Source organism: Cyrtonyx montezumae, unplaced genomic scaffold (genome assembly GCF_038088225.1).
Source record: "Cyrtonyx montezumae isolate F1298 unplaced genomic scaffold, pur_monq_1.0 scaffold_7, whole genome shotgun sequence".
In the NCBI taxonomy this organism is placed as follows: domain Eukaryota; kingdom Metazoa; phylum Chordata; class Aves; order Galliformes; family Odontophoridae; genus Cyrtonyx; species Cyrtonyx montezumae.
The window spans coordinates 7,710,766-7,854,944 of record NW_027072078.1 but is presented as its reverse complement, the minus strand read 5'-3'; the positions used below and the strand labels follow the sequence as shown (position 1 = coordinate 7,854,944).

Genomic DNA, 144,179 nt, shown 5'->3' with positions numbered 1-144,179 from the left:
CTTCCCAGCACTGCCACATTAAAACAGAATGGAAAAAATGGTAATGAGAGAGCTCTGAGAAAATAAATAAATAATAGTAATAATAATAAAATGCTGAAGGCAGAAACAGGTTTCCTGTCCATATAAAGCAAGTAATAATTTATGGACTTTTAACTGGGCTGGGCCTCATTACACATCAGTAAATGTTGATGCTAGTAGCTTAGAGCTGGTGTATGTTTTAAAGCTGTGCACATTTAATTGTAGGCTACCATTTAGAAGGGAAATTCTTTTCAACAACCACCATGCATTACTGGAAAGGATATTGTGGTGTGAGAGAGATCCCATGGTAGGCATCCAATGGTTTGCTTCTACCTGAACTTAATGGATGATAATGCATCTTTTATGTCATGTGTAATGATGAATTTACTATGCTAATAGGTCCATATACCATAACGACAGACCACTGCTCCAGTAAGTTCCTCTTCTATATGAAGAATTGCTTGTGTATTGAGAAGAAGTTGACAGGTAAATTGCTGGATGCTACCATCTTTGATACAATGATGAACTACATCTTCAACAAAAACTATTAAATCAAAACCTGTTAACAAAAGTAGAGGGGAAAACAAGAATTAGGTTAGGAAGATCACTTCAGCTCTCTTATAAGTAAGCACGCACAGAGTAGGAACTGCTATAAAGAATAATCCCATTGCTGTGCTGTATTGCAGGTTTGCGATGTAATTTTTAAATGCTTTTGCAAAAGATAAGATAGTTTTCAAATAATTTGGGTGCATTTGTACACATTCTGTTGGTAAAATGCAGAAGCTAATTCTTCTGTTTCTCTCAGTGTATTAGCACCTGAAATGCATGTTTAGCTAGATACTCAAAATATGTTCAGCCTCAATCAAACCGGATAGACTTCTCTCAGTTAATTCCTAATTTGTAAAAAACAGACTGCCACGAATGTAAGATTTCTATCAGTCTCTCCATTCCCAGCCTCTGTTTCCCTCCTTCCGACCCTTATCCTTCCTCTTGTCTCAGCGTACAGTTTGGTGTGGCAGGGAAATCTCTTTCAGGAGAAACTAATACTCTTTGCACCCCAGCTACTGACCTTGCATGGTTGTCTTTTAAATAAGCTATTCTTGTACTGCAGAAATGGTGTGGTTCTGTTGTTTTACAGCATGTTAGAAATGCTTTTTCTACATGCAGATTTAGAGCTAAAATATTTTACTTTAAGGGTCATAAACACTTCCTGACTTGTATAAGCAAAGCTTAAAGCAATGCAACCTTAACAACAACTGGAAAAACAGAGACAACACTGGCTTTGCATTTTGTATAGGTAATTTGTTTGGCAAGCAGTGAAGATGGTAAATGAAATGTAGTGGTTGTTTTTTCACTTGCATTTAAAAAAAAATGGTGGAAGAATGTGGTAGTGCATAAGCTGAGTTTTTTTTCTGTTTTGGTGTTGAAAGGGAAGGAGATTTGTTTTCAGTGGAGATAGAAATTGGTGTTTGGGTTCATGGTGTCAGACAGTGAGCTGAGAGTGGCTGCCAGGTTGCTGCCATATCTGCACAGTGCACTACTTGTGAGAAGACATTTCACTGCAGTTGTGACCAAAATGGACTTGAAGTGAGCTGGTGAGGTCTCCATGTGTTACTCTGTCTAACACTTAATCACACTAATGTGTATCTGAAGAGCAGAGGTGACAGTTACCAGAGCATGTCACCTGCAGGTGATAACACACATTTGTTTCAAAAGAAGATAGCGCATATAGTGCTTGTCACCACAGACTGCCTGTTTGAGAATATATTCTGAGAGAAAATCTTGTGCTAGTGAAGGTGAAGCATCCACAAGTGGGTTATTGTAAAGGAGTGAGAAGGGTAATATGAAGTATTCTAAAATATACATTTCTAGATTATTAGAAATTGTCTTTCAAATCTGTGCCTGGCTGTTGCAATATTCTAATACATTCTAATATATTTCTAATACATTTCTAATAAAATTGTGTAAAATTTCCAGAATAATTTGGAGTGGATATCAGATAAGTCAAAACACTGATAAGAGAATCATCATTTTAAACTGATTTCCTCTGTATCCTTAAGCACCAGGTGCACATATGCCAGACATGTATGGTGGCCACCTGCAAAATTGCAAGGGGTTTAAACTAAACTAAAACAAGCTTCTGTCACTACTAGATACATCCCATTGTCTTCTGAGATAAATTACTTACTGATTGCTCACCTGGCACGTTTCTAAGTAGTATTTCTAGACTACTTCATTGGTTACAGTGAAAGTTGTTGAAAACCATTATGAAAACGAGTAGTTCACTGGTCTTATTTAAATCAGTACCTGGAACTGAGATTATCTAGCTGGTCTGAATAATTTAAAAGTTGTGTTTTGTTTGACGTTTGTGAAAAATAGGTGATGAATCACCATCAGCAACCATTTGTGCCACAAAGAGTTCACAAAAGCAGGCAAGATTTTCCTCATAGTGCCGCTTCTAGAAGAGCAAAGCTTATTGAAAGAGCATTGTGGATGCTTCTAGAAGAGCAAAGCTTATTGAAAAGCAATGTGGACGGCCATCCCTGTGTGGTGCTGAACTGCAAAATGCAGACCCTGAAAAGCTGTCATCTTCTGAATGTTCAACAGATTAAAAAAATTAAAATCTGAGTTCAGTGGCAAGAACTGCACGGGGCATGTCTTTAAAATGGGGCAGAAGTGCAGCTGGAAGAGGACAAGGTGCTGGCAGAGGTGTGTTTATTCGGTGAAGGTGATTCTCCATTGAGGAGGTGAAGGATCTCTGTAACACAGGCATGGTGTTCGCCACTGTCCTCTGCAGCAGGAGGATCCTAAATGGATCATTAGCAGGAATTATTTCAGTTTAGCTTGTTAACATAAATTAAAGGTAATGACTCTTACAGGAGATCTATTCAGCATTGAGAAGGGGACAGGGAAAAAAATGTTTACCATATTTCAGCAGATTGTGATGAGTCTGGGCCAGGTGGAACGGTGCCGGCCAATCCTCACAAAGGCCATGGCTCAAACCCATTGCGTGAATGGGATGACACTTGTCCAGGAGCAAAAATAAATACAATCATTACCATCATTACAGTCTCATTGTTTGCTGCACTGCAGAATGAATATGTCACAACTGGGGTTTTTTTTTTGTACTGGCTATTATTAGAAGTTGACCCCAGAGAGATGTGCTAGAACCCTGCTAACAAGACCATTTTGTTTGAAGGAAATTGGTTGTCTTTAAGCAAAATAAAAGCATGAATTTAAAAGTCAGCTATCATCTTGAAAAGAGGCTGTAGAATTTTTCTTTGAATGACAAGAGAGAAAATGCATAATTTTGAGCAAGCTTCTGCTCTAGAGGCTTAAAACCACCTCTGCAAGCACCACGGTAAAAAATCAGATTAACTTTGGGAAGTGATGGGTCAGGCCTATAGTTTATGGGGTGTGCTCCTAGCATAGCACTGGGCAACCAGTAGCCCAATTGGCTTCACAGACTGAAAGCCTCTGTAATGAACACAACTACACTATTTGTTGTTTCTTTCGTCGCTGTTGATATGACAGTGGTACTGAGGCTGGACCCTGTGCAAACAGGTGCTGGGGTCCTGCACTGAGGTCTAGAAAAACTGCTTCTGTTGAGGAGCATGCTGTGACATTGCGAACCTCCAGGCTACCAAAATCTGAGTCATGTAATGGGGTTATAGTTCCCAGACGTAACCATGGCTTTATGCTTATTGCAGCCACCCACTCCTACAGAATATTGTGACAATAGCCAATGCACATGTTATGAAATGCACAGCCACTTTCCAAACATTTTTTGGCAAATCCCACTAAAATACTCTTGAGGATAAAAACCTTAATTAATTACACTGAATGTTTGGGCACTGAATCCAAAATACCACAATAGACAGTTTTAAGGGAGGAAAAATATTCAAAAAGAAATCTTGTCATGTTCCTGTTTATGCCAAAAGCCACATAATTGTTCAGCTTTATTTGTGAATATAAAAATGGAAGTTTTATCCCCATGATCATTTTTTGCAGGGAAAATACAGATAATATTTGTCAACCATAAACAACTAATTCTAATGAGAAGTAAAGACAATAAATTGATAGAGACATGAGTGTGAGATAGGAGTTTATCAATGAATTGCAGGAGATTCTGCCTGGGACAACACAGAGAAACAATTAATTTTGCAGTATCATTGCCAGCTAGAACAAACTGATGATTTAAAGGGAAAGAAAAAATCCTCTTACGTCAAGATGTCTTAGCAATGTTTCTCTGGCTGTCTTGCTTTCAGGAAAATGCTGTCTGTCTTTGGCACTGACTTGCATTCGGTCTGGATTTTTCTCAACCTCTCTGTCCATTAGCCTGAAGCTAACGGAGCCAAAAGTCACCAAGACTCAGAGTGTCCAGAGCAGAGCTTCTGGGTGCAGACAGCCGCTCCACCTGCAGTCCTCCCACTAAAGCCTGCTTTTCATAGAAGCAAAGAAATGGGGCTGGGGTCCAGGGGATGCCATTTTATGCCACCATCTCTTCCATACAGAAGCTCTACAAGCTGCGTGTGCTGTAGACTGATTTGTGAGAGGCTTAATGGCTCGTTCATAAGTTCATAAGTTCATAAGTTCATAAGGTTGGAAAGGACCTATAAGATCATCTAGTCCAACCATCCTCCTATCACTATCTCTACCCAACTACTAAATTAAGTCCTTTAGCACCTCATCTAGACGCTTCTTGAACAGCGCTAGGGATGGTGCCTCAACCACCTCTCTAGGCAGGCCATTCCAGTGCCTGACCACTCTTTCAGAAAAGAAATGCTTCCTGAGGTCTAATCTAAATCTTCCCCGGCGCAACTTGTGGCCATTCCCTCTCGTCCTGTCATTACTTATCAGGGAGAAGAGGCCTACCCCCTCCTCACCACAACCCCCCTTCAGGAAGTGGTAGAGTGCAATAAGGTCTCCTCTGAGCCTCCTCTTCTCCAGACTAAACAATCCCAGCTCCCTCAGCCGCTCCTCATAAGACTTGTGCTCCAGACCCCTCACCAGTTTTGTTGCCCTTCTCTGAACACGCTCCAGGGCCTCAATGTCCTTCTTGTAGTGAGGGGCCCAAAACTGAACACAGTACTCGAGGTGCGGCCGTACCAGAGCTGAGTACAGGGGGATGATCACCTCCCTGCTCCTGCTGGCTACACTATTTCTAATACAGGCCAGGATGCTGTTGGCCTTCTTAGCCACCTGGGCACACTGCCTGCTCATGTTGAGCCGAGCATCAACCAACACCCCCAGGTCCTTTTCCTCTCTACATTCTTCAAGCCATTCTGCCCCAAGCCTATAGCATTGCATGGGGTTATTGTGGCCAAAGTGCAGGACCCGGCACTTGGTCTTATTGAACCTCATCCCATTTTGCTCAGCCCAGCTGTTCAGCCTATCCAAATCCCTCTGAAGGGCCTCCCTACCCTCAGGCAGTTTGACACATCCTCCCAGCTTTGTGTCATCTGCAAACTTACTGAGGGTACACTCAATTCCCTCATCTAGGTCATCAATAAAGATATTAAACAAGATGGGCCCCAAAACTGACCCTTGGGGGACACCACTCGTTACAGGACGCCAGCTGGACTTAACTCCATTAACCACTACCCTCTGGGCACGGCCCTCCAGCCAGTTCTCCACCCAGAGAAGAGTGAACCTGTCCACACCACGGGCTGCCAGTTTCCTTAGGAGAATACTGTGGGAGACCGTGTCAAAGGCCTTGCTGAAGTCCAGGTAGACTACATCAACAGCCTTTCCCTCATCTACCTGTCTGGTCACCCAGTCATAGAAGGAGATGAGGTTGGACAAGCACGACCTGCCCCTGGTGAACCCGTGCTGGCTGGGTCTGATCCCTTTATTGCCATGCACGTGTCGTGTGATCTCCCTCAATATCATCTGTTCCATAACTTTCCCTGATACCGAGGTCAGGCTGACAGGCCTGTAGTTCCCCGGGTCTTCCTTACGGCCTTTCTTGAAGATGGGAGTCACATCGGCAAGCCTCCAATCTTGTGGGACCTCTCCAGATAACCAGGAATGCTGATAGATGGCAGAAAGTGGCTCGGCAATCACCTCTGCTAGCTCCCTCAGCACCCTTGGGTGGATCCCATCTGGCCCCATGGACTTGTGGCAGTTCAGATGGAGGAGAAGATCTCTGACCGTCTCTGCTTGAATCACAGGGGGTGCATTATGCACCCCGTCCCGGACTTCCAGGTCAGGGCAAGTACCATTTGGATAACTGTCCTGTCTATTAAAGACAGATGTGAAGAAGGCATTGAGAACCTCAGCCTTTTCCTTATCGTCTGTGGTTATATTGCCTGCCTCGTTGAGTAAAGGAGGGAAATTTTCCTTAGTTTTTCTCCTGCTGTTAATATATTTGTAAAAGGGTTTCCTGTTCTCCTTTACAGCAGTAGCCAGCCTAATTTCAAGCTGGGCTTTAGCATTTCTAATTTTCTGCCTGCAGATCTTGGCCAGTTCTCTGTAGTCACCCCAAGTAGCCTGACCCATCTTCCAGAGGACATAGACTCTCCTTTTCTCTCGGAGTCTCAACAAAAGATCCCGGTTCATCCACACTGGTCTTTTGCTCCTCCGGCTTGACTTACAGGACTCCGGGACTGCCTGCTCCTGTGCCTTTAAGATTTCCATCTTGAAGAGCATCCAGGCTTCCTGGACCCCTTTACCCTTCAGGAGCAAGTCCCAAGGGACCCTTGCAACAAGTGTCCTGAACAGGTCAAAGTCTGCCCTCTGGAAGTCCAAGGTAATAGTTTTGCTAGTCACCCTCTTGACGGCACCCAGAATAGCAAACTCCACCATTTCATGGTCACTCTGGCCAAGACAATCTCCAACCTTCACATCCCCTACTAGTCCTTCCCTGCTAGTGAAAAGTAGGTCAAGCAAGGCATCTCCCCTGGTAGGCTCTTGCACCAGCTGAGTCAGGAAGCAATCATCCACACATTCTAGAAATCTCAAGGACTGCTTCCTCTGCGCAGTATTGTATTTCCAGCATATATCAGGGAAGTTGAAGTCCCCCATGAGAACGAGTGCTGGCCATCGTGCAACATCTACGAGTTGTTTATAGAACATCTCATCTATTTCTTCATCCTGACTAGGTGGTCTGTAACAGACCCCCACCACGATGTCACTCCTAAGGACTATCCCCCTGATCCTTATCCATAGACACTCTACTTTGTCATTTCCAACCACTAGTTCTTCAACATCAAAACACTCTTTGATATAGAGAGCTATGCCACCACCCTTTCTTCCCTGTCTATCCCTTCTGAAGAGCTTGTAGCCATCAATCCCAGTATTCCAGTCATGGGAGAGGTCCCACCATGTTTCTGTAATAGCTACAAGGTCATAGTTAGCCTGCCTCACAATGGCTTCAAGCTCTTCTTGTTTATTGCCCATGCTGCGTGCATTGGTATAGATGCACTTCAGCTGAGATATCTGCCTCACCCCTTTTTTCAGCACAGCCTCCTTAGGCTCTTTACTGGAGAGCCCTGTTTTATCCCCTTCCCCCGTCACAGCTAGTTTAAAGCTCTCTCAATGAGTCCAGCTAGCTCCTGTGCTAGGATTCGTTTCCCCCTTTGGGATAGGTGTGTCCCATCAACAGATAACAGGCCAGGAGCCGAGTAAACTGTCCCATGGTCAAAAAACCCAAAGTGTCTATCTCTACACCAACCTCTCAGCCAGTTATTCATCACTTGTGTTTTCCTAGCCCATTCTGTGTCCTTCACCGCCCCAGAAGGTATGGAAGCAAACACCACTTGTGCTCCCACCCCTTGAACTAATCGCCCTAATCCCCTAAAATCTCTTTTCATAGTTCGCAGACTTCTCTGAGATATTTCATTGCAGTCTGCCTGAACTACTAGTAATGGGTAGTAGTCGGTGGGGCGTATCAAGTCCGGGAGTCTTCTAGTAATGTCCCTGATTCGAGCCCCAGGGAGACAGCACACTTCCCTGCGGTTTGGGTCTGGTCTGCAAATGGGGCCCTCAGTTCCCTTGAGAAGGGAGCCACCCACTACGATCACCTTCCTTTCTTTCTTAGTAGCAGCAGTCTCAATGCACGGAGGTGATTCAGTGGTAGTTCAGACTGTTTTAAAGATTTAAATGTTACAGCAGAATGGAAATTCCTTCATCCACCACTTTGAGTGAGGTGTGAGTAGAATCCAGTTGGTAGTGTTTTCCATTGATTTTCTTTGGAAAGAAGTCAGAGGGGACACAGGCAGATGATGAGGTGCTGCATCTAGAGCAGGCCTGGGTGCACACCTACTGGTGTGATCCAGCTTCCCAGACTGGGTGATTTGATGAAAAAAAGAACACTGAAGCATCTATAAAAAGTAGGACGATTTTCCGTGTCCAAGTCCTAGCTAGGGAACAGAGGTGGCGTGGAACTGCATAATTGCAAGACACCATTTTTTGCACGAGAGACTTCAAACCCATTCTTGAAAACAATCAGCCTGAATTTGGAATGCTTTGTCTCAATGCTCCCAGCTCTCTCATCCCTGCCTGATGCCCATTAGGCTGACATCCACCCTACCTTCAGTGCAAGCTATTCGATGGCTTCAGCTGCAGCTGAGCAAGGGGAGCCCCCACCGCCAGCGTGTGCCTGCCTGGGTGCAATGCTCTGATCTCACTCCCTTTGAAATGCTCAATTAAAATAGGTGGAAAGGACTGACAAGGCCTGCTGAAAAAGGCTGAATATTTCAAAGCAAAGAGCTCATTGTGCTGGGCTGCGGGATGTGGGAATATACATACGAGGGCAAAGAGAAAGATTTTCAGTTGTAAAACAATCAGGAATATCTTGGCTTGGCTGGGGAAGGAGGATAGGAATCTGCTACTGCTGCTGCAATGGTTACTTCACCAGAAGAATATTTCAAATCTAAACATATCTGTATTATTCATCCCAGCTTGGAAGACAACAGAGCGTTTGTATCTGAGATGCTGATATTTGGTTTTGAATTGTGGCCACAGTGGCCACCTTCCCACCCACCTGTGTAGGGTGTTGTGAGATGGGAGCAAAGCTCCCCTCATCGAACAGGTGAATTTGCAACCACTGCTGTGGAAACCACAGCCACACTTTACACTGTTTCTTTGGGCTAGTGTCTGGCTTTTCAACTGCATGTTTTCCCACTGTGCACTTGGAGATGTGTGTCTGTTTGAGTTGCATTTGAAGGCTGGTCTGCTAAGGAATGAGGAATGTTTCCATGGGGGGTTGAATTGGGAATGATATTCAGCTTTTAGTCACTCCTCTTGCAGAACAGCACTTCGCAATTCCCCCCATGACCACTAAAGAGCCTGAGAGATTTTCAGCTTTGGAGCATGTGCTGACAATTCCCTGAAATGACAAAACCCATGAATTTACAATCAATTTGTTATTTGAGTGCACAGCCGCAAGCCACGCTTTCTCTCATGAAACTTCAGCAGTTGTGTAGCATGAATCCCCTTCAAACCTTGGGACTCCTAGTACTTCTTTAGCATCCTTAAAATAGATGTTTGTCAGCTACTTCCAGCGGGAGGTGCTCTTTCCTTCTGTACTATAAGGGATGTATAACAAATTATTATGGGAGTGGAGTCACTGGATCCATGCATAAGAGGATGCAAGAGTGCAGCTCAGGAGTGTTTAGGAAGAGCTTGGTGCAGATGCTCTGAGGCTCCTGTAGCTGCTCCTCCGTGGCTGGCAGAGCTCACCATCCAAATGGACACGGACCTGGGCAGCCACCCAGAGAGAAATCAGCAAGTACTGGCAGCTCTTCCTCTCATCCCTGGCGAATGCACACACAGATCTTGTTTCTTGTGTAATTTTCCTGTCTAGGCTTACAGCGAGACTTCGCCTATATTTACAGGATGCTTGAGTTCTGTTTTCCCCACCCTACTATATTTCAGGCCCCACCTCAAATGGATGCGAAATGTTTCCTGATTAATTGCTCACAGTCTATGTGTACCCACCCTGCTGTATAAGTGATTTGCGGGAACTTTTTGGAAGTGGCACGCACACATAAATCTCGAGGTGGTTCCTATCCATGCTGGTTTGTGGGGGCTTGTCCTTGTGAATTTATAGTTTACAGAAAACCAAATGTGCACCCTTATAAGAAATTGCTGGAAGAAAATATTAGTTATTTGACTGGAATAAGGAAAGCAGTTTTTCTAGCAACCTTGCAGATCTCTTTTATACACTTACTATGCATTCTGTATATGTATGTATATATAAGAAAAAATACTGATGCTGCACTTTTTTTCTTCTCTGTATGTGGAGCACAGAGTCTGCAGCTTCTCAGGAATGAAAGTCTATGATTTTTGACTTGTCTAGTAAGAAGTACTGGTTGTCTCCAACTTGAGCATCTTTCCATGAGCTTGCATTTTGGGAGGCTCCTATCTTATCCACTGGGGGATTCAAGCACCTTCATCAGTACTGCAGCGGGAAGCATTGGGAAATACTGCACCTCTGGGCATTCTCACCTCTTTCCAAGGACTCTCCAGTTATCCAAGAGCAGCTCTTGTAGGAGTTTTCTCCCAAAATGCCCACCTGTATGTTGGTTTGTGGGATAGACAACGTTATTGCAAAGCCAAGAAAGCATGGGTTCTCTGCAGCCCCAGCCCTGCTATTGCCATCCCAAACAGGGAGAGGTTTCTCCTGCCCAGCATCTGCTCTGTTGAACTAGAGCCTGTAATGTAGAAAAGGATGGGGTTCAGGGAGGAGCACCACTAGCATAGCCAAACCCTGACTGCAAGGGTGCAGAGACAGGAGCCCATCCCACAGCATGCCAGAGAGAATGTTTCTGCTATTTCTGCACTGTTTGTTATGAGTCACTGCAGCAGCTTGAGGACATCACCTCTGAGTGTGTCTGAGAGATATGGTGCCCATACGCTTCCTTGCACTGATTTTTACATGTTAGTTGAGTGGATACAAAGCAGAACCAAAGCTCTTGTTTTCCCCAGTATTTCAAAACAGATCTATTACTGGACATCCAGTAAAAGTTGAAGATAAAGGAGACATGTCTAGCTTTGCAATCAAAGCATTCTGTCTCTTCCAGCATTGAGCAATGGCCTTACTTTGTTCTGTTACTTCTGGATCACATCATAACAGATGGGCCCTAGCATTCTGTTGAGTGACAGAGGAAGTTACTCCAGATAGGTTTCCCTGTGTTTCAGGATGGAAACCAAGTGGCATGAGTTGATCTGCATGCTCATTCTCCCTCTTTTCCCTAAAACACATGTGGTGCCAGCTTTGTGCCTTGCAGTAGGGTTGTGGCTGCCACAGGCAGTCAGGTCCAAACCTTTGTTACTGTGAGTCAAAGTGGATTGTGGTGTGCTGAAGATATTGGGAAAGCCTGGCATGATGGGAAAAGCAATTGTGTCATGTCAGTTTATTTGCCCATTAATTATGAGTGGGAGTTCACGCTCCTTGGCTTTTCCCATCTCCCAGCAGAGATGGGAGAAGTTGACAGCTGCTCATGTTTGGAAGTTAAAGATGCGATTTGTTAGACTATTGTTAGCTCCAGTATTTCTGTTGACAATCAGGTGTGAGAAGTCTCTTATCACCTCTCTGTTACAAGAGAGCATTAAGCGTAATTAAGTGTTGGAGAAGATCCTCGTTATGTACACTAATGCTGTGTCTCAGCAAATCCTGGTTGCTCATGAGCCTTGGAGCTGGGCTCTCAACACACTTCCTTGCACTGTGTTCTGAGCTGTTATAACCACCTCAGCTCCCCCAAAGCAAATCAAATCATAGAATCACAGAGTAGCTTGGCTTGGAAGGCTTCCTAAAGCCCACCCAGTTCTAACCCTCTCTGCCATGAGCTCACCAGCTCAGGCTGCCCCATCCTACCTGGCCTTGAGCACCTCCAGGAATGGGGCATCTACAGCTTCTCTGAGCAGCCTGTGCCTCACCAGCTTCACAGTAAAGCATTTCCTCCTAATATCCACCAGTGCCCTGGCTTTGAGACAGGTAATTACCAATCTGCTCTCAAACTCACCAGCTTCAACAGGTATTGGCTTGGGTAGTACGTCTACAAGAACAATGGTTTTATAACACACAGTAATTTCGTTAATGGCAGATTCCTGGGAAATAAGAAAGTTGTTCCTTTTCCCCTTACATCCACTGTTGTGCTTTAGTTCTACCAGCAAACTAGAAAGGTCTCTGAAATACTCCAGTCTATCTCATCTCAAAGTATCTATCCCTAATTAAGCAATATCCAATTCATTCCTTGTGTAGAAATAGAACGAAGCAATTAATCTGTGTCATGTTTTTTGAGCCCACTCTGGACGTTGCTTTTTATTGTGTGGGTTGAATAAAGGCATTCCAAATAAATTATTTTTAATTCTTCAAGCTTAACTATTGTGTGCCTCTCAGAGTACAAAAGATACCTCTGAAAGCCGTATGAAATAATGAGACACTTGTTAAAACCCATTATATCTGCTATCACACTGGTTTATTTTGGTAGCTTTGATACAATTCTGTGCAACTTGGTCAGCAGTTTTTAGGATTGTTTTATATGTAATTTCATGAGAGCCAGCAGACACATATTTAGCAGTGTTTTGCTAAATTCCACCAGGACAGTCAGTATATTGTTACCAAATAGGATTTGATCAGTGTATTGTTCTCAAACCTAAGGATGTTCTTCAGAATTGAATGAAGCTGGCAACATGGAATATTTGGCTGAAGTTGCTTGTAACCCCACCAGAACGTGCTCATAGTGTAATATTCTGTGCTGGAATATAGATTATTTTACAGTGGTTGGATGAGATACATCACTTCTATAAATCAGAAAATTATGATTAAAAGCAGTGGGAATTGCACAAAATTACCCATTCCATTTTTATCTTCAAGATCTCGCTCCCTCCTATTGCTTCTGCAGGTAACATCTCAAAATGAGTTTAGGTTGCTACTGAGCTCTCAGCACTCCCCAGCCTTTATAGAATCCAAATTTATAATCTTATTTTTTAAATATTTTCCACAATGTGCAATTGCTTTGGGACAACCCTGTTAAGTTATGTAACACAGAATATTTGGGAGGGCATGTTAGGTGTGTACGGCTGCACAAAGCCCTGCCTGCTGCAGTGACACACTCTGCAGAAGCTGCCATCTAAATTCAGCTGCGGTGTGAGCAGTGAAGGCCGTGGGGCAGGGGAAAGCACTGCAGTTAAAGGAACTCTGTAACTGCACGGTCCTTCAGACTCAGGCTCTGGAGGAACTCTGAGTGGAGCAGCTCCACTTTTACCTTCAGTTTTGGCTGGGACTTGGAATTCCTCCACTGCCCCTCACTCTGCCTGCTGGGGCTCCTCTGGCTGCTGGCTCCCAGGCTCCCCATGAAGGCTGAAAAAACTTTCAAGTCTGTAATGACAAGTCGCTAGGAGAGGGATGCACTTTCCCTGCCTTGGTCGTGGCCCGCTGAGCTGATTTCTGCCAGGGCCTTTGTTTCTCACCATTCCCAGCTGCGCTCATGTCTGCCCCAAGCACGATCCTCAGCTCCTCTCTGTCCTTGCATGCTGCAGGATTTCACATTCCTATTCAATGTGCCAGCATCACTGGCTCACATTTCTCCTATTTTTTGTCTTTAGATATTTTCAATGCTTGGATGCTTTCTTCTAGCCAGTGCTACAAGAATTCTCTGGTGATACAAGAAGCTGGGTTTATTTAAAGACAGAGTTCCTCTGGCCCTCTTGTATATGAAGAAAAGCTGTGCTGGTGCAGCTCTGATTTGGCCTCACCTCGAGCACTGTGTTCATCTTTCGGTGTCACAATATGAGAAGGACATCAAGGCATTAGAGAGTGTCCAAAGGAGGGCTACAAAATGGAGTAGGGACTGGAGAGCAATGTGTGAGAGGAGCTGAGCTCTGCTCTCTGATGATAGCATCAGGGCCCGAGAGAATGGCATGGAGCTGCACCAGGTGGGGTTAGGGAAAGGTTCTGCCCTGGAGCACGGTGGGCATGGAGCAGGCTGCCCAGGTCTGCAGGCACAAGTCACCAGAACTCTAAGAAAACTCTGGACAATGCTCTCAGACATAGGGTCTGATTTTTCAATAGCCCCATGAGGAGCCAGAAGTTGGACCCAATGATGATTGTGTGTCCCTCACAACTTGGAAGATTCTATGATTCTGTAATTCTGAAAGGTAACTTAAACATTCTCTGTGGGCTCAGAAGGCCATGGTGGGCCAGGAGACAGAACATGTTCTGCCCCTACACTGATATCACCAGAAGTGGCATTCCTTGCAGCAGTGTTCCCTTTGCAGAGCAGTGTGCTAGCTCTGTAATAGCAAGGGCTGAGAGGAGGTTATTGCACTAATAGGATCGTTTTCTTTCCCCTGGAAGAAGCAAGCTCTGCTCACCCGGCTCAGCAGTCTCTGCTATTTAAGGGAGAAGCTGGAGTGCGGGGGGTCATGACACCAGTGCTGGGAATGCTCTGAAAGGATTAAAGAAGACAGTATTTTTATGTTTGTTGCTCTGAGAGTTCTCAGTCAGTGTCCAGTATGGGCTCATGCTCAGCTGCATTACCATTGCTTCCTGCTGTTCCTCTGCAATAAGCTCTGATGGTGCTGTAGGTACAGCTCTGAGTCTGTTTCTCAGAGGCCATGTAACTTCCACCTGCCTTGCCTGCCTCTGCCATGGAGACGATGGGTGTTTGGTGCTGAAAGTTAACCAACGGTTTTGCCTTAAAGCAGAGACATTTTTTAGCAATGCATTTGTGCTGTGCCTTGGAAATGGAGCCCTGAACCTCAGTCACACTAATTCAGAGGTTGACATGATTAGTTTCATTTAAATTATGAGTACTCACATGGTAGCTTGATGCATTAAGTCAGCCCTATGTTTATTAATAGCTCCCATTTTATATTTGCTCCTTTATCTTTTTAATAAAGTGAGCGTATCGCCAAATAAATGCGGTACGGTTTCACTGAGATCACCAAAAACGGACATGATGACTGAATCGTAGTCACAATTAAAATGGCACGGATAAAACAGGAGACCCATCCTCACCCACTGCAAGATGAATGCAGCAGATATCCGGGGGGAGGGCTGTGCAATGCTGTGCCTTGGGGAGGGATGCAGGAGGTGGCTCCATCCTAGTGCTGTATTGGGCACTGCTGGAGGCAGTGGGTGCCCTGACCTGGACAGTGAGGCCGCAGCTGTCCTGCTGTCAGGCCCTTGCCAGGGGAGCCTGCCCAAAGCAGATGGCAACACATCTTGGTTTGTTCCGTTTGCCCTCAGCAACTCAAAGCGAATGCACTCTCGTTAAATCTCACTGCTGTTGCAAGTTCCTAATTTACTGTTGTTTTTTGTTGCCTCCCCTTCCCACATGATAGCACAGGATCTGTCAGCACAAAGATGCCATTTAGATCCTCAGCAGCCTTTAAACAACGTCCCTTGCTGAGCTCAGGCTGTGCGCAGCTGGGGGTGGCACACACCGAGGGCAGTGGGAGGAGCAGGGGGTGCATTCTGGGGAACAGACGAGGAGAAACTCAGTATCACAAGTTCCCTAAAATCCATGTGTTTGCATTCATTACCACGACATGGCCGCAGGATGGGTGTGTGAGGCTCCAGCTCCCCGCAGCACACCCTGCAGCCCTGCAGAGCTGTGCTGTCTTTCTGCTGAGTTTTCCTGGGATTCGCCGCTGTGCGGCAGCCAGGTATTCCTCCAGAAAGGCGGATGGGGTGGATTGGTGCCAGGGAGAAGGGTGCTAATGCTGCCATTTAGGTTAATGGGCATTAGTTCTGCTGCCTGTGGGGTCTAATGGTCTGATCTGCACAGTCACTGCCTCTTCCTTACCGTTGTTGTTCCTGGATCCAAATTGGGACGCTAATAGTTGCATGATCACGGCTCACTCGGATGACTGTTAACCCAGAATGCAGAGCCGCTTCTGCCTCTCTCTGAGCTGCGTCCTCCAACCAAGCAATTATGGTTTTCCCAGCTCAGCTGGAAGCTGAGCCCATATCCCTCCTGTGCAGCCTAAACTGCATGTAATTAGCTCTTTAATTTCTATTTGAATGTGCAACAGCAACCTAAGGTTCCTCAAAGGCAGGACAAATCCTGCAGCCTCTGCAGGAGTGTCTCAGTGTCTGTGTGGTGTCATATTGGGGTCACAGAGGCAATTTATTCAGGAGGTTTGCTGCTCTTTGCAAGGACTCTCGGCTTCTGTTTTTCCCTTAAAATAAATCCCTACTGAGGAGAGCTGATTCCCAGTGAAGAAACAGAGGAAGAGCAGTGCGCATAGAGAACAGGGTGGCAGCAGGCCAGGGGAGCATGCACTGATTTGCAACACCCAGTTTCTTCTGGGGAACATCTACTTAGGAAGAAAACCCATTCTGTGTCCCCTGCAGGGAGCGGTGCTTTAAGGTGCAACACCAGAGAGGACAGACAGACAGACAGAGGCAGTAGGTCAGGGCTGCAGGTCACCAGCCCATCTCTCAGCTGTGCAAACTGAGCTCAGCTCCCCACAGTGCAAGGCCCATGTATGGCAGCAGCGCAGCCATCCGTGCGGCCGTGCAAAATTTCTTGGAAAGACTTCTGCTCAACATCTTTCATGGAGAGCAGCTGGCTGTCCGTTATTTAATGTTTGTCCCTCTCCTTAGCAGGGAGGGATTGAGCATCAGTACATGCATTGACTTGCTGCAATTAAGTGTTTAAAATGTCTTCTCATCCCCTGGTACTATAAATATTTGGATAGCTTGTTATATGATTATACTTTCACATGCCTCTTGTGGTACTAGCTGATGAGGATTAAAAAAAAAATCCATAATGCCAAGAAATTGGGGAAAACAAAAGAGATCTGTGGGGTTATGCACATTTCTCTGCATATTTGTTTCTGTATTTCTTGTACCATGCTCTGCCATTTAGCATACGGTTAGCACACTTCACAGTTCTGTTTCTGCCATAATTGCCCTACAAATAGCCATGCTTCATTATTTAGGCTGCAGTAATCCAGGTGTGCTGTCTGCATCCCAAAGCGAGCAGGAGCGGAGTCTTTGAGTCAGATAAAACTGAGGTAGGAGATAGTCACAGAAACACAAGTAGGGAAGAAAGCATACAGAACAGTTCACAGTAAAGGCTGCAAAAAACCTCGTTTTTGAGGTTGCATATCTTAAATACTTCTATTTCCCTTTTTCCCAAGAGAATTTTATTCCCAATAAATATACTGCTGATCTATGTTATGCCAAATCATGCAGCTTTATTAAACAGACCTTCAGCTAATACAAGCAAAGGCACTTCTCCTGTAGCAGGAAGAATTCCTTGTAGAAATGCACTTTAGAAAAGACTGACTGATTTTCCTGCCATTGACTATTGCAGGGCCAAGACCCAAATCACCCCATCTATCTCACAGTAGGTCACAAAAGGTAAATAGCATCCTTATTTTTCTCTACAAATATCCTTTTCTGGTAAGCACTGGTACAGCAAGTTTATCTTTTAAAGGATCTGCCCCAGCAGCACATTGTGCTATTTCCCGATGTTGGCCTTTGTTCTGCCCTATTCTTCAGGGTAAATCCAGAGTAATTTTGCTGAGGTCAAGGGAGTTGCACTGATCCCAAGTCAGTCCGAATGAGAAATGAATGAAACCACGCAGTACAAAGTTTATGCATTGCTGGTGTCGGGTAGAGATTTCTCTCATCTCTCTGCAGACAGACAGGTTTAGTTTCCAACCCTCCTCTGGTGGGGGGGGGAAGAGGGATGCCATATTTAGCCCAGTCTAACCAGAAGTGCGATGAAGTGTGGGGAGACTTTCCTGTTGGTATCAGTGAATTTGGGATCGGGCCCACACAGTTTTGAACCAAATTCACATTATATTGATTAATCAAACTCTAAAAAGCAGGAAAATTGTACTGCCTCCCAAAACACGACAGCTGCTTGCAGCTGTATCTGTGCAACCACTTCCTGCAAATGCAGCCAGGAGCTGTGCCTAGTGAGCACCCTCGGACCAAGGGAAGGTATCTAGCTAACAGCTGTTTTTCAGCTGACTCAGAGAAAACAGCTGCTACCAAAGCAGCCCTCGTAGCACTCAGTATAACTGCAGCCAAGTTTTTGTTTTTTCTGAAGTGCCTTCTAGGTATGAAGCCAGAACTTAGCAGCACAGCATCTGCAATTTGCAATCGTAAGTTTACATGTGATGAAATGAAGCTAGCAAAAAAAAAAATAAATTAAAAAGTCAAACTGTTTGTACAGTAGATACAAAGAAATAAGCTTGTGCTCCAAGACGGGGGAGAAACAGAATGCAGCTTCTTGCTTTCGAGTGACCGTGTATACAACAGCTGTTGTATCTGCATAACTCTGTGAAAGATGTGGCTACCTTTCAGAAAGCAACTTGCACCAGATGTCCTCAAGGAATGAGCAATTCAGATGTGTAATTGGAACCAAACTTTGTGAGCAGATGAATGATAGCTCAGTGGTCCACCTCGAGTTGGCAGATGCATCTTGTTTTGCTACCCTGAATGTTTTTGTTGATTTGGGCTTCATTAGTTTGGCAGGGTAATAGTCCATGCTACCCAGGTACAACACCGAACGCGTTCTGCTCTTTTAAGATCTACTTAGCTAGCTGCAAGCTGTGTAGTCTGTTGATCTGCTTAGATACAAATAATCATGGGTAGCTATTTCATTAAGTATGCCTTTTAAGCAGAAGACAAGTGCTCTGGCAACATGGGAGCACCTTTGTTGCTTTTCATTATCCCCTACACAACAGTAAGATGATCTATGCGTGGAAATACAAGGATCTGTGGGGAGCCACTTAGTTTCTGTCTTTGCCCTGGACTGCCTACTGCATATGAAATGGCTAATTCTTTCATTTCACCTAGATGAAATAAATGGAAGTTACCTTACCTAAGCATTTGACATTTCAGATTATTATTATTATGGTGGTTTTTTTCCAGGAAGGAGATGGTTTGGGAATAGCAAAAGGTGAAGAGAAAATGAAAGAGATTATCCTGAGTAGGGTAGAACTTCACCAATTAATAAAAGTTGAGCTTTAAAAATATTAATAAATTGGGAGGGGGGGAAAGAGCTATACACTATACATTTGAGGATATATGCTGGTTGCTTTGAAAGTAAAGCCTCCTATTTATTTCCATGGAAATAACAGCAAATACTAAAAGCAAAATCATCCTTTTGATAGAACAAGTTCTCAACTACAAAACACCGTTTTTCAACGTGGTCAGCACCATTAGCCAATTTGTGTGGATAAGCTGATCAAGATGCTCTCCATTTTGTGGTGTGACTGTCATTCATGACCATCTGGAAAGTGTCCTGTCTTTCATGTCACTGTTGCCGCTGTTGAAATGTGTCATCCACACCTCATTGTGCTCACATCCACTGTTTGGTCTCCATAAATGTTCAGCAAGTGTCAGTGAATGGCAGTGGGTGTCATTTTTTTCCACATGGAGGAATTCAGTGACACACCTTGGCTTCATCCACACTTCCATGACAGTTGCCATTCTGTCAGACTTCCCCTCTGCTGCCACCTGTCACAGGTCAACCAAATGTAACAGAATATTGTTGGTACTATTCAACCTTTACTGCCATATCACCAACATCTGTCTCTAACATCATAGCTAAGAGAATAAAATAGGAGGCATTTCTTTCGGAGTGGCTTTCCTATATGTGGCCTAGGCATGTTCCTGATCAGAGGAGCTACCTCACTGTTGTTAGTGCATCCCATCCCTATAGACATGGTATATAAAAGTGAGTACAGCTATAAAGGGACACCCAGACTTAAGTAGATCTGTGCTTGTCTGTAAATAATGACTTTTCTCCAGCTGTTGGGGATTAATGGATTAGATGCAATGCCCTACGTCTTTGGCTGTTAATAGGTGATAACCACATATATTTATTTTCCTGCTTGTGATGCTTTTGCTTGTAGACCAGCTTATATTTTTAAATTTGAGAAATTAAATGTATAATGAGCAAGTCTTAAATGAAATACACCTGTGCATGTCCCACAGTAATTAACAATGGACCTCAATCAAACTGTAGACAAACACCCATGGTTCTCTGAACCAAGGCTACCTCTGGAAGCATGCTGGCTGGCCTGGGCTGTCATCATCTACCTTATCTCTGTCTTTGAGTGACCTCATTCTGCTCCCACACTGTTCAGGTACCTTACAGTCTGTAACACGTTTCTTTATGCAGGTCAGCGGTGTCATCCTCATTTTATGGATAAGGATTTGTACAGTGATGCTAAGGTCACCCAGAAGTGTGGGATGGAGAACTGCTCTCCAAGTTTTAGGACAGTTTCCTATCCTTTAACCTACCCATTCAACATGTAGGGTATTTAGGCACAAATGCAAGATGTGTGATGTTCACTCAAGCAAACCTCTTCCACGGCTTCCTGATGCCTTGAGGCATGTCTGAGGAGCAGGGCAGCTGGAAGAGCTGAAACATATTGAGCCGTCACCATTCTTTCACTTTCCTAGTTTGGAGCAGTCTTGCAGTGTTTCTTGGACTCGGGAGATACCACTCATGTTTTAGATTTTGAGGCCTTTCTGGGTACAAGAGGCTCCACAAAGATCAGTGGTAGATGTGTGTCTAATGGTGTCTGCTACGATTGAGGTTTCACGTGGTTTTTGCCCATGGCTGGGATCATCTGAGGCCCTCCTCCTCTTGAGGTCTTTTAGTATCTGTGGAAAAATGAGCTTGGTTCAGAGCATTTCTGGGGCTCTGTCCTTTCCTATTTATCTACTTCAATTAAATTGAATTAGATTTAACAACATCCAAGAAATCTGTCCTTCTCTAGTTTGGTTGAAAGCAGACAATGAAATACATAACAGAGGAGGGAGGAAAGAGTTGTGTGCTCATCAGTAGGATCCCATAAGCCCTATTTCCATTGGAAACAAGGCTGAGGACTGATCCCCTCATTGCACCACAAAGCTACGCATAGTACCTTTGATGTCAGCAGTTACAAGTACTGAAAATGAGCAATAACTGGAAACAGTTAATGTTTCTACAAACAAAGAACGTAGAGGAACTTTGTTCCTAGTGATTGCTTGAAGTTTATGAAGCCTTTTTTCCCAGAAGCTTTCAGAGGGTACTTCCATGAAATTATTTAGCACAAAAGGGCACATACACTGAAAAGAGCCTAAGATTGCTGATGTATGCGTGTGTTGTGGCAGGGCTCAGTAATTTCTTATTACAAGGCAGTTTTCTTGTGATTACTCCTCTGGTTACACGTGAGCCAAGGGTACTTGCTCTGAACTAGTGGAAGCGCTGGCTCAAGTGGCTCCACTTTTCCAGCAACAGCTAGATGATCTCATTATCATTCTATGAGCCAAGCAACTTCTGCTGGTTTGAACTGCTCAAATTGATGGGACAATGATTGTGATCGTTTTGAGTGCTGCTGTGATTACTTCCTGTGGGTATTACCTGGGAAGACTCTCTTAACATCGAACACCAGTTACTATTTTGTCCACTGTTGCATGATAAATAACACCAAAAGAAAAGTCTGTAATCTTGCTAATCTACTCTTTGCCAAGCTACACATTTTATAAATAGGGCAAGGGGAAGACAAACCACTCCTTCCCATTTCTCAGCAGAGATCAAGTGACAGAGGCTGAAGCGATTTCCTCTGTTTTCCTAAGGTTTCATTACTTCTTATAAAATACTGCCCAGCCTGTTAAGAGGAATGATAAATTATTAAACCTAAATTACAATTCTCTAAATCAATACACGATATATATATTTTGGACGCAGTATTTTTTTCTCTCTTTCTTCACTTACTTAGTAATTAACAAAATTCTGTAATGTGCTATGGGTCTCCTAGGTATTAGAAGCAGAACGTGTGTGTGGTAATTGCAATTGAAAACCCCAAGCTAGCTATTTACTTAATGCTGATGTATCTTCATGCTTTGTCACTATCTTCAGCAGTGCTGTAATTTTGCTTTCATTTTGTACATTTTCCAGAAATCTCCCTTCTTCGCTGCTTGATGTTCTTTACCAAGCAGATCTCATACAGGATGCAAAAGAGCATCTGCCTCAGCAGGAGCTATTCTGATAAGCAGTGCCCTTGCCTCTATTGCTCCTACACAGCCTCATGCACATCCCAAAGTTCTGGGCCACTGCTGGGAGCCCGGCCTGATGCAGAAGGACCCTCGTTACTGCAAAGCAGCGCACTGCTAGTGCAGAGCAAACTGTTTGCAAAGGTTAACCCTAAAAAACAAGTAAGCAAACAAACAAATTATTGTATTCAAACAATATTCACTTGACATAAATATTGCCCCTCCAGGACGGTCACTTTCTTCCTCTTTTCTGAAGCCATTGGTATCTCTATCCTGAAGGCACATGACGCTGAAGCATTTTGTATGTGTGTTCACATCCAACCCAGCTTGCTTGAGCTTTCTGTTTGGATTGAGTTTAGGAGGTGCTAATCACCTTTCCTTCTCCCAAACACGGTTTGTGCCAGCAAGTAGCATTAACAGGCACCGTACATGGGATTGTGCGCAGTTGGAGAGCGTTATGCTTCAGCATCAAAGAACACATTTCAGGCAGTAAGCTGTTAAGGCAACCGCCATTTAAATTAAAAAAGATGCTTTGGGGTTAAGTGTGGTTAATAGACACCGCTCTCAAAACAAAGGCTGAAACTTCCTGATGCCGCTCTGCAGCTGAGATGTGGCCCATGGCCCTAACTGCTCCTCCTCCTGCCGGCATTTCCCTTGGCGTTGGAGGTAGCTGGGGCATGCTCACATCGAGAAGATCAGAAAACTGACTGGGCTAGGTACTGGACAGTGCCCAGGGTTCAAACCACCCCGACACCCCAGCATTGCACTGGCAATCTTCTGCAAGCAGGCTCATGTGCAGAATCTCTGCCTTTTGGTCACTTGGAAAGCACTCTTGTAATTTTTAACTTGTGGTCCGGTATGTGTTCAGAGCTAGATTTGGAAGTACCATGATAAATGAAAGGGTTTTACTTGACTGTTAAGTAGGCATTTCTAGATCTCCTATGCTGTGCAGTTTGCATTAGTTTTAGATTAAGTTTATTTTTTAGATTATCCACACTGGTTCAGCAATCCCTTCTAAAGCCCAACCAGTATAATAAATAATAGCTGAGGAAATCAGGAACTAGACTCCATGTGAAAGAATCTTCTTTTCAAGACGCACCAGATGTTCGGAATGGCAGATTGAATCAGGGCATAGATCCATAAAATTAGAAGCGCGATGAGTGAAGCTCCACATTTCCATTCTATTGAATTTCTGTTCAAAAATTCCGATTACCCCTCACCAAAACCTGAAGAAGTCTGAAGGGAGAGCTGTGAATTTAATAGATATCCCGTATTTGCAGAAGAGCCACTTTGTCTTCAATGCCTCAAGGTGAACTTTGCTTTCATAGTTTCTAGTGATCTCATAAAACAAAATGGATGCTGGATGCCATAGTTCACAAGGAGATAATAGTATTTAGATTAAGGAGTGACTGTATTAGTTACAAAAGCTGATGAAAGAGACCCCAGCTAACTAAAATAACAACTACCTCACACTGATTTCAGTGGAACCAGATGCCATGCAACTTTCTACCAATGCTGATACCATTCTCTACCTCCTCATATAGGATGGAAAAAATAGAAATTAAGATCTTGTGGAAGAATGGAAGCATTTTTACATAATTCTCAAAGCTTATGGTACGTCTATTGATACGCTAAAGGTGGTAGTTCAGGGATGCACTCGTAATTTACACTGATGTACTCCAAGTTCAGCGGTTCTCTCTTAAACCTGAGGGCAGAGTTTCCTGCAGGTTTGAGAAGCATCATGGGGTGAGTGACATTCATCTTCTGTAAAAAGCAAAAGTGCAGAAACCAAAATAAAGCAATTTGATCCTAGCTCAGCCCAAATTCTCAGCTGAAGTTCATCTTTTTTTTTTTTTAATAGTCTGGATGAACAGGGCTAGAAACTAAACTTACCTGAGCAACCTAAAGCAGCCACTTTCCTTACGTTCCCTTTGCAATCCATGGTGGGAATAGGGAGGGCAAAAGGAAAGAGACATGCATGTGAACAGGACCTGAAAATAGGAAGTCTTGTCCCTCCTGAGGACCCAGATCCTGCAGTGGTCACAGAAGGAAACCAGGTCACTAAAGGGCTCCTATTGCTGGGCAGTGTCAGGATGTACCTCATGCCTTCATCCTTATTTTACTTGGGGCTATGCATGACAATGTCACTATATTATTTTACCACATTATTTTATTACATAATACCGTGTTATTTGAGGGGGGGAGGGAGTGGGATGGAGGTGGGGAATATTGGAAGCCTCCATTTCTCATTTCTATTATAATGGGAAGCAGCAGCTCTATAACTTCAGTTCTGGAGCTCCCTTTATCAGGCAAGATTGAGAGCAAAAGGTATCATTATTCTAATAATGAGTGTGTGAGCTTTTAGCAATTACATTTTCTCCCTACTTTGCTCCCAGAAAGTGCCAGGTACCTATAGGGAATGAGATTATGAAAGTAAGTTACGTTTTCCCACTAGTCTAATGAGTACAGATACATACAGAGAAAGAGTTCCCTTGGCTAATTATTTAGTCAGCAATCACTCCAGTTGTCCCTGACATGAAACCAGGAAACAGAAGGCGTATAATAAATATAGACTGGGGTCGCTGACCAGGAAAATACATCTCAGTGGGACAGTGTGGGCCTTAGGACATGCTACACAGTAAATGAGCATTTAAAGCATAGACAGAGACAAATTTAATTAAAGAAAATATGGAATACATTTTCAAGCAGAATTTCTAGTTTGTACGCTACAATCTGAATAAAACTATGTTATACAAATTCTCACCCTCTCCTCTCCTGAAAAATTTTAACTACATGCTATCTACCTTACTCACACAGTACTAAAGATTCATTTCAAACCTCTGTAGAATTGCGAACAGTGAACTCATGGACCCCCTCCCCCTAGGGGTGTTAGTTCATATGCTTGAAAAAATCAGCTCTAACAAGACAACACTCTGCTATTTAGTTAAGAAAATGCAACTTACTGCATTACTCTGTGGGGCTGGCAACAATTCTTGCAGAGAAACAGTGGTACTGTGAAAGTATTCTCTCAGCTATTTCCAGTCTTCTTGAACTACCCTTAAATCTCACTTAAAGAATTTAAGGAGAATTTCAATTATGCTTTACTGAAAAAGGTTTGCATTTTTTGCCTTGAATCATTGAAAATAATTAAGCTTAGAGCTCTGATATTTTTGAGCAAGTCTGGATAGAAAATGCCTCCTTTTCATGCAGTCTCTGTCTTCTCATCTTCTCTTGGGGTTTTTTTTTTTTGTATTTTTTTTACTTCCTGTCACGAAGCAAAAGCAGCTATTACTCAATAGCCAAGAAGTTGTCTCAGTCCTATAAAAGCCATGGGCCTCATATCTTGAGAGCCATCTACTGGCACCTTATCTGTTATCCACGTATTACACATTCACAAACCCTCCTCAGTTACAGAGCAGGAGTGCAGCAGATTTTACATCTTCCTGCCGTGACATAAATAAGAACTGTTTGAAGCAGCCTAGCCTCATAAATCATCTGCATGGGCGTTCTGAGACCTTTATACCTGCCTGCCCTGTCCACAGCCTCACAGTGGGATCATAGCTGATGCTGACCATAGGACCAGTCCCTCACTGCCATTGCTTTTCATCCAATTTTTGCCCCTTAGGTAAGCCAAAAGAAGCTTTTTAGAAAAAGAAAACCCAGCCTACAAATTCAAGTTATTGGGTGCTTATTTAACAGCAGTACATCGGAGTCAGCCTCATGTATGAGCATGTCGAGCTCTTAGAGCACCTTAGACACGAGTGGCATCCTATCACAGCTCACCCTGCTGACTCAGGCTTTGCTCCTGGAGCCAATAAAAGGACTGTCCAGCATGAATAGGGCCGACCCCTGTTCAAGACCCAACAGAACACTTTCCTGTGCGACCTACTGTAGGGAACCTGTTTTAGCAGGAGGGTTGAATTTGATTTCCAGAGGTCCCTTTCAACCCCTACAATTCTGTGATTCTTTGACTCTGTATTTCTCCGGCACATGAGTGATTAATAATAATGGTAGCTACCTTGCTCTAAAATTATAGCCTATTTTATGAAGCACAGAAAAAGCTGGGGATCATTAGACAGTGTGGTGCATGATGCCCCTTAAAACTTTTTGGGAGAAGTGCTGGGAGTGGAGCAGGATCAGCATAGACAGAGACCTTCAGCAGGGGGAAAAACAGTGGAGGTGTTGCAGAGGGGGAAGCATAACTTCGTGGCTATTACAGGAGTGAAGATGCAAAAGGTAGTTTTATTTTCATGGGTTGGGCAGTCAGCACCCAGCATACTTTCTGTTTATATCTATCACAGACCTCAGAAAAATCACTGTGCTGTCATTTTCAGAGTAGGTAAGGAATGGTAGATACGGCTGTAATGCCCCTTTCTTTAAATGGAAGCTATTAAGGCTTCCATTTAAGGCAGCAGCGTTCTCTTTATTATCAAAGAGCTTTACTTGATGTACTTTAGCAGTCTTTTCTTTGAAGAGGAAGTAACCATTTATATTGTTTGGCATCAATGTTTTAGGTAGTAAAGCACCTTCATTTGCATTTTTTACTGTTTTGAGTCAGTATGCTTTCAAATCATTTCTAAATAATAGTTACTTTTGCCTGACTGATCATAAAAAAATGTTTCTATCATACTCAAGCAATGACATTTTGAATAAAAAATTAATTACATGATAAGCAGTAAAATGTTGTCTGGTTTCAACGATGTTTCTCCATTACTGCTATTTTGTTTCATTGTAAAGTTAAATATATGTGTGATGGCTCCCAAATCAGATTGGAGGTTAGTATGGCTTTATATACCTGGCTAAATATTGGTGCTACGTGTTACTGGGGAAACAATGTTTGTTTCCCTCAGCACATCATCTCTGAGCTAGCTGTTGGTGGTCTGCTGCTTAGTATTGGTATCAACAAAGCCTTCCTTTTAGGTCCTCAGATAGAAAATGCTAAATGGTAGTTTTGTCAGAACTACATGTCTCTGGGCCTTTTTCTTCTCACCTATGGAATCAGGCTTCGTAAGGCTTAAATTTTGGATTTTTATGCATGAGCATATTTATATAAAAATTTCCTAAGGATATCGATTTCCAGTCCTGATAAGAATCTTTCTTAGGCAAATCCTTCAAGGGTCTTAGCACTACCCATGGCTAAGTCTAAAGATTTTTCTCTTGCATTACTTCTCATTGATACCAATTCCCAAGACCAGTCAGGAATGCCCCTGTGACCCTTCAGCCTCTCATCTGCTACCAGCCAGCCAAAGGCTGCCTATCAACCTTCCACTGCTTAGAGCAAGGGACTATGCTGCCATGCTGGCTTGGCCAGTTTGGCACTATACCATACTGTTGCGGCTGAACTGAATTCATTCATTTCTTGACACTTGCCTGGGGCATACAAGTGCCCTTTGCTTCCAAAAGCCTTGCATAGGACAGATGACAGTGTCTCTGGGTACCCACACCATGTGCTCAGTTATTGTGGCAGGGGACGCTCACTGGCAGTGCACACAGCGGTCAGACATTGCCTGTTGGCACTTCTCCTAAGGAGGGACACTGATGCTAGATCTCCATCCATATGCAAAAGGCAAGCATGGTCAAGCTGTTGTCTGTTAGAATGATTTAGCAATACATGGGGAGACGTGGAGCAGGGCTTACAGATACGGGCTGGCACAAGGTGCTGAATATGACATGGTTGTTTACTGTTTGATAATGCATGAAGGAGGAGTATCAAATGATGTTAGCAGGTGCCAGGTTTAAGAGAGTATCTTCTCACACAGTACTTGAGACTCATGGCCACAGGTCCTCCTGGTTGCCATATGGCTGTGTGGTTAATGGGAAATTCATGGGAAGACAATCTATCAGGAGCTATTAAACATACAGATACGGTCCCTTGTTCCAGCCTTGTCCCAAGCTGACCCACCTTCCAGCTGCCTGAGGAAATATAAGGAAATCTCCACTGTGGTCTTACTTGGATCTCCTGCTCTTAGCTACATGTATTCAGAACCCATATGAAGTGTTTCATCACAGGGTGTAGTGTATTCTGTGGGTCTTCAGCAGTGATGTCTATCTCAAAGGAAACAGTACCCTTCCTCCACTGTATCTGATCTGCTCAATTGCTGAGCGGTCCTATCTACCCATCCTTAGGATCTACTGAAAGCAAACAGAAATGGCTCTCACATCAATCTGTGACTGGGCTCTCAGATAGGCAGATAGTTCAGGTGCTTCTGTTGACAACACCGCCACGAGTTAATAAGACCTGGGATTTGTTTGGTTAAACTACTAACTCCCCTTGGTGGTCTGAAGGAATCATATCTATGTAGGAAGAGGATACAGTGCAGTCAGTTCAGGTGAGCTGAATTTAACTTCTGCAAGATCCATTCACAGAAGTTGATTCACAGAAGCTACAACTCAGCTGACTGAGAAATGTCATTTGAAAGTTCTGCTGTATGGCTCCAGATTGTTTTTCTTTGTCATTTAGAGAGTTTGATTCACTGTGAGGAAGAAAAAAACAAAACCACAACAACAAAACTACAACAACAACAAATCAAACCCAACCTGTATAGTTCCAATGAAGTTGGGAAGAGGAAAAGGTGATGTCTACTGCTGGTAGCAAAATGTGTAGCGCTACAAAGGTGCATGTAGGAGCAAGGCTCTTTGTAAATCAATTGAAAATAGGAGAGCTAAGTTGGTTAATCCTGGTAGTCAACCGGAGTTATGAATTTCTTCTTCTCCCCTGAAGGTGCTCTTCAGGAATAAACACTGCTGAATAACTATGGCTTTATATAAATAATACACTCCTTCCTACAAGCTGCATGAAATGTTAAAACTCCAGAATGGACTGTAAATGGATGCATAAATCTTTATCATCCATGCATTTCAATCCTTCTATTTAAAACTGAAAGTAAAAGGACCTCAGCATTTATTCATATTTTCCATGCCCTTTGTGCAATTTTTTCTGACATCAATTTCACGTGTGGAGCAGCACGAAATTCTGTTCCAGTATATATTGTGATACTTTGTTCTTTTTCTTGGCATGTGCCAGAACACTGAGTTAAAAGTAAAGCATAACACGAGACAGCTTTTTTGGCATAACAGGTCACCGAAGCAGTGGAACGTTTCAGTCAAAAATCAAAGTGTGAGACGCATTGCTGAAAGGCAAGTCATCTTTCAAGGAAAGCTGAGACCTCTCTTCATCTTTATACATGAGGAGTCTTCCTCTGAAGCGGTTAATTACAATGAAAAATACAGCACACTTTTCTCATAGCTGGCCATGAATTGTTCTTGGATTACACACTAGATCAAGTGAAGTGTAAGAGCCATGTTTCTTTCACAAGTAGGGAGGAAAGCAGTCTTGACAGCATGTAGATGAGTGTAATCTACTTCTTGTTTATAGACCCAAAGGATCCCTCGGAGCATTAAAAATCCATGTGATATCCAAGACTGGTATACTTAACTTTAAGAGATGTGATTTAGCTGAAAGCTGTGTAAAATCTATAAAATAGCATATAGGCACAGAGTACCTTACTGACTGCGTGCCTGAGTACGCACCCATGTGCACTTTTCCTGCACACATGAAAAACAGGCGATCATAAAGTCTGCTTCAGATCCACCAACTTCTGACAGGAACACATGTGTAAGCTAAGTCTGCCAATTTTTGGTCAAGACAAACTTGAAAATACATAGACCTGAAGCAAATGTTCTTCCAAGAGGGGAAAGCTCTGGTTTCACACACAGAAGTCCACACACGTTGTGCATCCTTTGTTGGTCTTCTGTCAGAGAAGGTGACATCCGTCTTGTATCTTTCCTTCTGGGTTGTTTCTTCTAACTGGAAACAGGCTCCCAATCCATTTATGGTGAGATTTTTTAATTCTAGAATCAGGCCTAGTCTTTTGATGATGAAGACTGCCAATGCAAATAGGTAATGCCTATGTCCTCTTCTTGCTATTGCTGGCTAGGACGTTGTTTGGTCAGTTCTCTTTCTGATAGATTTAATACACTTTTCTCACTGTTTCTAGGTATCTTGCAGTAGTTTGTTCATGCAGAGTGGCTCGTATCCTCTCAAGAACTGTGCAGAGGGGATATTTTAAGTTCTATATTTACATGTTTCACAAACATGTGGTAGAACGGCATGAGTGTTGAAGAGGCTATCTTAAATGTCCCTTGGAGGGATTCACTCTTAGCTGCTGTAGAACCCAAGTCCTGTTCTCCTAGCACTGACCCAAGGAAAACATTGATGAACATAAGCTGGTATTGTCTAAAGAAGCCTTTTTTGTCAGTAATCTTGATGAAAGTATTGTCCTAGGGCCTGGGGAAACCTCAGACATGCAGTGATTTAAAGACAAGGATTCATGAACTCAGCTTCATAGCCTTGGGTAGACAGCATAAGGAGAACAGGCCTCACATACCCATAGCTTCTACTGCCAAGGAGGTTTTGCTACACTATTCTGCACCAGTTGGCTTTTCCAAATTCTGGGAAACTTCTGGGAGTCTGCAGGCTTCCAGGAGCAGCACAGCCAAGATGCAATGCAAGTGTGAATAACTGAGGTTACATAACTTGTCAGTAGCACATTGTCTCCCCGCCAAGCGCAGCAACAGAAGGCACTGCTCACAGATGTGTGACGTGGGACTGGCAGTGGGTGCAGCCTGGTCTGGGCCCAGACCGTGAGGGGCTGGAGGAGCACGCTGCAGGCTGGGACAGGCTTGCATGGCTTTCAGGGCACTTGAAACATCTTAACCAGCTTTGCAAACAGTGCAAACGTCTGCAAACAGTGTCCTGCAAACACTGTACATGTGGTGTGACCATGTGAATTGGATAAAGTTGTATCAGTACTGCCTCTGAGGCCTTCCACCTGCCCATTTTGTGTTGGTAAAGGCAACTAAAAGCTGTACAGGTCTCGTGACAGCTCCAAGGGTAATGGATTTAATGCTCAAGATGTTGTTTCCCCTCATTACTACATGTGTTTCCCCTACATACTCATTATCTTGCACACTTATTAGAAGCTAGAAGGAACCACACCAATGGCTGTTGCACTTTGGCATTTGGCTCTGAGATGGGGAACAGTGACCCATGACTCCAGCATATCTTTGAGACCATGGTAGCTGCAACTTGTCCATCATGCTAGCAGCAAGCTGCCTGCTCAGCAGCAAGCCCACTACATGGCTCAGGAGGAGAAGCTCCTGTGTGGTGGGCAGGTGGCATGGGAGCACCAGGCATCTGCTAACCACAGTGCTGGGGCATAGCTGCAAATAACACATTACTGAGTGATCGCGTGGGCAGCACTGGAATAGCAGGGCAAAAGGGTGTCTGATTTGGGGCCAAGAAGTATATAAAAAGGTAACTGTATCACAATCTCTGTAATTCAGGAGAAACTGCTGGAGAGGGCGTTGGAGAAATAGGGCTCGTGGGCCTGGCTAGCTCTTTTGGAATGCTGACAGATGTATTTTTATCGTTAAAACGTTTTACGAGTAAAGCCTTTATATCATCAAGGAAAGCCTTTTCAAGGAAAATAGCAGTTAGTCACAGCAAAACCCCTAGCACCGTGCCCTACTCAGGCTGCCCTTCAGGCAGGGCCAGGTCTGCAGTTCAAGCATAGTGCTGTGACAATGACAGGACCTCTGGTGGAGCTCCCATTTTCCAAAGTCAGCAAACAAGCACAAAAATAGAGGGGCTCCTTTGTCTCAGCAGACAGAGCCTGTTGTCTGAGCGGCTGGAAATAAAGCAGGGCAAATGTAAGTCAGAACTGTGAGCAAGAGAGCTGGGCAGCGCTGTGCTATACGGCACTCTGGGGAGAAGGCGGGCTGCAGCCCGGCTGCTGTGCTTAGTGTGTGTGAGCTGTGGTGGCAGGTCAGGAAGGACCCGACGGTCTCATTCCCTTCATGGTCTGAGTAAACTGGTCTGTAAACAAAGGCGAGGCAGGGGGATGGCACCCACCCCACTGAGATATGGGGGTCTTTAAGCACTAGGCTTCAGCAAGCAACAGATGATGATGAGAAAGAATCAGCAAGTTAAACACAAAACGGGAAGGTGAGTGGGACATAGGATATGATAGCAAAGGGAATAATGACATGGCAGGAAAAGTGAAATTAAACGCTGAAGGGAAAGACAAAAAATCGATCTGCTCAGCTGGCAGATTCCTGTGAACCCACGGAAGATGAAGATTTCGTTCGGCCACTAGCAGGCAGTACAAATGAGTGCTGCCTGTGCGCTAGGTGCTTCTTAGGGCTTGGTCAGTCGGTAGGAAACGGTAGGGACAGGGATGCGTGTGCATCTCCAGCAGCACTGCAGCACGTGCGGCAACATGCAAACTGGTGTGCGTTTAATTGTAGCAAAGCCTTCTGGAGCACGGAGACACGGCAAGGGGCAGTGCAGGCAGCTGCAGGTGGCCTAGAGGGGAGCAGATGTGGGCGTGCAGGACAGCACGGGGACGCGGGAATCAGATGGGAATCCTACGAGCCTGGAACGCTCCCCGGCCCAGTGCGCAGAGCCGCGTGTCGGGATGCTGAGCAGCAGCACCGCTTTACACACCTCCAGCCGTTGTGCGCACACCTACAGCACTGCCGTGTGCACCTACAGCAGCGTTGTACGTACGCTTCGAGCAGTGCTGTACGCCGATCGCCGCGGAGGGGCAGCTCGGTCGGCGCGGCGCCGTGCGGGACGAGGCGGCCAAGGGCTCCGGGCACCGCCGCTCCGCTCCCGTCCGCGCACAGGGATCCGATGGGAAGCTGCTCCCCGTGAGCTCTAACGCGTGCTTCGCCGCCGGCACCGCGCGGCGCGGGATGGCGCGGGGCCCCGCTCGCCGCGCCCCGAGGTGTGCACGCCGCCGTGATGGTGCAGTTTTCCGGCGGGGCGCGATGCCGCAGCCCGGCCGAGCACTCCCCGCGCTCCGCTGCCGTCCCCGCTTCGCGCGGCCGCCACGCGCCCCGAAACCCCCGGCCGCCGCGGGACAGGCCGCGCGCGCGCGCGGGCACGCGAGCTCGCGCCCCCCCCCCCACCAACCCCCCCCCTCCGGCCCTGCCCCGGGCACCGCCTCGGGGCTCCACCGCCCCGCCCGCCGCTCCCCGCTCGCCGCTCGGCCAATGGGGGCGCGGCGGCGGCGGCACGTGACGCGGCGGGCCGGGACCCGCTGCTTCCCCCGCGCAGAGGGATGCGGGCGGCAGAGCGGGGCAGGCGGCGGCGGCGGCGGCTGCGCGGCGGCGGCCCCTCCGCGCCCAACCCCCGCTCCCCGCCGCCCGGCCCCTATGGCAGCCGCTCCCCGCCCCGCCGCCGCCCCCCGCAGCCCCGCGCCGCCCCGCCGGGCTCCGCCGCTCGCTGAGCCGCGCCGCCGCCGGCCGGGGCCCCGGGATGCCCAGCGTTCCCCGGCGCCCCGGGGGCTCGGCGGAGAGTTGAGGGAGGGAGTCATGGTGCCCTGGGAGCCCTCCGCGCCCCGGCAGTGCGGCGGCTGGACGCTGTGCGACTGCTGCTGCTGGCTGCTGCTGCCCGCCGCGCTGCTGCTGCTCGCCCGCCCCGACAAGCTGGCGGCCTTCCCTACCTCCCTGAGCGACTGCCAGACGCCCACCGGTTGGAACTGCTCCGGTGAGAGCCGCCGGGTGCGAGCGGGGCCGGGCGCCCGTCGCCGTGGCGTCGGGCAGGGCTGCGGGCTGCCCCGAGTCCGGCGCGAGCTCCGAGCTGCGCCCGACGTGTCCCGGCCGACGTCCGTCGGCTGCGCGGGGCGACGGGGGCTGAGAGCTGCGGGGCCGCTCCCGGTGACGGCGCGGGGCTGCGGAGCGCGGCTCGCTCGGTCGCGGCTGCGGGAATCGGGGCTTCAGTTGGCGGCGGCGCGGGGATGAGTCGGTGGCATTACGAGGGAATCGGCGAGATAGGGTAAAAGTGCGCGGGGCTGCGGGAAAGGAGGGCTAACGGGGAAAGCTAGGGGGAAACGGGAGAAAGAGTGAGGTACCGGAGAGGGACGGCGGGACGTCGTCCGTCGCTGCCCCGGTGCTGACATCTTCCCCCGCTTTGCATTCGAGGTTACGATGACAGAGAAAACGATCTCTTTCTCTGCGACACCAACACCTGTAAATTCGATGGGGAGTGTTTGAGGATCGGAGACAGCGTGACTTGCGTCTGCCAGTTCAAGGTAAGGAGATTGATGCTTCCTCCCCTAATTCGTTAATGAGAGCACAAAGCGCGGCACTCCCGCTGTCACCTGTCACTCGGCGCTTCGTTCCCCGGCGTGCGGCGAAGTTAGAGGCAAAACCTGGCAGCGTGCGGCAGGCTGCCGGAGAGCCAACTGGTGGCACGGGGACACGGGAGCCGCCGGGGAAGGCAGACGCTGCGGCTTGACGCGTCCCCTCGGTCTGCAGCTCCCGCTGCGCCTTTCTGACTGTTCCCTGCCCTTGGAAGGAGGAGTTGGAAATGGATTTAGGACGGGCTCTGATGCCGGTCGCGGCTTGTTGCGGAGTTCTGATCTCGTGGAGGAAATGGATCCGTAACGTGCTTACGCGGTATGCTGAGGAAGGGCTGCACCGTGGCGGTGCTTCTGACCGTGTGTCTGCCCAGCCCATCAGATTAGGGAGAAATCCCTGTGTTCTGCAACCGTGAGCTCCCTTTAGGTTAGGAGAGCTGTGGCAGGCTGTTGCCGGGCGGTGGGAGCTACCCCTGCTCCTTCTCCCTCCGCAGCATCCCTGGCATCCTTGGGGTTGGGCAGCTTCCTCAGGAAGGGTTCCGTGTGGTGCTGGGGCCGACCCGCGAGCAACTGCGCATTCCATGCTGACCTGAATAGAGCCCGGGCAGGCGAGGGGCTGTGCTATTCCCTGTGGTCCATGGTGTTTCAGTGTGAACTTGAGCAACTTGTGCTCTTGCAGCTGGGCAGGCCAGCGGCACGGCTCGGGACAGCGTGTGCCTGCGGTGATTGATGCATTACTGGGCTCTGATAGGCTGCTCGCTCGGAAGCGCCAGAAGTACCGTGGGGTTCTTAGAGCCAAATCTATCTCTGAAGCAAAATCTCGAGTGATCGACTCCTGCGTTTCCAGCGAAGGAGTTCTCGGTAATGGGAGCAAGGCTGAGGTGCTGCGGTTCCCCACTCGCCGTGCGGCTTTTAATTCCGCCTCTGCTTTGCGTGCATCACACACCCCGCTAGGAGCCCCGCTCCGAGCAGAGTGCCGCGGCGCGTAGTGCCGCAGCTCAGCGTGTGCGGGGATTTCAGGCTTCTCTTTCTAAGAACGAGCTGTAACGCGGCGCGGCGCTGCCTGGTCCTGCTGCTGCCCAGCCCTGCCCTCGCTCCTTGGAGCGCATTGAAGTGAACTGGAGATGATGTCTGTGAGATGCGCTGCCGCGGCTCTGCGGGAGGGGTGTGCCTCCCCTCACAGCAGCAGGGTGCTGCGTGCCCGTGGGAGTTGGGCCCCCAGGGAGATGCCTGCCCGCCTCGCCCAGCCACAGAGCCCCAGGGATGGGTGTCCGTGGCGAGGGGGTCCTCCCTCAGAACTCAGTGCCTCAGTTTTGGTGACAGCTTGCTGCGTGATAGTGAGCAAATCAATAGCAGACACCTCATCACTATAATTACTTGTTATGTTTTCTCCAGAATTTGCCAGGGGCTTTCACTGCAGCTTGAGAAAGCAGACAGGGACTGAAAGCTAATTCTGCCTCCTCGCTGTCTGAAAGGCCTGGACTGGTCAGCACGGGGCTTGTGGGGTTTCAGAGCCGATCTGGGTCTGCTGCTGAAGCAAACTGCTGCAGCTTTGGTTGGATTTGATTCTTTGGTGGCATTTTGGTGCTGTTTTGTTGTTTTTTTCAAATCAGAATTGCAGATACTAACTCCATTAGGGCAGGCGTGATTTATGAAATTAATGTCTCATTGTTTGAGAGGGCATATCCAGTCAGACTGATGTGGAAGGTGTGAGTGGGGATCTCTCCCCGTAGAGCAGCAGACACATGCTGAGGCAGGGGCTCCTATCACTTGGCTTCTGCTTGCTCCTTCACCAAGCTTTGCCTGTTCCTTGCCTCCTCATGGTGGGCTGCTCTGTAGGGCAGAGTACCTTGTCTCGCTCTGCCCCCAGCTGTGGAGCTGAGCGTGGTGACAGCCACCTCCCTCCTACCCTGTACAGCAAGCCCAGCAGGGCTGTGGCTGGTTGCACTGTTCCGTCCATACCTTGGTCCTCCAAAGCCATCAGCAGGCTGATATCTCTTCTGCTCAGATCTTGTGAACGTGTCCAAAAGATGTTTGCATCAAGGCTGCAGCCAGTGACCGAGACGACAAATGCGAACTGCTTTGTATGTGGGGAGCCCTCCTTCTGTTTGAGTCCCTTGTGTCCTTCAATACTGGTGGAGCTGTAGAGGCTGCCAGCTTGCAGCCTGCTGTTTCAGTTCTGGAATACAGTGTCATGCTACATGGCTCCTAACATAGCCAGTGTTTGGGGAGTGAAGCCTGAGAGCAGGAGGAGGTCAAACTTCCAACAGTGCTACAAGGAGGAGGAGGTGCACAGGTTCACCCATCTCTTCAGAAAACAGACCTTGTACTTCCAGCACTGACCCCAGCACTTGCAGGACTGCCTTGTCGCCAGCTGTGGTTGTGACTGCTCAAGGCTGCTCGTGCTGAGAATGTAGGTGACTTGGATGCACTTATTTCCCTTCTTCACAGGTATATTTTAAGAACCCACATGCATATGAGAGAATCTGACAGTAGGACACTGTGCTTCTGGGTTTATTGAGATTTGACATGGATTTCACTATGCGTTACGACTGGCCTTTAGGGATGGAGAATCGTACTCGTGTCCAGAGCTTGATCTACTGAGTCTTAAACCGGTACCGAAAACATGCTGTTAGACTGAGGAAGCCATGCCAAGGAAGCCAAGCCAAGGTCTGATGTCCTGTAGTGCAAGGAAGAAGCTCACTGGCTACCTGAGCACTGATACTATGACCTTCCTTTCAGCAGTTCTGATTACTGTACTGGGTGACTTCCACCATGGTTTCATCGCAGCTTTCAGAGTCAGCCCAGCTCAGTGCGAGGCAGTACCTGTCTGGAAGCTTTTGCCTGTTGTGCTCCCACTGACAGCTCCCCACTTCTGCGTTCTCCATCCAAGCAGCTGCTGTGTGAAGCGAGTGGTGGGACAGATGGGCCCTGATGAAGAAACGCATCAGGGGCCAGCCCAGCTTGGGAAGGGAAAGGGTGGATCACTGGTCCTCATTGTGATGGGCTGGCTACCTCTGCTCTCCACAGCCAAGTTTGGGTGAGTCAGGAACAACAGAAGAGATGATCTCTGCAAAAAGAATTACACCTTCCCAGGGCCCTGGTGTCTCTCAGATGTGTTTTGAAGCTGCTGAGCTTTGAAAGAAGTTCCAGCCTTGCTGGAGAAGCTCTGCCACCATGTCCTTTGGCTCAGGATTTCACTCCTGACGTCTCACACTGGTAATGTAGGTCTTCTTGGCCTTTCGGATTTGAAGCTGAGTCAGTGTAAAAGATCATCTTTGGCTCTGGGCAAATCACAAGTGTTCCCACTGTGTTCCTTGGGATCGGGGTCCAGCATTGTTTATGTGTGTATCAGAGCCTATTGAGATGCTTTGGGTCGGATTCTGCACCGACCGCTCTGCCAAGAAGTCCCACGGGTGTCAAGGAGAGAGGATGTGTAAAACAAGACTGACATGATGCTTCATGCTTTACAAAATTTGCATGATTGTGTTAATTGTCCTGGTTGAGTATTCCAGATCACCCTCCAGTGTCTGTTGTCGAGCTGCTGGATGAAGTTGGCACTTTTTGCTTGTAATGTTCCTCAGGTTTGGAGCACAAGCATGACGACAGCAGAAACACGTTTTAATGGGCTGCTGAAAATTTTTGTGTGGGGTAACACCTCATCAGGAAAGGAATGGACAGATTTTCACTGCTGCTTTGCTGTCCTGCTCCCAAGGAAGGGGATGCTGTAGGTGGGACACAGCTCTGGAAGATCTGAGAAAATACAGCGCATAGGGAAAATGTCATTTGATTTGGCCCAATCAAAATGTTACTCTGACCAACTATGAATAATTTCCTGGCAGCTGCTCCATGCTGAGGACTGCAATGAATGCAGTCTATGCAGCTGTTTGTGGTGCTGGTTTCTGTAGTTGCTCACCTTGAGGTCTGCTTGGCCAGTATGGTTCAGTCCTGTGCTTTAGGCTGTGAGCACACCTCAGCTGCTCTGTGGCACAAGGTAGCCAATATGGCTTCTTTAATATTCACTTGGATTTAAGCAGAGGTGAGCATTTGTAAATAATAATTGTGATCATTTCATTTGTTATAATTAAACAATGAGGCATGCCAGGAGTACAGTAATCACGAGATAATCATATCCCTGGCGTAATTACCACGTACAGGGCACATCCAAGAATCTTTAAGCCTTGGAGTGTGATTATCCGATGATAACTGCACCCTGTAGGTTGCCCAATTTTCTCTATAAAATGGAATTATTTTTATTAAAACGAGCAGGAGAGGGTAAAGCTGCTCTGCAGCAGTGGGGAGGGAGGGCGGATGGTGTGGGCAGTGGGACAGGGCTTGTGGCTGGGGGGGAGCACAGCCATGGTGTGGGAAGCTGGGGTCCGCAGCATCCTGCCCACGGTAAAAGGGATGGATGTGTTTTGGTCTAAGATCTCTCAGAAATGATTGCCCTCTGTCCCATCAGTTCTCATTATGGCTAAATGCTTCAATAGAGAGTTATGTGCGTGCAGGCGTGTGCTTCTCTGCATGCAAAGGACCGTTCTGTAGCGGGGAGGAGGATGGGAAGAGTGTGCTCGCTGCAATTTGCCTTTTGCTGTCCAATAGAAACACGTGAGCTGCTGCTGGGGAGCTGCTTGCCTTGCAGAGTGTTCCCTGTCTGGGAGTGCTCATGCTCATCCTCATGGGGGGGCAATTCTGTGTGTACCTGCCCTGGGCTGTCTCATGGTTCTCTCACTTCCTTTTCACCACGTCCCTCTTCCCCAGCAAAAACCAGAGGCAGTGCCTCCCTCCCACTGTTCTCTGGGGGGTTTCATGCTGTGGGGTGGGGGCACACAACCTGAGGCTGCCCCATCCCTCTGCACGGCTAACACTGCCACTCCATGTCCCTCCCCAGTGCAACAATGACTACGTGCCCGTCTGCGGCTCCAATGGTGACACCTACCAGAACGAGTGCTACCTGAAGCAGGCTGCCTGCAAACAGCAGAGCGAGATACTGCTGGTCTCCGAAGGATCGTGTGCAACCGGTACGTACCAGAGAGCAGCCTCAGCTGAGGACTGGAGCCCTGTGAGTCCTTCCTTTGAGCTCATCAGGGGCTAATTCAGTGCAGATTGTGAGATGCTCCTCTTAAATAGCCTGGTGTAGGTTGACAGGGTCCAATGCAGGAGTTGATAACTCTTTTTTTGTTTGTTTTCTTTTAATCTGTATCTTGCGTTGCTTGTCAGTCAGCCTAGTGTGTGCTTAGGGGCCAGTACAGCAGGTCACTGGGAGCAAACAACCACAGCAAGCAGATGCTGGAGAAATGGGCATCTGGCTCACAGCAACCCCCTCTGCAGCCTGCAGAGAGTGGGGCTGAAGCAGCCCTACCCCTGAGACAACCTCTTGGGTTGTTCCTTGCAGGTGTAGCTCAGCAGAGCTCTGCTGTCTACAGTGAGCCGTGCTGGCTGAGAATTTGGCCCCAACCACTCTTAATGAACAGGTCTGTGCAATCAATTATTTTTCTGGATTTGTTGGAAAAACTCATTGAAGAGCACATGTGAAAACTGACTGGTGTTTGAGACTCCTTTGTTTAACTCTGAGCATAAAGAGCTATTCGTGTCACTGCTTTCATGGAGCAGCAAGGAAAGCAAATGAGCAAAATCCATCAGAAAAACAGTGTTCCTTAGGTGCAGGGGTTCTTGATGTTTTTCTTCTGTGCTCAGTGTCTGTTAGAGCTGGGCAGTGAAGTTCACTTGAAAAGAATAGGAGGAGTAAGGCTTTGTTCTTGAGAGAGCCTTTTAAACGTAAGGCAGGTTTTTTTTTTCCACAGGTGAAGACAGAGGAGTCGATAAAAAGTACATCAGACAAACTTCTTGCAGTGCCATGATTTTTGTGTTTGGTGCATCAGAGAGAAAAAGCTTTTTCCTGGAAATTTTTGTTTTTCTCTGTAACTGTTATCTGGCAGTTTTTAAGAGGGCTGGAAGAAAAAAAAAAAAAAAAGATGAATCTTTCTTTTCCCCCTCTTTAAATTGATATGAAGTGCAACTCAGACTGATGAAGCTTATTGTGGCATAAGATTCCTTCCACCTAGCACTGCAACTGTTTCTTTTCTTATTTGTTTGAAAATAAACAAAAAACACCAACAACCAAACATTTTTATTAAAGGGATTTGCTTCATCTTTTCCTTCTCTTGCTTGCTACTCTCAGTGGGATGGTGCAAAGTGACACAGAGGCCCACCAGCCTCCATCGAGGCCTGTGCTGCTGGGGACTGGGTGGAGGTGTGGGCTTCCCAAGTGTAGAAGCAGGAGGAAAACATGGCATCCCTCCTTACAAGGAGACAGAAAATACAGGGGAACACCGTCATGTTCCATTTACTTTTCCAAATCCCTTCTACCTCTGTCCCATGTAGTCTTGCAGTGCAAGCTGACTGTTCTGAGCCACTTTTGTAACAGATTTATTGGAGCAAAGGTGGCACAAGCAAGCCAGTTCAGATCCACCAGACCCTACTTTCAGTAAGCTAAACATAACAGTCAGTGGTGTGGCTGGGTCCCCAAGCAGGCTTCCCAAACTGTTTCTGTACCTCTTGGTGCTGATGAATGGATAAACCCCTGCTAAGGAGGGCATGAGGTGACGTCCTTCCTGCTTTCTCTCTGGGAGAATTTTGTAGCCCTTCCCGGCGCGTGCATTTCTGTATTAGCCTTAGTTAGAAAGCATTCTAATGAAGTTCTCTGCTTGGAGATATGAATACACTGCACTTGGGTTTGCACTTGGATTTGTGGATCTGGTCATTCCATCCAAACAAAACACTGAGCAAAAGTAGAACAGTGTTTGGTTTTGAAACTCAGCAACAGCCTTAAGGAAAAAAATGGCATTTTAATTGTTTATCTGAAGAACTTTGGCTGAGGCTTTCAGAGGTTGATTGTAACTCGTTGTGAGCTGCTGAGATGTTCAGATGAGGGCATGCATTTCCAGTCAGACTGGCCTCAGACAGACATGTTTAAAAGCCCCGTTTGATGCTGGCTGTTTCCTAGTGGCCATGTGAAGCGACTTTGCACAACTGTTGGGAACAAAGCTCCTGAAGCTGCTTTATCAGTCTCAGTACACAAAATGAGGCAGAGGCTTCTGAGAACATCACAGCACTCCAGGGCTTAAGTTATTTTAGTCTTTATATAAGACTATAAAGTAAGGGAGTTCAGACATGAGTAAGGCAGCTTGAGTGAACTGTGTTCAGATTAGATCTCTGTAATTTACCCAGGGATGACATCAAACACAAGATACAGTGTAATGCATTTAACTGAACAGTCTTGCCTTACATGCTTACAGGAAGTACTGTAGCACATGAATATAAATTCCATTCTGTTTTCTCCTCAGATGCTGGCTCAGGATCTGGGGACGGAGGTAAGAGCCCTCTTCTAATATCACTCTGCTTCTATGTATGTGTGTTGTCTTCTGCAATTTCAGCTTCTAGGTGGATACGCTTTGCAGTTTAGTTGTTACACTGCATATTGTCTGTTGTTTGGCCTTTTTTTTTTTTTTTCTTTCTGAGAAAGTGACATTTTGCATTTTAGTCAAGCTGCAATCCAGTAATGACATGCTGTTTTCTAGGGAAATTCAGAAAGCTGTGTTCCCTCTAATAGGACTTGGAATTATTCATACGTTGTGCTAGGAGCTCTATCTCCATCTACTGTTACTGTTGCACTTGTTTGTTCTGTTCTTAGAGAACAATTTCTTCCTGTTTTTAACACGTAAGCCAAACCCTTGGCTTCTCCTTGCTGGAGGATTCAAACCAAATATTTTGTGGCAGTGGAGAGCGTTCCTTTCAAGTTATGAAGCGATGTTGTGGGAGAAGAATGGTGTGTTTTTGTAAGAACAACGGCAGCAAAAGCAAACACAGAAATAGAAATAGTCTGAACCCTTTGATGCATTTAGAGCATACTGTATAACAGCAGCAAATTTGCTTTTGAACTGGAGGGTGAATGTGTGGGTTTTTTTGTTTTTATTTCTTAGATGCAGTGATTTGTGGATTTGCTTGTTTACCACAGATCCTGGGATGTATGACCTAGTGCTTTGTGGAAGTATAAATGGTGGCTTCGGGTAGAGCCCTACCTCAGAGTTGGCAGTGTGGCCTTTGGGAGCTGCTTTCATTGTGGAGCTGGTGGGTCAGGCATCCTGGAGGCTGTGAAGCAGGAGGGCTAGTTGGGGCAGCCAGTCCTGTAGTTTTGATGACCAGAACACTAGAGCATGCAATGTACAAGTCAAGTATTATTTTCACCTGCAAAGGGGTTTTTGCAAGAGGTCTCATTATCAGATTCTGGACTTGAACTTTTTTCTGGAAATAGAACACTTTAAGATGCTCCAAATTCCACTCCCCAAAATCACAATTGAAAATATTACGTCTTATCTTCAAAAGATTTGTTTGACTATTCACGTTTTACTCTCATGTCCTCCTATACTGTCCTTCTAACTGGACCAGTTCAAAGAGATTCACGATTTAGAGATTAACAGAAATCTACAGTTAAATCTGTATTTAAGATGGGGCTTTCACATGCATGGTTAATTAATCAATTTTCAGATGATGAATTTAGTATGTCTTTTCTCATGTATGTACCAAGGAGAATAAGTAAGATTTCTAGTTAGTTTTGTAGCTGGGGGGTTGAGGGGATGGATGAGGATGGGGAAACAAACTTGGCCACTATCTGAAAGTAATGAGATCCATACCTAAAAAGCATAGGATTTTAAAAGCAGGATTTCCAAACAATTTTGTTTTAAAAGCTGAGGTTGACAGAAGACAAGCAGAAGAGGGCTGTGGGGACTGACTAGGCAGATAGTTAAGGAAGCAAATTTGTGAAGTAGACAGAGTCAAGTTGGTGAGTGTTTAAAGGTCTACAAAGCTGCCTTGTATTACACAAGATTTAGTAGGCAGCCACTGCTGTTCTCAAAGTACAAAAGTATATTTATGTGCCCTAAGAAGCTAAATCCAGCCAAGTAAATATTGTCACTACATCATTCTTTGCTACACACAGTCTTGTTGTAAAAGCTGTAATAAATTTTAGATGTCACTACGATAAGTCTTTTAAAATTTACTCTAACCGTCACGAGTTAAAAGTTGTTCTATGAGAAGTGTGGGGTCTTAGGTAATCTTATTTTCTCTTTTTTTCTGAGAATTTCCCTTTCTGATGCGTCTCCAAGCAGTTCTGGTTAAAAGATCTGGGGACTGCAGTGGACACAGGAGGGCTGAGTGTTCTCCTGGGCACAGTGGATTAGGAGGCTCTCAGTGAGTGGCTTTTCCAACAAAATCCAGCCAAGATACATCAGGGCTGGGATGTCAAAGGGATCTCTTCTTCCTTGGTGCAGGATTTGGGTCAAGAGGATCTGTACTTGGTGCACAAGGAGAGCACCTGGGTGGGACTCACTCTCCTTGGGCCAAGGGTAGATGGACTTCTATCTGGAGGTACCTCCAAGAAGCGATTCAGAATTGTTGGGGACTTTCCTGCATGTTTTTGTATATCGTTCCACAGGCTGTGAGATGATTGGACCAGCTTTCTGATAGATTGTGTCTGTCTTGTGATTGGAATTATGTAGTCTGATAAGGTTCCTACCTGACAGGGAATTAACTCAGATTTGCCAGCTAGTATAGGAGATAGTTTTCCAGTTCTTGTAACACAGCAAGCTTCTTGCTTTGGGATGGTTTTCTCCATAGCTGGTAACAGTTCAGCTCTCAGTACTACCTTGACCTCTGTGAGTCCTTTATTGGAAAAGGGATTGGTGCAATGGACAGATACGTAGAGCTACATCATGTGGTCACAAACACCTCGTGTTCATGGGAACAATGCTAGAGCAGGGACATTATAACCAGAGGATGTGGCTGGCACAACACATTTCCCTTGTCCTCATTCCCACTGAGGTTTGCAGTGAGCTCGTCTCAATTTAATATTTGGGACTTGGGGTTTTCATCTTTACTCCCAGGCTCACTGAGATTGAAGGGTTCCAGCTTCTTGCACTTTAACATCCTGGGGGCTTTCCAGAGGTGATTCAATACTGTGTTAGGCAGCAGTGGCATATTCAGTGCAGCGACACAAAGGTCCCCTTATTTGCGGAGCGATGGGAGGATTTTAAGGTCATTAGCTTACTGAGCTTTCAGCACACAGTCACTTCTAGGGATATCCAGGAAATGTGTAAGAACAGTAGGTGTTCAAGTTTTGCACTGCGGAAGATGCTTTTTCCTGTAAACGATGACTAAAAATGAGGAATCAAGAGTTGCTTCTTTGTTTTGATTGCGGGAGCTGGGAGTGTGGTGTGGAATAATTTAAAAACCCGTATCGTAGAAGGAGGCTAATCAGTGGCAGAAGGAATGAATGTGAAGGAGTTTATACAGAGAGTAATTTAAAGAGATTCCATTCATTTTCATCCATGCTGTTCTCTAGACAGCATAGGATTTTTTTAGAACCCAGTGATTCATGGTTTGGTCTTGAGCAGCTTCATAATGAATTCTTGCTTGTTCCCTAGCTTCCTTCAAACAGCAACAAACTTGAGATGCAGTATTTTATTATTGTTCTCGGCGGGCTAGGAACACCTCTCCTTGGTGTTTCTTGTTTTGCACTGAATTCCTTTCCCCCTCCCCACGGTTACCTGCTTCAGGCTCTGTCAATGGCCTGGCATTCAGTCTGATCAATGTGTGGTGGGTGGTGATCGTGGCGCTGCAGAGTGCAAGCACTTCCATTGAGCTGGTTTCAGAGCCTGATTCAATTTCCACTGAGGTCTTACTTACTTTAATGGGAATCGTATGGGGCCCGTGGGTACGTGAATCTTACCCGAGTTTGATTGTTATGTTAATTCTTTACAATCGAGACTAAAGCAGGATGGAAAAAAAATAATCATAATTCATCAATATCATCATCGCTCTTTAATTCACGGTAGCAGCTAGAGGCACTAATTGTAAGATTAGGACTCCAGGGTGGTATACTCTCATTTTGTGAGGCACTTCCTCACGGTGAGGCAGCAGAAGAAATCTTTGAAGCGGAACGTGAATGTGTGTGAGTTAGGTGAAGGCTGAGGGGGGCTGGCCTGGGGATGACTCTTGCTGCTCGCAGCCAAACCAGCACCGTGGTCTTTGAACCATGCAGTCCAAAAAGACTGGCAGATTGCACTGTTCTTACAGTTGTTCCTAATTTGCTGCTGTTAGGCACACCTGAGAATCAACAGCCTTTTGGGCCATCCTTTCTTCTTCCCTTTGTCTGTTGTTTTGTATGTGTATTTTATGGATGAGAGCGGCTTCTTTGTTTGTTTGTTCTCTTCAGCTTATCCCTTCAATCTTAGCCAGAAAATTGAAGTCCTGCGGCTCTTTATAGGTGCCAGCCTGTAGATCTAATGATAAATTTGGAATTCTGATCTGCCTTTCCCTTCAGCTTGGAGATATGTGAGTAAACACATGCGTATTATGAATCTGTGTGGAGCAGCAGTTATCTTGAAACACTAACCCAGTCAAAAGAGAGAGGGAAAGCTTAACGCTTAGAAGCCTGGGGTTTTTCTTTTTTAAGGTGGGCTCCAGTGCAACGCATACATGTTCTTGTACAGTCAACAGACAAGCAGCTGCTTTGACCCAGTTGTATTTGCACTTGACTCCATGCTGGTTTTGCATGACTAGCTTGGATTCAGCAGCTCTGCTGTTTTTCCCCAGATTTCCCTTTCGGCCTTATTTACAAGGCTGATGGATAAGCAGGGCTATGCAGAACACAATGGTTATTGCTGTAAACACCATCCTAGCAATAATATTTGAGCCAAAACGCTCCATAAAACGTGAAGTATATAGGCACTGTATTAAACACAATACTGACATCACATAGGCACGCACAGTGCATGGGAAGATAGTACGACTGCTCTCATGTAATCTCCAGAAGAAAGGGAATTTGTATTTTGAGCTATATGTCTTGTTTGTTTGTTGTTGTAGTTGTTGGTTGCTTTTGTTTTGTTTTGTTTTTTTGACTGGATGTAGCAGATAATGCAGGAGTCTGTCACGTGGGTTTGGAATATTTGCTGACCCCACATGCTATTACCATCTGCAATAAGGCAGTAGGAAAGCTTCTACTCTAATTTCATTTGGGAGATATGATTTAAAGCATCGTCAGAAGGTACAGAAGCAACTGTAAGTGGCATGGACTGACTGGGTAAATACCTCTGGAGGGAATGTTTAAATCTTAAATGATTGACCTGACTGTGGATGGTCAGATATATATCTCCTTTGTTAAACAGGTTTTTACCTTGTTAACCTCGACATGGCACTGAGCCCAAACCAATAAGCTCTTTGAAAGGCTGGGTTTATTAGCTCAAGCTATTTGTTGTCCTAACGCGATTACATGACTTTTAGTTCAGGGCTGGCACACATCTGACCTGTGTAAGTGTTTACCTTGGGAAAAGGCCATTAATGTCTCTTTAGGGCCTTTAAAAAAAAAAAACTGGGAACGATGGAGTTCCTCTGTTTTTCTTGGCTATGCGAGAAGCACTTGGGCTTTCCCAAGTGGTCAACTTTCGGTTCCTTGCTGCTGGTATTTTGTGCTGAGCAGGATGCAGTAAATGTTTTGGAAGTCCTAGGAAGGTATGAAAATGATAGGAATATCCAGCTTTTGGATTCCTGTCAAGCTCTCATTTGAGCTGAGCACTGAGCTAATCGACCCTGCCTGCCTGAGATGCTCAGCAAATCCCTGGAGCTGCTCTGGGCTTGAAGCTGTCCAGGCTTATGTATAAGTACCAGTTTGGAAGATATGTGTCTTGGATTTAGTTGCCTGAGTTCTGCCCACATTTTGCTTACTGCCTTATCTACTTCTGAAGTTACAGTGCAGAAATTCCATGGAATGTGCTGCATATTTTTTTTCCCCATTCTTACTTTGGCCCATTAAAAACCAAGTCTTTGCTGTGTTGTGGCACGAACGCCACCATGTAGGCAGTCAGCACTGAGAAACATTGTGGAAGAGAATTGACCGTAGTGAGTGATTTGTGGCCCATTCTCAGTCGTCACTTCAAAACCAAGAAAATGAATAGAAGATGCAGTGAAGATCACAGATATATTTTTTTTTCAGACAAGAGGTAGGAATGACTTCCATTCATAGCCTCTTTCTTAAATGACCCTGTTCCCTATACATATATATATATTTTAGCATTCCTATTAAATGCTTCTGAGCTACAGAAGTAGACTGTGAATGAAGGATGTTCACCTACAACAAGAAATGCTGGAGGCCCTCTAGTATTGCTATGAAGATCCAAACTCCCCATCCAAACCAAAACTGAGCAAAAAAATTAATACAGAATACCCTACATAATCACTCACAGTCTGTAAATCCACAAATAACTAAGGCACCAAACAAATCCTATGATACTTCAGCAAACAGATTAAAAAAAGGGCATTCTATCACAAGAGCTCCTATGCTGGTCTGTTACTGCAAATGTAATGAGAGAAGCATAGTGAGCTAGATTTGTCTGCTACATCTCTGTAAACATGGATTAATTTTTCCTGTGACAAAGCATGGAGTCACCAGAGATTAGGCGTGATGACAGCGAGAGGTGAATCTTGCACATTGTTTTTCTTTCCTATGCAGGATGTTCTTCCATAAGAAGAAGGATGAGTCTGAAGCTTTTCACAGACTCTCATACACTTGCTAAGAATACTTTCTTCCTTTATGGGGTCAGAGCACGTGTTTAATTTTGAACCCGTCCTTAAATGCTGTTGACTTCTTCTCAGTGTGAATGAGTTTGGCAAGTGGGGCCTGAGGCAGTCTTGGAGTGACCAGAAGTTCTTCAGATCCTCATTTCTTAGTTATGTGCTCTGTGCCTTAGTGGCTGAAGAAGCTGATTCACTAGGCACTTGCTTTGAACTGCTTCTGGCGTGACACAGGATTTGTTAGATGCTCTCATGAGATATAGCAAAGTACAAATGGGGTGAGAGCTGCCAAGTCTCTTTCAAGGTTTGTGTTCTTGCTTTTTTCTTAACTCTTGTGTGTCAGGCTTCAGCTGCAGCTGACAAATTGAGTATGTTCTGCGTTGGATGCTTAAATTCACTTTTGTCTAAGATTTCTTCCCTTTCAGAGATTGCTAAATAAGAGTAGAAATTTTGCCTGCTCTCTTGGATGTCAGTGAGAGTTTTGTCTCTCACTGAGGTGACTGCTTCCTGGACGCTTGGTAAACTAAAGATTGCTGGTTGCCCTGTGTAAATGCACATACAGAGCAAATTTAGAGTATTGCGACACGAGAGTCCAGAGCAACTCATAATATTGCAATTTGGTTTTTGGTGCATCTGAGAACAGGGAAAATCTCTAGATGTCTGAGAGAATATAGGTATGTGCGTATTCAGAAGGGTAGGGAAAACATCCAGTTATTTATAAGCCTGTCAATCTGACATTGATCGAGGTAGAGCAGGATGTGGCAGACCCAGACCTGCTTAATAAAGAAATAAATGAGAACTAATGCCGAGCAATATGGGCTGATGTAATAGATTGTGTCAACTAATTGAAATGTTATTTATGAAGCTACAAATTTGCTTGATAAAGACAGAAATATTGATGTAGCATATGTGGATGTCAGTGAAGTATTTGGCATGCCAGTACATGACACTATGATTAAAGAATAAGAATCGTGCAAAATTAACAGGGTACACAGTTAGTGGGTTAGAAACTGCCTTCCACAACACGATTGTTAGCGATTTTATCACTTTTCTATGGATGGCACAGGTCAGCCTTATGCTGTTTGTTGTTCTACCAGTTGCTTGGGTGGGAACATGCATTGCTCATCAGTCAATGAACAGCTAATGTGGCTGGAGGAGTAAGAAATGGAACAGGTGACTGAAACAACTCAGTCTGTAACTGAGTATGTAATACTGCAGTCATAGAACCGAGATGGAAAACCAGAGGCTTGAGGTGGGGGAAACCCCTAGAATAGAATCATAGAAAAGGTCTAACAAGATGTCAGGCTGGAAATGTAAATTAGATGTTTGTAAATTCTGCGTGCTTCTTGAGCAAAGTAAGCAATTAAAAGTTACATTGGACTCTCTGTCACTTGGTGTTTTCACATTTGCACATCTAAATTGCTCTGTTCAAACATGGGAGGGTTTGAGAGTCACTGGGCCTTTGTCACAAGGGAGGTTGTGGCAGATATCCCTTGATCCCTTAGTTCTAGGTGCTGTAGATAAGGTTGCTTGCAAAGCAGGCTGAGATTACATTCACTAAGATTCCTATGTTAAATGTTGAAAGGAATTGATTATATACGTTTATTCATTTAAAAATCCACAGCAGTTTTTCATCTTTTCTCTCTCCCATTTAATTGTGTACACTTACATATGCAGGCAGTGGAAGGAATGTGGGCAAAGAGAGAACCTCACACATAATGCCCTACTAATTTTTCTGTGTTTAAAAACAGGTCTCACTGCAGTGCATTTCACCCCAGCACTTCTTTCTGTTCTGGCACCTGGATATTGTCAGTGGCTGTTGGTTTTCTCCTGGTCACAAATGGCAACGTCCTGGAGGCTCTGAGGATCCACCCAGGATCCTTCTTTCCATTTCTTCTGACATAATGGGACAGAGCAGAGAGGAGGATCTCACCTGCAGAGCTCTGAAGTTAGAATGCATATTGATCATGATTGAATAGCATTTGATTTTATCTGTTATTGCACAGAGCCTTGCCAGCTTTGATGTATTAGGGTATGCGAGGGGTTGGGGAGGTGGGAGAGAAGGTACCAGAGCAGACTGTGATTAATTGCTTTGGCTCATCATGTCTTCTGCTAAACTCTGAGGCATCTTCATCTTTGTTATAACAGAGCCTTGATAAACAAATAGTCTTTCTTTTGTACTGTGCCTGAGATTTTCATCAAAAGAGGAGGGAGCCTCTTATGTGAATCACAAGGCCAGTGCAGGACAAGTCTATGCTGTAATTCATTTAGACAAATGCTGAAGTAAATTGATGGACTCAGGTTTGTTTAGATTAGTGGCCTTTTGAAAAATGAGTTGTCCTGTGTGTACAATTTTTCAATCTGTTTACATCTAATTAGCTGTTCAGATTGGCTAAAATTAAGCGATGTCACATGTAATGCATTCAGAGGTGAAGATATGATAAAATAGGCTCTTTTATAATCTCTATGGTGAGTGGCTTGGAGCACTGGCATAGCATGAACTGAGGGCATGCAGAAGATCAATCTGCAGTGTGGATCAAATATAATCAAGCTGCAATCTCACAAATATAGAGGACGGTGCATAGCATCTCTCTTGTTACCAATACCAAGAAGGAGCAAGTTTTTCTATCATCCTCTCACATCTCAGTGGAAGGTTTGCCAGGCTGGATGGGGTGTTTTGCTGGGTAGCTGCCCCTGCACATTGGCATCTTTACCTGTTTCACTGTTGATTCCCACACTCCAGAAATTCTTCCCTGGAGACAAGTCATTTGAACAGCTTGAAATCTAAAAACTGACTGCTGCAATGTCAGGTTTCTAATTCTGCAGCTCAGCTGACAGCTCTGGAAAGTCCCTATCAAAGGCAGAAATACACTGCTCTTCAGCAGACTTTGTTCAGCCACCGTATGGCCCCAGTTCTGTCTTACTGCTCCAAAGCCCTACAGGCTTTCACATGCTTCTGACCACAAATTCTGCTATTAATATGTGAGCTTCTCAACAATTGAGCTGTGCTTATTGTTGCATCGCTGCTTTCAGACCGTGATGAGAAAGCAGCACCTTCTTTACAGCAGGAGCTGTTAAGCTGGAACGCTTAGTCATGGATACACAGCGAAGGAGATTTTGGCGCAGGTTTCCACAAATATTTTTTCAAGTGTTTTTGTTAGTGTTTCCTTCCTCCCTTGGCTCTCAGAAAGCCTCTTCTTGATGTCCCATCTCTCTTGTGTCCTAGTATCCCAACAACTGCAGTTACGCACCAGACTCTTGGTGCTGGGAGTGAAACTTTAGCTCGATGGGACCAGGCCTCATTTGGTGGCTCAGGAGTTCATGGGCAGGCTCTTGGTGCCCACTCGAAGTGGCAAAAGGGGATGTTTGAAGGATAACTCTTTATAGGCAGCACAGAGGTGCTCAGTGGTTTCTGTGGTAAGGATGGCCCTGCTGTGTATGGGAGCCAGGCTGGGATCTCCTTGCCCTGCGCAGCAGGGTCAGAGTGCCAGCTGCTGCCATATGCCTGCACCCTGGCAGCAAAACATGGAGCTGATTTCCCAAAAGCAATGAGGCTCAGCTAGCTAGGAGATCAGGCCATGAGATTGAGGCCCGCACTTCTCCATCCCTGCTGTCAGAGCTCTTTTTGGTTCCCCTGGGTCTCTTTCCCTCGTGCAGTGGTGGAGATGGTCACCTTGCTGTGGCCATGGGGCACAGCCTGCTGGCAGTGCCAGGCAGGGCTCCTTCGTGTCAGCAGGGGGAGCTCACAACTTACCTGTTCTGTGGGTCTGCAAAAAACTCATTGGGGTGTTCTCCTTGGGTTTTCATTACTGTTGATGTGCTCAGCTCCACGAGCCCCTAGCATATGAGGTGGTTCAGATTTTGAGCCCTCCATCTCAGCGCTTCAGGGTTCTGCTAAATGAGAGGGCACCAAAGGCCTAAGTGTCATCTATAGGCAGCAGCAAAAATATTGCTGGCAAAAAGAATATTTGACGCAGACAAACATTTCCAACAGTGGAAGTAGCTCTGTACCTGAGCCATTCGTGTTCCATATGGATAAGGGCCGGAAATCAGCAGCTTGTGTGCTACAAGGTGCACTTTCCTGGATGTCTTTATCTGTATGACAGATAGGTGCTTTGAAGCTGAAATTTCCCATATGTGGTTCAGAAGGATTTTCTTCTTTTCTTTTTTTTTTTTTTGTCTTTCTATTTGAAAGCAATACCATGAGCAATTTCTGAGTTCACAGGAGTATGTAAGAAATGAAAGGTTGTGTATTTAAGATGCTTGCTCTTGCTACTTGTAAACAACAGTTTTAGCAGGCAATATCTAGTGCTGGGCACTCTTCAGCAGGATCTTTCTTTGTGCCTACCCTCTACTTAAGGTTTAAATATCTCCTTTCCATCTCATCTCCTGCACTTCAGCATTTCTTGGTTAGAAGAGATGCTTTTGATTTCTCTGGGCGGTCAGGCAGTCCTGTTCAGCTAAGGATCTTTTATAGAGGTCAACTAGATCGAGAGTAGTCTATGTTTTGGCTCAAGCTAGTGCCAGGGCAGGCAAAAAACAAATACCCTTAATGTGGAAGTAATGCTGAGAAAAATTCATCAGCAATGTAAGCGTTTGTAAGAACATATTAAGTCATTTTCTAGAACAGTCTTGTTATTTAAGAGCTATTGCAAATGCAGAGCACCAGAGGATTCAGAGTTGAGAAACAAATGGGAGGAAAGGCAGACATACAGTAGCGTGGAAACTCACAAAAGATCTCGTCATGTTTAATGAGACTTTTCAGTAATCTCTTCTCTCTAGAAGAAGAGATTGCTTGTGCAATTCATGTAATTAGGAGTATGTGCCCTCATTTGTCTGGTACACGGTGATGAGGCATATGAGCTGATTTCTTTCTTCCCTTTAAAGTGCGGTGACTTCAAATTAGGGCCACAGAAAGTCATCTCTGGTGTTTCTGTGTTTAATGGCATTGTAGCACTAACTGATCATATGCTGTTAATTTGAAGGGATGTGGAGGGAACGCAGCATGGTGTGCTGTCAGATTGCACAACTTGCTAAGGTCAGGTTAAATTAGAGCCCAGCAACTTGTATCGTGTGTGTTAGCAGCTTCTACCACTGTACAAGTATCACTGCATAAATCCCTGCAAATTCAGCTCTGAAATTAAGGGCACAGATAAGTCGTTTTGTCATGTCTCTTCTCAAATGTCCATGTCTCAGAGAGGAGCAGGTGGTGAAAATTCTCCTTGTTTTTTTAGGATTTAGTGTCATTTTTGGTGTCGTTTGCAAGGGGTTGGACAGGTTCTATCTGATGTCTGAGCTGAACTTACAAACATACTAAAAGTTCCAGGGACGCTCATTTCAGTTATCCTCACGACCATGGAACCTTCTGAAGAAGGTAGTTATGCCATGGAGACAGAGGTGAGCACGCTTGTGAGCATGCGTGGACATAAAGAAGGGAGGGAGAAGACATCACCAGCCACCCTGACCCAATGAGCAGCCTTTGGGAGCACTGCTTGGGACATGCATTGGGTGCATCCATGAGGTGTACAGTAAAGCAACAAACTAAAGCACAGAAGGAAGAACCAGCAGTGAGGAGGAAAACTCTTCTGTCAACTTATTGCCTTTTCTGTGCTTGCGTTGTCTGAAGAAGTTCAGTACCAGGGGGCTTCATAAAGGGCAGTGGTCCTGAGGCTGTGCTGGAGAAGGTTGCATTACAGAGCTTCTCCTCCTTTAAGGCAACTTACAGCAGCCCTATGCAACAGCGTGCCTCTTTAAGAGGCGCAGCCAGTTAAGCCATAAATAAAGTTGAGACAAATGTATTGTTCTACCAGAGGCAGCCAGCAGATGCTTTTTGTAAACCTTTGTCTGCTGCTGACTGGAATAATTTTTGTCTATTTTATGTTGCATCATCATTAAACAAATGTATTTGTAACAGTAATCCTCCGGTAACTTAAATTTCTTCAAAGTGAGCAACAAAGATTTCTCACTACAGCAAGAGCTGTGAAATTTGTGCTTTTCAAAAACTCCTGCTGTAATTGCCACTTCACTGTATAGTTTACAGGCGTTGAGGCAGATTAACTACAGAGCGCTCCAGAGGTGCTCTTCAGTTATCTCCTACAACTAACAATGTCAATTGAGGAGAAGAGTGTAGGTAAGAAATGCAAATAAGCTGAGGAGAGTGAAAACGTGTCTTTCTTCTTTGGCTTGTCTTTCATGAGCGCAGAATGTAATTTCTGATCTTTGAAACCTACTCATGAATGAAGACATGTCAGGGTGTGCTCCAAAATATTTGGCTGCTGGTGTCTGCTGTGCAGAACCTATTCTGTGTCTGAAAAGCTGTGCCTCCGCTTTCACGCTCAGAATAGCAATATTCTAAAAAATTCAAGCTTTCAAGCCAGCCACAGTATCCTTGTGACAAAAAGAAGAGAAAGGTCAGTGAAGCTTGTCCTTGATGAGAAACAATCCCAACTGATGCTCAGAAAACTGAAATGGTAAACCAGGCTGTGCTCACACGTGGTAAACACAGTCAAGTTTCTTCACTCCTTTCAGCTGCTCTGGACCATTCTTTTCAACTTGGTGTGGTCTTCAGCTTAGCTTGATTGAGAAGCTGGCCTTGCTGATGAATTTGTATGAGTTTCCTGGCCCTGGAAGTTTTTACTTTAATGCGCTCAGTATATTGTATTAAAAATGTATATCACAACTGAAGCAGTTTTGTAAAACAAGCTTTAATGCAGCATCTGCTTATTTGTGCCTTGGGGATGTGAGACAACAGCAAACTGCTTACTGCTTGAGAAATCGGCACAGCACCGCACGCCTTGCTCCAGTGTGAGAAGTCAGGGCACTGCCTTAATCTGGATGCAGATCAAATTGTTGTGTTGATAATTAGAAGACAATAAGCCTGCATGCAATTGAAGCAAGACGTATTTAAAATCAGGTAGTAATTCTCCTTAATGCTGACTGGAAGAAAGCCATGTCAGAAGGTAACCAGAATGCATTATTGTTTGTCATTATAAAAAGGTCCATTTAAATAGCATTCTGTCACCTAGGGCTATTTAACCTTTTGTAGGTGTGAGCATTACAAGGGAGCCTAATGCATATTTTGTGTGTGCTGCTGTGCATAAATGCATACGCGTGGTTTTTATGTTGCTCTGTGAATATTCATAATGAATCAGAGCAGGGTCAGTGTATTTCCAGTCATGTCGCTGGTGATAGCCAGAAGCAGCTGCTTCCTGAGAAGGTGAAAGAAGCATCATCCTTGAGCTACCCTAGAGGGAGATGGCTCGCTAAAACCTACCAGCAGACGCTCGGTGTGTGCATCGAGGTGAGAGCCTGAATGTGGCCGTGGATGGTCATGTATGAGGAAGGAAAATGTGTTTGTCAGCCATGAGTAGACACAACACGATCATCAGTTTATTAGCAGTCCCTTTGCCAAAATGAGGCGTGTTTCCCTGGCTGTTGTCCTTTCTGGGGATTCTGAAGGTTGAACACCAGCTGTCAGCTTCTCTGTGCATGGTCTTCCTTCTGTTTGCCTCTGTCCGCCCCTTTCAGATTCAGTTGTCTTGTAGAAGAGATGTGGCCTTTTACAGAAGCTCTTCCACACTTGAGAACATTTTCCTTCCCGGCATTTCAACTTGCCCATTTCCCCCATGTGCTTTTTATACACAATTTTATATGCTAATGGGCCGTTATTAAATTTATTTATAAGGAGTGGTGTTTGGTGATTGACTGCAGTCCTTTCCCATAACTTGTCATGACCGGCTGCAGTATGCTGTATTTTTTAATAATGCATCCTTCAGAACAGATGAACTCGTATGCTCTCATTGATTGTAACTAAAAAGAAGAAACTCGGGCAGCGTTTAAAAGCTCACAGATATCGTAAGCCTGTGAGCTCTCTCGTGGTCTGATCAGAAGCCTTATGGTGGGTTTAATTTGGAAATCATGATTTGGGTAAAACTGGGGCAGAGCTGAATCTGTGCTGGTGCTGGCTGACTCCAGCAGCGTCAGCCTCTCAGTGCCTGTGCAGCTCCAATAGCAGATGTGCTGCTTGTTTACAGGGAAACAGAATTGGAAGCTCCAATCTGCACCTAATTTTGTGCCTCCACAAAGAAGAGTTTGAAAAAAGCAGTTGCTTTTACAGGTCGTGGTCAGACCGAAGAAAGAGAAGCAAATTGACGCTCTCTGTTTGGAGGCAGCAGCCTTGTTCTCAGTTCCTAGTGGAGGTAGTGATGTGGGGAGATTACTCAGGGAAAATGTTGCTTCAGTTCAGTTTGCCTTTATGGTATTGGCTATGCCATCAGAAATCAGTAGAAACCCATAGTAAAACAGAAGTGTTACTTTGCTTTAACAAAAGCGGAAGAGTGGCTCAGGTTTGTAATACCCCTTTCCGGCTGTAGCACTCTGGGTGCAGGTGAACAGCACCTGTGACACTGGCCTGAGGTTTAAAACTTCCACTGCTGCACTTCTGGGAGAGAGCCTGGCCCTGTAGCTCTGCATGAAACCTGACATCCAGCCAGCTTGTCGTCACTTAAATTAGTCCATCTGCCTCGCCACTGGGGTATTTCAGCATTTAATGCTTACCCTAATTATGTAACAGTGAAAAAGGGAGTACAAGCAGATCTGAAACTGATATCCCTAAAGTGTGATGCCTCGGGAAATGCCTTTTGTTCTACCCTGTGTGCCTCTGAGTATTTATTCAAGTGCTTACAGAACATGTAGTCGAGTGTTTACACAACAGCTGAATTCCCGAAAACACGAGAAATGTTTTTCATCTTAATGTTTTGGAAAAAGTTGCCAGGTAGCTGTGTCAGATACAATGGCTTGTATCATTCTGCAACAGTTACGAAGAGCTGCACTAAGTGTTACCTGCAAAGCCATTTAAGTGGCTGATCCTTTCCCTGCTTGGCTCTTGCAGAAGCTCTCCACCTCTCTTCGCTGCCGTGATAGCTGTTTTGACCAGCAAAAAGGAGGGAAGAGCTGTGCTGGTGTGTCCGTGTTTGTATATACAGCACATAAACGTATCAACATACACTATAAAAAAATGGATTACTTAGGTTTTTAAAAATAAATCAAAATGACAGTCCAGTCATTTTTAAACCCACAGAAAGCCAGATTGTTCTTTTTTACTTAAGGCTTGCAGTAGGCACAGCCTATGAAAACCTGAATTATTAAAATTGACAATCGCAGTGATGCTTTAAAATCCCAAGGAAAAGGCTGTGATGATTGAAAAGCCAAGGAAATCATCAGTAGTCAAGGGCAGACAAGGATGGATCCTAAAGGGATTCCAGCTTACAGAGAAGAAATGATACACCAGGAAGTAACAAATGGAATTAATTGGTTCTTCAAGTAGAACAGTTACAGAAGGAAGGGGGATTATACATATGCATTATTATTTAAATAGCGTGACTGAATAGAAGGCTCCAGACCTGTGGGCAACCTACAAACAGTACCAAGAGAGACCCTGAGCTGCTGAAATGAATCCCCATTACAAGTGTGCAAGGAAGGAGGAAAATAGAGTACAACAGCTCCACTTGAACTTTATTTCATCTGCTGATAACTCTAAGACATTAGACCTTTTGGTTATAAAATCACATTTTCTCGACACCGAAAAGTTCCATTTGTTTTTCATTTGTTTGCTTATTTGAGGGTTGCAGCCTGCTCTGAAATAAGAGCAGATTCAGGGGTGGAATTCTGCAAGTCTGACATTTAAATGGCAGTTTCGGTTATATGCAATTTTCTCCTTCCGTTCTTTTGGGAGTATTTTAGAGTCTTATTATGCAGTGACTGTATGATGAAGTGGATGGAGTTGCCTGTGTGGTGTGGACCACATGCCTTCTTGTGCCTCGTCCCTGCCTCCATGCTGGAGTTCTGTGTGGGCAAGTTGTACGGTCTGGGAGATATCTGTGGGCTCTTTAAGCACGAAAGCATCAGATAAACATAATGTTCTTGATCATGAGTTGGAAAGTCTTCAGCAAATGGTTTGACAGAAGCTTCTCACAGCAGCTATATTGTTTCCATTAGAGGAAATCCCCATAGCATCTTCCACGCAGACTGTCTTTCTTCTTAAAGTAGGACCCAACAGTTTCCTTTCTGCTTTTCGCAGCTCTAGTAATTAGGAGAGATAAAAATTTGCAGAATTTCACCTAGCCTTTCTGCTGGAGTGCAGATGTGTTTCTTGGTGACTCAGACATCCCCCAGAACTTAGTTAAACTCCATGTAATTATTGCAAAGAATTATCCTTCCAAAATTAGAAGAAAAAAACCATGTAATTACAACTGCATTATTAACATACTTAATAAGTCTGCCTAATGTCTGAACATCAAGTCAGAGGCTCTACCCACACAGCGTGCGCACTGTAAGCAGAATGAACTGGGGCACCCAATTTCTTGAACAAAGATCCTAAATAGGAGTTCTGTGGGTATCTGTGCCGTGGTTGGCAATGGAACTTGAAGAGAAACTGAGGAAAGCAGTGCATTTTTTTTCCCCTAATGACTCTTTCTCTACCCTCTTTCTCCTTTACATATTGATCCGCCTGTTCTGGCAAGCGCAGCAGTCTCGGCACATCTCTCTGCGGGTGGCCGAGGTCCTGCCCTGTGTTCTGCTGGCCTCGCTGTTTTCCCGGCCTCGCTTCACCTCACCAGAGGAAAAGTGCTGGCGTGTCCACTGCTTCGTCCTCTGCTGGCTCCCGCAGCGACACGGCTCAGCACGGAGCTCGCCCCAGCCAGCACACCTCGGGAAGGGGCTGAGGGCGGGCAGCACCGTGTGCGTGGGCAAGGTGGTTGTGGAGGCACCTCAGCACTGGCTGAGACATTTCAGGCCCCAGCAGCAAAGGAAGGAGAGATCAGATGCTGCTGAAAGCCCGAGAGAAATGTTTTGTTTTAAGGGATTAGTTAAGAAGAATCACTAGAGCCTTAGACAAAGTCAGATTGCATAAAATGTGCATAATTTATGAGCATTTTTTTTAAATCCAGCACCTGGTTTAACTCCCTCTATTTTCCAGAGAACGTTTTGTGCTTTATACTTCGCAGTAGCTAATCTGACTCTGCTCATTTCAAAATGCATTAGAGATCGCTCAGTCTGATTAACTCTTGCTGCTCTTTTGCTCCTGAAGAGCTGTGAGGGCTGGAGCATGCAGAAGGGAGGGCACCGTGTTCGTACGCGTGGTAGAAATGTCATTTGCGGCACGGTGTTACATTTATGTGAGGTGACATGCTCGTGCGAATCAAATGTGTTATTTTTATGGCATGTATTAAATGTGAAACTGTGACTGGTGTTAGTCAGAGCAGAGTCAGAGCCCCTGCCAACGCGACATGCAATTTTCTTTTAAGAATGAGAGGTCTTGAATGAGAGCCGAGCATTTCCAGCAGATTTATTCCATTTGTCTAGGGTCAGCCATGCCCGTAGGTCATTGCCCTGTTTTGTTTGATTCCTTCCTTACACGGCGTTTGATTTCATCTCCGAGTATGAGCAAAGAAACCTGGATGGCTTCCGAGGCCATAAAGCCTTGTGCAGCACGAAGAAATGTGCCTCGGGCACACACCATGCTCCTGCCCCGGCTGCTGCTGCTGCCTTGAAGCGTGTGAGCGGGGCAGCAGCCTCACCTGAGGTGGCACCTTTAGCTATGACACAGCAGTGCATCCCAAAGGTGGAGGGCTTTTGGTGAGGTTCATTATTGACCTCGGTTGAAATTCGTGTCTTTTAGGTAGTTTCTGGGTGCCTGACTCGTGAGGAAGCATGGAAAAAAATGAGATTCCCCATCATGTCGTGCCAAGGAGAACGCGTGTTTGGAATGCATGGGCCTGGTGCTGATGCCCCACCGTGAGGGGCAGGGCCACCAGGACCTTGGGGCTGCTGCGGTGTGACCAGGCCACAGAGCAGCCTGCAGTCACCTGGGGTCTGTAAGGACACGCAGCAGCGTGGCCAAGGGTGGATGCAGTGATGCACAAGCACACTCAGCAGAAAAGAGAGCTAGGAGGGTTTCACAGTCACCTCTGACGTGTTTCTTGTCTACTGTGTGCTCACCTCGCGTTCCTACCGCTGTTAAAAAACAACACAACAACTTACAAATACAACTTCTTATGATTTCGGATAATTATTTTATTGTAATTATAGCTAATCCAATTAAAGGTGATTTGCAGTGACTGCTGAATTAATTCCAGAAATGCTGGATTTAATGAGTGGATTACTGTTTGTTCTGATAAAAGAGAAAGCGCGTATACCAAGGTACAGTCTTTAGTTCCCTTAGATCACGCTGTGCTCAGTACTGCTGGATTTACAGAGCCATTTGTTTCCAAAATGCGGGAGGGCACGTCCCCGCTGAACACGCTGAGACAAATAGCAAGCTCACTGCCTTCCAGGGAGCTCATCTGAGCAACAGGGTCAGGCTTTCTTCATTTTTCTAACATGGAAATCAGATGTGATGTCTTGGTGTCTGAGGTCAGAGCTTGGTGTGGTGCTCTGAGAGGCAGAGAAGTATCTTTCCTTTCTCAAGTAGGTTCTTACGCGGTTTGCAGTATAAGCTTGCTGACTTTTACATAGGGTGCAGCTTGACAAAGAAGTTTCCTTACATGCTACATACATTTTCTCCCCTTCAGTAATGAGCTGAATCATCACAGCTTTGACTGATCCGGGCAGTGATGACCCGATCAGCAGCTGATGGGACATGTGCAGAAATGAAATGCACATATGTGATCAGGCCAGCCTGCTCATGGCGTAGCAAAAATGAAATTGAAGGCAGCTGTCACCAGGGTGCAGTGGGTATGGTGTAAATAGCCATAGGAGAAGTCTGCTGCTGCCATGGCAAAGTGGTAAAACATAGGGTGGGTCTCTGAAGCAAGGGCAGGTACAGGTCCCTCAGGACTGAGCTGCTGGGGGTTTTGCTTGTGTGCTTTGTGTCAAGGTATCGGCTGGGACAGAGCACAAACGTGGCTCAGTTTCTGTGCCTTCATGCTCCAGAAGTAGCACGGGGTTATCCCACTTCACATGGGACCGAAGTGTGAGAGAGCAGAAGGTGAACACTGAGGTCTGTGTGGGTGTGTGGTGAAGGCAGAATGTTCATTGATAAGGTTCATATCTTGGGAATTCAGGAGGTTTAGTAAGCTAAAAGGAGCACCCACTTTAGAAATGCGAGTGTTTAGAACTTGAATCGTGTTCTGGAGATGGGTACAGGCACTGGCCAGGTGGGTTTCCTCAGCAAGCAGGTCATCTTCATCACTTCACATAACTCTTTCCCTTCCTTTATTTCTTCATCAAAATCTGTCTCTTCATTTTGATTGTCTGTCTGCTTCTCGTGGCAGTGCTGTCAGCTCCCTGTCCTGTGCTCTCCTTCACGTGGCTCAGCTTTGCTTGCTTCATCCTTCAAGCCTTCACAGCTCTAAGCTGAGCTCCAAAAGCCACCTGTCTGGTGCTGCTGTGCGTGCAAACCACGTGGGTGTGCATGTAAAACTGGCTGTGTATTATTGTCACCCCCATCGTTAGCCTATCTTGTTTTTTTCCGACTGCCCGTGTCCTGGTATTCATAGTTTCCTCTTCAAGCTTTTCGAATGTGAGTTGAATATTACACCAAATTAATACCTGGTGGCAGTTGCCACAGTGAGGGTCCTTAAAAAAAAAGCAGCAACTGTATAGCAGATTTTCTTCAAGCAGCACACAGTCCCTTGCTTATGTTGTCAGAGGTGATTGACTAAGTAAATGGAGATGAGCCTCCTTCCCAGCAGATCTTGCAGCAAATTAGGTATGGAAAAAAACTCTGGTTCCAAAGGAAGTCAAAAACTACTGAGCAACCTGTAATCAAGGTTCTCCTAATGTTGTGTTTTAAGTAGACCCATTATCATAGCAATGTCTTCCTGAAAGCATTTAGACTTCATTACCCCATTAGAGAAATTAACATATTTTAGCTGATAAGCTGCTGGCACGTTCAAAAACTTGCAATAATGCTGGGTGTTGAAGCTGTTCCAAGACGTGCTTTCATTAGAGGGGTCTTGTGCCACGTAGGAAACACAGAAATAGAAAAGCCATAATTAAAATGCCACATTATCTTATTCTAAAGTTAGTGTGTGTTGAAATTTAAATATACAGTGGTGTCATTAGAACTTTCCAGCAGAATTTTTCCGATTTCATTAGCACAGCAGAAAAGAAGCTCATTTATTTATTTATTTTTAAAGCGTTTTTTCAAATGTGAATGTAATAACCGTCTTTTTAATTAAAGTTGGGATAAATCTTTTAAAATCAGTCACTGACTGTGAGAGGTAGCAGAGCATCACTGGTGTGTTCAGAGCAGAGAGGTTGCACAGGAGATACCACAAAGAGGATCAGCAGTGTAAGCATTGGATGCAATTGCAGAACCAACAAAGAGGGGACCGTTTGTGCCAGACCTTGATCTCAAAGAAGAATAACAATGTCTATAAATTGTGTTGTAAGGAGGCTTCCTTTTTTTGCTTGTTAGAGTTGCTAATGAAAGTTTTTGCGTTTGTGGTTATCTGTAGCATGCGTTGTGCAGGGCCCCCGCTCTGCCCCAGATGAAGTTCAGCACCTTGCTGTAATGGAGCTGGGAGGGCTCAAGCCAACCCCTGCACGGAGAGCACAGCACACACCCCAGGCTGAAAAGGAAGGCATCTGAGGAGAGTGATCAATACAGCCACTTGATTAGCAACAGGGACATTCAGAATACAAAGCTGCATCCTCACTGTAATTACTGCCACCTCTTCCAGCTCTTCTCATGCAAAGCGAGACGTTTTGCAAGGCTTGCCTTTTGAAAAGCTTCCCAGTGTTTCAAGATTTTTCTTTTAAAGTCTTCCTTTCTGTTTCACGCACAGAATCTTTGACTCATTATTCTGTGCTTGTTTCCCTAAGTTAAAGGTACCGTTCTGCTTTACTAGAGGCACCGTTGTGCCCACGGAGGCATGCACACATGCTCCTGTCCGCATGCAGCACTGAGAAATCTTACAGATGCACGCGGAGGTTTGAGTGCTCACATTACTTAATGGACCCTGGATTATTGGCTGCCTTATTAGTCAATAAATGACTTAATATATGCTTCCAGAAAACTATGCCTTGATTGATCGCGGGCATGTTATGCATTTTTGTTTGTTTGTTGTGGCTGATAGGGAACAACCTAGGAGTATGGTCAGAGGCAGTCTAGATGCCATTACCTGGGCACAGCTTTCTGATATATTGGGCAAGCTGAATGCACAAGTAGCAAGTTCCCATTCATCAGCCTGAGCTTCGAAAGCATGGCAGGGAGAGAGAGCTGTCTCTGTACTAATGATCTAATACACACTGTTTGTATCAAAACTGTCACAGCAAGGACACTGGTGGGAGTAAGAATGCAGTCAACTCAGAACTGTGCTTCTGGCATTATCTGGCACGTTTGCAAAATGCATCCTCAAAATTGTAGTTATACCGAATTTGCAGAGGTTTTATGAAAAATAGATCAAGTTGGATGTTTATTCTGATGGTAGACCAGCTCTGACGTTCCTCTTTATGTTGAAATGTGTTCGTGTGTGGGTGTGTAATGATAAGTATGCATACACACGAGTATATCTGCATATTATGTATAGACAGAATGTGTATGTTAGCGTCTGGATATGTATTTATACATTTGTACTCACGTTCATGCAGCCAAGTGGTGATTTGTTGCCAGGGATTGTAAATTTTTGCAATAACTTCATCAGGGCAGTCTATAATGATCTGGTACTGTACACTACGTAAAAGGTAAGAAGTTGCCTGTAGAGTTTACTAGAAGGATTGTTATCTCAGGGGTAGAGTGGGATCCTTCAGCCAGTGGACAGTTCTCTGCCCTGCAAGGACTCTACAGTGGGGTGGGCTCTGGTGGCCAGGCAGGTGGGTGCCCCATATCACTTCCCCTGGTGACCAGGCGGGTGGCCTCCCAGCTCTGTGCTGGGACATGTGTCCCAGCCTGGAGGAATGCTTCTATCTCTGGACCTGAAGTAAAGAGCCAGTGTAGAGCTAGTATGCCTGGTGTGTACACGAGGGAGTGCTTCTGAACACTGACTCTGGCTGCTCATGGTGACCTCTCTGTGCTTAACATTTAGCACGGTGTTTGACCCAGGCCCCTGCTAATTTTATAGATGTGGTATTGCCAGCAAACTGCTCAAAAAAATGCTTGCAGTCTCCATAGAGAAAGCAGGAGGGTGGCAAGCAGAAAGTTTGAACTCTTCTCTCATTTTGCTGCTGGAGAACTGAGATGCAAGAGATTAATGGGTGTGCCCAAGGTCATATTGGAAATCTGCAGCAGAGCCCTGCACCCCAGGCATCCCAGCTCAGTGCTGGAGCCATATTTTTTTCTGCTAGTGTTTAAAAGAAATACTGCTCCTGGAGAGCGAAACAAATCAGAAAAGTAAGCTGGTAGTGTGCGAATGAGAAAAGGTCATTTGTCCTGTTTCATCACTTTGTTGTCCAAAGATCTAATTACTTCTGGAATTACCTCAATGGCTTTCAATCAGTGCCTGTCTGTCTTAGGTCATTCTGCACACCTCACCTTGTCAGTTTAAGATGCTTTCTAAAGATTTTTTTTCCTCCCTTAATTAAAAAATAATGCTGCTGGCCAAATCTTCTGCACGTGTTTTTCCAACCTATGCATGAGGCTGAATACCAGTAGAACCAAGCACTTGCACTTCTGGCATCTGATGATTGCTGTATAAGAAGTGAGGCACTTTTACCTGTAATATACCCAAGCTTTCCACAGATTTGAGATGACTTATAAATTACACCGTGGAACTTCTTCACCTGCAGTTGAAATGTAATCACTGTAGTGCCTCTGGAAGGTGTGGGCTATTTAAGAGCACAGCCTTTCTGCACCACTCTTTTCTGTCACAGCACATTTCACCGTTAGGAATGACTCCCATATCAGCTTGTTTTTAAAATAATGTGTTTTACCTCCATTACTCCCTTCTGATTACAGCATCTTTGAGGGTGCAGTTATATTTTCAAGTTCTCTCTCCACAGTCATAGACTCAGGCAGGATTCCTCCACACTCCTTCCCCAGCTCCACCAGCACCTTTGTGCATCCCCTTGGTTACAGCAGCGGACACCTGCACGAAAGCAGCAGGTATCATACATATCACAACAGCAGTAAGTGGTTCTCAGCGTATGGCAGGTTGTGTGGGCAGCTGACCTGGAAGGAATAGAAAATCGAAAAGAATCTGCTCATTCTCAGTGAATTCAGCCTGGAAGATGGTTGGGATTGTTCCCCAAGAGGTCTTCTCCCCCACAACTTTGTAACTGCTCCAATATTTTTTACGCTGACCCAGATTCTGGGTGACCAGTTTTGAGTGGGGACTACATGTATACCCAGGAGCTCTCGGGAGTTACCTGTTCTAGCACCACAGATGCTGGGATTTCATTATTGTGGGGAAGCACTGGGAAGGACCGATAGTTAAACTAACCAGTTCAGTCCTCCCCACCTCATGACCCTCACACCAAGCTCTGCCTTCAGCTGTTAGGGATACTTCAGAGGTACCAACACCGGGCTCAGCTGCAGGCATGTGGCTAGCACGGCTTCGTGCTGTGTTAATGCACCAGGAGCTCTGGTCAGGGACATGGGCTGCATTCCACAATGCATTCAAATACAGAAAAGTCTTTTTGCCCCAGAAGTTCATAATGTAAGTAGGCCAAATCTCAGTTAATGGCTTGAAAATAATTTTTACAAAACCATAATTAGGTTAGATTGTACCTTACTCTCCTTCCTTTCCCCCTTCTATGAATGGAGTCAGTGACCTAAAAGCTCTGCTAGGCTCCATCCCTTTGTTTCTATTATTAACACTGTTTACTTAGTATTTTCCTTACTGCTGAGCGGGACAAAAGATGTTTTTGTTCCCCTTAGATGCAATTTGTATGATACTGCATTAGTTTGAAATTAAAAGGACAACAAGAATGTCCAAGCAAAGCCCTTTTGCAATTAATCAATTTCCCCCAATTCCACGGGCAATAATGAGCTCACTTGGGCAGTAAATAAAGGAACAAAACCGCCTCATTTTCTCTTCACCAGTTCCTCCTCTGTGTCTACTCCAGCTTGCAGCTTCCCTTGATCCTTGTTGTGCCTTCTGCTGCAGATGGTTATAGCATTGCAACCTGATTATTACTTAAGAGCATAATTGTAAATTTAGCTAAAAGAATCTTAAAGCGGCTTCTGAAACACAGAGAGCACTGCACTTTTTCAGCTACACCTTGTGGCATTTGTATGCTCAGGGTCATAGGATAAACTTTTCAGAGGAGAATGTTTGGCTGTTTTCTCAGTCTTCTTGCTTAGTGTTAAGACATTAGCAGCTACTGAAGGTCTCGGAAGAGGCAGACAAGGCGGTTCAGCAGAAAGGAGCAAGAGGCAGAGTCTAGCCGCCACATACCTCAGTGTGGTGTGGGACCACAGGTCTTTATTGGTCTTAATGTACTGGGCAGCACTGTGGGACATGTTCTGTAAGACAGCACTCCCCACTCAGCTCACCTTAGTGAAGGCAACACAAAAAAAAAACCATCAGGAATTCGAAGTAGCGATGTGCTGAGGTGCTCTTAATTTTGAGCAGTATCAGATTTGCATCAGCTCCTAAACTAGCAAGTCCCAATTGAGTAGAGCTGTGTTACCCTGCATCTCTGCATCTCTTTTTTCATGCCAGCAGCTAATTCAAGTTACTGTTGACCAAAGGTCCTTTTACTGTCACCTAGCAACTTCTACTCTATCACATTAATAATCCTCAGAAAAATGTGCAGAGGTGGAAGAGCCTTTTTTTTTTTTTTTTGGTTTCAGCTTGACAATTTGTTTTGAAAGAATAAATGGTGTGATTTTGAGGCATTTAAAATACCACGGTGCTGTGCTTCAGCCTTCACATCCTTGGGTGAGCTTAGAGCTGTCCTTGCTTTAAGCACCATTAATGCATTTCTTTAGTGTGTCTATAGTATTCTGCTACAGTACATACAAAGGATCCCTTTTTTTTGCCTGATGGGGCAAGAGCAGCAATATTAGTTTTGAAGCTCTTGGCTCGATCCATCAGCTTAGTCCTCTACTCAGCATTGCCTTTATCATCCTATATCTCATTAGAGCCAGAGATGTGTGGTTTGTCTTTTGAAAGATCAAAGTCGTCATTCTTAGGTGTGTTTCTGTAGTTGTATTCTTATATCATCCTCTTTTCCACGGCATTTCAGTGCATGGCATTGAAGCACTGGAGCTCTAACAATACTGAGATGGGAGAACCAAAACAAAATGTCAGCGTTAGTGTGGCTTAAAGAGTTTACACCATTAGCAATCTGAGAGTGTGAAGCGAGGAACTTTCTCTATGAGAAGAATGCCATTATTTTAAACAGGCTGCCCAGGGGGAAGTAGTGGAGCCCCTCGAGGTGTTCAAGAACCATGCAGATGTGGCACTGAGGGTCGTGGCTTAGTGGAGCATGGCGGTGATGGGCTGATGGTTGGACTTGATGATCTAGGAAGTCTTTTCCAACTTTAATGATTCTATGTTTTATGATTCATGTAGTCACAGTGGTGGAATTATATTCTGCTTTCTGAAGGGAAGGTGTCATTCACCGAAACCCAAAAAGCACACAGCTCCTTGCCTACTCCTCCCTTGGCAATGTGTGATTTCTACTATAATTACTCATGCGAGGGAGTACAAGCAGATGAAGGGAGGTGGCTGCGTTGTCCACGTGTCCACAGCTGTAGGTGCCTGTGTGGGTAGCTCAGCTCTGAGCATCCCCATGTGGGTAGTACAAGTGGGACAGGTTGGGCCACGGGTTATTCAGGGCACTCAGATTAGTTAGTTCATTGCTTCAGGAGTGAACATGGTGAACATTTTGACTTTCTTGTTCCTGTTATCAGGGTATTTTCTGTTCAAGGTCTTTGTGATTCATCTGGCATTATCCATGGGCTATGACAGACCGGGAAATATGCTCAAAATATGAGTTAAAGTCAATTTACCGTATCCTGTAAGAGTTATTATATGTCTGTTGCACCCTGAAAGAATTGAATGTAACTGCAATAGCTAGAATGTACCCATTTATGCAGTGTGACACAGCCGAGCCACAGACTGTTCTCAGATCGCAGCAAGAACATCCCACATCAGCAGTGCCGCTCCTGCTCCCAGAGAGGGCACGTGCCAGTCTTCTTTGGTGGCAAAGCACCAGGCCATAAATCACACTGATCTCTATTGGATTGTATATTTAGCAACTCTCTTCTCTTGCAAGTGATCAAAACCAACACAGGACAGAAAATACTGCAGTTCATACATTGTGTGACATTTTATGAGCGTTCGACACGGTAATTCTCGTTGTATTGAGGGGTAATAGTGAGGCCAAGAGTTAAAACTAAAGGCTGATAGGAAGGACCTTTTATCTTTTAGAAATTATGTGGTTTTGTTTTGAAACAAGAACCAAACTTCGTTATTCGTTGAGCAAAATGCATGAAGTTTATTAAGCAAAATAAATAAAGGAAAATCAAAAGAACTACAGATGAAAAACACTGAAACAGCTTGGCAAATTGCACGTTAAGTGCATAGTGTTCTGCATAAACAGTAAATCAGCATTTTTATAGCAGTACTGTGTGAAGCCACAGACTAGATGTAAATATTACAAAGTACAGAGCTATTTGATGATAAGGTAAATACAGCAAACTGAAGTCCAAAATTAGGCAATCACCTAGTAATTATTTGTAAACATCCTGTTAATCTTAGTATTCTTTGTTTGATGTTTTAATGCTGTGTTTGGTGATGGTACATTACTCGTAGGGCTGCATTCAAATAGTCATTAGTCTGGAAGTTTCCGCTGTTAGCAGGATACCAAGAAGATAAATGATTAATTGTGGTTTCCTGATTCCGTCTTCTTTTTGCTCCCCTTAGGCTCTATTCTATCTCCTCTTGATTTATGCCCAAATCGGGTCTGGCATTCTTTATTTCAGCATGGCTGCAGGCACGCTCCTGGGCCTGTGTTGGGATCCCAAGGCTCTGGGAACTGCTCATCCTCCTCTCTCTGTGGTGCTGAGGAAACGTCCATCTCAGCACCACATCATCTGTGTCTGAAGTTGAAGTCTTTGGGGGCCTTGTTAAATCACTGAGAATGCTAATACTGCCTTAATGGGTCCAGCTGTAGGTGTGTATTGTCAAGGGAGCTGTAAATGCTTTGTGAGCTCTGGGAAGACAGCTTGTCCCAGTTGTGTGTAGCAAGGAGTGCCACTTGTTGCCACGTTTTTGGTTGTGTCGTGGGCTCTGCAGTGTTCAGAATTCATATGCAATCTTGAGATTGTCTATATGAGGTTTAGTGAAGGTCCTGAACTTTTTTTGATTGTTCTTAAAGAGATTCTATTGCCCCTTTGTGGTAGAAACCAAGTTGACAACGCAGTCTGGAAACCCAGGGCAAAAAAACCTTTTCAACCTTTTTTCTTTTTTGTTCCCGATGAAAATATTTTTATGGCAATCTGAAGGCTCCTGGTCCTCCCTCCTTGTCATCTTGGTACCATCCATGGTAACTACAAAGAATCAAAACACCTTAAGGTCCCTTAATGAAGCCTTTATTTGAAACAGAGAAAAGCTAGCTGTGGAAATGCAGCTTGATGGATCCAATCCAAGCATCCACCTCAGCAGAAATCTGTTATTGTGCATTGAGCCCTGCACACAGATGTCCTGTTCTCTTTAAAGCTGAACCTTGATCAAGTGCTGTGATACGAATACATTTTGGGAAGTAAGGAGCAATACAAGGCCGATTTTCCAGTACTGCAGGAGGAATAGAGAAGCTGCTTATCTCCACCTCTGCCAGCGCCTTCCCCGAGCAGCACAAAGAAGAGCCAGAGGAGGGTGAGGCTGAAGGGCAGCTTGCCCCAGTTAGCAAGAGGCATCTCATCAGGCTGAGCTGCACACAAGGGCTCAGCTCCGGTCTCGCTTTTCCCATCACACAGTTACATAAGAAGTACTTGGAAAAATAAGTTGGCAGAACACGGTGTATGGAAAATTAACTCATTTCTCAGGATGATAAAGATGCCACAGAGATTATGATGTTAAGGCTCTTGTTTTAAGGGGTTGCAAACTTTTAAGAGAGATCACAAGGAACATCTTGCTTCGGGATTTAACATTTATTCATTCGGTTCATCAAGTACTGATACGCACACAGTACTTTGTTGCAGGCTTCACAGTGCTGATAGTAGCCCGAGGTTATGAACAACGGTCTCTAGACGGTATGGAGGAGGTTGGCCTTGCGTAATTCCAACGCAGTCATCGAGTAATGTTTCCTTAGGTCTGACTTACACATTTTGTACTTTGAACAAATACATGTAGTGCTTTTCCTCACCCCCCTGCTTTCTATTTATGAAAGGCTTTACCAATTGATTTTAGAAGCAGTTGTGAAATGGGTGATTTTTCTTTCCGGTGAGTTTCAGCTATACTGGGGCTGTGATAAAACCACTGGAGCCCATCTGTTCTGAGCACTGAACCCATCAAAATGAACATACTGTGAGTTTTAGCAGCAGTTTTTGAGTTAGAATTATTAAACACCTTCATTCCTTTTTTAACATTAACCCAGCCTACTTCTCATTAGCAGGATTCAGCTGACCTCATAATGTCCAAATTTTAGCATGGGGGAGGGGAAGGGAGCATGAGAAATACTGCACAAATGTTATCAAAACGGTATCTGTTGATTTCAGCAAGGAATAACATTTCCTCTGTCTCTTTCTCCTTTTCTATTTTGTGAGACTCAATCGCAGATTTTAAAACATTATGGAAATGCTGTAAATTCTTTGAGAGAAGTGAAAAGTTTAATGTAAAAGTTCAAACAGAAAAGTTGAATTTCATGGGAATTCCTGGCATGGATGAGGAAATTAGGAAAAGGAATTATCAGAAAAAGGTGGCCAAGGCGACACTCCAAACCTGCTCTGCTGGGAGCCAGCTAGGAGCAATATTCAGCCCCAGCACAGACTCAGGGACTTGTTGACCCCAGCCCTTTCACTTCACAACGTATTTCCTCTCTCCACTCCTGCAGTATCCCATAATAACCATCACAGCTCTTCTCAGCCTCTGCCTTGTGTCAAGCAGACCACAGTCTCTTCGTTTCCATTTCCATAGCCATTCTTTTCAGCAAGTCCTGCTGGATTCAGAAGTACAGTTCATGAAACGTGGCTAGCCAGAGCTGAGCAGAGCATTCAGGTACTGGTACCAACACTCACCTAGTTCTCCTGATGGAGAAATGTGGCATCTGACAAATCCCAGCATTTTATTGCCTTTCTTACAGTCACACTACTGCTCATGGGTTTTCCATCATGGCCTAATTACTCCAGCAGTGCTGCTGACCCAATATATCTCCCATTACTATTGTCCTTGCTGCCTGTACCTGTGCTTGAGTCTGAAGTCTGGATAGCTGGAGACTGCTGGAAGCAGAAGGTGCTGGCAAGAGTCCTGTTGACTTCATGGTGAGGATTTAGCAAAATAGTGCCTTCAGTACTTGGCAAAACCCACTTTTGCTGGTGGCAAGATGTTCTCTTGTGTCAGCCATCTCCAAGGAGGGAAGGAGCACAGGTCAGGTGTGGGATTACACGTGGGGTGTCTTAATGCTGTCACAGATAGTTCCCAATGGATAAACAGGATCAGTGAGCTCTGCTTTGAGATGCGCTGTGGCTCCTGCTCACAGAAGCTTCTTCAGCACTGTGCTCTGCTGGGGCAAAGGGATGAGATGTGATGGTTTTCCTCATCAGCAGACTGACAGTAGTTGATATGCTGGATGGCATCTCCATTAATGATGTTTGTAACTATATTACACAGTGCTGGGATCTTCTGTACACAATGTGTTTTCATTTGTGCTAAGCTTTTTCTGTTTTTTTTCTCAGAGCTTAGCTCTCTGTGCATTCGCAGTAACTATTATCCTAAAAATCTCCACGAGAGGTTATTGCAGTTGTAAGTTAATTTGATGAAACGGCACTCTTAATGCAATTATTCATGATAACAATGATCACTGAAATGAAGAAAATACGTGTTGAAATATTTATTACAAAACTGGTAAAAGCAATATTGCTCATATTGTTGCTTAACAACATTCAATTGCTTTGCATTGCTCGTTACATTGAAATCAATGGCCTTGTTCACTGTTGTCTTTTTTCTATTTGTGTAAATATAATCTATGTTAATGAACATGATGTTTGAGGACATCCGAACTGGTTTGTTTTGGAGACCACGAGTAGCAGTTTATTTATAGCCTCATCAGAAGCAGATCAGCATTAAGGCCAAGCATTCTCTCTTCTCCCTTTATTAAGAGAACGGAATAACTTTCATACAGTAATATTTACGTTGATGGAATAGAAATCATGCAGTGCTGGAAGCTCATAGCACAGGATTATTTGCCGTGTCACTGATGTTTTCAGCAGTGCTGCAAGCTAACCCTTTAGAAATCAGTCAGTGCTTTTACTAAATGGTAACATTTAATTTTTGAGTGCTTTTACAAAATCCACACAGTTGATGAAAGCAGATTAAAGGAGCATGAAATTAGTGGGGCTTACATCTCTTTATGGTTTGTGAGCTAAACTATTATTGGTCTCCAGACCTGATTCTGAATCCCAATAAATGAAGGCCAAAGTTTCTTATATTTACATTATCTAGATAAAAGAGCTTTTAAATTACCTTCTTCACACCAGCTGAACACCAAATCTCTTGCACATTTGTGTATGAAATTACCCTCTGTCCTTTTCTTAAAGCTGTAACAAAAAAGGAGCAAATTGTTGAACGAACTAACACTTTGGCGTGAAATTTAAGGGCCAGTAGTGATGATTAGGGCCTATGGGGAAGCATCCCCTGAGGCCACCTTATTGCCTTGATGTTTAATGATGGTCTGGCACTAACTACATTTGGAAATCAAATAATGCATCAGGCTGTTAAACACCCATTAAAGTCATGGTTCCTAATACATCCATGGACCGGAGCTTACGCTCCTGTGTAAATCCCAAATCAGAGCTAAAGAAGAAACGCTCTACAGGAACACCTAAAGAGATTCATGCTTGTCTGCTGATGAAGATGGATATAGGAGTATTTTATTATTTATTGTTGTCGTATCCATATTGTGTTAATCTCCTTCTGTCTGAAAAAGAAGACCCAGATCCTATAAGTAGAAATGTGAATGAGTGGAGACTGATGTTGAAGAGAAGAGCAATGAAGGTTTATCTACTTGTAGGTCTTGTAGCTACAGTGTGAGCTAATTACACTGGTAAGAGCCAGAGAGGTTTGAAGGAACAGGAGTGATGCTAAAGGTCGGGGAAGGTCCCAGGGCTTCAAACACACAGGCAGCAGGGAAAAAGTGCAAGCCGGCTGGAGAAGGGGAGGATTGGTTGGAGCAGTGGCTTGAGAATGTTTTTGCTGGCCAGGAGCATTGTTGTTGGAAAGAAAGGCTGCATGGAAAGTGCTGAAATCTCCAGCTGAGTAGATTTCTTCCAGAAGGAAGAATGGAGGGTGGTGGAAGAGCCTCTTAAGGGAAGCAGAAGTGCAGGAACTACAAAAAGCTCTGGTCGGTAGTGAATTTGAACAGATTTTTTTCCTCCTGAGGAAGTGGGACATATCTGGGGTTTGTTCCATTTTCTGAAATAGTGTTCTTTAAGTTGGTGTCTGGTGGGCCGTGTAACAACTTTTGTTTTCGTGGTCTTCATGGACGTGGAAGCTGTGTTGTTGTTTTGGCAAGTTTGTTCTTGCTTTATACACAAGAATACACGGTGTATGTAACATGCTTCACCTTCTTCAAATGTTTGTTCTGAGATGTGAAGGGAAGGGATATGTGAATTGCAGCAGAAAGTCTTAAAGGAGTCACCAGGACAAAAATATTTTGTTTGCTAGGAGGTTGAAAGGCCAAAACCACTTTGGTGTTTACATCATCTACTTTCATGCCAAAATAAAAAATAATAACTCTCCAGATGCATTTAGAACCAGAACAATCTGTGATTCCTGGAAAGCTTGGCTCAGCAAGGCTCCAAGAAACCCAAGAGGCCACTGCTTAGAACAAAAATGGGAAAGGGAACAACATTTTCCAGATGTGGTTACTCTCATACTGTGATTTCTGTTAATGTTTCCATATATATATATGTATATGGAATATATGGAATATATATATATATTCCAAGGGCTTGATCAGAAAAAAGTCTAGTTTAAACTATGAGGTAACCAGGTGGATTCTCAGCCACACTCAAATAGTTTTAGTCTGTGAACATAAAGACCTTTATTCTTGTGCCTTTCTCCAGGTAGAGGTGTGGAGTTATTAACTTTTAAGAAAATAAACACCTTTTCATCTTCATTGTCTGGAAAGATACATGGGTACATGTCCTACTGGCATCGCTATGCTAAGAAAATACATCATGCAGAATTGGATGCCACTCGTTTCTCATATAAGAAAAATGCCAACTACATTGTTGCTTGTGCCTGTTCATTTACCCTTAACCCAGCAGTAGAATAAGTGTTGTAGCAGCTGGGGATGGCAGGGGGGACAGAAATACCAGTTTATGCTAGGAGTCTGACATAACTGTAAAATGGATGGATAGGATCAATTACGTAAGAAGTTTAAATTATTTCACCCCAAAAAAACCAACTTGGGTACAGAAAGCCCCATTTTGTTTTAAAAGGGTATTTTTTTCTTGAGAAACGTTGACTTCTCAGTTAACTTAGTTTTGTAATGCCTTCCAACACATGAGCTGTGTCTGTGCTGCCTTCGGTTGCTGCGTTCAGTTTTGCACTCAAGTGCAAAGCGCTGAGTGCCTGAAGACAGCTGTCTGTGCTGCTTTTAGTGGGCAAAGCCTGAGGGTCACCCACTCCTTCTGCCAGCCCTAGAACTGCTGTTGTGAAGGGCTGAGAGGTGAACCAACAGAGCAAACAAGCTATCTGCACTGTGAAGAGTTTCACCTGGAGCCATTTGTGTGCTCCGTTTTTATGTGCTGGGTTATTGCTGAGTTACTGCACTCGTACCAAGGTACATAAATGTTGTTATTTCTTTTCTTTCTCCAGACACACAGCTGTAAAACCCTCCTTGCTGGGAGGAAAGGCAGTCCTAACAGCTACACTTGCTTCAATCTCTTTTCATTTCTGTTTGGGCGCATCTAGCTGGAAAGTGTTCCAGTCATCAAAGGCTTGATCTGAACTAAGAGAATATGTGCATCCCTCTGTTTTCAGCAGGAACTCACGCTCCTGAACCGTTGCTGATTAATATTAACATCACGTTTTAGAGTCTCAGTTTGAATAGAGCTCAGATACCCTGCGTGCATGCTTAAACATCTTCACGTACTTCAGGGCTGTGAAGGAGATGGGGCGCGTGGCCGCAGCAGCACTCTGGGCTCAGGGATGTTGGGGAAGGCCAACAAGTGACCTGCAAGGAGAACTCATGGAACAGCCAGGGCACTGTGGTGTTATGCAATATCACAGGGAAATGAATCTGAATGAGTCTTTTTAATCAAATAAAGATCAGAGTATTAAGACCAGAAGATAGCTTTTTCATCTGCAGGAAATGAATTCGCAGATGAAAAATTCTTGACAGATATTCAGAAAGGGATGTTCACTTCCAGCTAATGTAGTAGCAAAGATCAGATTTACCATTTCACCTCCAAACAATTAAACGAGTGAGAACTCAACCATCTATTAATAACTTCTAAAAGTACAAAGTCCTGAGATTTCTGGCAAACTTGATGTGAATGTCAATTCCTTCAAGTTCACATTATTACAGTAAATATGATGTTGGCACTAAGAAGAAAAAAACAATCAAACAACTGTTTGGCAAAAGAAAATAGGACATGCTAAGTGCTAAAAGTAGTGGGGCTATTGTGTGGTTTGCTTGGTATTTAATGAATTACCACAAGATGGATCCTATGGGCGAGGTGCTGGGATCACTGATGGCAGCTGAGATCCTTGTGGCCAAATCAGATCAATGCTACATAGACAGTGAGCCGCGCCGTTCTCTGAGGGTGAGCTGTTGTAATGTGGTATGTGAGGGTCAGACGCAACACCTCTGTTGGTTTGGTAGATCAGAGACGTGGCTCCCAAGGCTTACAGATGCATGCAGTTTTTATAGTGGGTAGTGATTAATGTAATGGATTGGCCAACATAGACAAAGGCGTGTGTGGCAAATGAGAGGAAAACTATCCATTCAGTGTTTGTCTTTTTATTTTATTCAGCTGAAGACGTCTAGAGTAGGAAGATTGGTGCAAAGAACACAGGGAACGTTGTGCTGAGGATTGTGTTAAACTCCACAAGCCTCTCATGCATTTTTTAAAAGTCGTGTTTGATTTACGAGTGATTTTTCATTGTGTCGACTGGGATATGTTCTCACTGTGTAGTTAATTGTATCTCTGATTGGATGGATTAATGAAGAATAGGTTGGTAGTGTCCATATATCAATTCCTATTAGAGTCCATAGCAATTTGATGCAACAATGCTGTCTTTAATCTTAGATCCTTCAATTTCTCAGCCCAAGGATATATATATGGCAAGCTACAATAAAGTTCATAATGTGTATTACACTTGGAACTTCTGAGGGATGCTGCTAAGATGAATTTATTATGTATCCGTGAAGCTCCTTCTGCAAAAGGCACTAAGTTTGCGGTGTTCCTAGTTTTGAATCTAGCCTGGAAGAGGGTGAACTGAACTTTCTAGGCTTCAGATCAGTGATGTGATGTGACCATGGGTGTGATCTTCATTGTGACTCTGGAGAGCCAGACCTAGTAACTCCCTTACTGCTTTCCAACCCCATTTATCTAAGAGGAACTTCATTTCTTCTGCAGTGAGAGTGATGATTTTGGATTCTCTCTTTGGGTCCAGTACCAGACTTGCTGCTATTAAATGATTGTAAAGGCCACTGTAAGGGGAGAGGTGCTGACTTTCAGACACAACATCATTAACTTGTGGTCATTAGAAAAATCCCATGATACTTTTTGAAAAAGTAGAGTAGTTAACCTTGGTGGCTTGGCCAGCCTCCAACTTTTGTAATTGCATCCTGCCTGGCTAAAATTGAAGCACACAAGCTCAGTTGGATGGGGTATTCTTCACCTTTTACCCTGAGCTGCTGAGTAGCTCTGCTCAATATTCTCTATATTTCAACCCAGAAACGTCTTCATTCAGCGTTATTTTTTTTGAATGATAGTTTGTAAAGTGCTTTGAAATCCTCCTGGCTGAAAGTTGCTGTCTACTATAAATGTAAATTTTCTTTGTTGCCAGCTGTAAAATCATAAAGGATTTGACATCAAAAGATCTATGCCTTGCGCCATTACAATTTGGCTTGAAGGGCTCCTGAAGATGTAGACAGAGAGTGCATTAAATACTGCCATTTTCTGCAAGGCTCTGTATCTCCCTGTGCCCAGCAGCTCACACGGTCTGCCGTGGATCAATAGGACACCCTGCAGGGACACCGATACTCCCTGGCAGCCAGAGAGTCAGCTGCACAGTGTGCAGGCATCGTGCTGAGAATGGTGGTGGCCATCCACAGGATACTCTGTGAGGCTGAAATATCCCTGTGTTGTGCTTTAACCCGGCAGGCAGCTCAGCACCAGAGAGTTGGCTTACTGCTCTCTCCCAGTGGGATGGAGGAGAGAATGGAAAAAAGACCAACCACGTAAAACTCATGGGTTGGGATGAAAACTGTTTACTAAGAAAAGGATGAGAAAATAAGAGAGAAGGAGAATAATGATAGTAATGATAATGGTGTTATATTTATCTATATTTCAAAGCGCATATACAAGACAATTGCTCACCACCCACCAACTGATGCCCAGCCAGTCCCCGAGCAGCAGCTGCTCCCCAGCCAACCCCTCTCAGTTTTATATTTCTTCACGTGATGCCATATGGTGTGGAATATCCCTTTGTCCAGCTTAGGTCAGCTGTCCCATTTCTGTCTCCTCCTATCTCCTCGTGTCCCCCATCCCAGTCTCTGGCAGGACAGTACAAGAAGTTGAAACGTCCTTGGCTCTGTACAGTGCTGCCCAGCACCAGCTGAAATATCTGTGTGTTACCAGCGTAGTTTCTCTCTCAAAGCCAAAGCATAGCATCCTACCAGACACTATATAAAGAAGAGCACCTCTGTCCCAGCTGAAACCGGGACACTGTGGGAGACTGGTGGTTCATCTGAGATGTACCTTTGGTGGGCAACCACAGTGCTTATTTGCACTGAAGTCTGTCACGTGTTTGGAGTGGGCTGTGGACTAGACACAGACATGGTTTATTTTCTAAGCAAATCTGATATTTTTTGACAGAAGTCTTCCTTCCATGCATCAAGGGAAGTGTGCTTCAAGGGGCCTTATCTGTGTAGATAAGGCTATGTGATACAGGAATTAGGAAAGGAATAAAGCTGGAATTAGCGCTAAATCCACTGTAATATTCTGCTGTGAGATACTTCAACCTGTAGCCCTTTCAAGTTGTGCTGTGTGCTGTGCAGACTGGCTGGATGTGCTTATAATGCCACATAAGGAAACTTTCAGGCCCCAGAGAAGATCAGCTATTTATTGTCCCCTGGTTAATATCTGCTGTGGCAGCTGAGACCTGCCCACATCCCCAAGAGGTAAACCAAGAATTCAAGGATGAATGTGAAAGGGGAAGGAAAAGATTTGCATCAGGAGAAGAGTAATAAAACCAAAGCCTTGTGCTTTGCCCAAGCGTGAATTCAGGATTATTTTCCCTTCGGATGTTTCTCTGTGTTTCTCCTTGATGTTATCCTTGTGGGCACAGGCAGGCTGCACCAGCACAGACGATGTAATTGGGACAACTTTGCTGGCATCCAGAGCTGGATCCAAGCTGAACTGAGCCCGTGCAGTGCCCCCATGTGTTACAGGGGTCTGAGGCAGTATTACTGGGGCTGTGCAGCCTGGGGAAGAGAAGGCTCTGGGGACACCTGAGAGCGGCCTGCCAATATCTGAGGGGGGGGACTGTAAGAAGGAAGGGGACAGATTCTTTAGCAGGGTCTGTTGTGACAGGACAGGGTTTCAAACTAAAAGAGGGGAGATTTAGACTGGATATAGGAAAAAAGTTTTTTACAATGGGAATGTGAGGCACTGGTACAGGTTGCCCAGAGAAGAGGTGGATACCCCATCCGTAGAGACATTCTCGGTCAAGCTGGATGGGGCTCTGAGCACCCTGATCAAGCTGTGGGTTTCCCTGTTCACTGCAGGGGATTTGGACTAGATGGCCTTTAAGGGTCCCACCCATCTCAAACAAGTCTGTGATTCTGCGTTGGCAGTACCACAGTCTGCCTTAGGAAAAGGAAATTCATGACTGCTGTAGTTGAACTGAGTTAAGGTGGTGGCTTTGAAAGGTTTAGTGGTGCTTTTTGGATGGGCAGGGCACAAATGTTGGTGTTGCTGCTCTCCAGTGTGCTGGTGGAAGCCCTGCTGCTCCTCGCTCGTGCTCTGCTCTTCCTGCACCCCAGTTCAGGAGAGGAGGTGTTGCCGTGATACTCTTGCTCAGGCCTTCAGCAGGTCACTTGCAAAGGGGAGTGTGGTAGCTGACTATAGAGAGTCCTCCTGGCAGAATGAGCATCCTAGGAACAATAGTTTCAGCACTTAAAATCCCAAACCTGGTGAAGAGTGCAGATGCCAGAATATATAAAGAGAAGAAAAATGCATTAGCAGTAGTCTGAAAACAGTATCTTCACTCTCTGCACAGGCAGTGTACCAAATTGCTATGAATTATAAGTGTACTTAAGAAGTCTAAAAAAAATGGATCTAAGCAAGTACTTTGTTCTCAGGAGTTGGTGGAGGCTGTGGTCTGCTCCTTCCCATCAAACTCCAAAGTAAGAGGCAGTAGCAATGATTAGTATTTGTGGAAGCAATTAGGCAAGAAGCTGTGATGTCCTGAGACCCACTCAGGATTCGGAAGTGTTTTGTAGAGCATGCAGGGTTGACCTCTCCCCAGTCTGTGTACAGGCCAGCAGTGCTCCAAAGCCTTACTCAGGGAGTAGGGAAGAGAAGGGGTGGGGATAGGGGCTTTGGCATAAGCTGCAGGAAATTGGAAGTCTCCTTGAAGAACCTGCCTAACTCACTCCATTTGTCAATGACACCTTTGATGTGATCTTGAGTTCAGCAGGTTCAACCATTTAGCTCCATCCATTTGGGTATTGGTGGCAAGAGGGAAGAAGAGCTCACAAAGCCCTGCTGTTCACTGCCTGGCAAGGATGTGTGTCACTGATTACAACATTTTTAACTGCTTAATACCCTGGCTGTTATTGAAAGCATTCTGAAGCCAGTAACAGAGAAGCAGTCAAAGAGCAGGTGCACTCTTCTACCTTGGCAGCATTAAAAGAGTAGAAGCAATTTGGGACAGCATTTACACATATGCTTAGGCTTTTACTGTTTCAGAAGGATCAGAAATAATGTGAATTGAAGCTGAAGTAGTAGTACTACTGGGAAAAATAGTAATATATTTCCACCTTGGGTTCTGTGTTTGAAGGGATCAGCTCAGAGCAAGAGCGATCTGTTCTGGACATGTTGAGAGAGACAGTGAGGTGCTGATGGTGCTGGGCAGAGGGGGAAGGATCACACCTCCTGGGGACACACCTGCTGGAAGTGGAAGGGAAGCTTTCTGATACCCAGCGACTTCTGTTTTTCCTTTGATCAGATGCAAATCCAAGAAGAAAAGCAGATGCACTTAAGTAGGATATGCATACATGCCTTCTAGGTCATCTGCTGTAGGGGGCATTTTAGTAACCTGACCACAAGACCCTAGGCACTGCTTCTGATAGCAGGGAGTGTCTAATGCACACTGTTCTGGAGGGTAATTGCCAGGAAATGCAGAGGGATCAATCATGCTTGATGCACCAAGCAATTATGCTTTATCCCCTGAAAAGTCTTTTATTGTTCGGGGGATGCAGAGTGTGTGAATTTTGTTTTACCGCAGAAATACTGTTAGGAAAACAGCTGCATTAACAAAGCAGCAATGCACAGTGTAGGACCATGGAGCTGCAGATGTTAGGGAGCTGCTCCCTGAAAGATAATGATATCTCAGGGATATGAGGAAAGAAATTGCAGGTAGCTGTGTGGAACTGAAGGTAAGGAGTAGGGCTCCAGGCAAGACCATCCCCTGAGGGAGCCAGCCTCACCCCACAGAGAGGGGCTAAGGCAGTCCCCGGCTGTCAGAACAAAGTCCAAACAAACCATATCTGTTTCATGTTATGCCCTTATCATTTATTTACTCTCCACACTTACGGTAGTGTTATTCAACCATCGCTTCTTCTTGCTTTTCCCCCATGCCCCCCTCCGCCCCAGTTTTGCTCTTTGAATTTTGCTGTTCTGAGGCTTGTGATCCTAAAGGTTCATCTTCCCCCCCTCTCCCCCGGGTGTAGCCCTGCCTGATGTGGGATGATAACGGAGGATACCAAATTCCCATTAAAAGAATTCACTGCACATATATCTGCAAAGCAGGCAGGTGCTATTAAGCAATCAGCCATGCCTGTGGGGATTTGTGCGAACCGCAGCACGTGTGCTGCACGAAATCAGAGCCCGTGTTTATTCTTCACCCCCTCGGTCCATTACTGCGATTCTGCTCGTGCCCCAAATGGAAAAGCAGTATTAAAACTGTTTGGAAAATAAAGCAGGCGAGTAATCATGCTAGAGAGAAGATGTGTCTATTTTTTAAAGTGCATCCGCAAGTTAATTCAGGTAGGGAATTATTCTGACAGGTAGAGAGTAAAGTTTGCTCCCGTGGGATATTTGTGCTTTATTTAGGGCTTAAATGAAGCGCAAAAGCTCATGAAAGACAGAAAATCCTTCAACATTGAGAGGCAGCCCACTGGACTCAAACTGGGGCTAAGCCCGTGCCAGCTTCCAGAGCAGCCACACTTCTCACCCCGAAGATGCAGCTCCCTGCCTTGCCACTGCCAGGCAGTGTGTGTCTGGGGACTGTCTTCCCCACTCTGCCTCCATCACCAATGACATCAGCATCCCTGCCTGTGTATAAATGACCTTTTCCACCCTCGCCTCCTGAGGATGCTGTGCACCCAGGAGGATGGGTGCCCTTTAGAAGCAGCAGCTGCTGGTTTTGAAACCCAGCACTGCTGGTAGCAGAGCTCTGACTGAAGGCAGCACCCAGCCTCCGTGGTGGCAGCTCCGGTAGTTGGCAGAGAGCTTTGCAATGCGTGTTGTTCCCCTCAGATGTGCATTCTTCTGCTCTTCCTGTGATTAACACATGGACATGAGCTGAGCACCTTGTACGTACATTTTAATGTGGAAATATTATTGCAGAGCTTGCGCTAATTACCCAGTTGTTCCTTTTACTGCGTGTAATTACAACAAAATACTACAGGGATAGTTTACAGCAACTCAGTGTAAAATAAGGTACATGAAAGCAGTGGTTAAATTGAGTGATGTTTACGTTTCTCCTGTTCTGGAAAAGCTTTTGCAAAAAAAACCCATGCATCTGCCATATGAATCATAGAATTGCAAAGGTTGTAAAGACCTCAAAGATCACCTAGTCCAGCCATCAACCCATCACCACCGTGCCCACTAAACTGTGTCACTCAGCACCACAGACATGCTCATTAACTTCTTCCTAATAACTTTCCTGGTTAACACCCAGGCCTGGGTCCTCAGCTGCTGGTAGCCAGTTCTGCTCTGCTGACATCGAGCACAAGCCTGACGGGAGCCCTCCAGGAGCCAGGGAGCCTTCCCTGCTCTCCATGGGCCTTTACATCCCACACCACAGCACTACTTGTGTTCAAGCTGCTGGGTGCAGGAGGAAGGTTACCCAAAGGAGCCACAGGTGCGCGGCACTTTGAGCAGGAAGAACATAGCATCATCTGTTACAAATATTCTGTACATGATAATGTTAATTCAGTATGTGTTAATGTTAAAATCAGGCTGTGTTTTCCAATGCGCATGTCTTTCATGTTTGGAGCTGTACTGCTTCATTACGTTCATGCTGCTTAGTTATACTTAAGGGACACAGCTACTTTCCCTGTCTGCATTTTTATCTAGACACCTTCTTCCCTTTTCTGGGGGAAGAATAAGGACTTTGTCCACTGCTGAAGTAGCATCCATACAGTTTGTGTGCACCTATATGCGTTCTGTCTGCGTTCATACATGTACATTTACAGAATCACAGTGAGTTCAGGTGACCCACCTGATGCCTAGCTGCCATTTGGATTACTAGGCTTCCTTGCTTCTCTTCTACACGCTGTCTCTTCTCAACCAAACACAAAGGGTTTAATGTGATTGTTAGCAGAGGTAATTGAGAGAGTCCCATTGATTAGAACAGAATTTGAATCAGACCCTTCATTTTTCCGAGCAGTCACATGGGACAAATTTGTTATTCTGGACTGTATGGCTCTTTTTTTTTCTCATCAGAATTCACTGCAGACTATTTTTCCATCATTATCGGGGAGTTTTTGGAAGGAAAAGTTGCATTTTAAAAACATGAATGCCTCGCTGAGATTTATTCTCTTCCCACCTCCCTCCTCCTGCTGTGCCCTCTTGCACTTAACAGGGTTAAGGAGGTCAAGTTCCCCCAAAGCTAAGTGAAGAGAAGATTTTAAGGTATCTGGACGTTTGCATGTCACATTTGTAATTGTTCTGTGCATCAAAATGCATTTCATGCATTTCTGGCTGAGAATTGCCCATTCAGCTTCACCAGCTAATTACTGGAGTGACCAGGCATTCACATAGCGCACGCGTGCTTATTGGACGTGACAGATGGCTGTGTCTGGCCCTCTGATTCATCATTTTACATCCCCTTTCTGAAGGGCTGCACTATCACTGTGCAAATAAACCATAACTCTGCCCTGGGCCTGACAAAGGAAGAGGGAGAGGAGAAACCAAGTGACAAGGCTGGAAACGCATCGCCGACCGCTCTGGGAATTGCACTGCGTTACCTGTATTGCTCTATTACCACACGTTTTGCAACCCATTTAACAATTTAAAAGTATATATGTGTTTTTTGAATGGGGCAAAAAAGTTAGTCAGCTGGAACAGATATTTTCAAACCACCATGTCTTAAAGAAGCAGATTTGCTTTTGAGAGAGGAAGAAGGAGCAGTCAGTTCCCTGCTTCTTCAGGTCAGAAGAGCTTGTTCGCAAGGTCCTGGGCCCCGTCCTCTGGATTTGCAGGAGTCTGCATCTTCAGGAGATGATGGAAAAATACTCACCAGCCTCGTATGTGTGAAGACATCATGTACCCAAAAAGATGTAATAGTTACGTTACCAACAAATGCACCTTAATTTAAATAGGAATTTGGATGAGATTGTGTTGTGCACTGCGGAGCCCAACCATTGCCTAACCTGCAGAAAATGGATCATTGCTGTTTATATATAGTTATATAGATGGATAGTTCTGGAAGTGGCTTCTGCTGACCATCCAATCCATCCTCCTCAGGTCTGCTGGGCTCAGCTGCAGTTAGGCTGTCCCCTGCTTTGTGCAGACCCATCTCAGAAGAGCAGCATCAATCCGCTTCATTGCTGCACACCCCTGCCCAGTATGTCTTCATTCTTAGAAGCTGGAAAGACTTTTTCCCTAATATCTACCTTACATCTCCTTCGGCATAAATTAAGTCAATTATTTCTTGTCTCCGAAATAGTGGATGTGGAGAACAATTGATTATCCTTCTTTTTATAGCAACCTTTTTAACGCTCCTTTTTATACCAGATGACTAGTCTCTTTTCAGGCTCCTCTTTCCCAAAGTAAAATTTTCCATTCCCCTGAGCTCTCTGCATGTTCCGTGGGTCATGTCACCCCCGTGGCTCTGCCTTGGGATCTGCTCAACTGGCTGCCCCTTCCTGAGTGCTCTGCCTGGGCATTTCCCTGCACGCAGCCACACTGGCATCCAGCAGAGCAGGTGAGAACGTGCTACAAACACGTCCAAGCGGGATAGGCATCGGAGAAGACAGAATGTTCGGTTGGTTTTGGAAGCCCAGAATAAAAAGAGGAGGAGAGTTCCCTCTGCGTCGCATGTTTTTATCCATCACTTGTCCTGTTTTGACCTCTCCTGTCCCCACGAGGTAGGTGCTGACAGCTTCCACGGGATGGAGCCGGCCTGGTCCCAGTTCATCAGGGAGCAGGGCTTGACCTTCTCCTGGCTGAATTCCCTCCTGTGGGTCCTTCATGCGTTTTCTGCTATCGTGTCCAGCTGCTCCATTAAGAAAATTTGAGATAATTTTAAATAAATTTGAGATAATTGTTTACCCTCTCTGTCAAAGGGTAGCATCTCACACATCCCAGTGCCTTGTAGGTCTGAGTTTCCCCTAAATAACTGTTCTTGCTCTGCCTTGGATTTCAATTAAAGAAGACATTAACCTGATCTTCTCTCAGCACTGATGGCAGTAGACCGTTCATGGGATCTTAAGTCCTCAGGGTGAATACCTTGTTCCTTCACTGCTCATTAAAGCAAATACAGCTTGCACCCTTTGTCTCTTCACTCTTAAAAAAAACCCACACTCTATTGCCTGCCAGCGAGGATTCCACTATTTATTAATTGCTTAAAAGATGTAAAATTAGCCGTGAATATCAGGGGGCTGAGTATTAGTGGCAACCAGGAGAAGCCCCAAGCCAACGCCTGCAGAGATGCCACTCCTCACTCAGTGAGGAACTAGTGTTGCCCCCAACAAGGGCTTGTGTTGGGAAAATAGAAGAACATATTATAATTACTGTTTTGCTTCTGATTGGTTTGCTTTGGCTTTTCTGTTCGTGTTTATCTGTGTTTCCAAAGTTCAGAGAAATCCCTCGATAATTGCCACTCCTGTAAGATCTCCTCACTGGCGCAGTTGTCACACACACTTGAGACTTTTCCTTTTTAATATTCTGGTCTATTAGCTGCTAAGAGCATAGATAAGATAATGAGAAACGAAAGTCCCCCTTTTAAGCATTTTTTTGTTTTAGAATGACAACTTTAAATGTATTACTCTATTTAGAAAGAGAAATCTGAGTGGAAGGCATTATGGGTAATGATATGTAAATGACCATTCATGCATGAAAATCAGGGCCACAGTTGAATGTATTAAGCAATGACTGATATAATCATTATTTTGGATTTTGCATCTGAAGAGGGGGGATTGCAGATATCAAGTCAATTGCATATTTAAAGAAAACATCCGTGTGTGCGTGGAATAAAGAGTGCTCTCGACATTCTTGTGTTAAATATCCTAGTGTTAAACTGTTTGGGCTTAAATAAGGTCAATGTGTTGGGTTTATGCTTTTGGCATTATCTCTGGCTTTCACTCCAGCAGATCCTCGCTCTCGCTGTTTGTGCAGCGTGACATCGGAGTGCCAGGTTTGTAATGTCAACTCTTTGCAGCTCCCTTTAATGCTGTTATCTACAGAGAGCTGCCTACTGCTTACATGGGGGGAGAGCTCAGGAAAGCCAGCTGCTGGAATGTTAAAAAATGGAAGAATTCATCAACACTACCTTTGTTGATCCCGTGCTTACACGAGCTTGCTGTGCTAGCAGAGCGAGAGAAAAGTAGAGCGGTTTGGGTTGGATGGACCGAGCCTCTCTTGTACAATACCTAAATTAATGGATTCCTTCTATTAAAGGTGGGAAATAGCTGTGTTGCTAAATGTAATGAATGCATCTGGAGTTCGGAGAACATTACGCTAAATGTCCACGATACATTCTCTGTCCCCTTCGGCAGCAGCAGATGATCAATTTTGCTACTCTGGCCTTACCTAATTATTGCTGTCGCTAATGAAGGGAAGTAGAGAAAAACATGTCTTAGTAGGTTAATAAGCCATCCAGAAAATTATATTAGCATGATCAATCCTTAATGATTATGGTTTCACATAATATTAGATCACCTGAAAGATATTTTTCGGAGGAGATGGGAGGGAAGGGAGGTACTTTATGGCCATTCTTCCATATATGCTGTGTTGATTTTTGGAGAGGAAAGCAGTCTGGCTGCTGCTCGGAAGTTTTGTCAACTTGCTGATTTATTGTATCATGTAAGCATCTTGAATGGCAGTGAGCGCAGAGGTTCTTCCCTTCCCTTCCCCACAGATACCTGTGGCATTTGCTCACTCTGGGATTGATTGTGCATGATCTGTGTCACTTCTCCCAAGTGCTGGCCAACAGGCTGGTGCTCTCCAAGCAGTCCAAATGGCTTCCAACTGGTTTCTCCTCATTCCTCTCATGGTGGTACACATCCGTGTGCAATCTATCATCTGGTGTTGCATGGAGGGTTTCTTTTATTTGTTTGGTTTTTGCCTGGATGCTTCTTTAAGTACCTGTGTATGGCAATGCTGCAGCATATCAGGACATTTCTTTTTCTATGAGAGCACTGCTCTTAAAGTGTGTCCAAGGCAAAGGGGAATGATCCTCAAACATCAGACTCACATTTTATAAGTAAAAATTTTCCCCAAATTAAAGTAAATCACAGTCCTCCCTTTTAATTTGTTAATTACACTTCTGCAATGGTAATGCAATCAGCAAATATAGCTAAAATGTTTGTGTGGGTGAATCAATATTAATGAGAAGGAGTGTGTTTGTAAAGTGTGATACCACCAGGCTCTGGCGTGGCAGCTGAGGGAGATGGGGAAGGGAAGTGTCCCCACGCTGCAGTCCGCTCTGTGCTGGCTGTGCCTGGGGTAATGTGGGGAGCAGGGTGCAATCATGGCGCGGTTTTGGGTTAACACTGCCCCCGCAGCCATTGGAGAGCTCAAGCTGAGCAGCTTCTGAGCCTAAATGTCAGGGCATCCTTCCCAGCCTGGAGGACTTCCCAGGTGACAAAAGTCTGTGCGAGCTCACAAAGGTTAATCATGACTAAGTGACAATGAAATCTGGCGTTTTCCTGATGGGCTTCTAATTTTCTATATATGAACTGAAATATATTGAGATGAAGTGACACTAAGTGCTTAAACCTTCCATACCATATGGATCTCCTGTCATAAACACACCTGTAAAATTGTACTTGGGGGCAACATCACTTTGGTGCAAATGGATCTGCACTCTGTGCTTGTATGAAGGCAGATTGGCATGCTGCACTCATCCTGTGTGCCCTGCTAGTTGAGCCTGGGCTGTTTTCCTGTACATAGTCATGTAAAATCTCTTTAGCCACACAGCAATGGCATCTCCCAATCCACTCGTGCACCTGAACTGGGGAGGCTGTTTGAACATAGATGCTCCCCTCACACAGGCAGACAGACACACAGAGCAAGGAGTGCAATGGCCAGTAACAGTGCTGTTCTCACAGTGCCACGCTGATAATGGATACAAAGAGGAAAAATAGACTTATACTGATTTTTCCCATCTTACTACCGGACATTTTCACACAGTTAAATACTGCAGTATGTATTTGTATTTGTTATATAAAAGATTGGAGCTGTGTTGCATAAATATTGTACTTCCTACAGGACTCAGAACTTTCCAGTCTGCTTTATATTTGCTTCACATACAGAGAAACATGCAAACACAGGGCTGAGCCCTGGCTGTGCAAGCTTGGAGGTCCAGCTCCAAGGTGAAAGACAAGGCCTAGGGATACTGCAGAAACACAAAATTATTCCTGGACAGGAGCTCTGGGAGGCACCGGGGATTGCTCTTTGCATGCAGGGCAGTGGCTGAGCTGGTGGGGGAAGAAGCCAACGAAGGTCCCCCAGTGGTGGCTCCCTTTCAGGAAGGCATAGCCACCTCCCTCTGAGGCCCCAGCCCAAAGGACGAGGTTGTCACAGGTACAGGCATCTTCTCCACCATGAACTGCTCAATTCTGTGTGTGTACCTTGCATTAGCACCACGGAGATAAACAGAAATTAATGTAAAATGGAAGAAAAGCGGAGTGGGAGAAGAATACTGCACTTCCCTTATTGAGTTCAGTGAAAGGTAGACCCAGCTCATTTTTACCGTGAGCCACTTTACACCACCCTGATTATGTAAATGGGACATAAAGTAAATTGGACTTCCCTTGCTGTGACACCGCCTTCCATTGCCAGAGTGATTTACAGGGACCTTAGAGTAAATTAGAGCCAGGCCCGGCTCCTGTGCCCATGTGTTCGGATTTAAAACCAGTCATTTCCCAAGGTAATTGTGGTGCAGTGAAGACTAGGAGCAGCTTCCTAAAATTGGTTAATACCCAGATTTGAGTTTCTTCAACGGCTTAAATGGAGTGGCATATTATCTCCTCTATAGTCTGCCTAAAAGATAGATTTGATGTCTGCGAGCAAAGACATGAAATTGCTATAGGCTTCCGCTCTTATAGCCTGCCACCTATTTGATTTATGTGATAAGTGATCTCAGATGACCCTCCAAGGCACTGAACCATTAGAGAGTTATGTTGCACAGTGATAAGAAATCTTCAGAGATACCTAAATCTTCTTTTACCACTGGGAGTTTCATCTGTTCTAGAATAAAGAACGTTTTTATGTATGATGTTGCTATCTTACTAGCCATACTAATATTCAAAAGGATACACAGACTTAAATCAATAGCAAAATGACAAAGACCTCAAAACTGAAGTAGTCACCGAGTGGATGCTGTGCAGCTCTTTGAGGTTTTATCTTTGTTCCTTTTGTTTTGTTTCTTGAAAGATGAGAAGGTGTATGGGTTCATATTCAAGTCTTGTGTTAATCTTTCTGCCACACAGGATGCTGGCAGTGCACCTTTTCAGCTTGCAAAGCCCATTTTGAGCTTCCTTTCTGGGGTCTTTGTGTAACTATGGATGGGCTATTTCCTTATTGGATCTGTACCTGGACTACAGCTTGCTCTCTCCCTTGGCACAATGAGGGGGTTTAATATCTGTGCAGTCAGGCTAGCCCACCTGAGGGAGGAATCGGACATTGTCTTCTTCTGTTTCTCCTCAATCCCAGTGGGTCATCCAATGCTTGCAATTAGGATTGCAGTAATCTCCTCCTAGGCCCTTCAGTAGCAGCCATGGCTGGTGACCCGTCTGTATGGCAACTGCTGAGTCACAGCCTGAACTACTGATTGAGCACCTGGAGAGAAGACCCAATCAGCTCTGGGAGCACAGGTGAAGGCAATTCACTTCGTTTCACTCCTTTTAGACCTCATTTAAGGGCTGACTGCCACTGAGGAAGGGTCTTTGTTAGAGATCTCTCCTTTATGGAGTTTTTTCTGCAATCCTAGATGAGGTGAGTCTTCTATTTTCTTCTTTGTAAAGTCTTGTTGTGTTGGTCCTGTTGCTATTACACCTGTTGTGTTGCTTCCAGTGAGCTGTGTGCATACCTACTCTGTTGTTTTGCTAGTGCTGATGGGTTTGCTGAAATGCGTGAGAGCAGGGCTGGGTGCCACCAGAGCTTTGGCAGTATTGCAGGCGTGTTTACAACAAGCTGTGTCTATTCCTTGAAAATTCTCCTGCAAGGTAGTGGTTCCCCTTTAAATTAATGCAAGGTGAAGATGAATAGTCCCCATATGCTATTTGGCTTTTTGCTCAAAGCTGTTTATGAAAAGAAGCTCTTGGCAAAATTAAATGAACCTCCTCTTTGTTGAGCTGGCAAGCAATGTCTGTGTTGGTCATCATACACCTTCATAAATCTGAGATGTTGGCATCCCGCATGCACCAGGCAAACATCAAATTTTGTAGGGGGACCGCACAAGGGTGCGATAATCACGGCTGTTTCATGTCAGCATTCAGCAGGCTTACAATAGGGTTTCATTCAATGAGCCGTTCCTTTTGAAATGCCATTAGAGATATTTGCTAGGAGAAACTGGCCCTGACTAATCATATTTAATTTTTTATCAAATGCACTGTGGGAGCAGTGGGGATGTGCATGAGACAGCAACAAGCAAATACTATTGACTTAGAATAAATAAACTCTGAGTAAGAACTGAACATGTTCCCTCCTGGCTACAGCTGTACAAATACAAGCAAGTCCCTGCATAGGTTTATAGAGAGAGACATGTCTGGACTTAGCACCCAGATGCTTCTGGAAGCTTCCAGTTGCACCTGTTGAAATGAGCAAATTGCAATCAGGTGGGTGCAGTTCTGCTCTCCTGAAACCGTGTGTGTGTTGTTAAGCCAGTATCTCGTTAATCACTAGAGAGCAGGTGAAGTGAAATTTTTAACTTGTAACTTTTATGTTATTTAATCAGGCTGCACTATTCAAGTCACTAGGCACAGGCATATGCATGTGAATAAAAGAAAAAAAGCCAAATGAGTTTAATCGCGTTCATGCCAAGCTGGGTTTTGGTCAACAGTGATTTCCCAGTGTGGGTGCTCCAAGCCTGATAATAAACTTGTCATCCTGTGGGAGAGGGGAGCCAGTGAAAAACTGCTTGTGTCTGCTAAAAAGTGTTTGTCTTGAGCTAAGAGGAGATGGTTGATGCTGAGGAGCTCTTTGCTCTTTCCTGAATGCTCTTTTGTGACCATTTATTGAAACTCCACCAGATTACATCTTATTTTCCTTAATGAAAATGAAAGAATCGGGGCTGTTGGGGACCAGAAGGAGAGACTGTTGGGGGTAAAGTGAGATGGAGCAAGATGGGAGGTAAAAAGAAAGGAGGAGCTAGAAAGAGCAGCAGTGCTCAGTGATGATGTGAAGCATTTCTGGGAGAGTTAATGGCTGAACTCAAGGTGTGTCTCGGGCGTTGTTTTCTAGTGTTAATTCTACTGTATCCAAGGTAGAAGTGAAGCCTTTAGTACAAGGTGCAGGTGAGCTCAGGGCAAGCTCTGTTTCAGAAGTGCTTTTCTCCTTTTGGGCATAAGCGCAGCAGTACATGTGACTGAAGAACTGCGAATCAGCCCTATAAAATAATTAGTTTTCAAAGTGATAAACTTGATAGTTCCTGGTATTTATTGCACTCACAAGCTTTTCTCCATGGCCTTAAAACTTAGTCATACCTTTCAAAACCTAATACAAATAGAAACTGAGATCTTTGTATATTGAGATAATCCACCAGCTCTGAGGCTAAGAAAATACATAACCTGAGAGTCACAGGAGATGTATGAGAGCTGGAAAACACTGCAAATTGAATCTGATTGGCATCAAAGCAGTGCCTGGCTGTATCTGCATGCTCTTTAGCAAGGAGATAAGAGTGTTTTATCAGAGATCTGAGCTGGCTGGATCCATCTGGTTCCACCTTAAAAACCTTTCTAGGTATGTGTGTGAGCTGAACTCAGCCCTGCTTTTGGCTGAGAAAGGCAATGTGGGGGGAGCAGCTGAGATAAGCCCCCCAGCACAGTAAAACCCTGTGAAACATCACCTGCTCTCCTGGGCAGCCTGTTCAGCCTTGGCGTGCAGCTTTGCCATGACTTAGAGCCTGCCCTTCACTAATGGAGAGGTGATTTCCAGGGTTGAGCCTTGGTGGCTTGCAGAACCCAACCAGGTGCCTGCTGATGTGAAGGTGAACATGGCAGCTCTCCTTGAGATGTTCTGTGTCAGAGCTCCTGCTGGTTGGAGGCACGGCTTCATTGTGCCATGTGTAACTGCCCTAGTGTGTTTGTGTGTGCAAGAGGGAGTAAGTTTGTATTTATTGAGGTGGAGCCAGGCAGTGTAAGGAGAGCAGAATGCGATATGTCAGAGCTGGGATTTATTACCAACACAGTAGAGCATTTTCTTTTCATTTTGACCATAATGTTGTTCTGAGCCTCTGCCAGGCTTTGAGAGCAGAGTCCACCCCCTGCTTCACACCCTTCGTTTTTCTCACTTTGCAGGTTTTGACTGAGCTAATGCTTTCAGGAAAAAGGGCTTATTGATTAGAAGGAAGTCACTCGCAGCATCTGGGCTTTTATTGGTCTCGTTTGTGAGGTGGTTTAGCTGTTTGGAAGAGATGCAGCTAGTGCTTGTTCTGACACATTTAGTAAATTCTGCTGGTTCCCTGCCCTCGTTTCTCAGAGTCTTCTCGCTTTGTCTGCTCTCTTGTCACTTGTCCAGAGCAATCCTGTTAATACTGAAGCATATGACAGGATCACCTCAGCTGCTCTGGAGATTATCATTCTTCTCCTCCACAGTTTAATTGTATGTTATCTTTCATTCCATAATGGCCATCAACCCTAATCTTTATTTTTTTTTTGTTATGCCTAGATTTTATAGCTAGAAACAAGTAGATTTCCTGTTAGAATGATCTAGAGCAATTTTGTTTGATGTTCTTCTTTCAGCGATAGCAAAGGCATCCTGCTGTGAGAAGTATTCAAGTATTAATTATATTTTCTGCACATGACAGGAATGCAAACGTTTGTCACTTACAATTGTCACAGTTCAAAGTTAGCTCGGTCATCTGAAAAGGAACAGCCCTGGTAGGAGAAGCCTTTACTATCAGGTAGAGAAAGGTTGAGACAGGCTGGGCTGTCCCTGCAGCTGCTTGGGCTGTATAAGGAAAATGTGCAGCACATCTGGGAATGCAGAAGCCTTAAATAGCACACTTTAGACATCTTTATGCCTTGTGTTCCTGCAGACATGCTGGCTAAGAGGCCCAAGATCCGTTGGCTTGGGCTCAGCATTTTACTGGGGTAATCCCATAGTTTTTGGTCAGGATCAAGCATGATGACAGCATGGAGGTCATGCCTGCTTGTCACACCAATCAAAGCAATATAAAAAGAATGTAGAATCATAGAATCGTTTGAGTTGGAAGGGATCGATCCTTGGAAGCCAAGTCCCCTTCAATGAACAGGGACATCTACGGTTTGATCAGGCTGCTCATATCTTCACATATTCAGGTGTGTGATGGTGGTGTTTAATACTATTTTTCTGCTGTGTTCTCCAGTGTAGTTATAATAATCCTTAGTCAATATATTTTACTACAATTAGTGGTCCTACAAAGACCGATGGAAACTGTCTGAAGAGTCTCCTGAGTTTTCCCTGTTGCTCTCAGAGGAAAGGATGTTGGAGAGTTTTAGCCAAGATTAGTGCTTAGCAGGTGTTGCCACCTAAGTGCCTCTCTCCCTCGTGCCTCTGTTGCTGCTCTTTCCACATCCCTTGATGCAGATCCCTCACAGTATGATCCATCAGCAAGGTGCTGTGCATCCCTTGTGTCATCTAGGAAATCATTGACACTTTGTGTCTCAGATCAGGACTGAGCTGCTCTGTGCAGTCCTAATGACCTGGTTTGAGCTGCTTTTCTGGTACCTGAGAAGAGTATTTTTTGACATTTCTGGAGTGTCTTAGAAGAGCACTGAGCAGGAGTTATCTAGAAGCTACAGCACAGATATTCTGGTGTCCTTTTAGCTAAAATAGGCCAAGCACCAGTCGTTAGTTTCCATCAGAGGGGTGCATCTGGGAAGCCACGTGTACAGTCCTATCCTGACTCTCACAATTCCCTGAACTCTGGAACTTGCTAATTTTGCTGATACAAATAGGAATGTTGAGCTACAGGTTTTTTGGTAGTGTAATAAGCAGTGAGCTTCCACAGTTAGCTCTCCTAGAGCCTACTGTGTTCATACGGGGTCCTGGTGTTAGACCTCAACAGTTGCTAATTTGAGAACTTTGTAACTTGCATTAAAAACAAAGACTAATAGCTCTTATATTTTTAGTGAGAGGGATTCAGACTGCATTATTCCCACTAACATTTTTTATCATTCGAGTTATGAAAGCGAGTGCGAATCAGTGATGCAGTAAGGAACAGAAAGGAAAAGATTCACCTTAGAAAAAACACATCCACTAGTCCTCAGGCTGAAAAGCAGCAGGAAAATAACTCTATGATGTCCAAATTTATCAAGGTGCTTACCTGCACAGCATGCAGAAACAAACCTCTGTGTTTGACAGTCCTGTGGGTATGCATGTTTGTGTAGGAAGAGAAAGCACACCTCAAGGAAAGGTAAATAATAATGTTATCTGTAGGTGCTGGAAAGATGAGAGGGAGAGAAGCAGCTATCTTCTGTATTCAAGACTGCTGTATGCTTGGGCATTTAATGACAGCATGTGCATTGGAATGCTGCATGCAGAGCTCCTTCAAAGAATATGAAGGAGTTACCTGTTACTTTTCAGTAGAAATTCAGAACTGCATTGCATCGTAGTGTATTTTCCCCTCTAAATCACTTACTAAATCTTCCAAATTACGTACTTTGATGACTTAAGTAGCTCTTTTGCCTAGTATGTGATGTGGGCCTGTGTGAAACCTGGTCAGCCCACACCTGCTAGATTTTTATTAGTAGAAACATTAGCGGGAGGAAGAAATAGGGCATGTGTTTTTTGATTTTTTTTTTTTAATAAATGAAAAACACAGGCTTGGAAGCAGCTTCAGAGAAGTGGGGAGAGCTGTACAGCAGCATGAATGGTGTGAGGCACTTGGACACCCTGTCCACTCTTGTTTGTTGACTCTTATGAGATGAGAACATAATGAGTTCCTGAGTCAGTTCTGGAAGCAGAAATTACATATCCCATACACTGACAGTGCAGAATGAAGAGCTGAAGTATGATTTCTAAGGTTCTTTTTTCCAGTAAATAAGCATTGTGAGTACAAAGTTGGCTGACTTTTACAAATAGGGTGAAACCTTTTTTTTTTCTCCTCTATATTATCTCAGAAAGCATCATTTTCCCTGTTCTACAAATAGGGATCAGGGCAGAGGTTAAACAACTTGCCCAGTGTGTGCCCACCAGCTTCAGGAGCTATGCAGCAAATGGAAGAAAGGAATGAAGTGATCAGCTCAGAGTGTTGCTGCACACAGTGGTGCTCATTGGGGCTGACTGCTGTCTGCCCTCTGGGCTGGTGGAATCATTCTGCATCCATCTGACGGGTATCACTGGGTGCTGAGGCTTGCTAGAAAGCAGCACTCTTTGGAAGATAGCAAAAGGTGCTTGTGATGCTTGTGTACAAACATAGATGTTTTTGTTAGATCTTCTAACAGACCCTCCTCTTAGTGCTTGTATTTGCAGAATCTATGGGGATGTGAGGGCTCTGAGGCTGCAGGATTGGAAGGGAAAAGGAGGAGGAGGAATTTTCTTTTTTTTTTTTCCTTTTCTCTACATAACCCAGGGATTTTCCCATGGAGCAACATGGGAATCTGTTGGGCTCATTCAAAAATGCTGTCTGATGGCCAACATTGGCTTTGTGAGCATCGCGTTCAGCTGACATGGTGAACAGATTTTTCTAGAAGAGAAGTGCTTTGCTGGTGCAGTCTTTGCTAATGTATATTCTTCTGCTTTCCATCAAACAGTCAATGAAGGCTCAGGTGAAACCAATCAAAAAGAGACATCGACCTGTGACATTTGCCAGTTTGGGGCAGAGTGTGACGAAGATGCAGAGGACGTTTGGTACAGTAATTTGGTCTACTCTTCTATTTTAATCAATGTTATATTATTTAAAGATACTGTGGTTTAGAAAGCATTAAAAATATTAGGCATTTAATTTTTTTGTACCTAGAGATTTGTTAGACAGTGACCAAAGTGGCTATTAGTCTGAAAAAGATGCATGAAACAGCCTGGTTTGTAGTTTTGGAACATGCACAATTTAGAAAAGGTCCAGAAACACAGTTGTCCATTTTGTTGCTATTATAACTTATGTTACTCCATCTGGGATTTTACAGCTTTATTCTTTGATAAAAACAGAATTGGGGAAGCTAATTGACCTACAGCTTTTCCAGTTAAAAAGCTTCATTAATATTATCATTATGTTAAGCCATGTGTGGCATTAGCAATGTTGGAAAACCTGTCTTGCTTTTTCCTAGTTGCTGGAGTTAGGCACCTAATCCTCAAGTGTTAGAAAGAAATAGAAAAGGTCTGAAAGCATACTCTCAGTAGAAATTTATTTTTTATTTTTAGAAAGGTTGTAAAAAGTATTCTTTGTTTGAAACCTTAGTCACGTAAGCTGAGGGGAAATAATTCTATCTACTTAGAATATTTTGTTGGGTTTTTCAGTTTGCCTGGATGCTGTGCAAATACCTTGTAGTAAGTCAAACTTAAGCTAATCATTTCATTGTAATTTTGGAGCAGCCAGCAGATCAGCTATCCACACAGCTGTATTTCTAACACTGCCTTAATGTCAAGCCTCATATTTTTGTATTTCTATTTAAGTAATTGATACAAATTTAGGAAGACATCAAAATAATCATGCAAATGTTAGAGCTGTTGATCTAAATGATGCTTCTGAAGCTGAAGGCTGCTGGTGGGTACAGAAACTGGGCAGTGAGATATTAATAAAGCAGTGTTGCCTGAATTCTGATGCATACAGTAGGAGTGGAAGGGAATTTATGAACGAATGGTGAATGTAAGTGGACCAGTGTTGGGCAGCTGGCTTCATCCAGGCAGGGCACCTGGGACCACATGTGAGAAGATAAACATTTGTTATTTGGTGGAAGGTCCTTATGAGTGTGGTGATCAACTCATGTTCATTTTGGTTTGGTACTGCCAAGCATTTAATGACTTCCGGACCTAATCCTTAAGTACCAAGCAAACGAGCCACAGAAATCTAGCTCTGGCTCCAGGCATCAAGAGAAATTCTGCTGTTGAAAAGCAGGGGTCGGATGCATCATGGTTTGCAATAACGCATTGAAATTTGTGTGGAAGATGCTGCTTAATGTTTACTTTGCTTACTTCTGATGTCAGATTTTCAGTGTCTCCTTGACCAGTTATCCTTGAGGGATTTGGTGGTGCAGTGCTGAAAAAAAGCCCTGGTAAAATTAATACATCAAAATCCACAGTCTAGTGCTCATGTTTTCATAATTAAGTGCACTTACAAGTTGGAAGGCGGCAGAAGAGAGGGGTAAGGAATAAAATTAGCTACCAGATAACATTATTAATCACAAGCACTGAGGAACAGTGTTTTGTTTTTTTTCTGGAAATAGCTTGATAAAGGAGCCAGATCCAAGTTACCCCAGCAATGTTCCCACTGCAGCTTCTGCAGCTAATTCCTTTCCTTTGAAACAGCTTGGCTTACGCAGAGCAGTGCAGTAATGGTGATAGCTGAAGTTCTCAATCTTTATTGACAGGCGGTTGTTCTGCAGGGAAAGGTGCTTCTTGGGGAAGGAAGCAGGGAAGGGCATTTGCTGGGAGGATGCTAAAAGGCAGCAAAGCAGATTGCTCACTAGAAGTACAAAGACCGTGCAAAGCCTGTTAAAGGGCTGCTTTGAAGTAAACGACTTCATGCGCTGTAACAGAGCCCTGCTTTCCTGTCCCTGCCCCCTGATTAGTCGTGGATAAACGTCTTTCTGAAAAAATGAGCCTTTTGGGTGTTAGCTCTTTGTTATTCTTATTTCTGGAATAAAAGCAGCCCATGTTTGGGGAACCTAGATCCCTCTTTCAAAATGTACGTTAATTGAATTCCCGTGTTTGGCACCAGATAGTCATACACTGATGCACTTCCCCCCAACCCCAGCCCCCATCCCTGCAAAGATTTAGCGTGTGGAAAATTCTCCTGGATTAAGTGGGAAGTGAAATTCCAGTTTGTTATTCAATCTGTGCTCTTCTGCATCTCTAATTTCAGAAGTAAGCGGGGCTCCCAACCGCTGGGGTCCCTGGAAGTCCATATGATGCCAGGAACTCCTGGCAGGCCCCGGGAGCTGCTGTTATAGGGTGAGGAGCCCTGCAGCAATTGTGTCCCCATCCATCAGGGCTCTCAGAATCAGTGCCTGGTCTGCTCTAGGTGAGGGGGATGAAAGCTGGCAGCGGAGTCAGAGCTCAGAGCCGGAGATGCAGGGCTGGCTGGCTGCCTGCTATTGCTCGGTGTCAGAGTAGATCAGAAGGGAGAGCACAGGTGTGATAGCAGATGTGGTTGGGCTGCTGATGATTTAAAGCGACAATTAACATTATTCTGCATTGCCACAGTCTGTTATTTTGCAGTCCCTTGTCTCTGGTTTAACTTTTTTTCCTTTTTTTCATTATTCATTGCCAATTGTCACCCGTCTGAATTGTGCTATTGTAGTGTGTCACCATTATTTTAAAATTGTTTCATTTCCTTAAAACCAATCTGTTAATGGGTAGGCTCCTGGGATTTTGATAGGGATTTTGCTGCATAAAAGACAACTCGAAGGGTAAGATATGCGTGTGAACATTTTCTGGAAAGTACAAAGAAAAGGCAGAAAGGAACCAACTGTAATAACAGGTTTTCTGAGGCATGTTAAAGCACACATATATTATTATCCTATTCCGCAGCCTAATATCACGAGAGTGAATGCAATTTGGCATTCCATTAGTGAATCTCTTTCTCTGGGTTAAAGACAAAGACTGTTCAGTTGAAAGTCTTTAACATCTTGCTACTTTAATATGTGAAAGCTTCTTGTCACTAAGAGGATCGTGCATTACTGGCATTATTCCCACCTTTAATGCATTTTGCACCAGTGAGCTTCATGAATATTTAAAGCAGGGCCAGGGCTGTGCTCTTTAGCGCTGGATTGCAATCTATTGGTAAATCAGACATTTGGTGTTGCTTACTTTGGGTTTTATTTCTGAGCTGGCTAAGGAATAATTGATTTTCTAAGACAGGGCTACTCAACATAACACCCTGAGAGATATACTTAAAAGGAAATGAGGAACGAAGCGTAATGTGCTGAATGGTGCTGTGTTTCTGAGACCCTCCAAAAAGCATCCATGAAATACTCACTGTATATAAATAGTACTCACCAAATGGAGTGCCTGCTCATCTGCTAAAGTGGCTTAGTGTCAGTACATAACCACGTCAAGAACCCAGATCCCAGTATCGATCTCCTCATTATGGGCCACTGAGGAGATAAGAGCACTCTCTACCCTGGGCAAGCCTTGATTGGGATGGATGCTGGGCAGCTGTTTCGGAGGTCCATGAAATGTCCGAGCCAGTAGAGGGGAATAGATAATAGTAAAAGCCCTGCTGTTGATTTTCCTTTTGGAGGATACAGAAGAGAGGACAGGAGTGTTTTCTTAAAGCAAGATTAAAGCCTTCAAGCCTCTGACTTGTAGAGTTAATCAAAATCAGAATGATGAATTGGGGTTAAATATGCATGCTTTTCCTTTGGATTTCAATACTGACAGGTCAGCAAGCAGCAGAGACTCAAAGTGCGGGACTGCCCAGAGTGACCTGCAGTTTGCTAACTGTAGGAAGGATGCAGAGATTTCTGATGTTTGAGTGCTTCTCTTTGCATCCTGGCAGTGAGGAAGCCATCTGCACCTTGCTGCCAGCCTTCCCTGGAGGCTGCAGGTGAAGGGAATGCTGCAGTGCCCCTGGTGGGAGAGAACTGGCCATTCCCTCTTATCCTACCGCTGTCAGACTGTGTAGAGTCACAACCCTTCCTGCTTATAAGCTTAGAGTACTGGAAGTCTGCAGTGAGGTGTCTGCTGAGCCTTCTGTTCTCCAAGATGGTCTTGACCAACTTGTTCAGCCTTTCTTCAGAGGAGAGATGCTACAGTCCTCTGGTCATCTTCATGACTCTCTTGTGGACCTGCTCTGACAGTTTCACACCCTCTTGTACTAGGGGCCCTAGTTTGGACCCAGTATTCAGATGGAACCTCGCAAGGGTAGAATAGGGAAGAATGATCTTCTCATTCTCTCTGCTGATCCATCAGATCCCATGTCCTCCCTCCTCCAATCATGGCAGGCAGCAGTTGCCTGTAAGTGTTTGATTTCCAGCCCAGAGGGGAAGATATGTCAGTTTTCCTAAGGAGCAGAGCGTGATGGAGGAAGGGATGTGCATCTCGTGCATGACATAGAGCTGGGTGGTGCTCCCAGAGGAGGTGGGAAAAGTTGCAGTGAGTCCCTTGCATCTTGCACTTCTTTCTGCATGGCTGGAACAACAAACTCCACTTACCTTATCTTAGCAAACAGTTGCCCAAGGTGGAGCAGTTCATATTCTTAATCCAAGCTTTTGTTTCATATTTTACTACTAATCACTGATATACGTACATATATTGAGTGAGTGCTCCTATATAGCAAGCCAGCAATCCACAACACATGAGGATGGTGAAATTGCATTCTCATGCAAATAAACTGCACTATACACAGAAGATATCTGTGCAAATCATGGAGCTGCCATCAGCCAGTACCCCTGCAATCAATATTCCTCCAGCAATCAATATGTATCTTTATTATGGTATAGAAAGAAAACATATAAAAGAAATGAACGATTTTGCCAGCTTCTCAATCCACCCAGCAATTAGGTCAGTCAGTTTTGGGTCCCTTCCCCCTTCTGTCAGTTGCACTCAATGAAAGCATCTGCAAACAAGATGCTCTACTACCCTAAAGTACTAAAAGGTGGTTTGAGAGCTCACATACATTACACGGGTATTGGCTGCTCTATGCTCAGCGGTGTGTATAATAACTGTGTGTGACCTACTTGTTCCAGATGCAGAAACAACAAGCTACTTTAACATCTGCATTGTCCTGTGCATTATACAGTAGCTATATGGCAGTTTCTTGCTGCTTGCCTTTCTCTTCTAGAGGGAAAGTAGATCTTCAGACATACTCGTTGGGCTCATGGCTCAAATAAACTCTGAAATTGAATTAAATAATTAAAATCTGCAGTCTTGCAAAGGGTAACATTTCTGCTTCACTTCAGATTGTACCTAGGGCACAAAATGTGGCTGCTGCTGTGTAGATATTCATGGGGAGCACAGTGCTCATATCTAATCACAGAGGGAAGCAAAGAGCCCACTGCATGTGGTCTCTGTGTTGCACAACAGGAGACAGCCAAGCAGTGCACATCACTCTTGATCTTAGCCCAGCCTAATAGAGCCACCTCCACTGTCAGCCACAGTTCCTATCGTGTTCCTCACTGGTATGATGCTGAGGTGTCACAGGTATCTTTCAGCAGGTGTTTCAGACCTAAATCTAGTCCTGGTTAGTGCCTTATCATATTCAAAGAAAAAAAAAAAGGATCCTCACAGGCTTTAAAAGGGCCTTCAATCAAGATGTGGTTTCTCCTTTCTCAGTGATGAGTACACAGAGCAGGGGAAGATATGGGAACAAGAAGTTACATTTATCTGCAGAGAGCATCTCTGAAAGCAGTGTGTGGTCCAGTTGCTTTTGAGGAGCAGGAGGAAGGACTAAACATGTTCTGTTTCTAATTCAAATGCACTAGTGGCTTTGCCAAAAGAGGTATTGCTTGGAACGTGGTGGCTTGTTTGGTCACCTGCTGCAACTGTCTTACTCTGCATGCATTTGATTTGGAAAACCAGCCATTTCTCCTTGTAAGTTTCAGAAAATCAACTTGCTGTCCTTCATCCTGTGCCAAAGTATCCAATTTAATTTGAAAGCGTGACTGTAATGTTCCTAACTTTGAATGGACCTTTCCATCCACTGAGGGGCCACAGTCCTTCAGAAGCTCATGCTCTTTTGGCCAACTCCTGCCTTTCCAGATTCTCAGGATTTATCTTCTTAATAATATTCTTTAAAAAGAAAAAAAAAAAGCACCCTGTTTTTAACGTAAGCCAAGATTGTCTAGAGTTACTTATACTTCATAGTGTTTTATTACCAATACACTTTGGAGCGCTCTGGTAAATAATTCAGCCTACCCGAAGAAATTGACTGTATTTTCTCTATGCATCAAGAAGTCTGTCATATAGACTATATATCATGGCTCTAAATGTTATCAGATAAATGCAGAACCGCATTGTGTTCCATCTGTGCTGTTCACCCAAGCAGGCCTTTTAGGGACCCTATATGATGCATACGTTTTTTATCTTCTGCAATTACAGCAAAGCTCTCCGTGTTCCCTTGGGAGAACACCCCCCACTTTAAGTCATAGGGCTTACAGATCTTCGTCTTTGTCCTCTTCCTTTCAGAGGCTGGTCCAGACCTGATTTTTCAGCTTCAGAGGGAGAAATTCTTGCTTATGAAAGCAGTAAATGTTACTCTCACCAGCTCAGTGAGGAAAACTCTGCTGGTATCGTAACCATGCGGTAACTTCTCAGTAGCCAGTGGAGCCTTTTGCAGGCAGAGGGGAGAACAGACTCCATCAGAGTGTAAATGCACAGTTGCTCACATAATGCAAACTTGGAAATTGTGATGATAAAAGCAGAATTTGGCTTACTGACTGTTTCAGTAGTTTTGGAGGAAATATTGATTTGGGAAAAGCTAAAAATAGCTTCTGAGATTTTTTTTTTTTTAGTTTTGTTTCCTTGTCTTACTGTGCTCCTGTAGTAGCAAGATGAATGCTTCTGAAATTTAAGGGGGAATAGCTTAACAGCCGTGTAAGGCTGTCTCTCATCTTTACAATGATGAGTCTTTTCAGTTAAAAAAGAAAAAGCTACAGTAATGTTAAGAATCTTGTTCAGAATAGCCAGGTTTGCTTGTCAGCTTCACGTGGCTGAGGTGCCTGCTGCTGTGTTCATGTGGACAGGAGGTATGGAGGCAGCAGAGATTTAGATGGTCCTGGCAGGGAAGGGCAAGGAGGGACTGGGATGGGGCTAAAGGAGAGAAATGAACCAGGGTACTTATGAACCCAGGGGTTTTCTTCACTCCTCCCACAAGCTGCAACTGTATCTTTCAGTGACGGTGTCCTTCAGTCCTTGCTAGGAGAAGGTAGCAGACTTTTGAGCGTGCACCTTTATTTGCATTTGGAGGAAGGGTTTTGGCAGCCTGTTTTGTGCAGTCAGAGCACTAGGTGTTGTGCAGAATGTTCCTGGCCCTGCAGTTCGTGTAAGGTGCGCCCAAGGGTCCGGTTCAGCTTTGAAGAGCTGAGCTTGGGCGCTCCCGGCTGAAGCTACCATTCCGTTGTGCAACCCTGTGTCCAGGAGGCCCTGGGCTCGCCAGGTTGTAAAAGTGCTTGTAGGGGATAGTATGATAATGCACATTGATTATAGACGTGCATTGGCACATAATCACCTGTGTATGTCAGAGCATTACTGCATGAAAGAACAAGTGCAGAGACCTGGGACAGCCATGTGTTTTTGCACCTTTCTTTTCCCTCCCGCTTACTTATTATTTAAAAACTAGCTTTCTTCACTCCCCAGCCCCACATTTGTCCAGAGCCACAGCCTGGCAGTAAGCTGCACGATGCCTTCATGACAGCCTATTTAGTCGCAATAAAAGGCCGATTGGCCTAATGCGCAATCAAGAAAGGAGTGACATTTATTGCTTCAGTTTTATGATGCTGTGCACCGAGTGAGATTTGGAGCCCTACGGTGCCTTCAGGGGGCAGGAGATCACTAGCAATGAATTGTATTTATACCTTTTTCAATTTCCTACTAGCGTTTTAGCAATAAATAGGCCGTGTTGTGATTGGGTTTTATGTAAGTATGTTTATGAAAGCAGGGATACAACTTTGTAGTTCAGAATTACACATGTTGTCTAAATAGATCAACAGAGAGAATAACTTTGTAAAATGCTGGGAAAGTACTTTGCAATTTATTATCAAGTGTCTTAATAGAATGCTTCATCTGCTCCTTCCCGCTTTATGTTAACTATCGCATTAAAGCCATGTCCGTTGCAGAAGGTCGGCGGCTCCTTCACGAGCCCATGTTGGAACATCAAGGCCACAATGCGTTCACGCATCCGAGCCACTAAAAATACATCCCATGCATAAAATATGAGCTTGACGAGCGCTCAATCTGAGCTGAAGTGCAGGGCTGACCCCGGGGGGCAGGTGTCCCTTTCCCACGGCAGCCATCTCCTGCCCTGCTCCTCTGGGATGCCTGTCTTTTCCCGCATGTGCTCTCAAGACACAGATGAATCTCTAGAAAGCAAATCGCTGCTAAAAGCCTGTGTGGGATGTGCCCAGACATAAAGGCATAATTGCTGTCTGTTGGCCTGCCTGTTGTGTAACGAAGCCTGCCCACACTGAGGTGCTCCTGGGACACACGTCCCTTGAGGAGCTGCAGGTGGGTGTCACTGGTCTGTGTCCCACACCTGATGTAGGGTTCCTCTACAGCAGCTTTCAGGTACAGGAAAAGAGAGTGTCTTAGAAAATAGAGGGTTGGTGCTGCCTCTCCTTCTTGTACATGTGAAGTGATTTGCTCAGGGTTGCACAGGTCTCAGTCTCACACCTGTGGGCTGCACCATGATCTCATTTCACCGCTGTAAGGGATGACAAGGGGTGATCTTGTGTTATTTCCATCTGCACAGACAGTGGATGGAAAAGCCTGGAGGAAAAGCCTAGAGTAACCTCCTGAAATTTCATTAGGTAGCTGGGCTGGATTTTGTTTTGTCGTTTGAGTCAGCCCCTGGAGCAGAGCAGCCTGGAGAAGGCAGCTGGCTTGGATGGCTGTGCCTCAGGCAGGCTCATGTCTTTGAGGGCACAGAGCAGTGTATGGTGAGGGTTAGGCTGATTTTGCACATGTGAAGCAAGTATTTAGAAGAAGGAACTGTTTTACCATGGTTTTCACCTCACTGGTGCTACAAAGGTCACCCTGGCTTTGTCTTCCCCACTGGCGGTGAATGTCTCACCTGCGGTCTCGCTTACAGCACACCGCCCTCCATCCACCCCTGTAGTCTCTCTGGTCATCAGAGTCCACTTCCAGAAAGTAACTGCGGTTAACAAAGCTGTTACGTGGCAGTAGGGATCTGAAATTTGCTATGAGCTCCCTTGCAGCCTGTACCATGCTTTGGTGAGCAGCCCTTCCTGTGGAAGGCCCTGTGACCACCCCACCTCAGCCTGGGCTGAAGCATGAGGATGCTTTTGGGACAGCTCTCATTTTTCTGTGGGCTGCAAGATTGAAGCAAACAAACAGTATCAGCAGTTAGAGCACACAGCGATAAAACGCTGGTGAAGGGCAGCCTCAGATGTTTACAGAGGGGGAGAAACAGCCAGCAAAGCTTTGTTTTAACACGGACTGCAGAGACATGAAGGACACAGAGTGCTGGCAAACCATAGGAACACATTTATTTTATTCTTCGTGCTTTAAATAAACTTCATGTACTAGATATCTGCAGACCCTTGAGTTGGCATTTGAACAGAATTAGAAATTTCTTCTCTAGTCGCTCAGTTAAGGTGGGCATTTTCCATTGGTCTTCAAGCTTGTGATTTTCTGTCTGGGGCTAAAGCACACAGGCCAGCAAAGGCTGTCCTGCTCAGCTTAGTTCCTTGTAAAGAGACATGATACTTAACAAAAAGGAAACGTTTATTTTGCCCTGAAGTTGTTAGCACACAATTCAGTGTGTTGTTGAGGGCACCAGAGGCATCGGGACTACAGGGGAAGGTCGTGTTATAATTGGTGCTTTGAATGGTAAGAGGGAAGCAAAGGTGAAGATTGTGATGTTTCCACAGAAAACTTTATTAAGTTACAGGGAAAAAGAAACAAAAGGAGAATTAGGCATCTGCTGGCAGGGTCTCATGTACCAAGTTAACGCAGCCATTGCTGGGCTGAGGCACCTTGCTCCCAGCTCCGTGCTCCAGCAAGGCTCACAGGTGACGTTGTGTTTGGTATGCAAGGAAGGGCAGCCTTAAATATGTTCACCACTTTAGTGCATTTTAGCTTGACATGTGTCCAGTAAACAACATTTTGGTCTCTTACAGTCCAGCAACAACAACAAAAAATCACTTGATTATTCAGTGCTTCCTTCTGCTATGATGCTTTGGGGTCCTTCAAATCATTTTCATTATGCACTACATAATAATAAAACCCTCTGTGCAGTATGCTGATAATTCCTTGCATGGTCTCTGTGATTTCTAATTGTTTGAATAACAGCGTGCTATTGAAATGCCATGCAGAAACATTGCATCACCCTGAGGGAATCAAGCTTTTCTCCTTTCACTCACGGTGAAGATAAACAGTTGAACGGTTGAAATAAGTAAAATATCCCAGGGAAGCCACTGTGAGAAGTAGATGTGCTCAGAGCAGAAGCCAAGCTGCAAAGGACCAGAATGTAAAGAAAAAAAATAACAAAACATAATACTGAATGGGAGACACTGAAAATAAGCTGAGCTTTTTCTTCTCTTGTGATCTTAAAGCAGAGCGAATGTGCGAGCAGATCCAGGAAAGTAATATTGCATGCTATTTTTGTGCTGCCATTATAAAATATGCATTGTTTATTGTTCTGCACTGCAGCTGAAGTTTTGCATCCACCTCAAATATAAAACAAAGTTTATTTTGAAGAAGGTGTGCGGCATCTCTGTACTTTAAGCCTTTCAGTGATGCTTTCAAGCGTGTGGTGATAGTATTTCAATCTCCTGGCAAGCACAAACAGGTCTTACTGTACGATTGGTAGAACGTGTTAAAAATTGTCTGTGTGCATTCTAAATGTATTCTGTACACACTGCTTCATGTGGATACAGTATGAATTGTGTGTATACAGTGTTCAGCCTGAGTCAGTTCTGCCTCCTGGCAAGAACAGCTTAGCTGCCATCCTCCTGGGCTGTGCTCAATATGCTGCAGAGCCCACCTGAGCTTGGCCAAGCTACTAGGAGTCTATACAGACTCAGTATTGAGGTTTCTGGGTCTTTGCAGTACAGAGATGGCCTGAAGAGCAGAGGCAGTGGGTGTGAGTACAGACCTTCCTGACCTGGCGAATCTGGGCAGCCCCTGCTCAGACGTGGTGGGAGCATCTCCATGTGGGATTGTGTTGAGATGTATTAAACACACCCAAAGCTGTCTGGGTAAAGCAGCCTCCTGCCTGCCCCCTGACACCCCGTGGAGCCACTGCAATGCGTGTTAGAGTGTCGAGTCAGAATGTTAAGCCTGGCTTCGTTTCAGCTTGCCTGCTGGTAAAGTCAGCAAAGGTACCTCATCTACCAAAATCCTTGCAGGAATCCAAGCGATGGAGAAGGCATTTGGGAGCGATAGCAAGGCTCTCGATGCCAGCATGCAATGCCAGGTTTGCTCTAATGGCCATTTAATGTCCTAGATGGAGAGGCAGGAGCTCAGAGAGGACCAGAAATTTGAGTTTCTGATCACTGCCTTCTAGTCAGAGCTCAGGAAGGTACAAAATCTCACTGGTGGAAATGCCATAAATGTTCAACAGCCGTGTTTTTATTTATACACTGGTTTATGGCAAAGGGAGGGCTTTGAGCTTTTTTTATGCTGCAAAATGTTGTTGGTTTTTCCTTGCTTTTTTATTTTTGCCTGGAGAAAATATACGACATATTTAAATGACTTCAGAATGGAACATCGCTTTCCCTGTAAAATAGTGTGCACTGAGACATGGCTGGATCTCACACTTGACCAAATTAGCATATGCACTCAAATATCAGAGCTCTGACTAGTAAAAATAACACAAGATTTGCATTTTCACATTTTTAGCTCCAGCTTCCTTGTCTGGTTGGTTTTATGCCTTTTTTCTTGACTGACAATTCTCTTTGTGGCAGATTTATTGCTGTTCTGCTGTTTGGACCCTGTAATCAACTAGACACTTGGCTGAAGACGTTAGTCATTTCATTAAGTACTTTTTGCAGATATCTCAGACACAATTTTCTGTTGCTCTGCTTCCAAAAAGCAAATGACCCATGGCCAGTGAAGTCTGAATATGAATCTTTAATAAACAGAGGTAGTACCAACAACGCTCTCAGGTTTCCAAACTACAGAGGGCTAATTAAAATATGTTGAATAGCGAAGAGCTGCCATGCTAAAAGCGCTCCTGCATCTGTTCCCAGTAAAACTGCTCTTTTAGGGGGCCCTGTCACATTTACCCTGCTTCCTTGCCGTCAGGCTACATTTGAAACCTTCCTCAGGCTCCATGCTGGTATTGCATAGTAATTCTTTTTAAATTATTTTTCAGTTATACATTGCTGAGAACAAAGACAGAATAGTTGTCTTAGGAATGGAGATAAGACATGGAATGGGGTTCCTTTTATCGTTGCTGTGTCACTAATGATTATGCTGTGTTCGTGAACTACAGGGATATAATTACAGCATTTTCCTCCACTTTATGGGTGAGGAACTATCCTCTCTTCCTATTGAGACACCTTAAAATGCTGCTGCTCTCTCCAGGGACGGTCCTTCAGAGCCATGAATCTGCTCTTCAGTGGTATTCCCTCTGCAGGCAAAGACATTGCTCGGAGAACAATACCATCTGTCATTTGCAGTGCAGAGGAGAGTGAGGAGTGCAGGCGCTCAGCAGTGTGCCCACCCATGGCTGGTTTATTGATGCCAGTTGTTTTTACAGAGACCAGGTCAATGGAGAGCTGCATTGGTTGCTCCAGCTTGGCCAAGCAGCTCTACCGCCACTGCTAGGACACAGTCTTTGCTTGGATCTGGGTAGGGGTTTTTTCATGGTCGAGACCTAGATAGAAAATAGTTACTGGACCACTTTCCTGCCATCTCCCTGGGAAAGAGAGAAACCCGTCAGCATCTGACCAGCCACCATACCCTCCCATGGGCAGCCTCTTGGATTTCACAATGACATGGAAGAATAGATGTAAGAAAGCGAGCATTGTGGAGTGGTTGTTTACAGTGACAGTCCGGTTTTTAATCAATTAGCGTGTGTGTGAACCCCATTACCTGAAGGAAGCAGCAGGCCTGTGGGACAGCACTCGGTATTCCTTCGCTTCTCAGGGGAGCTGCTGAGTATCGGCTGACTTCTTAGAAGCTCTCCTTCCTCACAGATGCTTTTAAGCTGCTTTTGTTTCTGCAGAAAGCAATGCTAAACCTCACATGTGTATTCTGTGTATGCTCTTAGGTACAGTTTCATCCTGTGACCCTTAGGAGACCTCATTAACCTTCTCACTGCTTCTTGAGCCCGAGGAAAGAACAAGTCAGCCTTTCTGCTGCCAAGCTTTCCTCGGTGCTACACTCAGGAATACAGCAACCAGATAGATTTATTGATATAATGATAATCGGAAGTCGTGGCCGGGATGATAAAATGGTCAGATGACCAAATTTCTTATAGTGCAGGGATGTAGTGAAGAGCCTTAGGGGTGGGATGCTGCTATGCTGCCAGCTTGGAGGAGCATGGAGCAGCCCCAGCAGCAGTGTGCTGCAGGACCCAAAGGATAGAGCACGGTCACACAGGGCCTGCCACCTCCCTGGGACCCCATCGGGGACGTTACCTGCTGGTTCAGCAGGAGACAGCCCTGCTGCTGCGTGTCATCGTGCTTCACAAAGTGAAGGCGTCTTTACTGACTGCTCTAGGATTGCATTAAATGGCGTGCGTTAAGTGCCACTCATTCTGTATTTATTCTGACAGGATGGATCCTGCTCAAGGTTGCTGCGTGCTGTGTGCGTGCCTGGGTGCAGACGTTTGCAGAAAACTCCTCACCTTCTTCTCTGCGATTTACACTTCTCAACCTCAGGGGCACAGCTGAAATGGCAGCCTGCTTGCTCCTCTAGTTTGAGAGAAATGTGCTTGAATATACTCTCATCTTCCCTGATGAGATGAGCACTATAAATTAAACAGAGTCAGCACCCCAGTGCATTAATCTTACTGATGAAACCCAACCCTTAGCTTTTCCCGACACAGACTTAATGTTGACTTAATTGTGCAGCCTTAAAGTAGGGTTGGTGCATGGCACGCAGCCCATGACAGCAAGGAGATCCTGGTGACGGGTATATTACGGTGCTTTTTTCCACCTGTGCAGTCAGTCCTGAAAAGCAGCCCTCACCTGGGAGATCCCACAAGACCTGAGCGTGTGCTGTGCCTTTCTGCTGTCCGTCACACACGAGCACCCTGCTGTGAATGCACGTGCTTCATCCTGCTCATAGCATGCAGCCAGAGGGCTCCTTCCTGCAAGGGGCAAGCTTGGCCTCCCCGTTAACATCTGAGGTTTGGAAAATCTTTGTTTTCTTCTCACGTTTGCTGCAAGAGGTCGGAAAAGTCATTTTGGAACTTCTGTTTCGGGAAGGTATCAAAAGATGCAAGCAAATGCCTAATGGGTACTGAAATGCTCTTTGAAATCAGCGAGAAGAGAGGTCTCTGAGATTTCTGAAATCCCAGACAAAATGTTTGCATGCATCTTTAGGCATCTAAACACCTTTGAAAATGTGTCTCTTAAGTGCCCAACTCTAAGCATAGGTTCGTACATCCCTCGGCATTCTTTAAATTGCATCCCAGGGTGCCTAGATTTCCCCTGAAGAGTACCCTTTTGTTTTAATTTTCTCACTGACTGAATTTTCTCTTGACTTGAGACATAATAGATATTAACCTGTGCTCATTTTTTTTGTAGTGAGGTGTTGAGAATTGAAGCTGTTTCGGAGCTGTTTTATTACAAAAAAAAAAGGAGCATATGGCTGAATGTGTCCCATCTGAAATGCAAATGGTAGAGCTACGTGCAAAAAATCCCGATTACTCGAGCGGTAAACGGTTCCTAATGAAGTGAGTTTGAGTAAGGTGGGAAGCTGGTGATGACTGCGCGAAGAAATGAGGGCAGTTAATATTTTGGTGGAGCAGAACATCCTTATTCTGCTGATAAGGAGGTTCTTAGGAAGTGGACTGGATTTTTTCTTACCTACTGCGTATTCATCAGCGCGGTGGAAGCGTTACGCAGGGAGCCAGGCTCCTGTCTTTTGCTAGTTATGAAATCGTTTAATTTAATTTACAGCCACGCTTCTCACCTTTGGCCTCTTTCCAAGCTGAAGTTTTCTGTTCGTAGCGATCCACTTAAGGTAAAGTAAGCCTGAGTGAAGGGGACCCATAGTTCCCCTGATTTTTGTGATGCTGGGCACATCTGTGGAGGGCAGAGGCCGAGGGGGTGATGAAGGAATCTGATCGACACTGCCTCGTTTCCTGCACATCCTCTTCCCAAGCCCTTTCCACCCAAGTTGTTCTGTTGCATACATCCCTATACACTCCCTGCAGCCATAGTTGTCCATGTGCCTGGTGTGAATGGAAGAGGAGCTGACTTTGAAGCTACCAACCTGGCCTTCCCATTGCTTAACTTCCAAAAGGCAGAGCTGTGAGCAGGCGTGGTGAGGCTGAGGTGGAGCCGGAGATGGAGCAGCACTAGCATTGCTCTGCTTTAAATGTCAGAAGGATCCAGGACAAGTGGAGAGAGCAGCATTCATGCAATTACACGCTCAGAGGAGCCGGAGCAGCTGCCAGGTTAAACCTCTGGCTTTGTCCCTTGAGCAGGATTGCGTCGGTGATAATGTGACCTCGCTGAGGCTGAGCTGTCCGTTATGGGGCAGCAGGGATGGAAAATGAGCACGCCTTGCCTTCAGCGATGCCCAGGGGTGTCTGACATCACTGATGATGATGAAATAGGAGAAACCTAAAGAAAAAACACTGCAGCCTGGTGTTGGTGGGTATGGCCATGTTAACATGCTGTTTCAGATCCACAGCGTGCTTTTGGAGCAAATCGTAGAATCACAGAGTGGTTTGGGCTGGAAGAGACCTTTAAGGTCCTCTAGTTCCAACCCCCTGCTAAAGGCAGGGACACCTCCCTCTAGACAGCTTGCTCACAGCCCCATCCATCCTGGCCTTGAGTGCTTCCAGGATATGAGCATCCACAGCCTCATTGGGCAGTCTGTATCAGAATCTCACCACCTTCACAGTAAAGAATTCCTTCCTAATATCTAGTCTAAATGCTCCAGTTGTCCTTTTGGACCAGGCTGTGGGGCAGCCAGGAGCTGACGAGTGGGGTGCAGTGCCTCACCAATGTCACTCTGGGCCTTGGCAGGTGGTTTTACCCAGCCGGGTGGGATGTGGTTGCAACATTTCTTCCTTTATTATGATCAGAGTGCATATGGCTGCCGTCATTATCATCCAAATCATAAATCAGTACAAAGCCCCACAGATGCAATGCGCAGCAACTCAACAGGGGTAAATTTAGTGGCTTCTTTAATTGCAAGAGGGCGTAGCAGCATAAATTACTGACATATCTGCTTGAATGTTCTTTGGTTTACAAGAATTGCAGCTGGTAGCGCTGTCATTTAGTTTTCCAAGTATAACTCTCTTTTTAATCTGTCCTCCTTCTTGCTTTTCTCTCTCCTCTTTTCCCGCATTCATTTCCATCCAGAAATACAAATGACCTTTTAACAGAATTTTCCCCTTTCATTCTGTTGATTTGCATCATTCAGTCAGAAAAATACAAAACTCTTTCTTTCCTGAGATGCACTGATGATGTCGGGGAGAAAACTTAGTCATATTAGCCTCTTCTTTTTTCTCCCTTCTGTCTTTTCAGGTGTGTGTGCAACATCGACTGTTCTCAAACCAACTTCAATCCTCTTTGTGCTTCCGATGGGAAATCTTATGATAATGCATGTCAAATCAAAGAGGCATCATGCCAGAAACAGGAGAAAATTGAAGTCATGTCTTTGGGTCGATGTCAAGGTAACGCTCATAACAAAACTCATTTCAAAGAATGTTTTCAATTTTTGCTCGGAGAAGAAAAAAAATAAGAAGAGAAGTGGGGCTGCCTTCTCATTTGGCACTGCTCGCGTTTCCATTAGGCTGCTGTAATGTGTACGGGGCGCGGTGCTGGTGCTTGTTTCTCATCTGCTGGGCTCATGGGATGCCAGCGGTGCCTGGAAGGAAGTTTTGTTAATGCTAGCTGCAGTCTGGCTGTGTTTGCCATGAATGCCATGCTGCTCCTTGCCCAGCTCTTGGGATGCTCTGTCACACAGCCCTGAGTTGGCTTTAAAAACCCCAGTTTGTTCTAAAATAAAAATGAAGAACATTTGCCTTTAAATAGCTCCTGTAAATAAAGTGCCTACTGGGACTCGGACACTTAATAGCTTTTTTCCCCCTTAGCTTCTGACCTATAAATCCTCAGTACATCTACTTACAAGGCCACACTCCACCTGTCTATTAAACACATTCTCATTTATTCCCATTTCTTTAAAGTTAACCGTGCTACGTGACAGTTCATTTCAGGGTACATATTAAAACTCCCCAATTACTTCAAATAGAGCAGAAATGACAAGCCCTGCTTTGCACTGATATATTTATCCCAGCTGCAATCTGTTGTCACATATTGTTAGAAAAATGTGTTTTCTTAATGGAAGATGCTTGGTGTTCTGTTCCGAAAAGCCCGCTCCTGCTGTTTTCACCTGGCAAGCCCATGGGAGCCCTGCAGCCCTCAGCGATGCTGCGCACGGAAGGGATGCTCGGTTTGTGTGGGCACTGGGGTGGATTCAGGAGCAAGCAGAGGCTCCCCAGGCAATCCAGTGTTATTCCTTTTACCACAGACAATACTACAACAACTACAAAATCTGAAGATGGGCATTACGCACGGACAGATTATGCAGGTATGGTTCCTGTTATGTGAGAGTCAGCAACTGGTGAGAGCTGTGCCGAGACACTTTTCTCCTCTCCTTACAAATTTGCCTTGTTTCTGCTATGGTTTTGTTTGTTTGCTTTTAAAAAACCAGCTGTGTTCTCATTACTTTCTTTTGCTAGAAACTATCTTTCTTCTTAATAAACAGTCTTCTTCTATTTTTATCACTGTGCAGACATAAAACACCCGTTCTGTCAGTGGAAATAAAAAATGCAGTGACCTGTTTGCCAGAACCAGTGGACGCTGATGAAAATTACTGAATTATCGTGCCTAGATTATGTGTATTCTTTTCATGATATGCAGGCTTCAGAAGGGGAAAATCCAGACCATAGCACAGCTGCAATACCATGAAACATGGCCACAATAGATATTATTACCTGTAAAGGTAACAAGGTTCTTTAAATGCTTTTGAAAATGATAAATGGTTTTAATTTATTTAGAAGCTATGGTAAAACATAATGGCTGAATAACCTCATACAGCATTTGAAATTAAAAACATGCAAACACCAGTGAGGTTTGGGAGGTATGTGTTCTACAACCTGTGCCTAGGACGGCTGATTTAGAAATTGAATGTGTATATATAGATGGGTGTGGGTATGTGTTTGTGTATGCACGCAGGCTAATGTTCTCAGCTCGTGCTGAGAATTGGAACATTTGAGAAGGTAAGGTGAAAACGTGTCAAGCGATGTATTTGTGGCTTCGGTTTCTGAGATTGTTGTCTTTTGAAAGTAACTATTTATAGAGAGTAGATGCCTTGCTGACTTCACCCAAGCAGCTTGCTGCGTCGCTTAGGTGAAGTCCAGCTGATGGTTTCAGAGGTCTTAACACCTCTTAGCAGGAGAGTCCTCCCGCATGACTCAGTTTGGTCATTGCTGTCAGGGTGCTGTGCTGCGTGCACGATGTCCTTGGGTTGATGTGACACCCAGCCGTTACAAAGGGGTTGTTCTGTTCCTACTTAACAATGATACATGATGATTAAAACATAGAGCTATGAATAAGTTATGGCTTAGTGAGCCAGAGGAGTTTGAGATATCAGGGTGGCTGCAGGACAAAGCAGCAACGGAGGAAATTTCTATGGAAAGTGGATGCCAGGATTAATTTCTGAAAGATCAAAGAAGTGCTATGGTCCAGGCATTTCCTACTGCCAAGGAGCCCTTCCGTGGTGCAGTCATGTGATGAAAGAAGTCTGCAGTCAGTTTTCTTAAAAACCTGGAAGGTCTGGGGTTGTATCCCATGGTGGGCATGGTGCACGGCAAAATAGGACAAAATGATTTATTTGAGCTAGAAACAAGGGCAAGACGCACAGCTGTGTTAGATCCTTTCTGTTCTTTGCTGGAGAGCTAGGGAGATGACTGGAGTCTACAAATTAAAATGGAAGCCTGCAGCCCCTTTCCAATGCTACCCGTCCTATTCTGCTCCAGCCTGGTAACTTAGCACATTTGGGTGTGAAGCAATAGAGTTGTAAAAAATGGGAGGGAAGGCAGCTTGAGGATTAGGGTGGAGGAGGAAATAGCGGCAATGTGATGAGAAAGAGAAGCCACGGGGTCATGGAGGAAGAGGAGCACAGAAGGCATCTTCAGCTCGGGAGTGGGCAGGAGGAGGAGAGCAGCTTCACTTTAGCAAAGATGATATTTCAGCCTACACTCGAAAAGGAGAGGTGTGGGTAGCAGTCCTGAGAAGAAAATTGATGGCAGCAAAATGATGTGAGGTTGGAAGCCAAGAAGGGAACACAAGAGGAAACTGGGTTATTGGGCAGGGAGAGGGGCAGAGTGACAGCCAAGGAACGTGTCTATAGCAGAGATGTGGTGAGACATCAGGATGGTCCAGCCAGAAGTGACAGGACTGTGCAGGGGACACTGTGCATCTCAGTCCCCTAGAGAGGCGGAGGCATCCTGAACCATCGGAGATGTCCAGGAGGTACGTGTGTGGCACAGAAAGGTGCCATCATTTTACCACAGGTAACAGATGTTCAGGCCTCCTGCTATGGCTCAGGCTCCAGTGGGTTTCTTCAGGGCAGTGATGGTGTACCCTGGGCAGGTGTCATCAGGTATTATCCACTGATATAATGAACTACATCAGGTTACTCCAGCTGATGATACATCTTTTTGTGCACCTATTATTCCCACCTAATTTTTCACTTTTACATACAGTAACAGCAGCACGTAGGTTGAAATCTGCAAGTTTCATGCAGGGTAACCCGTGACTCCAGTTTCCCCATTTGTTTGTGGCATAATATGCCAGAAGACCTGGGAGAAAAGGACCACTGGAACAAGAAGTTGTAACTGCAGCTTTTAATAAATAGGTAAACGGATGGGAGACAGCAGTGTAAAACTGAGGCTGGGTGAACCTTCTGGCTTCAACATTTGTCCAACAGGAAGCTTCATGTCACCCTCACATTCTTACAAGTATATCAAAGTTACATTTAGTATAAGAATAATAAGTGGAGATACTTGTAGAAATGGTTTAGCACTAGACTGGGTAGGTTTGTTTGACAGATGGATTTGATGGTCTTGGACGTCTTTTCCAACCTTAATGATTCTCTCATTCTGTGTCATCAGTTGTGCTAATGTAGCAGTAATGCTCTCTGTAAAGATGGTAGTAACCAAATGGTGCAGACTTTTTCACCAAAACCTTTGCATCCTTGTCTTGGCATCGTGGGGAGGCAGCTCCTTTGCAAACAACCCAACCACCAGCAGATTTCTTTCATTATAAGCTGTTCATTCTGTCTGTTCAGTCAATGTCTTTGCTCCCTTCTGTTCTTCTTTGAAGCCTATTGATCCTTGCTAATGAACGCATGGATCCCTCAGCCTGCAGAGCTGAGAGCACTCATTCCTTTGGAACAGAAATCTTTACCTTAAGTTTGCATAGCCTTGCTTACTCTGAGGGCTCTTACTCGATAGAGGCAAGGTTTGTTTTTAAAGTTGGAAATGTGTCAGCACAGTGTGTGTCTGTGCCTCTACTTGTGGGTTCTGGCCCCTCTCATTTTTCTGGCATCCCAAATTGTGTATCAGACTATGGGCAGTTTTCACTCTTTTCAACAAATACCAGCTTGTTAATGTTGATTGTGTTTGTGAGATAGCATTTTGTTTCAACCCACAAATGAATTGGTGGGTTTTTTCCTTCAAATCCAGTAACAAATGTGCTTGATCTCTCAACGTTCATGGAAGGTCATTTTTAAACATTGTAAGTGTAATATGTTTTAGAAAGTAGTGTCTGAAAGTCCTGTGAAGGATGGTTTCTCGAATGTTTCCGTTAGATGCATGAAGGAGATGGCTGTTTCAGTGGCATTTTTGCCTCTGGAGTCTGGGCAATCAGGGAGTTTTCATCTTGTTTATTCATTTGCCAGTTTATTTTTGGTCTTCAATACTTACACTCCCTCCTTAAGATCTGGATATTAGCAATTATACCCCTTACCGATTTTATCCTTCTTCATTATCAACTTACAGAGATTTTTTTTCCCAAGCACTTTAAAGAATAAGTAGATATGGATGAGCCACGTTTCTATGTTATATATTCATGAAAATTGTCAGTGGCAACGCTGACAGATCTGATAGACCTACTCAATAACACAGACTTCCAGACCAGACAAAATTCCCTCTATGAACATCGATTAGATCAAGTCTCTGCAGTCACGCAGTGAAAGTTGGTGAAAAGGAGAAAAAAAAAATGGCATTTTCAGCCACGATAATCTCCTTGGGTGAAAATGCACATGCACAGACGGTCATTTAGAGCTGTATTCTTGGGTTGCATGCTGGCAGATGGCTGTGTTGTCAAAGCAAACTGAACTCTCCATCAAAAAGGGCAACATCCATCTGTGTCAACACATCGCCTGCCCTTGGCTGGGCCAAGCCTGTGGGATGGAGGCCACAAAACTACTGCAGATTCTCTGCTCCAAGGATAAAGAAGAGTCTTGGACCATGCCTTTTCCAAAATAAATACCACGTAATATTTATGTTTGAAGAAAGAAAAATATCCTGAAATGTGACTGGATTCCAACATTCTGCATCATTATCTTCGAAGTACTTTGAATGGGGGAAGGAGTGACGTTTATCCAAGAAACTGTGAGTGGCTTTGCTGATCCAGAACACGTAGGAAGCACCGGTGGGTTGAGGCATGCCTTCCTTCACAGGCCCCCTGACTTCATTCACTGTCTGCATCGCCTGTAACAGTGCCTGAGTATGGTCCAAGAATTAGAGCGGCAGCATTAGATTTCTCTACAAAGCATGACTATTTTTTTTCCAGTTCCAGGAATGAAACAAGAATGAACAGCAGAATGGATTCTTTCTCCAGATTATAAAATTTTGCAAGTAGGTTAAGTTTTGAGCGTAAACCACTTGACATTGTCCCTTTAAATTATATTTTGTGTCTGCTACCGTGTCAGCCAGATGTAAAACTGGTGAAGAATAGTAATAAAGCCCCAGAGCTTAGCTATGGCATATAAACTATTGTGCAGTTCTGCTCTGCCTTTGTGAACCAGGCTTTCCTTTCTCCTTAATGGAATTAGCAAGTGAGACATAGAGCTGAACACCGTGCATCCATCACAGATAGAGAGAAACCGTTTCTCATCTGCAGCTTCATAAAAGCACTAGGAAAATTGCATCCTTGCATATACAGATTTACTTGGCTTTCAATTTAGTAGGCTCTAAGTCAAGAGGTTGTCGCTAAACAACTAGATTAGTTAGGAAATGTTCCTGCTTTTACAGCAAATCACTTAAAAATTAAAAAAAATTAAGAATATATTTTACTATTTGGACAGCTGTGTGGTAGCAGGAATGCTGTCTGGCTGCGGCTGCTGCCCATACTCCCACACATTCCTGGCATTTGTGAGTCCAAGAATAATAGAACTGATGCATTTCTTAAAAAATGTAAAGCATTTAAATGTTGCTAGGATTGCTTGCTGCGTTTGCAAGTGCAATTAAAATGCACATAAGGTTTACTCATAGTGAAAATGCACAAAGGACGACACGTAAGCTCTTCAGAACCATGAAAGAGCCCAGTGCAGGGGCTCAGCACTTCAGGCTGCACGGTTTAGGTATTTTTGGCCTGTGACTTGAGGACAGCAGCGAGGGCATCTCCCACTGGGATATGTGACCACATCGTGCCCCACATGCCTGGATGACTTTCAGGATGTCGGATCGTAGAGAAATGCAGAGGTCTACAAATAACTGAAGTCTGGGGCATGTCTGCACAAGATGATGGAAGAGTAGAGCTGGCCTGAACTTACAAAATGATTCCAGGTGGAGAAGGTGTTTTGATCCTGTTTTGCCTATGCAGTCTGGGCAGTCCTGATAGAAAGGCTTTCCAAAAGAGCCAACCAGAGGGAACGTCTCAGCTCTCTGTCTGGGATCTGGAGGCTTCCAAAATCAAGCCTATAGAGAGCAGTATAGCATTTACTCAGAAATAATTGTGTGTAAAATAATGTCTGCGTGTAGCTCAGCTTCATAGCAGGACTGGAAAACACACAGAAGGAAATTATGAACTCGGGATTCTTCTAAATGATTTTCAAAGGCCAAAGAGAGATCACCGTGTTCTGATAGCACCCTGGTCTCTAGCTCTGTTGCCTTTCAGCTCCTCCATCGCTGGTGATATCCAGAAGGAAATGAAAAAGTAAAGATAGAGGCCAGCTGGTAGGTTAATAAATCTCACTGTCAGCTACATTTGAGCTAAAGTCTGAGTAGCCAGCAGTGTCAGCTTGGTCCCCGAACCTTCACTTGTCCTGGGAGCTCTTTTAAATGAAAAATTGCTGCCACTACTTTTTGTCATTTAGCTCCTGGTTTTCAAATGGTGCAGTGCAGAAAGTCTCACTCTGGCATTTTTCTGTGTCATCGTGAGTACCTGGTGATTCCTTTCTCAAACAGGAAAATCTGGAGCATCAGTGTAATTGTGTAGGTACTGGCAGGAGTTTGGTGTAGTGTTCTTCTTATCCAGAGCAGTCTTAAATTTATCTGTAGATCCTCGGTTCTCCTTTAACTTTGAATTGCATATGGTAAGCTGGATAAAATGGGCCTCATTTTTTTTGTTTTTTTTTCTTTTTGTCTGCGTGGTTTTGTAATGAGAGAAATTGCACCTTTTCATTACTTACAATTTCCCGGTGTCGTGCTCATGGAACCTGTAATTGTTAGCATTAAAACTGAAATTGGGTCTCAGGTGAACTGTTAGGCATCCTTTTACTGAGATTTATGTAGCTCAAGAAAAAAAAAGAGCATTTCCATTTGTGCCTTTAAAGCTTAGCCCTTAATTTAGTCACTAATGAATGTGAATCAAAAGTTGCAGAATGGGTTTGTGCTTTTTCCCCCTCATAAACAAATCCAGTAATGTTGTGAATGAGCATTATAATAAAAGCTATTTCATTTGTGCAGAAGGGTGGTAGCCTGAAAATACAGTATGCCTAGGCTACGAATTTGATCTGCAGGGAATAAGCAGGAAAAACAAGGGCTTGCAGCACCAGGGCTGACACGAGCAGCCTAAGAACCATGAAGTTTGGATGAAGCTATCTTGCTGTACCAGCTCCCCTGAAATATGTTTGAGGGCGGCAGTGGAGTTTGTAATACAGGTTTGTTTGTCCATCAGTTTGCGTCTGAACCATGCCAGATTTGTAAAGCGCATTCCAAACTGTGTCTCCTGCTTCTTCTGCTTTGCCAGGAACCTTCTGTGGGCTTTTTTGCTGTATACCATCGTGTAACCAGTCCTGTAATGTTTTGTTCCTAATGGTTATGGATAAAAGCAGAAATAATTAGTGTCATAGCAATGAGCAGCACTGAGTTCATGCAGGCATGCCTAGAGAGTCTTCCATTTGTGTCCTCGTCCATAAACACTTAATGTATGTATCCTTTCTCTTATTAAGGCTTCCTCTTATTTGGAATGTAGAAATCTTCCTGAGCAAATCTGAACCTTTCAGCACCCACTGATCTTTTGGTGCTCTGCTCCATATCCATGGCTTTTGATCAGAGAAGTGAATGAGGGAGGCAGAGCCTCCAGGAAAAAAAGAGAGGCTTTCCTGCTTACCCATGAAAATGTGATCCCCAAGTCTCAACACGACTTGAAGCAGACCTGATTTCTGAAGCTGTTCTTTACCTCCTTTCTAAATAGGGCCTTTAAAGAGAACAGATCTGTCTGGATTTGGGGAGGAATTTCTCTCACCCTGAGTCCCACCCTTCCTCTGGGCTCCAGGCGCTTTCATCAGCTCAAGCTGCCCTTGAAGGATGCTGCTCGAGGTGGTGCCCAGCAGCTGTTTGCCATCCACACACTCATTTGAATTAGTTGGTGGGTATGAAGTACCATGGTGTATTTTTATGCCTAGAAGCTCTATTTTAGGCCTCTGAAAATCTGCTGTTAGGAGGAATTCTTCCCAAGGATTTGAGGGTTAAGGAGCTGCTGGAATATCCGTTTTCAGGAGACATCAACATTTAAGTATTTGTGTTTGATCTAGTCTGAAATGTAAAAAAATAGTTTGAAATATTCATAGAACTGAATTTCTTCAGAATTTTGTTTCTTTTTGGCATTCTTAGATATCAAAAATCATGAGATGAAAGCACATGACAGTTGTGAAAAATAAGTAGTACGTTAAGGAAAGTTGCTACTCAGAACTGACTGAAACATCTTTTCCACAACGAGTATCATCGTGTCAAATTGCAATACAAACACGAGATAATATGCTCATTGGTTACCTGAGCCTAAAGATGAATAGTGCAACTGGTAGAAGGAAAAGACATTTGTTTGGGGAAGAACAGGAAGAACTGGTTCATTTATTTTTAATAGCCCTTCAGGCTGTGGGGAGAAAAGTAGCAGTTTGTGCTTGATTTCATGCATTTTGGTTAAAAAAGCAAAGACAGCCAAGGTATCCCTGCCTAAAGCAGGGGGGTTGGAACTAGATCATCTTAAAGGTCCTCTTCCAACCCAAACCCTTCTGTGATTCCATGTTGGAGTGGTCCCACTTCTTTTCATCGAACTCATCCACTAAAACCCACTCCTCACACTGATAGATCAGGCTGTGGTATGTATTTGTTTCATACACAGAGTTTGAGAAAATGGGAGACACCAAAACCGTCCGTGACAGGAACTCATGACTGAAGAAAAATGGGCACTGCTGACAAGGAGATGTCAGCATTTAGGATGTCAGCTCTCCTTTCTGCAGTGCCTCTTCCCAAAGATGCACTGCTGGGCGTTCAGGAGGAGCCCAGCTGTGGTGGCTGGAGGGGCACATCGGGCGGGAGGAAGCGCTGTTACAAAGTGAGCCTGGAAAAGCAGCATCCACTGGCGTAGCAAGGTGACTTCTCCCACACCAAGGCTGTCCTGCAGCGCGTGCCCATCAGTGTTAGGCTGGCGTGAAGCTCCTCTCCTGGAATGCAGCAGCTGTAACCAAAATGAGCTGTTATGTAAGCAGTGGCAGCGCATCTCGTAATTTTATCGACGCTGAATTGAAATGCAGTTCTTTGCCCACCGCTGCTGTGCATTTTAGACAACGTTACATAACGACAAAGGTACTTTTCAGGAGGGGGGGAAAAAAATAAATTAAAACCTTCCCCGTGGTTTTAATCTCCCTCTTTCATCTGTGGTTTAAAGCTGTGTCAGGTGTGCATCAGAAACACCCCCTCCCCGGGGTATTTCATTTACAATTTCATTTAATAACGGAAGCATACTTCCATCTAGCTAGGAAAGGATTAAGTAAAAAATATTGTTCTGAAATGAAGTGGCATACATCTAGCCTGTCTGTGTGCTCTGCAGATGAAGTAGCCAGGGAAGGGCGTGCTATTGGTCGGTAATAGCGAAACTGATAAACTGTTAGTGTTTTGTCAGGCATAATGTATGCTAAACATCCTGCAGCCTGCCTCAACAAGAGCTGCCACTGGGCTCAGACACATCTGGCACCGCAGCTTTTTCTTCCTATCCTGTGTTTCAGTGATTTAAAGGGCCTCGGCTGGGCAGGAGGATGTCAGCTGGTTAAAGTGCGGTTAGAAGAGGGAATGAGATTTAAAGAGGCAGCAGGTGAAATTCTGGCCTCGTTGAGGCTAGTGAGGGAACAGCCACTGAATTTAAATGGCTTTGTGAGTTCTCTAGGCATTCTGAATCCATCTTTATTCTTATTAAATTTTCAATTTCTATAAATTGCTCTTTTTTTTTTGATCCGTTCAGCTTCTCCCCCTTTGAATATTAGTGCCAGGGGCATGTGCTGAGATAAACTACCAATCCTGCTATTTACACAAATGCTGTCCCTGCAGCTGCCTTCTGCTGCAGTTATGTAATGCACTGATAGCAGTTTGGAAAAACAGTGAGTGCAGGTATTTGTTTATAACAGTGACCCTCCTGATACACTTCCATGGCTGTGTTTCTCTTTGTGACGTGAAGAAGCCCGGCTGGTCTCTATGCAAACAAGCAGTGCGAGGTCTGTACTCATGGCATGGCTGCTCATGAGTCACAGAGCATTGATGTGGAGAGGCCGTGGGCTTTCCGCAGAGATTTGGATGGGAGATGTGTATCCCGAGGACACCACAGCGAGCCGGGGGCCAACAGCCGCATTCAGTTTGTTCTGGGGGCTCTTTCAGCTCCTGCAGCTGGTGGGAAGCATGCAGCACATCCTCTAGCAGTGGGCAGTCTTCTCCGCGTATCTCAGTGATAGACCTTTACCATTTGACTAACAAAATAATAAGTTCAGTTTACACGGTGGGATTGGTCTCTTTTGATGCAAAACCAGCAACAAGTGGAGGTTTGGGTCCTACTATTGTCTTGTCCTGTGATTCTATGATTGCATGGTTTAGTGACAGATGGGACATAAAGCATATCCTTGATAAATTAGAAGAATACAGAAGTCTTAGCTGCAATGGCATTTTACATTGTTTTACTATTTTCTCCTGTACTTAAAATTGAGAATAGTTAGGGATGTCTTTCCAGCTTCAGGCATGGCAGAGGAAATGTACTGAAATGTACTCGGTGGGAATTTCTAACTGAGCAGGCACTAAAGATTGCAACAGCAGAACAGAGCAGTTACAGAAAGCAAAGTTGTTGGTTGCATGGACCTGTTACTATCACCCTTTTATGAAGCACAGGTCAGGGGAGATGGGTGAATAGAAGGCAGCAAACTGAGAAAGATTCATCTCTCCAAAGCGCAGTGCTTTGCTCAGTACGGAGCAGTGATCACTGCTGTTCAGCATGCCAGTAAAATGTATTTATTTCTCAGACTAACCTGAACAAAAGCAGAGACAAGCTAGGCTGGAGCCATGCTTTTAGTCAACATCTCTCTTGAACAGTCTTCGTCCATTCAGGGTCATATTCTGATAACTAAAATAACTAAGTTTTGCACAAGGGATTTTCAAGGTACGTGGTTCAAGAAGCATTCAAAATACCATGAAGAAGAGCTGGGCATTTTTGCTTCACTCTCTTGTTTTCTTACACATCATTGCCCATAATTCTGCAGCTCTTTGTTCAGTTTCCTGGAGTAATTCACTTGGGCAGAATGTTCTTGTGTTAGAAAAGAAGAAAAAGGATGGAAGGGAGCTGGTGGGTGTTACACACCAGCACAGCAGTACCTTGTAGATGTAAGCCCCTCCTATAAAGGAAAAAAAGCAAAAGACAGTTTAGAGTAATCAAAATGGAGTATAAAGTCAGTGCAAAACTAGGGTTGTGGAACCTTCAGGTTGTCAGAAGTGTTGAAGGAAGCATCCTGTGGCCAAAATGCTGTCCTTGTGCAGCCTGTCACACACCAGGGCTAACCTTTCCATCTTTGTGCCACCCATCAAACCTCTTTGGCAGGTTTGCCATTCACACTTGCTTTCAGTTGTAATTTTCTGAGTTTGCTCAAAGCATGCAACCAAACAGCATCATGCTGGCAGGCCTAAAAATAAATCAGAGACCTTTTCAAGTAGTGCTTCATGCCATCCATTGATCCTAGTAGAAAACAATCCATTCAGACCTCGAGTTCCTATTGGAAGTTAGGGGACAACCTGGTAACTGGATTAGGGTATGCTTTTATTTTCAGCAGCATCACAAAATGAAGCTGCTTCATTGATTGTCTGCCCAATCTTTCTGCCAGGAAAAGCCACTCACATCGTGAAGAGGCAGGATGAGGTTTGACAGAAATACAACATATTGCTGCATAGTATGCGTGCGTTCCTCTGAATGTAATCAGGTAAATACACCTCTGCACAAATGCAAAAATGTGCTTTGTTAATCTGCAGTTAAACTGCCTAAAAGCCGCTTTCAGCAACGTGGTCCTTAAAAATTGGAAGAGTCACAATTGCATCAATGCGAAAACTCTGCCAGTCACCTTCACAGGTGCCAGAGTTGGAATAGCCTGAAGACACTGGGATTGTATGTGTGAATCTGTGGCCTTTGGAGTACACATTAGTGGAGGGATTGGAGAGGAGAGGAAAAAAAAAGGTTGATTCCATATTTCCAGAGCTGGGTCAGGAATCTTGAACTGAATTTAGGATTGCAGTTGTGAGGCACGTAGGGCACTACACTGCTCATTTTCATTAATCCTCCACAGAAAATATGCACCAATTTGTTGTTTACAGCTCTTACCCATGTATTAGTTTCTTCCATCTGAACAAGGCAGCGTGTTTTATCCTGCTGTCTTTATGAAATATGTTTATAGGCACCTCAGTTCCCACGTAGCCCTTCAGACCACAGTCTGAAGTCCCAGCTAATAAAAGCTGCATTCCAGCCCACTGAGCCTTGTCCCACAGGGCTCTGAGGGCATTGCCTCTCCCCTTCCTTCATCCCAAGAAGGAAAAGGTGCACCTCTGGTGGGCAGAGATACCGCTGCAACAGACCCCTTTATTTCTACATGGGCTCCAAATGCACGGCATCCCAAGCCCCCTCCCCACGCACCTTCCTGGTTAAGGGAATTGTCATTCATCGTGCAGCCATCCCCTGTGGCAGAGCTGATTGAACTTCTGCATATCAGTATTCCTGACACCCATCTTAAACCTTTGCTCATGCATATCCATCTACTGTTGGAAAAGCATCAGAATAGTACAAATATCCCATCCCTATTTTTAGGGTTGTGTCAAAAGTATTTATCAGCTTTCAGTGCCTCATCCCATTTGTTGTATCGATGCTATCTACCAAGTCAAGGGCATGAAGTCTTTTAGAAATACATTGGCAGATGGGTGAAACTATTAGCCCTGGTGAAGAAGGCTGCAACTGTGGTTAAAATGACTTCTGGGGTTCTTGTGGCTGTTGTTACAGTCAGGAAGCTCCTCGTATCAGCAGGGTGGGATGACATGGAGGTAGGTGGTCTTCTCATTGCTTAGGAGCTGGGATGCACTGTGAGCTGGGGACAGCCGATTCCCCATTACCCGTGATGTGCTGCAAGTGCCAGCAGCACTCCTGCAGTTTCTGCTGACACCCCAGTACTATACAGAGAAATCTGTGGCTGCATCCTTGGCCACACTTCGCAGAGCCACAGTAGGCTGAGGTGCCAAGGGTCTGTGTTCTCCATACTCACCATGGTGAGCGCTCCTCCTGCTCAGTGATCAGGCAGCAGAGGAGCAGCTCCTTACTGCACAGATAACACATTCATCTGCTTCGTGCACCAAAACTAGGATGTCTCCTTCGCACTGCAGGTTTTTAGAAGGCAATGTATTCAGGTTGAAACTTTGCCCACATACCATCTGCTCCAGCCTTATCTTTCTTTGACAGGAAAGCTGCATATGTAATGTCCACTCGGCTTTCGTGGCATAATGTAATATTCCAGAGGTCCCAAGCAGCTCTTGCAGCAAGCTTCTGCTCTTGTTCCAAAGTGACAGATCCTCAACAAAAATCAATTCTAGCTTCATAGTTATAATGAGGTTGACCCACTGCCTTTTTTTAAGGATGACCACAAGTTCCATCAGCTGTCTGAGGCCTATTTGCAGATATTGATGTATACTGCCAGATTGTCTCTAGCCATTGCATAGGAAATCCTAAGGTCTTGTGGGTTTGCTCTCTGTGCGCTCTGTTTGGTATCAAGGGTAGAGCTGAAAATCAAAAGACAGGCCTATAGGCACCATTGATAACTGAGGCTGCCAAGTTACCAAAATGAGTTGTTCCGGGTTTTTTTAGCTGCTGAAGGAGGGTGATGGTTCCCAGAAAGCTCTACTTTAAGTGAAGGCAATGCTTTGGAGTAGCACCAGACTCTGTTTACTCAAAGGGGAAAAAAAGTGGAACCTTCATATGCAAATGATGGCATTTGGAAATGTCATATAACTGCATCTACATATAAATAAGCTGCTCTCTGAGTGCTGCATTAGCAAGGCTACTCTGATATAGAAATTGCATGATAGTACACAAAGCAGAAACAGCAGGATGCCAACCAGTCAAGTTTGAGTTTTGTTCCTAAATCACCACGTAACTTAACTACTTTTGCTCTGTCAGTGCGTGTAGGAGCAGCTGCTGAGTTTGCTCTAGGGGTGACGTTGACTGTAAGTGCTGCATGGGGGTGCGCTTACCAAGGTCAGGCTCCTGCATCCAGTGCTTGCAAAGTGCAAAAAGTCCTGAATGCAGGGGGTGTTGTACTGGTTCCTGTGCAGTCCCACTCTTTGATGCCTTTTGCATCACTCCTCCATGCCTGTTTGCTGCGGAGACAACACAATTTGGTCATAACAAGAAGCACCTTCTGCCACTAAAACGTTCATAAACAGGGGTGGTGTTTTCATCTCTGTTTAACCTGATGTTAAAGAGCGAATTACAACTCTGGGATAGTTTTTCAGAGGGCAGGATGCATAGAGAGTTGCCATGGTCCATTTTTGACAACGTTCAGTACTTGAGGAGATGTGGATGGCCAGGAAGGCCATCTGCTCGCCTATCGAGGACCTTCTCACTGAAGCAGTGCAATCTGCTCTGCCCATGCTGTGCCACGTGTGATGGATGCAGCCTTCGCCTCTCCCTTCAGGCACACAGCCTAATTGGAGGGAACCTTACAAATCTCCGGTCTGACACCAACTTTTTTTCCCAGCAGAATTGCAATAATCATAATGTTAACTCATCCTCTTAAGGGCTCTGTCAGGAGCTGCCTAAGGAGATCATAGAGGAGGAGAAAAACCACCGCTTTATTCCTTCACAGGCCCGCCTGCTTGGCTGGTTGGTGAGCGGGGAGGGAGCAGCTCCTGTGGGGCCAGAGTTGCCTCCCTGGTGCAGGGGGACATGAGTGACAGGGACATCAATAGCAAGCCAGAGACTGGCTGAGTTAGCACAACGAGGGATTTAATCTATTCTAGGAATGGTGTTAACGCAGATTTATTCAATCCTGCAACAAAAGAAGAAAGTGCAAACTGTCAGGTCCCTCCTACCCAGGGCTTTGATACATCCAACAGTAAGGCATTGCACCATTACATTTCATCCATAAAAAAGATTGCAGGCCCCGAGATCTGCCTTTACAGTGATGGTCTTTAAAAAGTCTAGTTTGTACCCAGAAGCACGGGGAGGTGCCTTGCAGACAGCTCACACAGAGACAATATGGGGAGCTGAAAGCCTCCTCAGTTGGGCAGTGAAAACGTAGCAGGTCCCAGAGGTGAGCTGCAGCCAACTTGGACTATGCAGTGGCAAACCCAAGTGTGGATGTGTTTTGCTACCTTTTCCAGTAGGGAAGAACCCTCCACAGGCGCTACAAGTACAAAACTCTTTCATTTCAGAAGTTCAGAGTTAGCACTGAGATACACAGCGTAGTCCAAACGTATCTGCTGATATCTGTCTTAAAATATATTATGTTGTCCATTTGAATATCTGGGGGCTATTAGTGTCTTAATTCATTCATTTCTGTAATAAATTATGGCAGCATGTTGAATAATTATGATATGCTGCTGAAAAAGACAGAACACAATATTTTTTTCAAGTGTATTAGAACATCCTACCATCATCTCAAATGTAAAAAGCACTAGATTATTTTTAAAAAGTGGCTGTTAGCTTATTCCAGGAAAGTCATTTGCATGGGGACATTTAAAATTAATAAATTACCGTGTTGAGCAGGTCTGTTTTGTGCCTGAGAAAAGAAGTGAATGCAATTTAATTCACAAGGTTCTGTTTCTCTTTTTCCTCTTGTTGAAGCAGCTAATGTAGAGATGGTATTTTTGTGCACTTCACATAGAAAGATTAGCCTGAAACGTGTACTTGGGTGGCCACAGGATGTATTTAGCCCAGGGCTGCTGCATACTGCTGCCAGCCATCATCAGCTGACATTTGGTGCCTCTCCTCCACCAGCTTCCAAGGGGAGTGGGCTGGTGGGTCCCCTTTGGAGTGTCAGCGAGCACTTCCTCCTCAGTTTCCAGTCCACTGCCCACCCAAACAGCAATAGTCAGGCAGATTGCTTTCTCATATTTTCTTCTTTGGGAAGAGACACTCTGCTCACTGTCGACAACGAAGTACTGTGTCAAGATAATTAATAGGTCGGAGCAGAGCAGCTGCTAGTGAGCAAATAGGGCTGTGCTGGTGGACTGTAGAGGCAGGATTTGTCAGTATGCTTCTTCATTGCAAGTGAGGAGGAAGCCTGCTGGTGGACCTCTCCCTCAGAGGTGCTGTGGGGCCTCAGTTCCTGTTAGATGCTACCAGAGAGGGGAAAGGTGTCAAAAAAACTACTAAAGCAGTTGTGAACTTTCGGATGTGACACCATTTCTACTTCATTCCCCCTGACTTTGCAGTAGCATCATCTTCTAATCCCTGCTTGTAGTACAAGCATTGCTGGGTTGAGGAAGTTCCTTTTTCTCCAAAAAGAGCAGCAGATGAGCTCCGTGGCCTGTCCCTCAGCTCATCTGCAGCATAGGGGCTCCCATCCCCAGTCAGTCACTCTCACAAACCTCAGGGCATCCTCTCCCTGGACCTTTATTTAGATTTCAGGTAAGAGTGGTCTCACCAAGGCTCTCATACAGACCAGAAGAGTTTTGTTAAGTAAGTTTCCGGTGCTGTGCTCTGCAGCATCCCCGTGGGAGGGCTGCTAAAGGTGTAGAAGGGGAGATTTCCAAAAGGGGTCAGGAAGGTTAAGGATGTTTTTTTAACCCAAAGTTCCTTCCCACCCTCTCTAAATCCTCTGAAAATGTGACATGTGAGGAGTCAGTACCTCAGTATCATTGAGAGCTTTTTGCTGCCAGTGTGACTGACCACAGCGTTATTAAAAGATTTAAATTATTGTCAGTTCTCTGTAACCGCTGTCTCCGATGAGATAGGTGTCAAAATAGTTTTCACTGCACATCATTCACCATCTCCTCTTTCATTTGATAGAATATATGTATTTGCAGGACCTTCCTCACCACAGTGATGGCTGTACACAGGGTATTAGCATCACACTTCCGCCAGTATTTTATCATACGGACATAAGCTATCCGTTATTATATCCATAAGCAGTATAAATACCAAGAAGAGAATTTTGCAGGCTGTGGCTCTCCACTTGGCTCACCCTAAGTCTCCTGGAAGTCACCATTTGAGCCAGGCTCAGCAAACAGCAAAACAATACAATTAAGAGCCCCGCAGAACTGATTTTCAAGTGCCTGGCAGTCAGTTGTTGGACATAAGAACACTAGTTTTGGCTAGGTTTTAATCTTTTTTCCAACGGACTGCAGGAACTTAGGCCTGGATGCAATTTTTGGTGTGCTTCAGGTGGTATTTCATGCAATCCTCGTCAAGGACATTCATGGGTTTATTCCTTTGTCAGAGGTGCTACTGCAAACATGGAGCAGAAGCTCCATGCCTCTGTTGAAGAAATGAACCTGCCTTGTTTTCATCACTTGCAGAGTGAGGTCCCACAACTGGACAGATCGCTTCGTGGTTTGAGTTTCAGCCTTCACTGAGATCCTAGCTGAGAATCTTCTTGGTGTGCATATCTGAAATAATTCTTCCACCGTTATTATTAAAGGGAGAACAGGAACAGCCAGATATATTAAGGAATTTAGACAAGACAGCTTTAAATAATTAGTTTAACTTTTCAGCAGATAATCCATCAGGAGAATGAAGATCAGTCACAGTGGGAAACTTCAGGCCCCTGTTTCTTACCCCAGCAAAATAGCTCAGCATCTCCCTGCCATCCACAGAAAGGCTGGAGAGCAATGTGCAGCCAGAAGGAGACTTCCAGTAAGGAAGATAAGAGGCTTCAGTCTATACAAAGCAGCATCTGGCCTCAATGTATTTAAAAATAATCTGTTTTGACTAGTGTATCTTATATGATAGGCTATCATGTCATGTTCTGGCAGTAACAAAAGATGCGCACAATATGAAATGTCATGTTAGGCTAAAGATGCAAAAAAAAAAAAAAAAATCCGTGGCAGAAATGCAAAAGATGTTGGTTTCATCAAGCTGGCATTTTCTGTCAGAGAAATGCTCTGAGAGAAAAGTTTCAGAATACTGTTCATCTGAAGGGTGAGGATGTATTCCTTTTTAAAACAAAAAGGAAAAGCGTTGTGAGGACAGAGGCAGGAATTACATTTGTCTGCAGATGGGGAAGACTGATGGAGTCGGTCCAGCTTTTTTTCTTTATGCTTTACATTTTTCTGTGTCAAACTTGTCCATCAGAAGAAGCTGGGAATCCATCCTTCTGGTGCACACATCGTTGCCAGTGACAGTGCGGGATGCCTGATATATGATGAGTTGCTACTGAATTTAACACCAATAAATGACTGCTGTGAATTCGTAGCGTATTGCTGCTCTCTGAGCACACTGCAGTCTGTGGAAGAAAGAGGGTGCCTTCCTAGTCAAGCTTTGCTCTTTGTAGGCTTCAGACTGGTGTGGCAGAAGGGCTCTGTAGTTCAGTGATGCTGTGATGTGATTAAAGAGGGTTGCCTCCAGCCCTGAATTCATAGTAATCCAAAATTATAATAAGGGGGGAATTGTAATTATTTCACTTGACCTGCATCTCCCTTCAGTTCCTAGCGCATTAGTCTGCCCTGAAGGTGACAATTCCCCACATCAACTTGAAGTGTGCCTTAAAAAAAAACAAACGAAATGGTACCTTACTGTTTTAGTAATGCTGATTTGAGGGAGGAGGGGTCCTCAACGGTGGATCCCGAGCACACTGGGATCTCCTGTGTGCACCAGCTGGGTCCACTGATGGCTGACACACTTCACACTTGGTGGTACCAGCCTCATGGAAACCCGGCTGTATGGCATGTTGTCCTGTAGACCAGTGGAAGCTTACGAATTGAATTTCCTCCGTTCAATAAGGAAGGCAGAAATTAAGTAGTGTTGATTCTGTTATGACTTTGTGGGCCGCGCTTTTGTGTTTGCTGCAGGTTTCTTCTTCAAGTTAAGAGAAAACAACTAGGGCTGTGAAATAAGGCCAGCGTCGCTTCCTCCTTTCTCTTCATCTCTAATCTCTTCATCTCTTCCAAAGAGGAGGATTTAGTGCTTGATCCTGAAATGTCCTAAAAGTCCTAGAGATGAAAGAGCCAGCAGTGCTCTAAAGGGATGTGGAGGTTGCCCTGTCATTCACGTTTTCCGGGAGCTTGTTCCTGTCTGTCTTAACACAAGGGCAGCACAGCCTCCTTTATTAGTGCAAGTTGTCAGAGATTTTGAAACTCTCCTCGGACAGCAGCGACTGGAAGGCGTTGTGTGTGCAGCTCTGAGCTCTCTCTGTGTTGAGTTCTTCCCAGTGCTGCCAGGTTAACGCTGCCTCCACCTGTGTTCACAGAGAATGCAAACAAACTGGAAGAGAGTGCACGAGGGATCTACATCCCCTGTCCAGAGCACTACAACGGCTTCTGCATGCACGGCAAGTGCGAGCACTCCACCAACATGCTGGAGCCATCCTGCAGGTAACCCTCTGCCTACCGAGGAGGGAAGGCTGCCCACACAAAAATTCTGACTTACAGAATACACCAGCTCTAGATAAATTATGGAAAGTGGTGGTAACCAGGCCCTGTGTGCCACAGAACCCATTCGACTTTAAATACTCCACAAAGCCCCCGTCGCCTGTGGCAAAATGGTATTCATTGCACAGTACATGGTAAAAACACCCGGTGACCTTCAGCTGTACTTCAATATTTTTTGTAAAAGCACTTCTCGAAGTGCACAGGTGGCCAATAGGTAGCCCGCACAGTCCACAGGAGCAGATTGCTGGGGATTTGAGTGGGAACAGGGCAAGAGCTAATGGGAAGGGCACTGCCTGTTCCCAGAGTCAGAGGGAGGTGCCGGGCAGCCCAGGGCGGATGGCTGCAGCACCAACAGAGGGCTTTTTATAGCATCCAGACAAAATGTAAATGATTTATCCGCTCACAGGAACATCTAATCACATTTTGTATGGAGCTCGAATGATTGCTTATCACCTCCTTAGGGGTAATCTGCATAAGGAGCCATGACAAGATGGCTTTCAGCCCTCCCCCCGCCTCCCCAAAGAAAGAGACAAGTCTAAAATACGACGCACAAGTACAAAATGGATTCCCATCTCAATGTGCAAGTGCTGGATGAGTCCTGGTCCTCTGGGCACCTCCTGGCACTGCCTCTTTGTTGTTGGCTCACACAAACCTCAGTGATGCTGAGAGCTGGAAGCCTACGCTTGGAGAGGTCCAGGGAGGCACCAGTGCTCTTGCTGGGACTCCATCCTTCAAAAAAATCCACATAAGCTTGTGCTAAAGCCACCCATATACATACATATATATATTTTCAGATATGCTGTGTTTCAAAGTTCTTCAAAATCAACAGGTATAACTGAGAGAAGTATTTTTCATTTCAGATGCGATGCCGGCTATACTGGACAACACTGTGAAAAAAAGGACTACAGCGTTTTATATGTGGTTCCAGGTCCGGTACGATTTCAGTATGTCTTAATAGCAGCTGTGATTGGAACTATCCAGATTGCTATCATCTGTGTTGTAGTCCTCTGTATTACAAGGTCAGTATCTCAGATACTTTGCAATAGAACAAGAAAAAACCTTTTCTTTTCCTGCTTTTTGCTCTGATTATACAGCCTTGGCTGTGACACTTGTGATAACAGATACTCTTTAATTCACCAGCAAACAGGTGATAACTTCTGGTCCCACCAGCCAACGCTCCTTTATTGTTACGACTCCATTTTTACTTCCATCTTAATCAAACTTAGGTAGCAACGGTGCCTGCAGCAAATGAAGTTTCCTATTTTGTATTCAGATGCTTGGACAAATATTGTTCATATAAATAAGGGGAATATAAATGCAGCAGCTGGATCAACACTTAATAAAACTAATCATATCTCCATCTGGTTACCTCAAGGGCCCATTCCCTTAGTCCTAATCAGGAGACACACACAAACTTCTAAGCCTGTTTGCAATCCCATTGATTAAATGATTCCATTAGGCCTGTGTACATGCTCACTGCAGTGCTTACTGTCTCCTCTAGACGGTGGCACGCCAAGCCGTGTATGAATCTGCTCGTTTTTTAATGAGGAAGAAGAGTTTGAATGCAAATGACAGCCCCAAGATGGTTCAGAGGGGTGGGATCACTTCAGTCTCTCTACACACGCTGCTCCTCCCCACTGAACCATTTTGTTGTCTCAGGGTGAGTTCTGAACTTCAGGCTTCTCTCAGGATTTACAAGGTTAAATTCACTCAGCTGGCAACCCTGATACAGCACTCTTTCAGAAATAAATTTCTCTTAAAAAGACAAGAAAGTAAAAGCCAGGTGTCACACCTCTGTAGAAAATACCATTTCTGATATATCTTACTCCCCGCGTTGCGCTCCCTGGCTGGAAGACAAGCGTCGCGTTTCCTCCAGGAAGAGACCAAAGAAAAAAAGATTCATAAATCCTTCTCTGGCCTAAAGGCATAAAACAAAACCGTCTGATAAAACCTAGCTGGTTTCTGGCCATCGGCTCCATGCCGGATGGAGCGATAGATAATATTGTGGTGGCATCCACAGAAGTCATTTGAGCAACCAGAAAGGCGTTGTGCAGGAAGAAAAAGAAGATGGTGTGCTGACTGATAATGGGGAAAATGCTCTGCGTCATTTTTTCTGAGTGACTCTGGTTTCGTCACCTTCCTGCAGTAAAGCAAATTACCTTATTCTGAAGGATGAAGACAGTGCACTCTGAGTGGTGTGGCACCGCAATGCAAATTGCCCGTCACCCTGTTTTCCTACAGAGATGTTACCTTTTCCCACAGACTTTGTAACCAAGTTAATTTATGATCTTTTGACTTTTCTCTGTAATGCGTGTAATTACCGCAGAGCATCCTCCATCCCGGCGTAATCATTTGAGATGATACATTTGCAAAAGCATACCCATAAGTGGCTTAAGAGAAACCCGGGTGACAGGAGAATGTTGTGACAGCGTATGCATAAGTAATTGAGTTTTTGAAGTCATCTGCTTCAGAGAACCTGGCTGTGCTGGCCAGAAATGCCAAAGCCCCCTCGCAGGTTCCTGGGAGAAAGCAGGGAGGACCACGGTCCCCACAGCGGTGGGACTCACAGCGTCAGAAGCACAGCAGAAGACAGCCAGTGGTAGAAGTGAACGGTGGTAGTAAATAACATAGGCATGGGCGAGTGTCATAATGATTCTCAGCAGTTTTCTTTACGGCTGTGCATTTTCTAGTGCTTTAGTAATGTTTAGTCACAACAGCTTATTTATGGGAAGAAATAACTTAATTAAAAATGAATGTGTAATGCGTCTTTTACCTGCTATGAATCGCATTATGAGTAGGCAGGATTTGGTGGAGGGAGGCAGGCAGGCAGGCAGCCTGTGCTCCACTGTCTCAGTATCCTGATGTGTTTGTGACCAAGTGTACCCCCAGCTGCAGAATGGAGCAGCCCCATGTTTGCTAGCAGTGGCTCCTACCTTGTGCACAGAAGTTCGGTCGCATTTTCAGGAGCATGAAGCAAGTAACACATTCACTGGGAAATCAGAAACTAGCTCTAGTCTGCATTAGTTCCTAATGAGAGCTCTGCTGTAACCTCCGAGAGCACTGGGAATGCAAACTCTTTTTTCCCCTAGTAATGATAGCAGCCAGCTTCCTGGCTTCCAAGAAAGGAAAAAGGCAAAAGGCACAAATACAGCACACGGCCATACAGCTTCTCATGAGGGGGTAGTCTTGCTGGCTTCAAAAGTGAGACGAGTCAGGACAATCTGACCCACATAATGCCAGACACTTATATAATTGTGTTTCAACAATGTGAAATGCTCCATCAGTCCTCGTGCTCATCTAGCCCTCGAGGTGGACTCACAGAACTATAGCCCTAGCCCTTTTGATGGGAAGGGGTCACTACACTTTGCTTTCACTGCATTTCGCTGCTGCTCCATGCCCAAGCAGCCCCCGCAGCCGATGCTGCTTCGGGTGCGAGGTTGAAGCGTGGCCTCACTAAGGAGCTTGGTCCTGTAAAAACAGCCCAGCTACAGCCGAGCACACGGCGCAGCAGGGGCCGTAGCAAGAAGCAGCACTCTTAGAAGTTTCCCTGCCTTGGTTTTGTGTAAGGTTTGTTGGGTTGGCTTTTCTTTCCCCCTGGCAAATACCGAGTGAGACCAAGGTTCCCCTTTAGAGCTCGCATGCACTGCTGCCACAGCGTGCCCCTGGCACGGAGACCTGTTCCAAACCGCGTGCTCTTACCGCTCTCTTTTCCAGGAAATGTCCCAGGAGCAACAGAATCCACAGACAGAAGCAGAACACAGGGCACTACAGTTCAGACAACACGACGAGAGCATCGACAAGGTTAATTTAAAGAGCGCATGTTTCCACAATGGCAAAACTAACTGCAGAGAGCTTGGACTACAAAATACAGTATTATAGACAAGATCTACACATGTTGCCTTGCATTTGTGGTAATCTACACCAATGAGAACATGTACTACAGCTATATTTGATTATGTATGGATATATTTGAAATAGTATACATTGTCTTGATGTTTTTCTGTAATGTAAATAAACTATTTATATCACACAATATAGTTTTTTCTTTTTCATGTATTTGTTATATATAATAAATACTCAGTGATGAGAAAAAAGAAATTGGCTTTCTTAAATTTGCTGTATCTCATAGCTGTGTATGATCTTGGGATGTTGTATGTGGACACTAACAAATCTCTTTTTTTTTTTTCTTTTTCCAGTTCTAGTGGCAATTTTGAGTCTACTGAACTCAGTAGTAGGGTTTTGAGTTGGTCCAAGATCAGCGACAATTATGGATGTGGGAAAGGTGAAGAATAATTTAACCTACATTGAGGAGGGATAAAATATTTCAGATCCGGACTCAACTACATTTCATCAGCTGCTTTCTCCCATACCATCTATCTTTACTCTCCCATAGCTTAGGAAGTCCTCGCCTTCTAAATTAAGTCCCAGCTGAAGGGGAAATGGAAATTCTTTGGTGACTGCTTATGGGAGTGGCGGGGGTAACTGTCTCCCTCTGGGAGGGATTAGGTGTCTGCCAGGGTGAACCCTGTGAGCATGCACTGCAGCATCTCCAACTGGTCGCTGGAGTGAGTGAAAATTGCTTCCTACTGTTGATTGAAAATTATCAGGTTAAATAAGTTAATAACATAATAACAGCTGAAACGCCAGCACAGTTTGTACCTCATAAACATGCTGATATAATTTACTTTTTCAAAGAGAAGGTGAAAACCACTCAGAAAACACCTTACGAATAACTTTATGGGTGACCCTACGCCAATTAAATGCAATGAACTCAAATGTTGCCCATACCTTGGGAAAATAAGGTGTGTGTTCTGTCACATCCAAGTCACAGACGAGACGCAGAGTTATTTCTGTGGTAGCTCAGACTCTCCAAAACACTTACTTTTGAGAAGCAAATGTTGTTCTAGCTCGTGCTCTGAATGTGGAAGGCTGAGTGACGCTGAAGGGAAGGAAGCGAGCATCTCTTTGCTCGTGCTGGATAGCATCCACTCTGCTGATGGGCTGCTGGACTAAAAACATAACTGAACTAAAAAACAACTCGTGGTTCACTGCGCCTCTCCTCCCAGAGAGGCTTTGCCTGAACAAAAGCTACCCACGCCAAAAGCTGGGGGTATTTTTTTTGCCATCATCACCACATGAGAAATTGCTTTTGGGGCCTGGGTTTACTCAGGATGGTGGTTCCTGAGTGCGTTTCCATCTCCTGCCTTCAGCATTAGTCAGCTCACTCACAGCAGTCACCACCAGCCCCAGCAGTGACAGCCCACCCCCCTCCCTGGCACCCAGACACGGGAGAAGCACCATTTCTACTCTAACATGGCTTTTGGTTCCCCCGCCCCACCCCAATCTGCTTTAAAGTGAATCCATTGCATGATGTTCACACGCTCTCAGATTTCGTCTTGTTCCGGGTTTCTTGACTTTTTAAAGGTAATAAAAGGCCATTGGCAAGAGCTGCTTCCCGGCACCTGGTCTGTGCTGATTGATGGGAGTGGGAGTGCGGTGCCAGGGCAGGCGGCACCACGGTGGCACCCAGGAGTACTCACAGCCACGTTTTTGAGTGGCATCCAACTGCCAACACTGGGACCACTGGCTCGGGATTGATCAATCACTCACGTGAAGTGCAAAATCAAACGTTAACACACGCACACAGCCACGGAGCTGTAGTGACAGGCCTCACTTGAAAAGAAGAAAGAAAAGAGGCAATTCTTGGTCTGTCCTAAAACAGCACAGCACAGCTAGAAGCAGAACCTGGAGTCCAGCACACCAGCATCTGTAGGCTCCCCAGAGTCACTGGTCCTGCATTTTCCATGTAGTGTCACATGGAATTCCCAAGCAGCCCCGAGATCTCCTTGTTTGTGCCTCTGAAAGTGAACCTCAGCACGCCAGTACAGGCCAACAGTAACAGCATCTTAGGGGTTTACGTAAAGCAGTAGAGATTTCTGCATCAAACACATCCAGAACTTCAACCAAAGCTGGGAGTGAATTTGGAGAACAGGGCTTTGGGTGGCTTTTTTCCTTTCCTGAAGGGACAAGAGCATTCTGAGCTCGCACACTTTCCCATGCTGCTGTACTTGGGACCAAGGTGGCCACGGTAGCAGGGTTTGGGGCTGGGGGCAGTATTCAGCACATCACTGCGCAGTTTGTGGAGGAAAAAAAAATCACAATCTGATTGCTTGGAGATCCATGAGTCAAAGCTGGACATGATGCTGTTCGGGGCTGCTGCTGAGGCTGAAAGATGCTGGGAGCAAGAGAAATCTTAATTTCATAGGTAGGGTGGTTAAGAATTCAACAGGAGGCAAAGACCAAATGCTCAGCCCTTGGGCTGCTTCTCCAGGCACTGTGCCATCCCTTGAAAACACTCCAGCCACATGTGTAGGTATCACAGAGGCTTACAATCACAGAATAGCTTGGGCTGGAAGGGACCTTGAAACTTACCTAGCTCCAGCTCCAACCTCCTCCCTCAGGCAGGATGCCAACAACTAGATCAAGAACCATACGTAACCTACCTGCTGACCTTTCCTGCCCCCTCTCCACCACAATGTTTTCTATCACATTTCTCCATCCAACACTAGTGAGACACAGTGTGCAGTATTAAATGGAGGCTGGGCATCCTTGTAGCCATCATGCCCTTCAGCTTGCCTTCTTCTGTACCAGGGAGAACTGTGGTTTCCTCAAATAAGAATATGAAAATTAAACATGAGATGATGAATACATGATAATACAGAATAGATAATAGTAATTCGGGCTGTACTTCCTTGCTGCAGCAGGGCAGAACGAGATGGAGTGAGCTTTGGACGAGCTTCCTGGTGCCAGGCCCAGCAGCAGTGTGCCAGGACCACGTACACATCTATACATACGTGCCCATAGGTGCATGCCTACACATGCCCCACACAGGTTAAGCGTTGGGCAGGCAGCGATGCATACTGCGTAGCACCGCCTCCTGCTCTGCAGAAGCTGCTCTTGAGAAAGCCTCCTCTTCAAAGAGTTCTCTCAAGTGTCTTTGAAAACAAAATGATTAAAGGCTCTCGCTCCTCTCATCTGACATCAGACACATCTCGCTCCGCAGCCACGCGCTCACCCCCATCACGCACGCCCCGCCGCGCTCCGAGCTCCGCGTGCGGGTGGAACTCACACCGCAATTAGGGGCGGGTTCGTTACTGCACATCAAAGGCCACACAGCCCGCTTTTATATTCACAGCTCTGTGGTGGTTGCAAGGTATCTACAAGCATCGGTACCCAACGGTGTGGGGGTGAAGTGGGGCTGGGATTAGCCACGTGTTGGGTTGGGTTTTTCCTCCAGTATCTTCAAGGAGTCTCGATGGTACACGGAGATCCTCTGCCTCATCACCACTGGGCCATCAGAACCACTTTATCACCCATGATTCAGAGTTACCGTCTGGATGAACCCAAGTCCGGCCAGCTGAGCCCGTTACATCCCCCTGCTCAACATGGAAGCCAAAATTCATATTCTTCACCCCACGTACACGAGGCTGCCAAGTGCTGTTAGTCAGGGGCTGGGCACCAGGATGGGTGGGCAGAGACCTGTCCTGTGGCAGCACGTCCTTCACCTGACATAGGGCTGTCTGTATTAGGTGACCTTAATTTAGTTCAGTTGCTGTTTAATTAACAGTTTCATCCCAGCTGGAAGGCTGCTGAAAACAAAGATGCAGGATTTTCTAAAATAAAATAAAATAAACCTTTTTTTTTGTTAACTTTTCCTCTTCTTTTCTTTTCTTTTTTTTTTTTTTTTTGAATGAGAGCCACAAAGCAGTAAAATATTCCGCAGTCTCGCACAGAAGCAGCCAAGGCAGCACAATAATAATAAATTTTAAAAAGAAGCATGCAGGGAGTCTGCCCTACAGTGTGTTCTGTGAGCCAGCCCCACGGCAGCCTCCCAGCTTCAGGCTGGCCTCATGAGGCAGCTGGGGATGGCTTCACATTGGGCACCCATAGGCAAGGTGTAGATCCTCAGGGTGCACCCAGCCCTGATTGCGGGCAGGTTTTGGGAGCTCTGAGCAGTGTAGGACAATGTGAGCTGCGTGAGAGGCCAGCGATAGCACTCCCTGCATGGTTTACATTTTCAAATAAAAAGGAGCTTCTCATTTAATGGTTAATAAAAATGATGACTGCTCCCAGGGCCCTGATTCTGACAGAGGCAGAATGGGCTGGAAGGACCAGCTATAAGGCACACAGAAAGATGAAACCCAGCTCTTCTCCTCCTCCTTTTTCTTTTTTTTTTCTCTTTGGAATGTTGAGTACATCTCCACCAGCATTTGCAAATTAATTTGTAATGTAATTCTGTGATGCTGCTCCTGTCACAGAAGCCAGGTACACGTGATGGGCCAGGGCCCACCAGCAACAGCACAGAGAAGGAAAGCTGCCAGCTACGTGTGCATGTGTATATACATACTAATAAATAGATATAAGTGAGAGATATTGCACAGGAGTAGGTGCTGCTCTAGAGCCAAAAGGCTGCTCTGTTCCTTGGAGCCATGCCTGGCATCGCCACCCTCCCAAACTGCACTGCCATCCTCGTGGCAGCCCTAAGTCCTGCTCCAAAAGTTGTCTCAGCAACCCAGCAGTTGGATCAGTGGGGATCTGTTGGGTCTTACTTTATTGAGCTCTGTCCAGGTTACCCCAAGGCCTGTGCACCTTTGAGCCATCAAGCAGCAATCATTATTGTCACGGTTATGATCAGTCGCCATCGTTCTCCCAGCAATAAGTCCAGATGTCCTCCCACCAGCCCTTCACGTTGCAGTGCCAATGCAGTGCTGTCACAAGGGCTGGTCCATGCCCCGCTCCACGCACGGAACAAAACATTCCTGCAAAGTACATTCTTTAAAAGTCAGAAGATGAAGGAAAGGAAGGGTCATGCGTTTGGACAAAAGTGACTCGAGCAGTGCATAAAAGAGACAGGAGATTAGGGGAGAGAACGTTTTAGTTTAAGTGTTCCATCATTATTAATTCATTTGGTGCTCTTTATGATAATACCAATCATTTGGAATTCATTTGGTGTTTATGTGGATGTCATCTCGACTTCTGCAGAAATTCCGAAGTAATTCAGCATTAATGTGCTATTAAACATTGTTACCAGCCACTACCTTCATTACTTCACCAGCACAGAAGTCTTTTTTTTTCCCTCCCATTCTCTAAATTCAAACCCCAGCATTTATTTTGCTTTTATTAGGGTTTTAAAACATAATGCTCCTCTTTAAAAATTCTCCTTATGCTACATCAGTGTCATCTGTTTTGATGGCATCAAAACCATGCAAATAAAGGAGGGATTAATGGCAACAGATCGTTTTGCCATCAGGGTGTGACCGAACAACAGCCAATAAAACACAGACCCATGGTGCTGGGGTACAGGGAGCTGAGGGGGAGGTGAGAGGGGGGTGACACCTCCCAGTCCTCCACCACACAATGCTGCAGAGGGGCTTCCCCTGCGATGGGAGCCCTGGGAGGAATATGAATGCATGGAGGTTAGAGGAACCTGGCAGTGCTCACTTGTCTGTCACGTCTGTAAGAACTGCCATTAAGTCATAAACGTGACAAAGATTAAAGAGTTTATTAATGTTATTAGAGACTCGAGATAAAACGCTGTGCCTCACAGGGTCTCTCTCCCTCTCTCACTATTTAATGAAAACATTTTCATCACTTTCAGGATCTATTATACCAAGTATTCATTTCAGGAATCCGAAGATGATTTTATTTTAATGAGAAAAGATGTGGCAACCACCTGACAGCAGCACAGAGGAGCACCCTCCCCTGCCCCACAGCTCCCTGAGCAGCCCCTGGGAGCTGTGTGGAACCCTGACTCCTCAGCACAGGGACTCCCTTCCCTTTGAACTTTCCAACCTGCCTGACTTAATTCACTCATTTATTCTGCAGCCTGATTTACTGTTAATTTATTTTGGTGAGGAAGGTATCCCAGATTTAAATTCCAATTAATTAAAGGGGAGGACTTAATGCTTTGGCTGCTCAGTGCCTTCCTGACGTGCTGCGTCCCATTTTAAAGCCACACCGAAGCACTCCAAAAACTCTATTACTGTTACCTAATACAACAGCAAATATCTGCAAATTAATTTCACACGCACTGAAGACCGCCCTTTGCTAACGTACCTTTAAGAGCCAAATTTTGGCTAAAGCAAGCATCACCTGTCGCTTAGCAACAGCTAACAGCATGGCATCGCAGAGTAGGGATGCAGAACTCAGGGTGTGCTTCTCACTCCAGGTCCTGCCGTCCTGCGGGTGCTGCTGGCCCCTGGTTCAGAGATTGAGATTTGGTTAATTCCCTGTTCGTTTTTGGGGTTTTTTCTTTCTTTCTTTTTTGGAGGGGTGCCCAGTTTTAGGGATCTTTAAAATACAGGAATAACTTTGAGCTGCTGACGTGAAGGCAATGGGAACTGCTGCCCGCTGTGACCACGATGGCAGCACCAGTGCACAACGCTGTGAGCACGGCTGCGCCCAATGCTGCTGCCTCAGCATCTTGCACCAAAGTCTTCTGAAAAATTTACACCCAGGCTGTTGCACTACACCCAAGGCTAGAAGGGGAGAAGATGATGACAGTCAGGCTGTCCTGAGGGCGTCCCAAGGCTCCTCCATACCTCCTGAAGCCATGGGAAGCCTCATCCCAGCCCCAGGCTGCCGCTGTGCTTACTGTCCTCACCTCCACCCTGCCCTGCAGTGAGCAGCCACACACTGCTGCTCCATGCCTGGCTGCCCGTGGCCAGGCACACAGCCAAAGGCATCCTGCTGCGGCCTGCAGAGAGGGGACCACGGGCCAGATCCTGAGCATTAAGGTCATTACACGGCATCTCTGTAGGCACAGCTAATTGACAACAATGAATGCCGGGTCTGCAATCAAGGACAGATTAGCAGTGAGGGCAAGCACGTGAGGCAGGCGGTGCTGCCAACAGCCTGGGCTCAGTTCTGGCAAGGCCAGCAGGCTTGGCGAGCTCCGTGGTATGGACACAAACTGCAACAGCAGGCAAGGGGCTGTGCCTCGGGGCAGTTATCCTCCAGGGCAACCAGAAGTGTGAGGAAAAGGTGCTCAGAGCCCCGGGGTGGGTGTAGAGGGGCTCCTGCCAGGCTGCCAAGGTTGGCTACAAGTGGGGAGGGTGGCACATCTGAGCCAAACATATCATGCAGAACAGGAAAGCAAATGTACAGAGCTCAAAAAAAACCAAAAAACAAAAAAGTTGTAACTGGTTCTTTCAGATTTGGAGTGACATTCTAATGGCCATCACCCACCGTAGCCAGGATGCCAGCAAGGAGCAGCAAGCAGGGCAGATCGGCATGGGGAATGGCACAGAGCTGCATGTGTGTACCTCCCACTGCTTAAAAGTGCTGGAGAGTGCGTGTATGCCAAGCAGGCTGCTGCTATTTCCACAAAGAATCTTTCAGAAGCCTATGGAAAACATGTTAAGAGAAGCAGAAGCAGCAGTAGGTTTGGTTTGTGTGTGTCAGTCAGCGTGTGGCTGCATCGGGCTCCCTCCTCTTAGAAATCCTTCTCCTGGCAGTAAGGATGCTGCCCAGCCAGGAGCAGCCATGTCTGGGAGGAAAACGTTACTTAATAAGGGCAAATAGTTTCAAAAGCAGCAGCACAGCGTATGCAGAAAGTATTGATTTTGATGCCTTCAGAGACTCTGCTCTGATTGAAAGGAAATTAAAAGGAAAAGAAAAATTAACAACGGAAGCAATTTTACCTAGTGTACTGCAATATTCCTTTCATCCACATCGGGTTTGCTTTCTCAAGGAGGGGTCTGGGAAACCAGTGCAGGAGAAAATGTACTCACAGCACTCACTCATTAGAGACGTGGCAACAAACTCCTTAGTGGCAGTGATGGTTGCACCCGCTGCTTGGAGCCCTGCTGCAGCCCTAACAAGCCTATGGGGATTGGAATGGCCAAGGTG

General features: G+C 44.9%; 1 protein-coding gene across 1 annotated transcript; it reads left to right on the top strand.

The window, feature by feature from the left end:
• The first annotated feature begins 33,351 nt into the window (after window positions 1-33,351).
• Window positions 33,352-137,700, top strand: TMEFF2 (transmembrane protein with EGF like and two follistatin like domains 2). The gene is made up of 11 exons (XM_065751133.1): window positions 33,352-33,536; window positions 33,971-34,080; window positions 39,020-39,149; window positions 41,475-41,501; window positions 95,671-95,767; window positions 112,408-112,556; window positions 113,414-113,473; window positions 132,089-132,212; window positions 133,130-133,288; window positions 135,984-136,070; window positions 136,466-137,700. The coding sequence occupies exons 1-11, from the start codon at window positions 33,362-33,364 to the stop codon at window positions 136,560-136,562; spliced, it is 1,215 nt and encodes a 404-aa protein (XP_065607205.1). The 5' UTR covers window positions 33,352-33,361; the 3' UTR covers window positions 136,563-137,700.
• The last annotated feature ends 6,479 nt before the right edge of the window (window positions 137,701-144,179 follow it).

What these genes read in the sequence shown, in the direction of transcription:
- TMEFF2 (XM_065751133.1), top strand. Translation starts at nt 33,362, where the DNA reads ATGGTGCCCTGGGAGCCCTCCGCGCCCCGGCAGTGCGGCGGCTGGACG. An exon ending in CGAAGGATCGTGTGCAACCG is followed by an intron (nt 39,150 to 41,474) that starts GTACGTACCAGA and finishes TTTTCTCCTCAG; the next exon opens with ATGCTGGCTCAGGATCTGGG. An exon ending in CGCACGGACAGATTATGCAG is followed by an intron (nt 113,474 to 132,088) that starts GTATGGTTCCTG and finishes CTGTGTTCACAG; the next exon opens with AGAATGCAAACAAACTGGAA.